Below are 121,896 nucleotides of genomic sequence, written 5' to 3'. Positions count from 1 at the left end.
GCCAGTTGTCTATTAAGAAAGTCATTAGCATAAATCTAAACTAGCTCATAACTTGCTCAAAAATGATTGTTTTTCAAAATAAAAACCACTGCTGTTATCTACATTACAGCACCGATCAGATTATGTAGGAGACAGGGCACTTATAATCTGGTGACAGAGCCTCTTTAAATTAAAAGGTCTGTTACAACACACTGATCAGACGTATACAACTGAACAAGCTCTGTAGGTTATCTTTAGGATGGATAAAAGCTCAGTACACACATTGAACCAGTGCAGAAAAATGGCTCACATATGCATCCTACAAACATACTTCAGAGATAGTTAAGAAAAGAAGCATCTGCTAGGCATTTGTCAAAAGCTCAAGCTGATCCAATACTGCAAAAGCTGGTATCTGGATTGTCTGATTTGAACTGAATGTGGAATCAGAATCCTCTAAGTAGATTAGCGCCACAAAGAACTTGACCACGGAATACATGTCCAATTTAAGATTTTAAACTTATCAAGTCTGCGCTAAGATATAATATATATTATTAATAATGCAGCATGATTCATTTTAACGTTTTACAGACTGGAGAGCATTACAGCAGCATGATGATCAATCGAACAAGAAACAAAACTGCCAATAAATACGAGAAATTGTATGATGGAATCACGTAACAAATTTAACTGAACGGCAGCTCCTCCAATAACAAAAAGCCTGGAGATTTTCTTAACACAAACAGTTTCCTTATCCAGTCTAAGTGCTATTTATCTGAGCGACAGACATTAGAATGGTTAATCATTCTGGGCATGAACATTCCGTCAGTGGCAAGAAAAACGTGGGCAAATGTGCGTCTACTTCTGGAGTTCTTTCATGCGGTTGAGCGCGCTGCCAGACTGGAACCATTCAATCTGTGTCTCATTGAAGGTGTGGTTCAGGATAATGGTCTCTTGGCTACCATTCTGATGTGTAATGACACATTTTACAGGCTGCAATAGGAGAGATAATGAGAAGCAAACGTAAATCCATAGTTTGTTTTTTTTACATTTACCATCGTGCACACCAACTACAAATAGGAATTTCTAAATGCATTTATTAAAATCAACATGAAGGAGCAAGATGAGCAACTAACTTTGGCCTGAATGCATTACCTTTCCAGGTGCCAAGTCCTTAAGCCCTGCAAGCGTGATCTTGTCTTCAGGATGAATTTTATCATAATCAGCTGGATCAGAGAACGTGAGAGGCAGCAGTCCCTGTTTCTTTAGGTTGGTTTCTGAAGGAATATAGTTCTAGTATTAGAGTACCGTAAAAAATATAAAAATATCATTATATATAAAATAATATCTCACCATGAATTCTTGCAAAGCTCTTGGTAATTATGGCTCTGCCTCCTAAATGCCTTGGTTCCAGGGCTGCATGCTCTCTACTAGATCCTTCTCCATAGTTCTCATCACCAATTACCACCCATTTAATACCGTGTGCCTGAAACAGATAAATGACAAATACAACTCCTTACTTTGTGTCAGATAACGTAATCCACAGCATCTAAAAATTGTACCCGTCATGAGTCGTGTTAAATAAGGGCCTGTTCACATCAGCGTTGGCTCTCCATTCGGGGGTTCCGTCTGAGGCTTCCGTCGGGTGAACCCCGCAACGGAAAGTCAAACTGAAACCACAGCTTCCGTTTCAGTCACCATTGATAACAGTGACATTACTAATGGTTTCCGTTCGTCACCATCCCGGAAGGTTTCAGTTTTTCAGACGGAAGCAATAGCGCAGTCGACTGCACTATTGATTCCGTCGTAAAAACGGAAAACTGCTGGAATGGTGATGAACGGAAACCATTAGCAATGTTTCCGTCAACGTTGACATCAATGGTGACTGAAACTGGTTTCAGTTTGACTTTCCGTTGCGGGGTACACCCGACGGAAGCCTCAGACGGAACAGAAAGCCAACGCTGATGTGAACAGGCCCTAAGAGCATCTAAAAGATCTTCCTACAGCCCCTAAAACAGAATTTGTAGGGGCTATTAAACACTTCTGCCACCCAGATGCATTTCTTATCTGAGCAACACAGATTAAAACGCATTCCTGTCACCCACTCATGGACATTTCGCAGTAGAGAACGCCACTGACAAGAGACATTTACATTTTATGCCCCACACTACAGCTCAACTTCTGGTCTGAGTAAGGAGATATATTTAATAACAAAAAACACACTACTGTAAAAAATAAGAGATAAAACAGATTATATGGATACTGCAAAGGACCATAGGCTAGCCTGCTTTTTCAACCTTTGTTCTTTCTCGGTCCCAAATGTTATGTTACAATATAAACGTTACCTTGTAGTAGCGAGCTGTGTCAGGGACTGTTCCATACTCCTGAGTCACAGTATTTTTCACACTATTGGCCTTGATGTTCTCTATGTTGATGGCACCAATCAGTAAGTTATTAGAAATGTTGTCCAAGTGACCTCTAAATTTCAACCAGGGTCCAGCTGCAGAAATGTGATCTGTTGTACACTTGCCCTTCACCTGTCAAAAAAATAAATTATATGTATGTATGTATGTAATTTTAGTTTTGTTTCAAACAGTTTATGCTTATTCACAATTACGAGTAACAAGATGGAATGCCGAAGGGCAGCCGTGTGTTACCTTTATGAGAATCTGCATGTTTTCCAGATCTTTTCCATCCCACCCATCAAAAGGCTCCAAAAGTTGCAAGCGCTGGCTTGTGGGGCTCACGTCAACACGATCAGCACTTCCATCTTTAGGGGGGTACTGGTAGGTGTCCTGACCTGGATCAAAGTTCTGTACAACAATAGAACAGATAAATTTAACATTAAATATGCAAAAAAGGCCAAAAAATATATATATTAGTCACCATACCAGAATTTGGAGTTCGGTACAAATACTCTGTGTAGTATTGTGATTTAATACCAAGACGATACTTTGCCAACAATAAAAGAAAAAATAAGTTCTTCCCTTTTCTGATGTGAGGCCCATGGTGTGATGAATTTTTAATCTCCATGTAGTTTTGTACACTTAAAAAACTCAGCGTTTTCCTGCGTTGTAGTTCCGTGTGGCATCAGTGTACAGTGCGAGTCTGCTTTTTACGCGTATGTCACGCGCTTTTTACGCAAAAAACTGAAGGTGTTTTTTTTTTCTCATTTCTTTAGCAACTGGTGCGTGAAAAACACGGACAGTACACGGATGACGTCAGTGTGCCGTCTGATTTTCACACACACATTGACATAAATTGGTGCAGGTGCAAAAAAACACAAGAAATAGGACATGGAGTTTCACGCAGCGGACACACGCGGCTTGAAAAACACTGAATGTCTGAATGGCCCCATTGAATTGCATAAGTCCGTGTGACATCCGTTTTGTTAACGCGCATAACACGGACGTGAAATACGCTAGTGTGCATAAGGCATAATAGTAATTAACCCCATCAAGTTTCTCAGTCATAATGGACAACATTGGGTTAATGTGAGGTACATGATGGGGTCAATTACTATTTGTGTGTGGCACATGGAGTCAAAATTCATCACACCTCGTGCCTCACAATAATAAGTGAAAGAAGTTTTTTTTATTTTTTACAGCGTACACATCTTAAATGATGCTAGAAAATTTGTTGTGCAGATTACGGTCACGACAATATTGAATATGTGTATATTTTATGTATTGAGACGTCTAATGTTTATTGTCAAAAAGTGTGTGTGTGTGTGTGAGACTTATCTTTTTTATTATTTAACATTACCTAATTTTTTTTCTAAACTTTAATGTACTGGCGTAATATATATATATATATATATATATATATATATACACACACACACACACACACCAGTACATTAGCCTGTGTACGGCTCATACACAGGCAGCTGGGATCGTATTTTTCAGACCATAAGACGCAGTTTTTAGCCTCCTAAAATGTGGCTTGACTGACTGCGTTCTATAGAGTGAAGGTATCTTTTTTTAAAGACATTTTATGGCATTATTTAGGCAGCAGGGAAGGCAGGAGGGATTTATTGCAGGTTGAAGGGTCTTTCAGCAGTCTGTGTGACTTATCTGTGTACCGTCGGCAGCATGAAGGCTAGAGGGGGGGCAGGAAGGATTATTTCTGTGCAGTGTCAAGTCTTTTGAGAGAGTTTAAAACGCTCTGCTTCTTGCTTGGCATCTGGCAGTGTGACGGCTAGGGGAGGGGGAGGTCAGAAGTTCTGCTGACAGCCACTTCCCTGCCCTGTTCAAGACAACACAGTTGGAGGAGCTTGAACTGTACCACACAGAGACAGAGATGGGTTCTGCTCTCGGTCAATCAAAATATAATAAAAAACAAATAACTTTCTTTGTTCTGCCCTACAACCTTCTCGGATTGCTTCCTATTGTTATGCAGACAGTCAGGCCAGCCATTACAGGACAACATATCGCTGCTTCCTATTATTTACGGACAGCAAGCTACGGAAAAGGAGAACAAGCGTAATAAGGTGCAAATACCCTTTGCCCATAAGTGTGTCATTCCCAAACGTCCCTATAACAGCGCGTCATCCCCATAAGGGTATGTTCATATGCAGTGACCAAAAGTCTGAAAATGCGGAGCGGTTTTTGTAGCAACTCGCATTTTTCGCTGCGTATTTTATGGGCGTATTTCAATGGAGTCAATGAAAAACGCCTCCAAAAACATACCAAGAAGTGTCCTGCACTTCTTTTGACGAGCTGTCATTTTACGCACTGTATTTTGACAGCGACGCGTAAAATAAAGGCTCGTGGGAACAGAACATCGTAAAACCCATTGAAAGCAATGGGCAGAGGTTTGTAGGCATATTAGGGGCATTTTTTCAGGCGTAACGCGAGGCGTAAAACGCCCGAATTACGTCTGAAAACAGTGCATGTGAACATAGCCTAACAGCGAGTTATCCCCAGACGTCCCCATAACAGCGCGTCTTCCACAGACGTGTAAGTAGTGATGAGGAGTTCTTCCAGTTCTCACAAGTAGTCTGAGGTTTCACCTTATTTGTTAAATGACAGACTGCCTATACATTACTGAAACATTGTATGCGAACATTTTTAATTGAGTAAGTAAACAATTTGGTCTGAGGTTTATTTCTCATTTTCTTCCAACTAAAATTAGGGTGCGTCTTATGGCCCGGTGCATCTTATAGTCCAAAAAATACGGTACCCAAGTATGCCATAACAGGAAAAATGGTCAGAAAGCCTTGGGGTCCTTCAATGGGCCCTGGGCTGTCTGCTTATAAATGGTTATGTCCCTCGATCGTGTCACAGGGATTCCCTGTGACGCGATCCAAGGGGTATCTTCCTTCTCATTTTCCCTTTAAATGCTGCGTTCGATCGGGAATAACGGCAGCGATCAGTGGTTTCCCTGAGGTGTGTGTGTGTGTGTGTGTGTGTGTGTGTGTGTGTGTGTGTGTGTGTGTGTGTGTGTGATATATATATATACACATATACACACACACACACACACACACACACACACACACACACACTAAAGTAACATTCTTAAAGGAACAGTGTCATCACAAATTATTTTTTTATATGTTAAAGATGTTAGTGCTTTATTAAAAACGTTTATATTCATTTGTGTGTTTGTGTTTTACTTTTTCTTATTTTTACACTTTTTCTTCCCTATGGGGGCTGCCATTTTTTGTTCCATTTCTGTGTGTGTCGATTAACGACACATACAGACATGGAATACGGCAGCCACAGTCCCATAGGGACTGCGAACGGCTCCCGTCCCATTAACTGCAGTGTACGGCGTCTGTGTGGGAACTGCGCATGCGCCGCTCCCACACAGTCCTATTCGAAATTGGCGCCGTCCGTCGCCATTTTCCTGTGGACCGGAAGTCGCGGCCGGACAGTAATATTACTACTTCCGGTCGCGGCTTCCGGATTTGTGCACTTGCACCAGCGGCAGCAAACGGAGCGGACGGGCCGGAGGGAGCCGCGGCGGCAGGAGCAGGTAAGAGATTTCAATGTATGTTCGTGTTTGTGTGTGTTTACTACTGTATGTAAACCTACTACACTGTGGGTTAGCTCAAAAAATGGCGACACAGTGTAGGAGGTTACATCGTTCAAACCCCTCGTTTATCCCGGCACTAGCCAGGATAAAGGAGGGGGGAATGCTGAGAGCTCACTAGAGCGAGGGCTTTTAACCCAATGTTGCAATGCTGCAATTTTGGGAACAGCTCCATCTAGTGACCAAAAATGGGTAGTATTATAAATTAGAAATAATTTATAATATTTCCTGGACTCGTGCAAAAAAAAATAAAAAAAATTTGAACAATGTTTAATCACCCACACACTAAATGTTTAATTTTTTTTTAAAAAACATGTTTTTCTGGCAACACATTCCCTTTAAAGATTTACCAATTTTGGCAGCTCATCTGCATCTGGTGCCTCCAGCTTAAATTTCTTTCCATCAGCGCCAGTAAGAAAGTCTCTTTCAGGGTCAAACTTTAAGGTCCCCGCAATTGACAAAGCTGTGACTATCTAGAAGTCAAAGTGTATATATATATTAAAAAAAAATAATTGGAAAGTTGCATAACTTGTCATTATACAATTACACTATTTGTATTGAACTAGAAAACCAGACTACGATACAGAAGCAAAATAAATAAAAAAAAACACGCACACACAAACACTGTCAATGTATTTAAAAAAGGAATTTAAAATGGCCTATAATACGCTTTTTCACCAATTAAAACCAGATACTGAAGCTCAAATCTAGATTTTGGGATTGTATATTTTATATACATGAGTACGGGGCACCAATCTTGCCTAAGCTGCTGCTGTGAGGAGTTTTGCTTTAGAGTAGCCACATGGACATAGTCTGGAGAGGACTCAATGCACAGGTCAGAGGATGTACACCAAAAAAAAAAAAAAAACTCCCATAGAAGTCAGAGGGGGAGCAGTGTCCATTAACAATAGTCAGTTGTTCAGCAGCATGTGAATGAGATTTATTAAAACCTCATCCACATGGACTGTTGGACCCGGCCTAATGGTACCTACACATGCAGCAGATTTCTTGGTAGGGCATCCACGCGTTACGTGAGGATTTTGCTTTAGATTCCATCCCTTCTACATTGTAAAGTATAACATCCGCTATGAACAACCGCAACAGAATTGGCATGCTGCAGACTTGAAAATTTGTCATATTACTCCATCAAGCTTCTTTAAAACTGGTGTATAAAATGCTAGTCTTTGTTAAAGAGGCTCTGTCACCAGATTTTGCAACCCCTATCTCCTATTGCAGCAGATCGGCACTGCAATGGAGAGAAGAGTAACTTTTTTTTTTTTTTTAAAACGAGCATTTTTGGCCAAGTTATGACCATTTTTATATTTATGCAAATGAGGCTTTCTAAAGTACAACTGGGCGTGTTTAAAGTTAAAGTCCAACTGGGCGTGTATTGTGTGTGTACATCGGGGCGTTTTTACTTATTTTACTAGCTGGGCGTTGTGAAGGGAAGTGTAGGATGCTGACGAATCAGCATCATCCACTTCTCTTCGTTACCACCCAGCTTCTGGCAGTGCACAGACACAGCGTGTTCTCGAGAGATCACGCTGTGACGTCATTTCCTGCCCCAGGTCCTGCATCGTGTCGGACGAGCGAGCGAGGACACATCGGCACCAGAGGCTACATCAACTTACCTGCAAACGCTGATGCTGCTGCAGAATCAACTGGGGCAGGAAGTGACGTCACAGCGTGATCTCTCGAGAACACGCTGTGTGTCTGTGCACTGCCAGAAGCTGGGTGGTAACGAAGAGAAGTGGATGATGCTGATTCGTCAGCATCATACACTTCCATTCACAGCTAGTAAAAGAAGTAAAAACTCCCCGATGTAACACACAATACACGCCCACTTGGACTTTAACCTTAAACACGCCCAGTTGTACTTTAGAAAGCCTCATTTGCATAAATATAAAAATGGTAATAACTTGGCCAAAAATGCTTGTTTAAAAAAAAAACGTTACTCTTATCTACATTGCAGCGCCGATCTGCTGCAATAGGAGATAGGGGTTGCAAAATCTGGTGACAGAGCCTCTTTAATGTGGACCTCCGTTCTGAAGGATTTGTTGTAACAGCAGCCTGTTATGTGCAGGGCAACCTCCTGGAAACTAATATTCCCTACAGGTTTTCAGCACACTTCTGAGGTGAAGGCCTCCTTTACACATACCCTTTGATAAAGAGACTGTCACCACATTATAAGTGGCCTATCTTGTGCATGATGTGATTGGCGCTGTAATGTAGATTACAGCAGTGTTTTTTTATTTAGAAAAACAATCATTTTTGACAGAGTTATGACCTATATTAGCTTTATGCCAATGAGTATTTCAATGGACAACTGGGCGTGTTTTACTATATGACCAAGTGGGCGTTGTACAGAGGAGTGTATGACGCTGACCAATCAGCGACATACACTTCTCTCCATTCATTTACACTGCAGATAGCGATATAGCTATAATCGCTATTTGTAGTCACATAAACACACTATAACGCTACTCATGTGTCATGACAATGAATATACATTATCTCCAGCCAGGACGTGATGTGTATTTATTCTCCTGACCACTTCTGTAGCGTCTGTGTGATTTACAGCACAGCACAGCGAGATCTCGCTGTGAATGACAGCTTACAGCGTAATCTCGCGAGACTACGCCTGCTGTGCTGTAACTCACAGAGATGCTACAGAAGTGGTCAGGAGAATGAATACACATCACGTCCTGGCTGGAGGTAATGTATATTCATTGTCATGACACATGAGTAGCGTTATAGTGTGTTTATGTGACTGCACTGATTGGTCAGCATCATACACTCCTCTGTACAACGCCCACTTGGCCATATAGTAAAACACGCCCAGTTGTTCATTGAGAAACTCATTAGCATAAAGCAAATATAAATCATAACTCAGTCAAAAATTATAGTTTTTCTAAATAAAAAAACACTGCTGTTACCTACATTACAGCGCCGATCACATCATGTGCAAGATGGGCCACTTATAATGTGGTGACAGCCTCTTTAAGCATTAAAAAAAAGTTACAAAAACAGTACGTAGGCATTCTTATGTTTTATTCTAGATATTTGGCTGGATACATACACCAGAAATTTAAAAGCAGAGAATCCACATGTTTTAAATGCAGATTTCAGCCCTTGAATTGCAAAGGGGGAAATCCGCATCAAAATTTGCATTTAAAACTTGCAGATTTTGCGGTGGATTCACTGCAAGTAAAAAAGAAGAAATTTAATAAAATCTTGATTTTCCCAAAGCTTTAAAATTAGTTACCACTAACCAGTATTTATTTACTGCTCCCTATCTAGCCCCATATTTTGCAGTTGAAAACAATCCCTCACATAAAATGATAGTAGATTAACGGAAGAAAACCATCACGTGGCCCATCTAGTCTGTTCACATCATTTTTATCTTAGTAAATTTTAAGCCAATGTCCTCTCTTTTCCAGACACATCTGCTTGTTGTTTGTTCGTAAGCTTCTACTACTGTCAGTAAAATATTTTCTGAACTAATTTCAGATTGCGCCGTTTTGTTCTTCTCGTTAGTTTCTTATTAAAAACACCTTCTGAACCTTTTTTAAGCCTTCTGATCACATCCCCCTTCTCTTTTTTTCTGAAGGCTAGAACACTACACACATCAGTATGCCTGTTGGTCCAAACAAAATGAATACCTCTGGGGATGTGACAAACGCATGAGTCTCAGGATTTGCATCATTTCTTCCAGTAAAGTTTCTGTTGTATGATGTGACAATAGTGTTCTTCTCTCCCTTCTTAATATCCTTCCTGCAAGAAATGGGTTTAAAAAAAAAAAAAAAAAAAAGAGAGACTAAATACTGTATAAAGACAAAAAGACAAGAAATTTACTTCTGTACAGACATTAAAAAAAAAAAAAACAAAAAAAAAATCTGAACTCAACATACCTGTCCCACTGACCAATACAAGGTCCACAGGCATTTGCAAGTACTACACCACCCACATCACGGAGAATGGCAGACTAAAGGAAATACAGAGAAACAGGTCAACCAGCAGCAATACATCTCAATTTACCAGAGTGTCAGGAGAATGGCCAGACATCGCCTCCAGCCAGGAGGCGATATCTGGTCATTCCCCCAACACTCCGGTTTAGTTACTGTGAGAGTAAGTGACAGCACAGCGTGATCTCGCGAGATCACGCTGTGCTGAGAGTACAGCCGGACACGAATGAAGAGAAGTGTATGATGCCGATTGGACAGAGTCATACACTTCTCTTTACACCGGCCACTTGGTCAAAAGTAAGAAAAAAAAACAAACAAAAAACACCCAGTTGAGCATTTAGAACAAATTAGCATAAAACCAAAAATCATCATAACTCAATAAAAAAACAAAAACACACACAAACTCTTGTCATCTACATTACCTATCAGATTAGTTAGGCGATAGGGCACTTATATGACCTAGCGACAGGTCCTCTTTAAAGAGGCCCTGTCACCAGTTTATAAGTTAAACTGGTTAACTGTCCTGAATAGAGCCTTCTCCCTGACGCAAGTGCGGTCTTTTATTTTATTTTCTGAAGCCCCCTGTTCCAGAGATATGGCCCACTGTTGCATTGGCTCCCTATATGCTAATTTGCTGTAGTTAGCCAACAGGGGATGAACTATCCTCAAGATGCCTCGCGCTGATTGGTCAGCATCAGAGGCAGGAAAGCTAGCTCCAACCCATTGGCTAACTACAGTAAATTAGCATATTGGGAGCCAACACAGCAGTGGGTCATATCTCTGGAATAGGGGGGGGGGGGGGGTCACAAAAAAAAAAAAGCCCTCACTATTTCTTGGCAGGTCCTCTTTAAGGATTTATGGTATATCCATGGGAAATGCCATAAACAGATGCGGATTCCAGCTCTGGGACCTGCACTCCTCTCCAGAACGGGGGTCATCAGACTCACCTATAATGGAAAAATGCCATGTGTGCTGTTCTATCCATTCACTTCAATGGGAGTTACATAAACAGCTGAGCAGGTTTGGTAAGAATCTTCATTTATCTGACAATGTTTAAGTTGAGAACCTCTTTAATTTCCAAGACACACACACAAACATTCTGAAAATCAATTCAGTACATCAATAGAGTCCCAACACAATACAGGAGCCAGCCGTTCGGAAAAGACCCAATACTCACATAACCGTCTCTCTCAATGGTGGCTCGGATTTGTTCAGAACCTGGCGTGATAGTAAACTGAGATTTGCATTTCAATCCGTGTGCCAACGCTTGCTTTGCTACAGAAGCTGCACGGCCCATATCCTCATAGCTGGAATTTGTACAGCTGCCAATGAGACCTGGCAGGAGCAGAGAAGTTTAGGTTACATATCAACATGCGCCTTAATGAATTATTATTTCTTTTTCAGTCTTCCAGCACAACCTACCAACTTTGATATCCAAAGGCCATCCTTTCTGTTCTGCAATAGCTCCCACATCAGCTACAGGGTTTGCCAAGTCAGGGGTAAAAGGTCCATTGATGTGTGGTTTAAGCTAAAAAGGAGTTAAAAAAAAAAAAAAAAAAAAAGCACACTCACTACATACATGTCCAATATAAAGAAGCAACATTTTTTTTAAATAAAAAAGGAAATATTAAAAAATAAAAAACTTTTTTGCTATCAATGTGACAGAATGCAACTCTGATGAAGAAAAAAACAAGAGAGCAAAAAGAATTAAATGTAGAAATATAATCCTAAGCCAAAATAGATGTAATGGAGTTTACCCGGGACTATGATCGAGACGGAGCTGCAGTACCAGACACAGCCACTACCGAACACACCGAGCTGTGTCTGGTAAGGGTCCTTTTACACGGCTTGATATGGGCCGTGAAGAGAGCACCGATCAAGACAGCTCGTCGATCAGAATTCGTTTGCTCTTTTCACCAGGTGCTATGATCGGTTATGTAAGGGGGATCAGCGATCGGAGCAATGCAGGTATGGTAGAAAATTAAAGCGTACCACCACTTTCCCTGAAAAAGGATTGTAGTGCAGGAGTGTGCACTATAAGGGTATATATGTTCACATGGCTTTTTATTGAGCGTAAAAGGCTCGTATTACACTACAAATAAGCCTGCAAGCAGTTTCTTATTGATTTCAATGGGAAATACACTGTGGCGTTTTTTTGGTAGCACCAATGGGGGGGGGGAGGGGGAGAAAAAAAAAACCCAGCTCCAAAAACCTGCTAAGAAGCACCTTAACCCTTTCAAGACCGAGCTCATTTTGGCCTTCAGGACCAGCCCCATTTTTTCAAATCTGACATGTGTCAATTTATGTGGTAATAACTCTGGAATTATTTTGCCTATCCAAGTAATTCTGAGATTGTTTTCTCATGACATATTGTACTTTATGTTAGTGGAAAAATTTGGTCAATAAATTCATTGCTTATTTGTGAAAAACACCGAAATTGAGAAAATTTGCAAAAATTATGATTTTTCTAATTTTAAATGTATCTGCTTGTAAAACAGATAGGAATACCACACAAAATAGTTACTATTTCACATATTCTATAGGTCTACTTTATATTTGCATCGTTTTTTGAACATTATTTTATTTTTCTAGAGCGTTACAAGGCTTAGTACTTTAGCAACAATTTCTCAAATTTTCAAGAAAATTTCAAAAGGCGATTTTTACAGGGACCAGTTCAGTTCTAAAGCGGCTTTGAGGGCCTTATGTACTAGATAGACCCCATAAATCACCCCATATTAAAAACGGCACCCCTCAAAGTATTCAAAACAGTATTCAGAAAGTTTCTTAACCCTTTAGGCATGTCACAGGAATTAAAGCAATGCAGAGGGGAAATTGACAAATTTTATTGCTTTTGCTGAAATTCATTTGTAATAAAAAAAAATCTGTAACACAGAAGGTTTTACCAGAGAAACGCAACACAATATTTATTGCCCAGATTCTGCAGTTTTTAGAAATATCCCACATGTAGCCCTAGTGTGATAATGGACTGAAATACCGGCATCAGAAGCAAAGGAGCACCCAGTGGATTTTGTGGCCTCCTTTTTTTAGAATATATTTTAGGCACCATGTCGGGTTTGAAGAGGTCTTGTGGTGCCAAAACAGTGGAAATCCCCCAAAAGTGATATGGTTTTGGAAATTGCACACCTCAAGGAATTTATCTAGGGGTATAGTTAGCATCTTGACCCCACAGGTCTTCTGCTATATTTATTGGACTTTGCCTGTGAAAGTGAAAACCTACTTTCTTTCTGAAAAAATATAAAAAAAAATAAATAAATAAATATTTGCAAGGAAGAATAAAAAGCACCCCAAAACTTGTAAAGCTACTTCTCCCGATTACAGCAATACCCCATATGTGGTACTAAACTGCTGTTTGGACACACGGCAGAGCTCAGAAGGGAAGGAGCGCCATTTGGATTTTGAAGCGCAGATTGTGCTGGATTGGTTTTCAGTGCCATGTCGCGTTTGCAACGCCCTGGAGGAAGCAAAACGGTGGAAACCCCCCAAAAGTGACCCCATTTTGTAGACTACAACCCTCAAGGAATTTTTCTAGGGTTATAGTTAGCATTTTGACCCCACAGTTTTTTTGCTGAATTTAGTGGAATTAGGCCATGAAAATCAACTTTTTCTGAAAAAACATAGAAAGGTTTCATTTTTACAATGAATAAAGGAAAAAAAAAAAAAATCACCCCAAAATTTGTAACGCAATTTGTCCTGATTACAGCAATACACCATATGTCGTAATAAACTGCTGTTTGGACCCACGGCAAGACTCAGAAGGGAAGAAACAATATTAGGCTTTTGGAGCTCAAATTTAGCTGGAATGGTTTTCGGGTGTCATGTCGCATTTACAAAGCCCCTGAGGTACCAAAACAGTGGAAACCTCCCAAAAGTCCCTTTAGGGGACTGGAACGAGTGATCATTAGGTCGCTGGTACAATATACTGCAGTACTAATGTATTGCAGTATAATATCATTTTTACAGGCTCCTGTAACAGCGCGATCGCTGTTCCTGTCCATTAGTCCCGGGTGTCAGCTGTAATACACAGCTGACACCTGCAGAATATGGAGCGGGCGCAGCGCATGAGCCCGCTCCATATATAATCCCCCGCACCACGACATGCTATTAAGTCATGGTGCGCAAAGGCGTTAATGCGCAGCGGATGGTGCAAAGTGAAAATTGAAATTTTCCACTGATATGCCATTTTAATGCACAATATGCTGTGCCCAGTTTGTGCCACTGAAGACAAATACCTCATACAATGTTGAGCGGGTTCTCCCGGATATAAAATATCATATGTGGACGTAAGCTGGTGTTTGGGCACGCTGTAGGGCTCAGAAGGGAGGGAGCGCTATTTGGCTTTTGGAGCGCAGAGTTTGCTTGGTAACTGTTCTGTTTGGGGTTTTGCTGGTATTTCAGTTTATGATGTGGGGGTATATGTAAATTGGGCAGAGTACATCAGGACACAATAAGAGGGTATAATAATTTGGTAAATAATAATCCGCAGATATGTGGCCGGTGTCGCACTGATAAATGGGGCCCGATCTTATCCGCTTTTGGACACTGCACAATTTCTGTCACTATATTCTGAGAGCCAGAACTTCTTTTTTTTCTTCTTCACCGGAGCCGTGCGAGGGCTTATTTGTTGCGGGACAATCTGTAGTTGTCATTGGTACATGTGATTTTTTTCTCACTTTTTATTAGATTTTTTTTGGGCAAGCAAAGTGACAAAAAAAACAAATTGACAATGTTTGTCTTTTTTTTTTTTTACACTTTTCACCGTGCGCTATAAATGACATTTTACTTTATTCTGCGGGTCGATACGATTACGGCGATACCAGATGTATATAGTTTTTTTTATGTTTTGTGGCGTTTGCGCAATAAAATCACTTTGATAAAATTTATTTTTTGTGTCACCATATTCTGAGCCATAACTTTTATTTTTTCAGTCAAAAAAGCTGTGTAAGGGCTTGTTTTTTGCGGGACGGGTTGTAGTTTTTATTGGTACTATATTAGGGTACATGCGACTTTTTGATCACTTTTTAATTCTATATTTTTGGAGGGTTGATGACCAAAAAAAAAAAAATTGTGATTCTGACATTGTTTTTTAATTATTTTTTTTGCGCTGTTCACCCTGCGGGAAAAATAATTTTATAGTTTTATAGTTTGGGTCGTTGGGAACGCGGTGATACCAAATATGTGTACTTTTTTACATTTTTCACCTATAATAAAATACTTATTATAGGAAAAAAGCATTTTTTGTTTTTGTAACGAACTTATTTTTACATTTTTATTACTTTTTTTTTTTTTACTTTTTACTTGAAGACTGGCAGCACTGATCGCTGCTATAATACATTACACTACCTAGGTAGTGTAACGTATTATAAACTGTCCGTGTGACGCTGAGAGTCACACTGACAGGAAGCTTATGAGGACCGGCCTTCGGCTGGTTCTCATAGGCTGCTGTGCATGGCAAAGCCGGGGGCTGTTGTATGGCCTCCGGTTTTGCCTTATAACCGATTGCAGCACCTGCAATCGGTCCCCGGGAAAGTTTGTTGTAGCAACAAACTTTCCAGTTAGTTGCTACAACAAATTTTCCCTGCGATCACATGACCGGGACCTGAACCAATTAGGTCCCGGTCAGGTCTCCGGGACCTAGAGGCAGGGGATAACAGCGCGATCCGGGTGACAGCGCTACTCTGAGACACCCGGATCTCGCTTTTAACACCCACCGTGAATTCATGTCGGCGCTGCACAGAGCCCAGCAAGCGCCGACGTGAATTTAATGTGGGCGGTCGGGAAGCAGTTAAAAAGTACGAGTGTGTTCTCAAGACAAAACCGCCTCTAATTTCAGCCACATTTTTTTCCAAATCACTTTTATTACCGATTTGACTTCTAACTGCAGGACAGACTGTAGAGGGAAAAAAAAACAAAAAAACAAAAAACTGTGCTGCCGGTTGCTCATAACTATGCAGTTAGGTCCTATTCACACAATTTTTTTTGCAGGCATAATAAAAACTAAAAAAAAAAAAAAAAAATAATAATCTGCCTCAGATTTCCTTTAGGAATTTTCAGGCAGATTTTGAACTGCCTGTGCTTTCCGCCCTCCACATGTTTTCGCCCACGGCCATTGAAGTTAATGAAAGGACAGCGGGAAAAATCGTTCAAACTAGCAACGCAGGTTCTTTCTGCCTTCCATTGGGAGGTTAGAGGTGGAGACCGCGGCAAGAAACGACAGGCCACTTTTTCTCCCCCGCAATCCTATTGATTTCTGAGGTTTTTTGATGCCAATTCAGACACTGTTTCCGTGTCAAAAAAACTTAGTGTAAACTGACCCTTCGAGACAGTGTCATAACTAGTCTTCACGGCTTCCATATCCAGAACAGCAGTTAGTGCTATAGGATTCTACAGCGCTGGCGGACGTTCTGGATACAGGAGCCATGGAGACTAGCAGGACGCTCTGCCTCTAACTGAATGGTTTACACTGTCCTGCGGCTGTAAGACAAAATCGGTAATACATGAGATTTACAAAACTATTATAGTGCACTCTCCTGCACTATAATAGTTTTTCACTTAAAGTGGCGGTACACTAACATTTCTGGGGACATGACAGGTCCCCCTTTAGATGATATTAATGGAATTGCTGGGACCTTTTTTTTTTAAAATGCATTTTCTACATTTAGTGTTCAAGACAAAGTAAAATGCCCACCTCATCCAAATTAATTTCAATCAGTTGATCATATTCAGCACCTTCATCTGGTACTAAATCGCTCTTGAACTCGTCTGCCAGAGATGCGATTTCTGAAACAAAGATTGAGCAAAATTAATCCCTGCAAGAAAGAACCTTGGAGAGCACACCTTCAAAAAAAGTGTAGATTCAAGACACATAAAATTACAATAGCCACATTTACTGCTGCCATACCATTAGAATACAAGTACTGCATTGTGTGGAGGAGGCACCTGGAATCATACATAGCTGCCCCTTTATACACTTCCATCTTTCCAGTGAACCCATGAGGTGATTGTCAGGGTAACATTGAGAGTTGGAAACCTGACATTAGCAGTGAAATGTTACCCTTTTTATTCTGCCTTATCTGGAATCAAGCTGGGCAAAACTTTGTAAGTCATCCTAGATATTCAAGCGGACACTTAATAGTTGATGTGAAAGACAAAAGTTCCCTACTGCATATTTATATTTGCAGAACGATAAAGTATTTTGTAGAACATTCATGTATTGAACATATTTTAACCTTTTCCATGATGTCTAAATTTAAAAAAAATACAAATAAATAGAGCTCGATGCATGAAGCATTCTTTGTTAGCTTTGCTTCAAATCAGTCTTTCGACACAGGACACCTAAAAGAACTGCTAAAAAGAGACAAACAATATGGTCTACCCCGCTGAATCACGTCTATGGCAGGTCTATGAATCATTTACCGTTTGTTCTGATCTGCAGGTGTCCCTCCTCACCATCTTCTCTGATGTGACTGGTACCTGCAGCGCACTGGAGTCAAACTAATACACTTGTCAGCTTCGGCCGTTACAGCCACATAAGTGGTCTGCTAGAAGCACTGCTGCGACTTGCGAACGTCTGGTTGGTATTGAAGTGGAGCAACCGTGACATCCCAAAAGACAGTCTCTCCCTGCTGAGCCCTTCCGTCTGACTCCTGCACACAAAGCGGGAAGCCATGCGGTCTCCACAAGACTAGTGGTTCATTGCTACACTTTTACTTACAATCTGCCTTACTGGGGCAGCTTCCACTACACTGCATTGTGCCTGCCTCACAGTTGGGTTCCTGGCAGCACCACAGGCCCGCTGCCCTGGCTCATCGTGACCTAGTTCTACCAGCAGGACTGAAACCAGTTTATGTGCATCGTTACCTGATCTTGACCAACTCGTATGACTTCATTGGTGTGTTTATTGGGTACTGCCTATGCGTTTTCCAGCCTCACTCTCCCCCTGCCCCATGATGGATAAGGGTAGGGTTTTGAGGCCTGCTATAGAAAAATTATATTTTTGGAGTATCACCACTGTCGAATCGTTACTTTTTTTTTTACTAAGGGTCTAGTGGGTTGTATTGCCTTTATTCGGGATTTCTAAATTTTATGTATATTCATTTAGGAAATGCTATTATAGTGGTTTTGCTGTATTTTGCTCTGGCGTTTTAGCAGTGTTGAACCCAACTTTGTAACGCTGCTTCTGGGTTTATTACTACTGTAATTCTACGTTGTTTTTACTTTGCTACGGCCCACAGTACTCAGATCCACCTTCAACCTACGTACTCCAGACTACCTGCAGTGCTCTATTGTCAGTTAATGCATGCTATAACACAGAACTCAATTTCACATGTATCATACTCTAATTATGCTATGATGTACAGTCATACAATGCTTTGCTACACTTCGGGGGGGGGGGGGGGGGGGGCGGAGATAAAATATAAATAAAACAATAAAAAAAAAAAGTGTAAATAAGGCACACCTGAACGCCCAGTTTTGTCCAAGTATTTGTTCATGCGATGATTGTAAGGAAACACAGATGTTGTCGCGCCAATTTCAGCTCCCATATTACAGATTGTGGCCATTCCAGTACATGAAATGGAGTCCACCCCAGGTCCATGGTATTCTACAATGGCTCCAGTACCACCCTTCACAGTCAAGATACCAGCTACTTTTAGAATGACGTCTTTTGGGGAAGTCCAGCCAGACAGCTTTCCGGTCAATTTTACACCAATAACCTAAAATTACAAAATTTTATGAAAGATTGTTAAACATTAGAGCTTGGTTGAAATATTTTATAGGTATGAACAGTGCTGCATGAAAACTGGTTGTGTTCTATAAAAGAGAATCCATTGAGTTTATCAAGCGCAAAGTAGTGCAATCGTGTTTAACATACAGCCGAGAGCTGTGCACTGATCATTTCACAAATCGGTTAAAAATAGCCGAAATAAAATAATTCTAATTAAAAATAAATAAAAAAATCTTCTTGGAACCTTTTTTCTTCTTAACTAATTGATGAAGTCCTCCAAAAAATAAAATTAATTATACTTAAAAGAGCTGGAAGCGATAGCTGCTGAAGTGGATTTTAAAATTAAAACCCCCCCTGTCCATGTTGCTTCAATTTAAAAGTGGGGTTGTGTTCTTGAGACAAGATAAGTATTTAGGTGCATAAAATACTTGTGAAAGACCTTTAAGGATATGTTCTCACAAGGCAGATTTGTTGCTTAAATTTCTGCAACAAAAAAATCCATTCAGTTGTTTCTGCAACATGTTCATGGATTTCTGCAAGCCTCATACTGATGAAGGGCAAGTGTGACCATACCCTTTCCAGCCAAGAAGTAAACTCATTGAGGGTGGATTCACATGTGGAGAAATATGACATCATGTATTTGGCAGAAGTGAATCTGTACTTTTTACATTAAGTTTTGCCGAGGGCTTTACCCTTTGCAATGCAGAGCGTACAATCTGCAGCACTTCCGCAACCAACTCCGCATGTAAACCAGGTTTCCCACCTACAATAGTCACCTATCGACAGACGCTTCCACTTGGGGAACATACAGGAAATACAGAAACTATCCATTATGAGTGATGCCAGTCTAAGGCAACAATAGCACAGGGATCACCCATCCAGACGCTTCCACTTGGTAGTTTCTGTATTTCCTATATGCTCCCCATTACCACAGATATTCTCGGGTGGAGCACAGGGATCGCCCCCAGCAATTAAACAATTATCACATATACGGTTGATAGGTAATACAGGTTATTAGTGAGATAAACCTTTAAACACTGAAGAGAAAGTAACTCACGTTTGGACATTTGAGTTCCCAAGGAATCCCAGCCATAACATCTACAGCGTCAGCACCACCCACACCGATACAGATCCCTCCTAAACCACCACCGTTAGGAGTGTGGGAGTCTGTGCCAATAAGGAGAACTCCAGGATATGCATAGTTTTCCAAGATAATCTAAGGTAATCGAGAGAAAATAAGGTTTATAGTGTTACATGGATATGGCAGGCCCAGGTATCTGAAACTTAGAAAAGGAGTGAATAGAAGTCTATTTTCCACCCACATTCTATACACATACGCAACCCTAGTAGACGAAACTGTGGCACTAAGTGGACCCGCATAAGCCTTTTTTGTAAAAAGTTATAGCAAGTAGATATCAACAATGCTGTATTTTAAATATGGATTAGCGTAGCTTGCGTCACTATTTTTGGCCATTAGATAACAGAAATGCTATTTGTTCTTTTTTCGATCACAAGTGTGAACAGGCTTTGTGGTATACTTATTTTCTAGGCGGTTAGGGGAGATCCTGCTAATTGGCTTTGCGCAATGACTCACTGGGCTTTATGTCACACTCCGCAATCCCTTAAAGAGGCTCTGTTACCACATTATAAGTGGCCTATCTTGTACATAATATGATCGGCGCTGTAATGTAGATTACAGCAGTGTTTTTTTTAATTTAGAAAAACGATCATTTTTGACAGGGTTATGACCTATATTAGCTTTATGTTAATGAGTTTCTCAATGAACAACTGGGCGTGTTTTACTATATGGCCAAGTGGGCGTTGTGTTAGAGAAGTGTATGACGCTGACCAATCAGCGTCATACACTGCTCTCCATTCATTTATACAGCACAAAGCTATATCGCTATGTGCAGCCACATAAACACACTGTAATGTTACTGCAGTGTCATGTCAATGAATAGACATTACCTCCAGCTAGGACGTAATGTGTATTCAGAATGGTGGATGAAGTAGGTGAACAAGAGATTGGGAATATCAAACAAAAGAGGAAAATTCAAGAAACAGCCTCATAAAAGGGAAGACTGCAGGGTTTAGATGGCCCAACAATATCAATGTATCCGCCAATAAAGCTGACTAAATGGTATGTCAGATGTGCACAAACACCACAGCGTCTATACATTACACTGGGGTTAGTTTCGTGCCATCCTATAGGGCTCCAATAAACCTGACAAAGTCAACCAGCCGGTGATGCAAAACCTAAACCAAAAAATTGCATAAAATCACACCACTTATACAAGATAAGGTTTTCATAGCATCAATAGATATTTAGACGGTCTGGTCAGGACGACCAGACAAACCGTTATTTTGTTCTTTAGGTTGGGTGAGTATCCAATTTCACATCTAAAGCGTGTAATTGTATACTCAGAACTAGAAGGATTAGAAAGAAGATAAAAATTATCACATTAACTACCCATCTCCTCCTATTCTGAGGGGTGGTATATGGTCTACAATCCAAAAACGAAGCCTATTAACCCTATGTTGTACTTCGCAAGTGTCTGGGTATGAGCAATTCAAATTTCTTTGTATAAATCTTAGATTTAGGAGTGTGGAGTCTAATTCTACACTCTGTAGCAGTTTCTCCTACGTATAGGAGTTTACATGGGCACATTAGAACATATGTAACAAAATCCGACCTACAGGTCAAGAAATGTCAAATCCAGTTTCTTACCAGAGATCGGATGAGCAAAAGGTGTCTCCTCTGCACATTAGATCACAATTGGTAATGACTTTTTTTGTCCAATTAAGAGGTACCACCATGGGGTCAAATGTGGCCCCGACTTATGCCAACATTTACACAGCAGACCTTGAGGAGTCTGTCGTCTATGTGTCCCAACATTTCTCTAAGGTCATGGGATGGTGGAGATACATAGATGACATATTCCTCATTTGGTCAGGCACTAGGGATTCTTTGGATGGATTTTTTTCATATCTGAACATGGCAGACCAAGATATTACATTTACGATAGTGTGTTCCACTGAGGCCATACAATTTTTGTACACCACAGTTTATATCAAGGGCAGTCGTTCACAGACAAATCTTTTTAGAAAACCCACAGATCGTAATAACCTTCTGAGATATGGGAGTCAACAGCCACATAAGATCAGATCCCTTCCTTTTAGTCCGATGTTGAGGGTTAAAAAGGTTTGTTGATAAATCAACGTCAAACCAGTTAAATGATATGGGACTGAAATTTTGCTCACTGGGTTACCCTGATAGACTAGTGAGGTCACACATCGATAAGGTGAAAGCTATAGAAAGATCTAACAGAAGGACTGTTAAGCATATGAAGGAAAAGTGTATCCCCTGTGTCACGAACTATCATGAACATAACTTTCATAATCTGTAGGCTATTAGAAAACATTGGCCTATGTTATGCAATTTCTATGACATCCCTTCGTTCAGAGAATACCCCTTTTTTCCTTATAGGAGGTCTCCTAATTTGAGAGACCGTTTGGTTAAGAATGACATTGGTCCCAAGGGTAGTGGTAGATCCAACAGATCTGCTATGACCACACGTAAGGGCTGTTACCCCTGTCTTGGCTGTGCCAATTGTGGTCTTATGTGCAAAGGAAACACCTTTTCTCATCCGATCTCTGGTAAGATACACAAGATTAGACATTTCTTGACTTGTAGGTCGGATTTTGTTACATATGTTCTAATGTGCCCATGTAAAATCCTGTACGGACGAGAAACTACTACAGAGTGTACATTTAGACTCACTCATAAATCAGATTTATACAAAGAAAATTGAATTGCCCATACCCAGAGCCTTTTGCGAAGTACAACATAGGGTTAATCAGCTTCGTTTTTGGATTATAGACCATATGCCACCGCTCAGGAGGAGGAGGAGGAAATAGGGAAAAGTTGCTTAAGAGTGATCTACACACGCTGTGGTGTTTATGTGCACATCTGACATACCCTTTAGTCTACTTTATTGGCAGATACATGGATATTGTCGGGCCATCTAAACCCTGCAGTCTTCCCTTTTATGAGGCGGTTTCTTTAATTTTCCCCTTTGTTTGATATTCCCAATATCTTGTTCATATACTTCATCCACCTAATATAACCAGACAGTGCGCGGCTATACTTCATGATACACTGAAGTCACAAGCGCGCATGCACGGTTGTCCGTACTTAGACTGTTTCTTCGCCAGTTGTAACTATGGGCGCTTGATAGCAACCCCAAGGTTCACAGGTAATCATGTGACTATTCAATCACATGATTCTTTGGGCATGCGCATTAATAGACACTGGACGCTGGGCATTAGCGAGTCACACAGGTCCTTGAATATACATGACAGTTTAGTCCTTCCTTTTTTGGGTGAGTGCCAGCTACTTTGCATACATGTGTTAGATTTAAATGATTACTACCATGATCTATATTTTAGCTTATATGCATTAACCTTTTCTATCTACAATACATTGCTCTGTAAGGGTATGTGCACACGAGGGCATTACGTCCGTAATTGACGGACGTATTTCGGCCGCAAGTACCGGACCGAACACAGTGCAGGGAGCCGGGCTCCTAGCATCATAGTTATGTACGACGCTAGGAGTCCCTGCCTCGCTGCCGGACATCTGTCCCGTACTGTAATCATGTTTTTAGTACGGGACAGTTGTCCTGCAGCGAGGCAGGGACTCCTAGCGACGTACATAAGTATGATGCTAGGAGCCCGGCTCCCTGCACTGTGTTCGGTCCGGTACTTGCGGCCGAAATACGTCCGTCAATTACGGACGTAATGCCCTCGTGTGCACATACCCTTATAGGTTTATTAAAAACCACTGACACGGATTTTAGGATTATGTTAGAGATCTACACTTATATTGAATTGTGTTGATGTACTTGATATGCTAATGTTGTATTTGATATGCGAATGTTGTATTTTTGTCCCACCCACTGTGGGCTGTATAAAAAGGATTGTTACACCTGTATTTCATTGCTTGAAGTGCTCTGCCCGGTAATCCAGCTCTGGGGTTTCCCTGACATCACTGTGCATATACGGACAGTGATGTCCGGAGCAGAGCTGGAATCCCAGGCAGAGTGCTAGAAGCAGCTCTGCTCCGGGACTCCAGCTGTAGGCAAGCCCCCGACATCACTGTCCATATATGGACACGGACGTCAGTGGCTTCCAGAGTTCCAGAGCAGAGCCTGTACTACGGCTCTGCTCTGGAACACCGGCTCTGGGGTTGCCCCTGACATCACATTTCGGTCCAGGATGATCCGCTAACATCACTGTCTATGGACCGTGATGTCAGGGGCTCCTCCAGCAGAGGAGCCCCAATAGAGCCATCTACAGGGGGGGGGGGGCGGCACTGTGACAGTATCTACAGTCGGGTGTGTGGCAGTATCTACAGAGGGCACGGTGGCAGTATTTAGAAAGGGGCTGCCCTATCTTGACTTTCTTATGTCTGACAAACTGCCAACTGAGTCGCCGGACTGCATTTAGCAGCACAAACTGGATTGTTAAAATAACAGAAATTTGCGAGTTTTCTCCACGTGCTTAAAGAGGCTCTGTCACCAGATTATAAGTGCCCTATCTCCTACATAATGTGATTGGCGCTGTAATGTAGATAACAGTGGTTTTTATTTTGAAAAAAAACAAAACTTTTGAGCAAGTTATGAGCAATTTTAGATTTATGCTAATTAGTTTCTTATTAGACAACAGGGCGTGTTTTTACTTTTTACGAACTGGGAGTTGTACAGAGGAGTGTATGACACTAACCAATCAGCATCATACACTTTTCATTGTTCCAGCCCATTGTTAGCGCATGTGCACACGATAACTGACTTTTACGTCTGAAATTACAGACTGTTTTCAGGAGAAAACAGCTCCGTCGTTTCAGACGTAAATGCTCCTCCTCGCATTTTGCGAGTCGTCATTGTCGCCCGTAATCTTGAGCTGTTCTTCATTGAATTCAATGAAAAACGGCTCAAATTACGTTTCAAAGAAGTGTCCTGCACTTCTTTGACGAGGCAGTCATTTTACGTGTCGTCGTTTGACAGCTGTCAAACGACGAAGCGTAAATGACAGGTCGTCGGCACAGTACGTCGGCAAACCAATTCAAATGAATGGGCAGATGTTTGCCGACGTATTGGAGCCGTATTTTCAGACGTAAAACGAGGCATAATACGCCTCGTTTCCGTCTGAAAATAGGTCGTGTGAACCCAGCCTTCGTGTGATTGTGCAGTGAATGAAGCTGGGCTGGAACAATGAGAAGTGTATGACGCTGATTGGTCAGCGTCATACACTTCTCTTTACAACGCCCAGTTGGTAAAAAAGTAAAAACATGCCCAGTTGGTCATTAAGAAACTAAATTAACAAATCTAAAATTGCTCATAACTTGCTTAAACATGATCGTTTTTCAAAATAAAAACCACTGTTATCTACATTACAGCGCCGATCAGATTATGTAGGCGATAGGGCACTTATAATCTGGTGACAGAGCCTCTAAATTTAATCATAGCAGTATTATAGTAATGTAGGACTATTATAGTAATGTAGTATTGTCATAGTAGTTCAAATAACAAATTAACAATACATTTTGTATTGCATCAAATTTGAAAGTAATGCGGCCCGTCAACTTCAATTTTTTTTTTCTCAAACAGCAAGTATATTATGGTTTGTTATTTTTACTCAATTGTATCCTGTTGGTTATTAGGTTTGGAAAATCCTTTAAAATGGAGATTTTTTTTTTTTAAATTCATTAGGTCTCACCTGATGGATGATGCCTGACCCCGGTTTCCAAAAACCAACACCATATTTAGCTGCAGCAGTTGCCAAAAAGTTATACACTTCGTGATTGATTTCCTATAGGTGACAACAGAGTTAATACACAGACAAGATTTATTCAAGAAATCATTTGTACATCATTGCCCATACCTTTGCCCTTTTAAGATCCTTATCTCCACCAAGCTGGGCTTCAATCAGGTGGTCACAGTGGATGGTTGAAGGCACAGACACTCGGGGCAACCCACTGCTAATAAACTGAAGCATGGCCATCTGGGCTGTGGCATCCTGCATAGCCACTCTGTCCGGTCGTAGCCGAAGGTAAGTCTTTCCACGCACTATATCCTGTTTTACTGGGTCATCAAGGTGACCATATACAATCTTCTCAGATAGGGTAAGGGGTCGATCCAAACTTTAAATATAATAGGAAGAGAGGTTTAGCACTTGCTCATTTCATAAAGTCAGAACTCATGCAAAATTTACCACCCCCCAAAATAAAAGTACAAATTCATTCAAAAGTTGACATTTATTCACAAATAATGTAATATCTGACATGCACACACGCTATACTCTTACCGCTTGCGGACAATGTCAATGTTTTTCCCCACTTTTTCATAGCGGATATATTCATTGGCCTCAAAGTGGCTCATTGCCACTTTGGCCCTCTGGCACATGACGGCTGAAATATGGTATTTGCGTGCTCCATGGCCCAAAGCTTGCTGTAAGATAAAGGGAGGGGTGAGAATGTTCAAATTCATTAAAAATATGCAATTTGTTATTTTGATCGTTTTCTGAAAGGTTGGGGCATGCCTTTCTTTTATGCTTTCTGTTTTACTCAATTATGGACTATGGGCCTGTACAGATTTCGGTTCATGTGACTAGGCTGTATTGTACCAAGTATGACGCCTGATAAATTGCTTGACACGTACAATATTTTGGAGGTTTGTTTAAGGGCTATTTGTATAAATAATATTTAGAAAACGTCAAAAGTTTGTGTAAGTTAGGGTGTGTTCACATCAGCGTTTGGTTTCCGTTGATGGGTTCCGTCAGGGAAACCCATCAACGGAAATGCAAATGGAACCATCGAAGCAAGAGCGATCGCTCCATCACTATGTTGCTAGGAGCCCGGCTCCCTGCACTGTGTTCGGTCCGGGTCTTCCGGCCGAAATACGTTCCGTACATTACGGACGTAACATGGTCGTGTGAACCCAGCCTAACACTTTCCCAGCAAAATTCCCCAAACTGCAAAGGCGCGGAGTGTGGACCAAAACGGGGGATAAGTAAGGACATCGTTTATCAGTGCGACACTGGCCTGTGCAGAAAGGATTGCTTCACAGTGTAACACACATCTATGGATTATTTTATTGTTTTCTTTTTTTATAACCCATTAATATACCACCTGATGTACTCTGCCCAGCTTACACGTGCCCCCACATTATAAACTAAAATACCATTACAACTCCAAACAAAAACTACTACCAAGCAAAATCCACGCTCCAAAAGCCAAATGGCGCCTCCCTTCTGAACCCTACAGCGTGCCCAAACAGCAATTTATTGCCACATATGTGGCATCGCCAAACCAGGGAGAACCCCTTTAACAATATTTGGGGTGTTTCTCCAGTGGCACAAGCTGGGCACGGCATATTTGCCATTGAATTGGCATATCTAGGGAAAAATTGCGATTTTTACTTTGCACCATCCGCAGCGCAATCATTTATGGAAAAGACCTGTGGGACGAAAATGCTCACTACACCCCTTAATAAATGCCTTAAGGTGTGTGGTTTCCAAAATGTGGTCACTTCTCAGGGGTTTCTTTTATTATTTCACATCAGAGCGTCTGCAATTGTGAACCAGTTATATTGTTTCACAACCTAAGGACAGTGTTGTCAGTGGCTACCCCAGAGCCGAAGTCCCAGCACCATTTTGGGGTACATATTTATCGATTAACTTTTTTTTATGGGGGGGGGGGGTAGAAAAAAAAAAAAAAAAAAACAGCAATTGCACCACTTTTTTACATCTTAAATTTGCTCTGCTTGCCGTGTGGTATAAATAACACAAGACCAGGGGAATTTAAAGAGGCTCTGTCACCAGATTTTGCAACCCCTATCTGCTATTGCAGCAGATAGGCGCTGCAATGTAGATTACAGTAACGTTTTTATTTTTAAAAAACGAGCATTTTTGGCCAAGTTATGACCATTTTCGTATTTATGCAAATGAGGCTTGCAAAAGTACAACTGGGCGTGTTGAAAAGTAAAAGTACAACTGGGCGTGTATTATGTGCGTACATCGGGGCGTGTTTACTACTTTTACTAGCTGGGCGTTGTGTATAGAAGTATCATCCACTTCTCTTCAGAACGCCCAGCTTCTGGCAGTGCAGACACAGTGTGTTCTCCAGAGATCACGCTGTGTCGTCACTCACAGGTCCTGCATCGTGTCAGACGAGCGAGGACACATCGACACCAGAGGCTACAGATGATTCTGCAGCAGCATCGGCGTTTGCAGGTAAGTCGATGTAGCTACTTACCTGCAAATGCTGATGCTGCTGCAGAATCAAGTGTAGCCTCTGGTGCCGACACGATGCAGGACCTGTGAGTGACGTCACAGTGCTGCACTGCCAGAAGCTGGGCGTTGTGAAGAGAAGTGGATGACACTTCTATACACAACGCCCAGCTAGTAAAAGTAGTAAACACGCCCCGATGTACGCACATAATACACGCCCAGTTGTACTTTTACTTTTCAACACGCCCAGTTGTACTTTTGCGAGCCTCATTTGCATAAATACGAAAATGGTCATAACTTGGCCAAAAATGCTCGTTTTTTAAAAATAAAAACGTTACTGTAATCTACATTGCAGCGCCTATCTGCTGCATTAGCAGATAGGGGCTGCAAAATCTGGTGACAGAGCCTCTTTAAGTTAAGAATCAACAATGGTCCTAAATTCCAAAGAGGATTGAAATCTAATCCAACGATACCAGGTTTTGAGGAATTTATCATGGGTCCCTCTCAGATGCAGTGAGATCCTCCACTCTCATGATCTCCTGAATTTTGCCAAACCACATAGAAATCGACGGATGATGAAATGGTCTCCACAGCGCGGGAATGCATGCTCTAGCTGCATTCACCAGATGGCGAACCACTGAACGCCGGGACGTAGTTAATGGAATATCACACAGATGGAGCAGGAAGAAGGCTGGGGAACATGGAAGCAGGAAGAGATGCGCCACACTTCCGACCAAAAGTCAGTCAGCTTCGGGCATTCCCAAAATGTGTGCAAAATCGTGCCCACATGCTCTTCACATCTCCAACACAATGGGGAGACCGCAGGTATCAATGTGTGCAATCTGGAAGGCACTCTATACCAGCACGACAAGATCTTAAATCCGGCTTCCTGGAATCTGCTAGCGACTTGTAGTTTTTATTGGTACCACTTTGGAGTACATGTGACTTTTTTTATCACGATCACATTTTAAAGGCAGGATGCACAGAAAACAACAATTCTTGCATGGTTGTTATTTTTTTAATGCGTTTGCCGAGTGGGTTATATAATGTAATAGCTTTATAGTTGGTCGTTACAGACACTGCGATACCAAATAAGCATAACCTTTTTTGGGGGGAAAAAGTGGGTTTATTTATTTATTTATTTTACTTTGGACTTTTATTTATTATAAACTTTACTGGTCCCACTAGGGGACTTCACTAGGCGATCATCTGATCGCTTTTAGGCTGGGTTCACACGACCTATTTTCATACGTAATGGAGGAGTTTTACGCCTCAAATTAAGTCAGAAAAAACGGCTCCAATACGTCGGCAAACATCTGCCGATTATTTTCAATGGGCTTTACGATGTACTGTGCCGACGACCTGTCACTTTACGTATGCGTCGCTGTCAAAAGCCGGCGCGTAAAATTACAGCCTCGTCAAAAGTGCAAGACACTTCTTGGTGTGTAATTGGAGCCGTTTTTCATTGACTCCAATGAAGAACAGCTCCAAATTACGTCCGTAAAAGACGACCCCAAAACGCGAGTACATGCAATTACGTCTGAAATTACGGAGCTCTTTTTCAGGAGAAAACAGCTCCTGAATTTCAGACGTAATTGCAGTTATCGTGTGCACATACCCTTATAATACACTGCAATAGTTTTTTACTGGAGTGTATTACTGCCCGTCCATGTAAAACAGACAGGCATCTGCTAGGCCATGACTCTGGCATGGCCTAACAGGCATTAACTAGAGGCAGACCTGGGGGCCTTTATTAGGCCCCCGGCTGCCATAGAAGACACCGGCACCCTGCAATCGTGTAGCAGGGTGCTGGTGGGGTGAGAGAGGGAGCCCCCTCCCTCCAAAACCACTCAGATGCGGCTCTCGCTATTGAGCGATGCATCTGAGGGGGTTAAACGAGCAGGATCGATACGGATATCGATCTCGCCCGTTCGAGCAGGTCTGCTCCCAGCCCTCAGCTACCTCTGGTAGATGAGAGCAGGGAGATTTAACTGCTCTCTGCATGGTTTATTTATTCCGATGCAGCGCAATAAAAAGGCTACTGCATCGGAATAAAGCCTGTTAGTGGACGCCGTAAAAACACTAATAGGCAGTCACTAACGGGTTAAACAAAAATAAAAAAAAACTATTTGTCTCATTTGTCCACAAAACATTGTTCCAATAGCCTTGTGGCTTGTTTATGTGAGCTTTAGCAAACTGCAGATGGGCAGCAATGTTCTTTTTGGAGAGCAGCGGCTTTCTCCTTACAATCCTGCCATGCACACCATAGCTGTTCAGTGTCCTCCTGATAATGGATTCAAACATTAAAAGGGGCTCGGTCACCAGTTTATAACTGCCCCATCTCCTACCTAACCTAGTAGGCTCTTTAATGTAGAGAAATACTGGTTTGTTTGTTTTTTTTAAAAAACACATTTATTTTTGTCTAAGTTATGAACTTTAAGATTTATGCTAATTTGTTCTTAATGCCCAACTGGGCACTTTTGTTACTTTTCACCAAAGCAAAGGGGGTGTGGTATAGGTGATATATATACTCAGTCCTCAGCGAAGCGTGCCACTGACATCAATTGCGAGCACGCTTCAGTGTTGTATGAACAGATGTATTTATAGACCATGCTATCGCTGGCACAGTAGCTGGCTTTCGAATTTAACAGACCCCGGATGAAATTTACATATGGAAACGTGCAGGGTCAGAATAGTGGGGGTATTTAGGTGTAGGTGACAGCATGAGAGGGTTTCAAATCCTAGCCTTGGTATGCTCAGATGCCCCACTGCTATTGGGAATGACCTGCTGTTACACCAATTTAAGTACACTGTACCCTATACAAATGTGTATTCATTCTATGGGGTTCACAATTGAATCAGACGATGAATTACTTATTTCTATTATAATTTATTTTAACTTAATTTGAACACTTTGGCCTTTTTTCACGGTGGTGATTGTACCCCTGACTTAGTAATTTTACTTCTTGGTCTATTTCAGTGAATTGGTTGTTCGACTTTATTGTGGAAGCACAAATATTATTTAAACCCAGTGAATTTCTTAGAGGTTATCTTGAGTTCACTTGTGACCTTGCAGACTATTATACGTCTTGTTCTTGGCGTCATCTTTGTTGGTCGACCATTCCTGGGAGGGTAATAATGCTAGAGTTTCCTCCATTTGTACACAATCTGTCTGACTGTGGATTGGTGGAAGCTAAGGTTTCCGTTTGCCTTTCCGTGGAGGGGTTCCCCCGACGGAACCCCTCAACGGAAAGAAACGCTGTGAATAACTATGGGTACCCAGTCAAACACGTGTTGTGAAGATCAGACTTTGATAGATCCATGTTATTTACGCCTCATGCACATGACCGTGTGCGCCGGCCGGGTACCGTGAGTGATCCAAGGAAAGATAGGACATGTTCTATCTTTCCTCGGATCGGAGAGACTGATCATTTTTCACGGACCCGATTCACCCGCTAAAGTGAAAGGGTCCGTGAAGACTATCGGGTGCCACTCGGATGCCGTGAAAATCTGATGTAGTTATAGGTAAATTAACATAGAAATATAGAATATTCTTAAGGGTTCACAAACTTTCAAGCACCACTACGCAGCATATCCACCCTGGTCCATGCAGGGAATTCTGTCTGAAAAACTGCACCAAATTATGGTGCAGTTTTTTGGGCAGAACGTGAGCTGCGGAAGACAGCACAAAAAAAAAAAAACAAACATACTTAGACGTAGTCACGGCGACGCATCCCTCTAACATCCTGCAAGCCGGCCTCCTGGAATGATGTTTCATCCCAGCGGTCACAAGGGATATCCCTGGAGGCCAGGCTGGACGCAGGAGCATAGAGATCAAGGGAAGCAGAATTATTTTTTTAGTTGCATTTTTTTTACGCCAAAATCGCAGCTTTTCTGCTGCAAAAATCACAATATTTGTTGCAGGTTTTAGCTCCCCCATTAAATTCAACTGGGGAAAACCCAAAATTTTGTCAATTTATGCTGCAGATTAACCCCTTAATGACCAAGCCAGATTTGTCAAATCTGGTATGTCTGAATTTATCAGAGAATAACACTGTGAAAGTTTTGAATATCCAAGTAATTCTGACATTGTTTTTTCGTCACATGTTGTACTTTATTTTAGTGGTAAAAGTAGACTGATACGATTTGCGGAAATTAATTAAAAAAATAGAAAAATGGAAGAAATTTTGTAAAAATTACCATTTTCCCCTATTTTTAACTGCAATATGTCACATATGTACACACATGCTGTACAATTTTTTTAATTAAATATATATTTCTATCTCTTTACTCTATTTTGGCAGCACTTTTGAAAAAATAAAATACATTTTCAGCAATTTAGAGGACTTACAAATTTATAAAATTCTTATTCAATTTGTAAGTACATTTTGTTTTCCTGCACCAAGCCAGGTTTTCAGAGGCTCATAGGTCTCAGTGATGGAAACCCCCACAAATGACCCCATTTAGAAAACTAGACCCCTTAACCCCTTCAGGACTGAGCCTGTTTTGGCCTTCAGGACGAAGCCGATTTTTAAAATCTGACATGTGTCACTTTATGTGGTAATAACTCCGGAATGCTTTTACCTATCCAAGCGATTCTGAGATTGTTTTCTCGTGACACATTGGACTTTATGTTACTGGCAAAATTTGCCCGATAGATTCAGTATTTAATTGTGAAAAACACCAAAATTTAGCGAAAAATTGCAAAAGTTAGCATTTTTCTAAATTTAAATGTATCTGCTTGTAAAACCGATAGTAATACCACACAAAATAGTTACTAGTTACCATCCCCCACATGTCTACTTTAGTTTGGCATCGTTTTTTGAAAATTATTTTATTTTTCTAGGACGTTACAAGGCTTAGAACTTTAGCAGCGATTTCTCATATTTTCAAGAAAATTTCAAAAGGCGATTTTTACAGGGGCCAGTTCAGTTCTGAAGTGGCTTTGAGAGTCTTATATATTAGAAAGTCCCCATAAATCACCCCATTTTGAAAACTGCACCCCTTAAAGTATTCAAAACAGCATTCAGAAAGTGTATTAACCCTTTAGGCGTTTCACAGGAATTAAAGCAAAGTAGAGGTGAAAGTTACAAATTTCATTTTTTTTATACAAAATTCATTTGTAATACATTTTTTTCTATACCAGAGAAGGTTTTTCCCAAAAAATGTAACTTATTATTTATTGCCCAGATTCTGCAGTTTTTAGAAATACCCCACATGTGGCCCTAGTTCGGTCATGGACTGAAACACAGGCCTCAGAAGCAAAGGAGCACCTAGTGGATTTTGGGGCCTTCTTTTTTTAGCATATATTTTAGGTACCATGTCAGGTTTGAAGAGGTCTTGTGGGGCCAAAACAATAAAGACCCCCAAAAGTGACCTCATTTTGGAAACTACACCCCTCAGGGAATTTATCTAGGGGTATAGTTAGCATTTTGAACCCACAGTTTTTTTGCTAAATTTATTTGAATTAGTTTGTGAAGATGAAAATCTACTTTTTTCTGAAAAAGCGTAGAAATTTTTAATTTTTTCAAGGTATAAAAGAGAAAAAACACCCCAACATATGTGAAGCAATTTCTCCTGATTACGGCAATACCCCATATGTGGTAATAAACTGCTGTTTGGACCCACAGCAGGACTCAGAAGGGAAGGAGCGCCATTTGGATTTTGAAATTCTGATTTTGCTGGAATGGTTTTCAGTGCCATGTCGCGTTTGAAATGCACTGGAGGGAACAAAATAGTGGAAACCCCCGGAAAGTGACCCCATTTTGGAAACTACACCCCTCAAGGAATTTTTCTAGGGGTAAAGTTAGCATTTTGACTCCACGGTTGTTTTGCTGAATTCATTGGAATTATTCTGTAAAGGTAAAAATCGACTTTTTTTCTGAAAAAAGGTAGCCATTTTTAATTTTTACAAGGAATAAAGGAGAAAAAGCACCCCAACATTTGTAAAACAATTTCTCCCGATTACGGAAATATGCCATATGTAGTAATAAACTGCTGTTTGGACCCACAGCAAGGCTTAGAAGGGAAGGAGCGCTATTTGGCTTTTGGAGCTCAAATTTAGCTGAAACGGTTTTTGGGTGCCATGTCGCATTTGCAAAGCCCCTGAGAGGCCAAAACAGGGGAAACCCCCCAAAAGTGGAAATTACACCACTTAAAGAATCTATCTAGGGATATAGTGGGCATTTAGACCCCACAAGTCTTTTGCAGGATTTATTAGAATTAGGCCGTGAAAATGAATATCGACATTTCTTCCACTAAAATGTTGCATTTTTTTCAATTTCACAAAGGATAAAGGGGGAAAAAGCTGCCCAACCTTTGTAAAGCAATTTCTCCCGAGTACGGCAATACCCCACGTGTGGGCATAAATGGTTTTTCATTAGAAAGTAATTAACCCTTTCTGGAGTGATCCATTTTTTTCTTTTCCTTCTTAGTTTTTTCCTCCCCGCGTTCCAAGAGCCACAACTTTTTTATTTTTCAGTCAATAGAGCGGTATAAGGGCTTATTTATTGAGGGACGAGCGGTCGTTTTTATTGGTGCAACTTTTTGGTACATACAACTTTTTGAGCACTTTTTATTACATTTTTAGGTAGAGCCAAGGTGACCAAAAAAACAGCGATTTTGCCGTTCTAAATTCTTTATTTTTTACGTGAGACGCTCCATACATCACCCCCCACACTACGACATGCTATGTCATGGTGCGCGCAGGGGTTAATGCGCAGCGCATGGTGCGGAGTGAAAATTACAATTTTCCACTCATATGCCATTTTAGTGCACTATATGTTATGCCCAGTTTGTGCCACTGAAGACAAATAACTCAAAATATTAACCGGGTTCTCCTGGGTATGGCGATGCCATATCTGTGGACGTAAATTGGTGTTTAGGCACGCTGCAGGGCTCAGAAGGGAGGGACGCCATTTGGCTTTTGGGGCACAGAGTTTGCTTGGTAGTTGTTCTGTTTGGGGTTTTACTGTTGTTTCAGTTTATAATGTGGGGGCATATGTAAGCTGTGCGGGGTACATCAGGGTACATGTTATCTGTGCGTGGTACATGTTATCTGTGCGGAGTACATCAGGGTACATGTTATCTGTGCGGGGTACATCAGGGCATAATAAGAGGGTATAATAATGCAGTAAATAAATAATAATCCGCAGATATGTGGCCGGTGTCGCACTGATAAATGGTGTCGGATCTTATCCGCTTTTGGACACTCTGCACATTTTGCATCGCCATATTCTGAGAGCCAGAACTGTTTTATTTTTTCTCCACCGGAGCCGTGTGAGGGTTTATTCTTTGCGGGACAATCTGTAGTTTTCATTGGTACCATTTTGGGGTACCAGAATTTTTTTTTATCACGTTTTATTCCATTTTTTGGCAAGCAAGGTGACCAAAAATCATCAATTCTGACAATGTTTTTTATTTGTTTTTTTTTATGGCCTTCACCCTGGGCTATAAATGACCATTATACTTTATTCTGCGGGTCGATACGATTACGGCGATACCAGATGTATATAATTTTGTTATGTTTTGCAGCGTTTGTGCAATAAAATCACTTATTTATAAAATAAATTAATTTTTGTGTCCCCATATTCTTAGAGCCATAACGTTTTTATTTTTCAGTCAAAAAAGCGGTGTAAGGGCTTGTTTTTTGCGGGACGGGATGTAGTTTGTATTGATACCATTTTGGCGTACATGCGACTTTTTGATCACTTTTTATTGTATATTTTGGGAGGGTTGGTAACCAAAAAATTGTGATTCGGGCACTGTTTTTCGTTTATTTTTTTTGCGGTGTTCACCGTGCGGGAAAAATAATATTACAGTTTTATAGTTGGGGTCGTTACGAACGCGGCGATACCAAATATGTGTACTTTTTTTAACGTGTTAATTTTTTTCCTATAATAAAAGTCTTATTATAGGGAAAAAAGCATTCTTTGTTTATGTCACTTCTAACTTTTGATTTTTACACTTTTTCAAAACATTTTTATTATCTTTTTTTAACTTTTTTTACTTGTCCCACTAGGGGACACTTAGACTTGCAGCTCTGATCGCTGCTGGAACACATTACACTACACACGTAGTGTAATGTGTTCTAACTGTCATTGTGACGTAACTGTCACACTGACAGGAAGCAGAGGAGGAACAGCCGGAGGCTGATCCTCCGAGGCTTCCGTACATGGCAACCCGGAGGTCATTGTCTGGCCTCTGGTTGCCATGATAAGGATCGCCAGCCCCCGCAAATACATGTGGGGGGCTGCCGATCCGCTGTAAACCTCTTCGATGTGGTGATCGCAATCGACCACCGCATCGAAGGGGTTAATTGCCGATTTCAGCGGCGACAGGCCGCTGATCGGCAACGGGGAGAGCAGGACTGACACCCTGCACAGTTACTGCTTATCTGGACGTACAGTTACGCCAAGGTGCGGGAAGGGGTTAAGGTATTTACCTAGGGGTATAGTAAGTATTTTGACCCCACAGTTTTTTGCTAAATTTAATACATAGGTGAAAAAAAAAAAAATTTCACTTTTTTTCATAAAAGTATCAGTTTGAAGACCGATTTCTTTGTAAAGCGACCATGAGAATGAAGAAACACACCACAAAATCTATCACCCTGTTTCTCCTGTTTTCAAAAATACCCACATTGTGGCCCTAATGCGCTGCCTGGACACACGGCAGGACCCAAAAGGAAGGGAGCACCCGGAGGCTTTCAGGACTCATATTTTGCTTGAAAATGTTTTAGGCCCCATTGTACATTTGGAGAGGCTTTGAGCTGCCAGAACGATAGAAACTCCCCATAAACAACCCCATTTAGAAAACTAGACCCCATAAGGTATTTATTTAGGGGTATAGTTAGCATTTTGACCACACAGGTTTTTCGCTAAATATATTGGAATTAGTCTGTAAAAATTCAAATGTACTTTTTTTCTGAAACATAGAAATTTTGATTATTTACAAGGAATAACGAAGAAACTGCACCCCAACATTTGTAAAGCAATGTCTCCCGATTACGACAATACCCCATATGTGGTAATAAACTGCTGTTTGGACCAACAGCAGGGCTCAGAAGGGAAGGAGCGCCATTTGGATTTATGATTTTGCTGGAATGGTTTTCGGTGCCATGTCGCATTTGCAATGGACTGGAGGGACCAAAACAGTGGAAACACCCCAAAAGTGACCCCATTTTGGAAAAACCTTCAAGGAATTTTTCTAGGGGTATAGTGAGCATTTACACCCCACTGGTCTTTTGCAGAGTTTATTAGAATTAGGGCGCGAAAATTAATATCAAAACTTTTTCCACTAAAATGTTGACTTTTCTCATTTTCACAAGGGTTAAAGGAGGAAAAAAACAACCATTTTTTATAAAGCAATTTCTCCCAAGTACGGAAATACCCCACATGTGGTCATACGTTTTTTCATTAGAAATGAATTAACCCTTTCAGGACTGATCCATTTTTTGCTTTCATATTTTAGATTTTCACTCCCCACTTTCCAAGAGCCATAACTTTTTTATTTTTCCATCAATAGAGCGGTGGGAGGGCTTATTTCTTGCGGGAGGAGCTGCCGTTTTTATTGGTACCATTTTTTGGTACATAAAAAGTGATTCAAAAGTTGTATTACATTTTTTTTTTAGAGCGAAGGTGACAAAAAAAAAAAAAAAAGCGATTTTGGCGGTTTCAATTATAAAAATTTTTTAAGGTGTGCACTGTGCAAATTAAATAATGGTATATTGTAATCTTTCGGACTTTTACGGACGTAGCGATACCAATTTTGTTACATTACTTTAGAAGAAAAATGCAAAAAGGTGTTTTGTTGTTTTAACTTTAAAAAATAAATAAAAATTATCACTATTAATAACTATAATTCTTCTACACATTTTATTAAATCAATCCCCTTAGGGGACTTGATCCAGCGATCATTGGATCACTGGTATAATATACTGCAATACTAATGTATTGCAGTATATTGTTATTCTTACAGGCTTCTGTAACAGAGCGATCGCTGTTCCTGTCCGTTAGTACCGAGGGGGCCTGCTGTAATACACAGCCGACACCCGCAGCGTATGGAGCGGGCTCAGCACGTGAGCCGGCTCCATACATCAACCGCCGCACCATGACGGGCAATTAAGTCATAGTGCGCAAAGGGGTTAATGCGCAGCGGATGGTTCAAAGTGAAAATTGCAATTTTCCACTGATACGCCATTTTAGTGCATAATATGTTGTGCCCAGTTTGTGCCACAGAAGACAAATACCTCATAAAACGTTAAGCGGGTTCTCTCGGGTATGGCGACGCCATATGTGTGGGTGCAAACTGCTGCTTGGGCACGCTGCAGGGCTCAGAAGGGAGGGAGCGCCATTTTGTTTTTGGAGCGCAGATTTTGCTTGGCAGTTGTTCTGTTTAGTGTTTTGCTGGTATTTCAGTTTATAATGTGGGGGCACATGTGTAATCTGTGCGGAGAACATCAGGGTATATGTAATCTGTGCGGAGAACATCAGGGTATATGTAATCTGTGAGGAGAACATCAGGGTATATGTAATCTGTGAGGAGAACATCAGGGTATATGTAATCTGTGCGGAGAACCTCAGGGCATAATAAGAGGGTATAATAATGCGGTAAATAAATAATATTTCATAGATATGTGGCCGGTGTCACACTGATAAATGGCGCCCGATCTTATCCACTTAGACACTCTGCACATTTTGCATCGCCATATTCTGAAAGCCAGAACTTTTTTATTTTTTCACCACCGGAGCCCTGTGAGGGCTTATTTGTTGCGGGACAATCTGTCGTTTTCATTGGTACCATTTTGGGGTACATGCGATTTTTTTTATCACTTTTTATTCAATTTTTTTGCAATCCTGAGCAAAAAACAGGAATTCTGACACCGTTTTTTAGGTTCTCTTTTTGCGGCGCTCACCGTATGCTATAAATGAAATTTTTACTTTATTCTGCGGGTTGGTACGATAACGGCGATACCATATGTATATAGGTTTGGTCCTTTTTTTTTAGCGTTTGCACAATAAAATGACTTCTTGATAAAAAAAAAAAATTCTGTGTCACCATATTCTGAGAGCCATCATTTTTTAATTTTTTAGTCTAAAAAGCTGTGTAAGGGCTTGTTTTTTGCAGGACGGATAGAAGTCTTTATTGGTACTATTTTCGGGTACATGCGACTTTTTATTCTTTATTTAGGGAGCGGTGGTGACCAAAAAAAATTGTGATTCTGTCGTCGTTTTTTTTTTATTTTTTTGGGGTGTTCATCGTGCGGGAAGAATAACATTATAGTTTTATAGTTGGGGACGTTACGAACGCGGTGATACAAAATATGTGTACTTTTTTAACGTGTTCATTTTTTTTCTATAATAAAAGTCTTATTATAGGAAAAAAAGCATTTTGTGTTTATATCACTTATAACTTATTTTTACACTTTTTTTTTAAAACATTTTTACTACTTTTTTCACTTGTCCCACTAGGGGACACTTAGTCTTGCAGCTTTGATCGCTGCTAGAGTACATTACACTACACACGTAGTGTAATGTACTCTAACTGTCATTGTGACGTGACTGTCACACTGACAGGAAGCAGAGGAGGAACGGCCGGAGGCTGTTCCTCCGAGGCTTCCGTACATGGCAACCCGGAGGTCATTATCTGACCTCCGATTGCCGTGACAAGCATCGGTAGCCCCCACGATGTGCTTCAAACCACTTAAATACGGCGATGGCAATCCGTCGCCGCACTTAAGGGGGTTAACTGCCGAAAGCAGCGGCGATGGTCCGCTGTCCGGCGAGACTGATGTCTCAGCTGTCTAGGACAGCTGTCAGCGCGCGTCTGTCACTGTGTTTACACAGAGTGACAGTTTGAAATGCAGACGAAAATGAACGTCATGGTGCGGGAACTAGCAGCCGACCATGACGTTCATTTTCGTCCTTGGTCGTGAAAGGGTTAAGGATAAAAACAAACAACAAAACACTGCAGGTGTTTGAGCCGTTTCCCTGCAGTTTTTTTTTTACGCAGCGTGTGGATGAGATTTGTTCAAATTTCGTCCACTCTGCTGCTACTGTATTACGCCGCAGATTTTCTTCAATGAAATACGATGTGGAAAATCCACAGTATTTAAACGTGGACGAAGGGTATGAAAGCACACTGCAGATTTTCCGCAACAGAATCTCTAGAAAAACGCTGGTAAAATCAGCCACACCAAATAGTGCGTTTTTCATGCTCATATTGCTGCGTTTTTTCCGCAGTTGTTTTACCTGCGGATTTAGTGTTATGCCTTATTCACACGACAGGGTCCCGCCCGAGCCCGAGTGTTGGCCGATGAAAAAAATCGGCCGTTCTGCATTAGTTTTGCATCCGTTCCGGGCACATCTGAAGGGGAATCCACATGTGGCCGATGATTCCACTTCAGGAAAAGCCCCTGTCGTCCGTTTCCATTTATGGACACTGAACGTTACTGGCTTCGTCTGGTGTGGAATCCCAAGTCAGAGTGCTCGGGGATTCCGCTTCAGGAGTTTCCCCTGATGTCACTGCCCAGATAGGGACAGACATCAAGCGCTCTGTCCAGGAGCGGAATCCCCGAACACACAGGGATTCCGCTCCTTCAGGGAGCTAAAGTGGGGCTAGCACATAGCAGAGCAGGGAGATACCTCCCCGCTCTGCTATAGTGGCGTCGCTGCAGTAGTAGCAGCCGCTAGCGGCGCCATCGGCCATGGAAGGTGTCGCCGGGCCAGGGCGCTTTTAAAACAAGCAGTGGAAGGGAGCCAGCGCAGTGCTCCCTTCCACCTGCTGTACACCCTGGCCCTGCCACACAGTGTATAAACTTACCTCCAGCGTACAGCCATTCGTCCGAATGGCATCAACTCCTCCTCCTCCTCCTCCTCACATGCACTCTGCGCTGTGAGGGAGCGAGCGACGGAATACATGGCCATCACTCGGGACACATTGCGGTGATGGCCGTGTATTACCCAGCCCCATAGACTTCTATGGGAGCTGGGCAGCCGGGTAAACGGCCGAAAATAGGACATGTCCCATTTTTTGACGGCCAGGTTTCCCGAGCCGTCAAAAAAAATCGGTCATGTGAATAGCCCCATTAGGGGTCTGTTGTTCCTACCGCAGCCGGATGACGGCCGTTTTTTGAACGGCCGTCACCCGGCCGGGAAACCCTGTCGTGTGAATAAGGGTATGTGCACACACACTAATTACGTCCGTAATTGACGGACGTATTTCGGCCGCAAGTAGTGGACCGAACACAGTGCAGTGAGCCGGGCTCCTAGCATCATAGTTATGTACGATGCTAGGAGTCCCTGCCTCTCCGTGGAACTACTGTCCCGTACTGAAAACATGATTACAGTACGGGACAGTTGTCCTGCAGAGAGGCAGGGACTCCTAGCATCGTATATAACTATGATGCTAGGAGCCCGGCTCCCTGCACTGTGTTCGGTCCGGGACTTGCGGCCGAAATACGTCCGTCAAGTACGGACGTAATTAGTGTGTGTGCACATACCCTAAGGGCTTAAACATTGGTTATAGCAAAGTATATGTGCACTGCGGATTTCCAGCTATTTTTACTGCGTTTCCGCTGTAAAAACTGCACAGATATCCAGCACGAACCTGTACAACACCCTTTGTTTACCAGAATGGGTAAGACTGCATTATTTGACTACTCACCATAAATACTGACTGTTCCCTATGTGACTCTCTCTCTAGTGGTATTTGTCCATCATCTATAAAGGTTAGAGGACATTGTGGATCATCAGTTTGCAATCCATTGGGGATGTAATACTATATATAATCTTTGTGGGTAGTATATGCAGTTTGTACTCCATGTCTCTATACTCTTTTATTCAGTTATATTCGTGCTGAATTTTGCACCACCACAGTATCAGTACTAGAGTCTTATAATTACGTGTTTTTAAATGTATGTTATTTTGTATAATAAAGTTGTTATATTCTTATATATTTTGACTACGAGCTCTACTTTTCTTCGGTATGGTATTCTAATAGTAGATATGGGCAGCACGGCAGAACTAGACATCCCAGGGGCCAAGAGGGTCCCAGCCTCCAGGAATCAGACTTGTAGATCCCATAAACGTAGAGAGAGACCAAAAAGAAGAGGCAGCACTCGAGTAGAAATCTCAAAAAACCATGTTGTACCCATATGTGCAAAGGATGCAAAGTTTCAACTGCTCAATGCAGCCTTTGTCAAGCTTGAGGCGCACTATGCAGTTACCCCTGGCAACAACAGCCGATGGCCAATGGCTAGAGCAGCCGGACGGCGATCAGCTAAATCACTGAGGCGGCTTTATTTGGACAAGGCCCCTTTAAGCCTTATTTAGGTGTAGGGAGATAAACGCAATCGTTTTAGTCATAGTCTAAACCAGAAGAAAAAAAAAAAAGTGAAGTTGACGGGCCGCATTACTTTCAAATTTGATACTATGCAAAAGTATTAATCAGTTATTTGAACTACTATAATAATACTACATTACTAGAATACTAGCGCTAGCTTTAAACTTAATGGAAATCTGCGAGTTTTGTTTCACGCGCTTATTTTAACAATCCAGTTTAAGTGTCGCTAAATGCAGTCTGGCTGCTCGATTGGCAGCATTTGGCAGACACAAGAATGGCAAGATTGGGCAGCCCCTTTTTAGATCGTGCCACAGTGCCCACTGCAGATACTGCCACAGTGCCCTCTGCAGATACTGCCACACACACACTCTGCTGGAAGAGCCCCTGACGTCCCTGTCCATAGACCGTGACATCAGGGGATCTTCCTGAACCAGAATGTGTTGTCAGGAGCATAACCAGAGCCCCCTGAGCAGAGCACTAGTACAGCCTCTGCTCGAATTCTGTGGAAGCCCCTGACATCACTGCCCATATATAAACAGTGATGTCAGGGGCAAGCCCAGAGCCATAGTCCCGGGCAGAGAACCACTAGCGCTCTGCCTGGGGTCCCAGCTCTGCTCCTGACATCACGGCCCATATATAGACAGTGATGTCAGGGGCTTCCTCAGAGCAGAGTTCTAGGATAAGCGCTGTTCTGTGACTTCATGAAGGAGCGCCGGCGCAGTCCTTCTTCAGTCTGCTCTCTCCTCTCGCAAGAGAGCTACGGAGCCCGCGCGCCGCAGATGACAACCTCAGGGGCTGCATGCAACCCACATGTTTGAAACCACGGATCTAAACTATATAGCTCATTTTCATAAATGTTCCATCTATCGTCACGACTCAACCCTAATAAAACATATGATCCTCTTTAACAGGTACTGACTGGGAACAGGAATCAATACAACAGAATTTCTCTTTTCTTCCTCATCTAACAGTCTGAAGGTTCCAAAGTGACAACAGATTTACTATTATATTCACCCAACTAAGCAATTTATCAGGAAAAAATAAAATAGTTGATTTAGTTGTCACCACTCACCAGCTGCTGCATGTTAGGAATGAGAAATTCACACGAGTGCAAGTCCACATGTAAACGTTATCTGAAGAGCCAAATCAAGGACTTCATTTCTTAGCATTGAAGTGACAGCCTTACGTTAGGACAGACCCCCATCTTAGTGCCTCCCACTTCATACAGCAGCCCCAACAATGCTGCTGCGGTCACCTTGGGGTCACCTTGAACATTGTAGTAAGACGACATGGCTCCCCCTAAATGCAGTGTTACTAGCAAACTACCGCTGTACACAGCGGTAAGAGCACCACAGATGTCCGTTGCCATGGATACAGGACAGGGTCACCGGCAGGCACAGAATACCAGCACGGCAGCGACATTCGCGCAGCTGCATCATGCAGCACAATACAGACAACGCAGTTTATGCTGCTGGTCGCTATCCACGTACTATATAACTCCTAGCAGTGTCACTCAATTATTTGCCGTAATACGTCCGCTCACCTTCAACCGGCCAGCTAAGAAGCAGTAGGGCGCCATTTTGTGCACTGACAAAGATGAGGTCGCATGAACGTGACGTCACGTCAGTGCTTCTTATAGGACGTGAAATGGGTGGAGTATGGGTGAAGTATGGGAGGCGAAGGGCGTGGGTAGAAAAGGACTTATCCGATAGGTAACAAATAGCAATGTTTCTTCTCTCAAAAACCTGTTTATATTAATGCGAGAGCGGGAATTTCACAGGAAACGATCTTCATTTGGGCATTTTGGACACGTAGTGATATTATTTGAATTTATTTTAATACTATGTTTAGTATGTTCTTACCTACCTGCAGGGATAGCTGAGTGACTTTACCACATGAAGGTGACCGTATGTGTCCTTCTATCACCACGTCAGTGTCTACGGCATTATCATTATTACCACGCAGTGTCTACATTATACGTATTTGTGAAAGTGAAGCTCCACTAATGGATCTTATGTAAAGAAAAGTACTAGAAAACTCTTCAGAAATGTAAACTTTTTTTTTTCCCCCAATAAATACATATACAAATTACATGTCACAATTTTTTTTTTGTCTGACCCCCCCCCCCCATTGGTAGCTCCCACATTAGCAGGTAAGACTCTGTTCACATCTGTGTCGTGGCTTCCGTCTATACCACGACCCAGTGCTAAATCCATCATACTGTGGCTACCACCAGCACCCGACTGACCCAGTTGACTTGCAATGGGGGCCATAAGGGGTTCCCTCATGCTGTCCTTCGTTTAGCCTCCAATGCTAATGTGAACAGAGCCTTACATTATTGCCAACCTTCTGTTTGTTTTTCTGGACAACTTCACTTACCGGCAAAAATCACTTACAGTCAAAATTTGTACAAACAAATTTGAAAACCAAAATAGATCACAAAGAATATATATATATATATATGAATTTCTGTTGTCTGTTGCATGTTCTTTATGCACAGCCAAACGACTGGACCAATTTGCACCAAATTTGGCACATCAGTAAAGCACGCGCTTCTGAAGGTTTATACCGGGTTTCAGCTCTCTAAGACCTACCATTCTCGACGTATTCACAAAATATGACACCACTGGCTTCCACATCAAGGCCCTTCCTCCATATCACATCAGATGACCTGTATTAGCCAATAGAAGCTCGCGGGTCCTTCATTCTTAGCCTCACTCTCATACACAGTTTAAGACCAGGTTTCCATAACAACCAAGCCATTTTTCTCCATTCGACGTGTTACTCGCTGTAAACGAACTGCACCTATGCTGGATTTGTATAGAGGCTGGTTGACAACAGAGAGAACAAATAGGCGCTACATAGGGTGAGTACGTCAGGATAGAATTCGCTTTCTCTATTAGATATAGTAAAAGGAGGCTTGCCTTTGGGGGTTGTGCATGGATAGGCACAACACTATTGTGGATCCAGTTGGTTAGGAAGGATGCTGCCGGTGCCCTAATCCCTGGAGCGTCAGGTGCCAACCTTGCCGGGGAGTGAATGCAGGTAGATAAAAACAATGGGAACCAGGTGTGATCCACTGTGAAAAAATCAACACTATCCAGGCGCAATACTTCCACGAGTCCAACACATTTTTTTGAAAAACAATATAATTTATTGTCTAAAACAATAGATCATAATAAATGACGACTAAATTGTCTCATGTTTACTTGATAAAGGGGTTCTGTTTCCCCGAAACGCGTTGTACCTCAGCAGACTTTTTTTTAATGTATATTTATTATGATCTATTGTTTTAGACTATAAATTATATTTTTTCAAAAAAACGTGTTGGACTCGTGGAAGTGTTGCGCCTGGATAGTGTCGGTTCTTTTCACAGTGGATCCCACCTGGCTCCCATTGTTTTTTATCTTATACTGGATTTGAGAATTCTCATCAATTTAACCCCTTTCAGAACAGTCATGCCTACAAAAAGGAACTCTGCACTTGGACTTTATTGGATATGCTGGCTTCATATTTGTAAAGGATCTTCCAGACACAGCTTTTGTGTCGACGCCCGTGGTTAATCAGTCTGCATCTGCTCCTAGGTCTGATAGAGTGACACGATCTGCTACCACTCAGGCTGGTAGGCTGAGGAGTGGTAGAACCTATCACAGCCTGGCCAGACGGAGCTACCTCCCGCCCTCGGTCTATTTATACCCTCATTTCCTGCTCTTCCTTTGCCTGTGATTCTGTCTTGTTTCCTGGCACTTCTGTTCCTGCTAGTACTATTGACCTCTGATTCAATTTGACCCTGGCTTTACTGACTACGCTCCTGCTCTGCGTTTGGTAGCTCGTACACTCCTGGTTTGACTCGGCTCATTCACTACTCTTGTTGCTCACGGTGTTGCCGTGGGCAACTGCCCCATTTCCCTTAGCTTCTGTGTACCCTTGTTTGTTTGTCTGTCGTGCACTTATTGAGGGACCGTTGCCCAGTTGTACGCCGTCACCTAAGACGGGCCGTGCAAGTAGGCAGGGACTGAGTGGCGGGTAGATTAGGGCTCACCTGTCTGTCTCCCTACCCCGACATTACAATATCAGTAGGAAATAACGTTTTTAACCACACACATAAACAACAAACAAATAGACCAGTATGAAACCGGATAACTCTGCTATTCTATATTATCAAAGTGAATGTCTGTCTGTCCTCTATAGGCATCCAAACGTCTGAACCATTTGACCCCAAATTTGGCACATAGGTACATCGGGTGTCCGGGAAGATTTTTGTAAATGTCCCAACCTTGCCGTTGTTCTCTGTTATCAGGGCATTATAGTAAATGTCTGTTTGTCGTCCTCTATAGGATCCAAACACCTGAACTATTTGACCCCAAATTTGGCACATAGGTACATCGGGTGTTCAGGAAGGTTTTTGTAAAGATCCCTTTCCTTGCTGTTGTTCTGTGTTATCAGCCATGATCAATACTATAAAAGCGAATACAGACATTCACTTTTATAGTAAAGATGTTTTTATCTGGCAGTAGCAGGTAGTGCACTTTACAAGATAATTGTAGGTAGGAAGGTACAGGGGAGTAGTTACCCATAGCAACCAATCAGATTACTGATAGCCATGAGGAAAGCTGCATTACTAGCTGCAGAGACTCCTCTTACCCAACTGCAAGCTGATCAAATGCGCCATACTGCTGCTAGAGCTGCTGAAACTCCTCAGCAAACTCAGGCTTTCTCAGCAACAGATTAGACAGGTGGTTTTCAGAAGTGCAGAGACTCCTGCCCGAACCCGGGCCAGTCAGCAAGCTGATAGAGCACATCATGTTCAGTGTGCTAATGAGTTGGCTTTCATGCATGAGGTTTTCAATTATGATCCAACCATAGTCTATGCCCAACTGGTAATAAAACTGCCAATGTTGTTAATAAACAGGCTCTGTCACAGTCTTATGACTCAATCTCCTACCAGTTTAGCTGTTGGGTATTTAGGAAGTTAAAATTGAAATAAACAGTGTGTACCTGCCAGGGTATATAGGGCTACTAGCGATTTCCCCGTAAAACAAGAAAATATGAGGGCATGGATAGACTCCTGGGCACTCAATGGCTCCTTGGAACAAATCCAATGAACACACAGACAGAATGACACGTTATACCCGGGCAGCGCCGGGTACTTTTTCTAGTAATAAACCGTATGTCTATAGCTCAGAATCAGGGGTAGCATCAGGACCTTGTATGCGCCACAGCACATTGTGCAACGTGATGCGGAAACTGAATGTTGCAACCTCTATAGTTACACCACTGCCTGTCGCATTTTTAAGAGTCATAACAATTTTATTTTTCCTACAACATAGCCATATGAGGACTTGCTTTTTGTGGGACAAGTTGTATATTTGAATTGCTCCATTTTTGGGTGCGCATAGTATATTGATTAACTTTTGTTAACATTTTTTTGGAGCATTGATTTTCGCATTTTAAATTTACACCATTCACGGTGTAAATAACATGTTACCTTTATTCGATGGATCGGTACGATTGCGGCGATACTAAATATGTAGAGTTTTTTTTTCATGTTTTACTACGTTTGCACAAAAAACTTTTTAAAAAATATTTGTTTTTGCATTGCCACATTTTAAGAGCCGTAACTTTTTTTATTTTTCTGTAGATTTAGCCATATGTGGGCTTGTTTTTTGCGGGACAATGTATAGTTTTCATTGGTACTATTTTTGGATACTTGGGACTTATTGATTAACTATTAATTGCATTTTTTTGGGAGAGGAATAAAAAAATAACTATTTTGCAATATTTTATGTACATCTGTCATGATCCGTGGGTATGGTGTCCCACTAGGCCACACCACCATAGTGGAGTAGCAGCTGGCCAAACAACAGTCCTAGTACAGGAGTTCCTTTGATAGTCATGACAGTAGCGGAGGCTCGGCACAGATGAACTTGAAGACAGATGACACCAGACGTGGTGTATAACAGCAGGCGTGACAGGTGGCACAACACGACTCCAACACTCTAAGGCACAGGAACAAATATAGCACGGGATACGGGTAGCAGGGCACGGGAACAACTGGAACAGGATGACGATAAGGGACCATTTGCAAAGACTAACATGGGTAAACACAACAACGCTCAGGCAATGAGTGAAAGGGCAGAGCCCTTTTTATAGTCCAGGGTGATCATGGGCTAATTAGTGATCTTTTACATGTGAGCGCACTTGACCCTTTAAGGCAGGGCGCGAGCACGCGCGCACCCTATGGGAACCAGCATAGCGAGGCGGAAGTGAGTGCCGGTGTCTCTCAGGAGGGAGATGCCGCCTAGCACTCACACGTCCATGTCCGCGGCCATCGAGGGTTAAGTCAGAACGATGGTCCACGGCTGTGGACGTTACGACATTGTTCACCTGACGGTTTAATCAATGTGTTAACTTCATTGTTCAAGTCGTTACGATCGTGGCGATATGATATATATATGTATTTTTTAGACTTTTACAAAAGAAAACCACTTTTTATGGAAAAAAGTGTTTTTATTTTTACTGTAATCTTTTTTAAAAAAAAATTATAAACGTAACTGTTTAAATTTTTTTTTTTAGATCCACTAGGGGACTTCACTTTGCGATCAGATATTATATCGCATACTCCGTATACCAAAGCATTATAGCCTCTCAGTGTAGGCAGTTACCGATTCCAGACCTGGGGGCTTTTATTAGGCCCCCGGCTGCCATGGAAACCCATCGGTGCCCCGCGATCCATTTAAGGGTGTGTCGATGGAGTGAAAGAGGGAGCTCCCTCTGTCAAACACCTTAGATGTCGCAGTCGCTATTGACCGTGACATTCAAGGGGTTAAACTGACGGAATCGGAGTACTCTTCGATTCCAGCAGGAAGAAGCCTGGCTCAGTATAACAGCCGTGCTCCGGCTGCTGATCTCGTGGGTACAGTGGCAGTACCTACGAGATACAAGCGACAGATATATCATTCACCATGCAGGAACTAGTACCCGCTTGGGACGGATATATCCGTCGCTCGTCGTCAAAAGTTTAGAGAAAATCAGTTTTTGTTTTTTTTACATAAGCTGGCCAAAGACTCCTATTTTTATGTACTGCCTTTGAATTTAAGAATGGTTGGTAACCCTAGTTAGCAAGTAAACAATGTGACTGAAATTGTGCCATCCAACGTCACCTCTAGGGGTTATGTGATGTCATGTAAATGCATCTCTCAATGGCTCTGGCACTGAACAGGGTGCATAGTTACTAACTTATGAGAACGTTTCAGAGAGTTTCCAGATGCCCCAGGCAGGCAGTACCACCATGTACTGTGCCCCAGGGAGAGGGCTTTCTCATATACTGTGACCAAGACAGAGAGTGCCCTTGTAAACTTTGTCAGAAAATAATACTCCCATCTTCTTACTCACACCTCATTTTTTCCTCCTGGAAGTGATATGTGATTGGCCAACTAGAAGCCAATCATCTGTTACTTTCTCTACCAGCACTTCCTCTCTATAAGTTAGGGTATGTTCACACGCACTGTTTTCAGACGTAATTCGGGCATTTTACGCCTTGAATTACGCCTGAAAAAATGGCTCCATTACGCCTACAAACATCTGCCCATTGCTTTCAATGGGTTTTACGATGTTCTGTTCCCACGAGGTGTAATTTTATGCGTCACTGTCAAAATACGACGCGTAAAAAGACGCCCGCGTCAAAGAAGTGCATGTCACTTCTTGGGACGTTTTTGGAACCGTTTTCATTGACTCCATTGAAAAACAGCTCCAATAACGTCTGTAAAATATGCCGCGAAAAACGCGAGTTGTTAAAAAACGTCTGAATATCAGGAGCTGTTTGCATGTGAGAACAGCTCCGTAATTTCAGATGTATTTTGCTACTGCGTGTGAACATACCCGAAAGAGTATTGCCATAGAAGTTCTCAGTTGTCTACCTTTGAAAGAGACAGTGTGACAAACTGGGGATGCTTCCTGCATCCGACCCCAGCTGTTTTACCCTTTGATCGCCGCGGTCCGTGACCACAGCATGATCAAAGAGAACTCCACTTCGATCGCATCACTGGAAACCCGGTGATGCGATTTAAGACCGGGGAATTCCCTCTGCAGTAAGCCCTGGAGACCTAGAAAGGATCCCAGGGCTGTCTGTTCATTTTGCATGCTGCTAGGGCACACTATGTGTTGCCCTAAAAGAAGCCTGTGTCATAGTCACACAGTGTAATGCATTAGCATACAGCAGTATACTAATACATTATAAGTAATTACGTCCTTTTCAGCGTTGCCTTAGCGCAAAAGGGCATAGAGTAATGTCCAGGAATGGTGACTTCACAAAGACTGTTGCTGTTTGTGACAGCTAACAAACACAGTTACCCGGCATGGGGCCAATCAGAGCGGTCCCCTGTCGGCGATCGCTGTGGTTGGTCACTCAAATGTGACTGACCAATCACAGCTGTCAATAACGGCATAGCGCTGTTTACCTGCTCTGAGAAGCTGGTTTCTATGTCCGAGCTTCTCAGAGCCGGTCATCAGCGTAGTGAAGTGTGTATCAGTTTTTCTGACACAAATTGAAAAACAAAACCACTCAGAACGTTCCCTATACTCACCCTCCATGCAGCTGATCTCTGCCACCCTGCCAGATCTGTGAAGAGCCCTGTCCACAGATTGTCCCCCCAAGTAACCCAATTCTACTCTATACTGACCCCTGACGCCATCACCTAGCTTTTGTCACCTGCTGACCTTTTACTTGTGGACGTCTGTCCCTACCTGTGCGCTCCGTCCCGCTCCTGTATTTTTAAGGAGTTTATTATTTTTTTCTTGTTAAAAAAACATATAAAAAAATGTACACTGTTCTATAGCAATTGTTACGCTACAGTGTTAGGAAGTCTTGTTAGGGGTAGCACTACTGTAACGTCCGTGGTCGCTGACCACAAATCCTTCCATCCAGTCGACGCCCTTCTCTCAAGAGATTTCTGCATATATGGCTGTCCTGCTCCACAGTGACCACCAGGGTGCGCTCACAAGCTCAGTCCAGACTTAAGACGCCAGAGCGCACGCATGTTGGAGATTGCGCTAATTGCTCCCAGAGCACCCTGGGCTATAAGAAGGCTCCAGCCCCATCGTCCCACGCCTGAGCATTGTTGTCGTATTCCAAGTTTGTTTTGCAAATGGTCCCCTAGTGTTTCCTGCTCCCAGTGTTCCCTGTTCCTATATCCTGTAACCTGTATCCTGATCTAGTGCCGTGCTGAGCTGTAGCTGTTCTGTATACCACGCCTGTCCTGCATCTCCACGCCTGACGTCTATCTGCTGCCTAGTTCCTGCCTAGCCTGCCTTGCTACTGTCCAAGCTGCCACAGGTACCCAATATGAACTATAGACTCTGACCTGCGCCGTTGGCCAGCTGCCATACCGCCAAGGCGGTACGGCCCAGTGGGTCCACGAACCCTACGTGACAGCTACTTTATATAGGCTCATTACTTGATCTCTGTGTCCTGTCACCACCTGTGACCTATACAATGTCCTGCTCCTTTATTTTTAGGGAACATATGTTTATAAAAAAATAAATATATTTAAAAAAAAACGTTTTTAGGGAGTTTTATTAGGCGTTAGCGTCAATAACGCTAGTTATATATATTATATCAAATATATAGTTAATAATATAGTTATTACATATTGTACCATACCAATATGGCCCAGAGATTTTATAGTGCGGAGGAGGCATGATATGGTCCGATACAGACACTTCTAGTGAGGATGGGATGGAATTTGTTCTTTCATCGTCATCTTCATCTGCCCCAATAGCGCAGAAGAGCAGTCGGTCATGCGCAGCCTGATTCAAATGAGGCAATGCGGGTACCTTGCTGTAAATTATACCCCTCAGGTTCCAATTTTCACAGCCTCCTCAGGAATCCAAGTAGAGGCAGCGAGGTTCAGGGAATTTGTTTCTGCAATGGTCCAGCAGACCAATTTGTATGCAGAGCAGTTTATTGCCAGCAATCCCACCTCATATCAAGCCAGAGGTCAAAACTAGGCCCCCACAAACTCAGTGGAACTCAGAAAATTTTGGGGCGTATTGTTAAACATGGAGCTTCACAAAAAAATTTTTTTATCCGGGACTACTGGTCCTCTGATGTATTATAGAAATGTGCCGCTTTAGGCTGGGTTCCCACGGGCCGGATACGCTGCGTAAAAACCATGTAGAGTACCTGACCTAGAACCCGCAGCAGATTCCGTCTGAAAAACCACACCACATTATGTCGGTTTTTCTTCTGAAATTTCTGCTGCGGTTAACAGCATAGAAATAAGAAAAAAAGCATCCATAACTACCTAGGCCGTTGTCATGGTGACGTGTCCCTCATTTGCAGTCTGGTCTGGCCTCCCTGGATGACGCTCCAGCCCATGTAACCACTGCAGCCTGTGATTGGCTGCAACAATCACATGGGATGAAACGTCATCCCAGGAGGCCAAACTGGAAGTAGAAGCAGGGAGTTCTGGGTAAGTATTATTTTTTGCGTGATTGCGTTGTGATTTTTGCGGCGGAATCGCTGCAATTGTGTCGCAGAAGTCGCAACACTTGGCTTTCTGTTGCGGGTTTTGCATCCCCATTGAATTCAATGAGAGAAACCTGCAACAGAAAAGCAACGAAATCTCAGCATAAATTGATATGCTGCGGATTTAAATTCCGCACCGCAAGTAAATTTATTAACCCCTTAAGGACGCAGCCTAGTTTTGGCCTTAAGGCTCAGAGCCCATTTTTCAAATCTGACATATTTCACTTTATGTGGTAATAACGTCGGAATGCTTAAACCTATCCAAGCGATTCTGAAATTGTTTTCTCGTGACACATTAGGCTTCATGTTCGTGGTAAAATTTGGTCGATATATTCAGTGTTTATTGGTGAAAAATTGCAAAATTTAGAGAAAATTTTGAAAAAATAGCATTTTTCAGAATTTAAATGCATCTGCTTGTAAAACAGACGATTATACCACCCCAAATAGTTACTAGTTCACATTTCCCATATGTCTACTTTAGATTGGCATCGTTTTTTGAACATTCTTTTATTTTTCTTGGACGTTACAAGGCTTAGAACATAAACAGCAATTTCTCATATTTTTAAGAAAATTTCAAAAGCCTTTTTTTTAAGGTACCTCTTGAGTTCTGAAGTGGCTTTGAGGGGCCTATGTATTAGAAACCCTGATAAAACACCCCATTTTAAAAACTAGACCCCTCAAAGTATTCCAAACAGCATTTAGAAAGTTTTTTAACCCTTCAGGCATTTCACAGGAATTAAAGCAAAGTGGAGGTGAAATTTGCAAATGTCATTTTTCTTGCTGAATTTCAATTTTATTCAAATTTTTTTCTGTAACACAGAAGGTTTTACCAGAGAAACACTACTAAATATGTATTGTCCAGATTCTGCAGTTTTTAGAAATGTCCCACATGTGGCTCTACTGCGCTCGTGGAATAAAACACAAGCCCTAGAAGCAAAGAAGCACCTAGTGCATTTTGAGGCCTCTTTTTTATTAGAATATATTTTAGGCAGCATGCCAGGTTTGAAAAGGTGTTGAGGTGCCAAAACAGTAGGAATCCCCCAATAGTGACCCCATTTTGGAAACTACACCCCTCAAGGAATTCATTTATGGTTGTTGTTACCATTTTGACCGCACAGTTTTTTCACAGCACGTATTTGAATTGGGCTGTGAAATGAAAAAAATGTAATTTTTTCCAATAAGATGTAATTTTTTATCAAAATTTCTTGTTTTCACAGGGAACAAAATACCCAATTTTGTTGCCCAATTTCTCCTGAGTGCAGCAATACCCAATTTTTGGCGATAAACTGCCGTTTGGGCCCATGGGAGGCCTCAGAAGTAAAGGAGCGCTGTGTGTTCTTTGGAGTGCAGATTTTGCTGGTTTGGTTTTCGGGTGCCGTGTCGCATTTGCAGAGCCCCAGAGGTATCAAAGCAATGGAAACCCACCAGAAGTGACCCCATTTTGGAAACTACACCCCTCAAGGAATTCATGTATGGGTAATGTGACCATTTAGACCCCATAGTTTCTTCACAGAACTTATTTGAATTTGGCTGGGAATTTTAAAAAAAATATTTTTTCCAATAATATGTCGTTTTAGCTCAAAAATTCTTATTTTCACAAGAAATAAAATACTCCATTTTGTTGCCCAATTTGTCCTGAGTGCGGGAATACCCCATTTGTGGTGATAAACTGCCGTTTGGGCCCATGGGAGGGCTCAGAAGGAAAGGAGCGCTATTTGTTCTTTGGAGTCCAGATTTTGCTGGATTGGTTTTCGGGTGCCATGTCGCATTTGCAGAGCCCCAGAGGTATCAAAGCAATAGAAACCAACCACAAATGACCCCATTTTGGAAACTACACCCCTCAAGGAATTCATTTATGGGTGTGGTGACCATTTTGACCCCATAGTTTTTTCACAGAACTTATTTGAATTGGGCTGGGAATTAAAACAACATTTTTTTTTTCAAATAATATGTAGTTTTGGCTGAAAATTTCTTATTTTCACAAGAAACAAAATACCCCATTCTGTTGCGCAATTTGTTCTGAGTGCTGCAATACCCCATTTGTGGTGATAAACTGCGGTTTGGGCCCATGGGAGGGCTCAGAAGGAAAGGACCACCATTTGGCCTACTGGGGATTTTCTAGTGCGAAGTCATGTATGCAGAAGCCCCTGAGGTACCAGTACAGTTGAAACCCGCAAGAAGTGACCCCGTTTTAAAAACGACACCCTTAAGGCATTCATCTAGAGGTGTAGTGAGCATACACCCCATAAACTGTAATGTGGGTTCTCCCATGTATGGCAATACCCTACATGTGGCTGTTATCAGCTGCCTGGGGATAAGCTGTGCGGAGTGCATCAGGGTAAGTAAAACTGGGGTAAATTATAAACCAAGGGATGTATGATAAATTTTAAAACACTCTTTCATACAGAGCTCTGCTTGTTCGGGACACGTGTCACATTGATATATTGTGTCATCCCTTATCGCCCTCTTATAGCAGACTTTGCACCTCTTTTAGCTTTTTCCCTTCTTGCCAGTTTGGGGAACTTCTCCTGGAAAGTGTTGCCGCCCTGGTACGATGCGTGTAGCCCCGCTTCCAGAAGTACTGGGTGCTCCCCCTTCTTGGTCCCTAAAGATTAGGTTCTTGATAATCACCTCTTGAAATTCCAGGAAAGTTCCCCTCTGGCCTGCACATCGATGTAGCACGTACACATTGTACAATGCCATCTGTATGATGTGCCCGGCCAGCTTCTTATAGCACACCGCATGGCGCTGTAGGGCTTCAGGACTTGATCTGACAAGTCCATCCCTCCCATGTACCTATTGTAGTCCAGGATGCAGTCTGGTTTGGGGGTGGCCTTTCCTTCATATATCCTAAATCTGTAGGTATACCCTGATGCACTCTCGCACAGCTTATACATCTTCACGCCATACCTTGCCCTCTTACCCGGCAGGTACTCGCGGAATTGAACCCTCCCTTTAAAATGTACCAGGGACTCATCAATAGAAATACACTTCTCGGGGGTGAATGCTTGGGAAAACCGGGCACTGAAACGGTCTAATAGGGGTCTCCATTTATACAAACGGTCAAAACTGGGGTTCATCTCGAGGTGGGCACGGCTCATTATCAGTATAATGTAAGAAGCGAAGTATTGCCTAATTTATTTATTTATTTAGGTTACAGTTCAGTTCTGAAGTTGCTTTGAGGGGCCCATATATTAGAAACCCCTATCAAACACCCCATTTTAGAAACTAGACCCCTCAAAGTATTCACAACAGCGTTTAGAAAGTTTATGAACCCTTTAGGTGTTTCACAGAAATTTAGAGCAAAGTAGAGGTGAAATTTACATATTTTTTTTTGTCAGAAAATCCTCTTTATACCATTTTTTTTATAACACAAAAGGATTTATCAGAGAAACGCAACTTAATACGTATTGCCCAGATTCTGCAGTTTTGAGAAATATCCCACATGTGGCCCTAGTGCGGTAATGGACTGAAGAACCGGCCTCCGAAGCAAAGGAGCACCTAGTGGATTTTGAGGCCTCTTTTTTATTAGGCACCATGTCCGGTTTGAAGAGGTCTTGTGGTGCCAAAACATTGCAAACCCCCCAACAGTGACCCCAATTTGGAAACTAGACCCCTTGAGGAATCCATTGTAGTTTTCTTGGGGTGCATGCGGCTTTTTGATCAGTTTTTATTCTATTTTTAGGTGGCGTGGTGACTAAAAAACAGCAATTCTACTATTGTTTTTTTATTCAATTTTTTTTACAGCGTTCACCGTGCGCTATAAATGACATATTCACTTTATTCTGCGGGGCGATACGATTATGGCGATACCCTATGTTTATAGTTTTTTTTTTATGTCTTACGGCGTTTGCACAATAAAATACGTTTTGTAAAAAATCATTCACTTTTTGTGTTACTTTATTCTAAGAGCCAGAACTTTTTTATTTTTCAATCAATAAAGCCGTGCGAGGACTTATTTTTTGTGTAACGAACTGTAGTTTAGATCAGTACCATTTTTAGGTACATGCGACTTTTTGATCTCTTTTTATTCCATTTTTTGGGAGGTGAAGTGACCAAAGAATTGTGATTGTGGTACGGTTTATTATTATTTTCTTTTACGGCGTTCACCGTACGGGATAAATAACGAAATAATTTTGTAGTTCAGGCCGTTACGGACGCGGCAATACTAATTATGTTTAGTTTATTTGTTTGTTTATATATCTTTATTAATAATAAATGACTGATAAGGTAAAAAGGGGAATTTTTACTTTTAATACTTTTAAAACTTTTATTTTATTATTTTTACACATCTTTTTTTAACTTTTTTTTAACTTTATTACTTTGTCCCACTAGGGGACTTGAGGGCAGGAGGCCCTGATCACAATTCTAATACACTGCACTACATGCGTAGTGCAGTGTATTAGAACTGTCACTGACAGCAAGCATAGTGGGTCCTGACAATGTCAGGACCCACTAGGCTTCCGTCTATGGCATAGCCGGACGCCATTGTTTGGTGTCCGGTTGCCATAGTCACCATCGCCGGCCGCTATCGTGTAGCAGGCCGGCGATGGCAGCTTAACTACTAAAAAGCCGCGATCTCTATAGAACGCGGCTTTTAAGTGGTTAATCAGCGGGGACACAGCGATCCGTCCCCGCTGTAGGAGCTGCGGCAGCTGCTGTACGAGACAGCAGCTGTCACAGCTCCTGTATGTGTCGGGAGGACGGCCGAAACGGCCGTTACTCCCGAGACGTACTATTAGGTCATGGAGCGCGAACGATACAGCTGCCATGACCTAATAGTACGTCCAGGAGCGGGAAGGGGTTAAGTTTACGCTTCGTCCTTTTTCCGCAGCGTGGGCATGAGATTTTCAAAATCTCATCCTCTTTGCTCCTACCGTAAATGCTGTGGAATTTGCGAGGAAAAAGATTCAAAAATTGATCCCTCAGACCTCGTATGGGAACCACGGTCAAAGATAACTAACTTTAACCCCTTCCCTCTTTAGCCACTTTTGACCTTCCTGACCGAGCCTCATTTTTCAAATCTGACATGTTTCACTTTATGTGGTAATAACTCCGGAATTCTTTCACCTATCCAAGCGATTCTGAGATTGTTTTCTCGTGACACATTGGACTTTAAGTTACTGGCAAAATTTGCTCGATATGTTCAGTATTTAATTGTGAAAAACACCAAAATTTAGCGAAAAATTGCAAAAATTAGCATTTTTCTCAATTTAAATGTATCTGCTTGTAAGACAGGCAGTTATACCACACAAAATTGTTGCTAATTAACATCCCCCATATGTCTACTTTAGATTGGTATCGTTTTTTGAACATCCTTTTATTTTTCTATGACATCACAAGGCTTAGAACTTTAGCAGCAATTTCTCACATTTTCAAGAAAATTTCGAAAGGCCATTTTTACAGGGACCAGTTCAGTTGTGAAGTGGCTTTCAGGGCCTTATATATTAGAAACCCCCAAAAAGTCACCCCATTTTAAAAACTTCACCCCTCAAAGTATTCAAAACAGCATTTAGAAAATGTCTTAACCCTTTACACATTTCACAGGAATTAAAGCAAAGTAGAGGTGAAATTTACAAATTTAATATTTTTTTGCAGAAATAAATTTTGAATACAATTTTTTTTATAACACAGAAGGTTTTACCAGAGAAATGCAACTCAATATTTGTTGCCAGGTTTCTGCAGTTTTGGAAATATCCCACATGTGGCCCTAGCGTGCTACTGGACTGAAGCACCTGCCTCAGAAGCAAAGGAGCTCCTAGTGGATATTGGGGCCTTATTTTTGTTAGAATAAATTTTAGGCATCATGTCAGGTTTGAAGGGCTCTTGCGGTGCCAAAACAGTCAAAATCCCCCAAAAGTGACCCCATCTGGGAAACTACACACCTCAAGGAAATTATCTAGGGGTACAGTGAGCATTTTGACCGCACAGGTTTTTTACAGAAATTATTGGAAGTAGGCCATGAAAATTAAAATCAACATTTTTTCAAAGAAAATGTAGGTTTAGCGATTTTTTTTCTCATTTCCACAAGGACTAAAGGAGAAAAAGCACCGTAAAATTTGTAAAGCAATTTCTCCCGAGTAAAACAATACCCCATATGTGGTAATAAACGGTTGTTTGGACACACGGCAGGGCTTCGAAGGGATGGAGTGCCATTTGGCTTTTGGAGATCACATTTAGCAGGAATGGTTTGCGGAGGCCATGTCACATTTACGAAGTCCCTGAGGAGACAAAACAGTGGAAACCCCCCACAAGTGACCCCATTTTGGAGACTACACCCATTGAGGAAATTATCTAGGGGTATAGTGAGCGATTTGACCCCACAGTTTTTTTGCAGAATTTATTGGAAGTAGGCCCTGAAAATAAAAATCTACATTTTTTCAAAGAAAATGTAGGTTTAGCTTATTTTTTCTCATTTCCACAAGGACAAAGCACCACTTAATTTGTAAAGCAATTTCTCCCGAGTAAAACAATGCCCCACATGTGGTAATAAATGGCTGTTTGGAGACACGGCGTGGCGTAGAAGGGAAAGAACGCTATTTGGCTTTTGGAGATCACATTGAGCAGGAATGGTTTGCGGAGGCCATGTCACATTTACAAAGCCACTGAGGGGAAAAAACAATGAAAACGCCCAAAAAGTGACACCATTTAGGAAACTACACCTCTTGAGGAATTCCTCTAGGGGTGTAGTGAGCATTTTGACCCCACAGATGTTTCATAGAATTTATTAGAATTGGGCAGTGAAAATAAAAACAATCCTTTTTCTTCAATAAGACGTAGCTTTAGCTCAAATTTTTTCATTTTCGCAACAAATAAAGGAAAAAAAAGAACCCAACATTTGTAAAGCAATTTCTCTCGAGTACGGCAATACCCCATATGTGGTCATAAACTGCTGTTTGGGCACACGGCAGGGCTCAGAAGGGAAGGACCGCCATTTGGAGTGCAGATGTTGCTGGATTGGTTTCTCGGCGCCTGTGGGCCCAAAACAGTGGAAACCCGCCAGAAGTGATCCCATTTCGGAAACTACACCCCTCAATGCATTTACCTAGGGGTGTAGTAAGCATTTTAACCCTGCAGGTGATTGGCAGAAATTGGTGTGCACTCGATGTTGCAGAGTGAAAATGGGATTTTTTTCCATAGATATGCCAATATGTGGTGCCCAGCTTGTGCCACCATAACAAGACAGCTCTCTAATTATTATGCTGGGTTTCCTGGTTTTAGAAACACCCTACATGTGGCCCTAATCTCTTGCCTGGACAGTCGACCAGGCTCAGGAGTGAAAGCGTACCATGTAAAATTGAGGCCTAATTTGGCGATTTACAAAGTATTGGTTCACAACTGCAGAGGCTCTGATGTGAAATAATAAAAAATAAACCCCTGTGAAGTGACCCCATTATGGAAACTGCACCCCTCAAGGCATTTATTAAGGGGTGTAGTGAGCATTTTCACCCACAGGTCTTTTCCATAAATGAATGCGCTGTGGATGGTGCAAATTCAAAATTTATATTTTTCCCTAGATATGCCATTCAGTGGCAAATATGTCGTGCCCAGCTTATGCCACTGGAGACACACACCCCAAAAATTGCTAAAAGGGTTCTCCCGGGTATGACGGTGCCATATATGTTGAAGGAAACTGCTGTTTGGGGACGCTGTAGGGTTCAGATGGGAGGAAATGCCATTTGGCTTTTGGAGCGTGGAATTTGCTTGGTAGTAGTTTTGTTTGGAGTCTTACTGGTGTTTCCGTTTATAATGTGGGGGCATATGTAAGCCGGGCAGAGTATATAAGGGGCATAGTCAGGTGGTATAATAATGGGGTAAAAAAAAACAATAAAATGATCCATATATGTGTGTTACGCTGTGACACAATCCTTTCTGCACAGGCCGGTGTCGCACTGATATATGGCGTCCTTTTTTATCCCCCTTTTGGTCCACACTCCGCGCCTTTGCAGTTTGGGGAATTCTGCTGGGAAGTGTTGTCCTGGTATAATACGGGCACCCTCGCTTCCAGCGGATATGTTTGGGCCCTCCCTTTCCTGGTTCCCTAATTTTAGGTCCTTGATAAATCGCCTCTTCAAACAGAAGAAATGTTCCCCTCGGGCACAACTGCATATTTTTTTATTTCCTGACTTATTGGAGCAATAACTAATTTAATTTTTCATAGACGTAGCGGTATGAGGGCTGGTTTGTTGCGGGACAAGCTGTAGTTATTATTGGTACCATTTTGGGGTACATGCAACTTTTTGATCACCTTTTATCCTATTTTTTGGGATGCCAGGTAAACAAAAAAACGCAATTCTGGCACAGCTTTTTTCGTTTTTTTTTATACAGCGTTCACCATGCGTTATAAATTACACGTTAACTTTATTCTGCGGGTCAGTACGATTCCGGCGATACCTAATTTATAGAACTTTTTCATGTTTTACAACTTTTTGCACAATAAAATTACTTTTGTAAAAAGAATGTCTTTTTTCTGTCGCCAAGTTGTGAGAATCATAACTTTTTAATTTTTTTGTCGACGGAGTTGTATGAGGGCTTGTTTTTTTGCGGGACGAGCTATAGTTTTTATAGGTACTATTTTTGGATACGTGCGACTTTTTGATCACTTTTTATTCTAATATTTGTAGGGCAAAGTGACCAAAAAACAGAAACTCTGGTAACGTTTTTTCCTCTTTTTTTTTTACGCTGTTCACCGCGTGCAATAAATAATATAATATTTTGATACCTCCGGTCGTTACGGTCGTGGCGATACAAAATACATATGGTTTATTATTATTTTTCAATAATAAAGGACTCCGTCTGGAGAAAAAAAGGTTCAAGCTGCAGAGGCGACAAGGCTTCTTTACAGTGAGAACTGTGAATCTATGGAATAGTCTACCGCAGGAGCTGGTCACAGCAGGGACAGTAGATGGCTTTAAAAAAGGGTTAGATAATTTCCTAGAACAAAAAAATATTAGCTCCTATGTGTAGAAATTTTTCCTTCCCTTTTCCCTTCCCTTGGTTGAACTTGATGGACATGTGTCTTTTTTCAGCCGTACTAACTATGTAACTATGTAAGAGTAAAAGGGGGATTGTGTTTTATTTGATTACTTGAAACTTTTATTGTTTTCAAACTTTTATTTTTTGCACTTTTTTTTTACACTTTTTTATACTTTTTTTACACTTTTTCTCAAGTCCCACTAGGGGATTTGAAGGTCCAACGGTCAGATTTTTTTTTTTCTAATACATTGCACTACCTATGTAGTGCAATGTATTAGATCTGTCAGTCATTCACTGACAGCAAGCCGATTAGGCTTCGCCACCCGGCGGGGCCTAAATCGGCTTCCGTAATGGCAGAGCAGGAGACCATTGTGTCTCCTGTTGCCATAACAGCAGTCGCCAGTCCTGATTGCCTGTCAGGGCTGGCGATCTGCTAGTAACCGCTACGATGCAGCAGCTGACTTCCACCGCTGATGACGCCGGATCAGCTCCTGACCCGGCGCCATCTTGCCGGCAGCTACGGAAGCCGATCAGGCTCCGCCGCCGGGCGGATCTTGACCGGCTTTGGTGCTAGGCAGACCGGGAGGCCAGTATTAGGCCTCCGGTTGCCATTGCAGCCACCGGAACCCCGGCAATTTCATTGCTGGAGCTCCGATGAGCTGCAAACACCTTAAGTGCAGCGATCGCGTTTGAGCGCTGCACTTAAGGGGTTAATGGCGGGGATCGAAGCTAATTTCGGTCCCCGCCGTTACAGCCGGATGTCAGCTGTAAGATACAGCTGAGATCCGGTGATGGAAGGCACCGGCTCAGCTTCTGAGCCGGTCCCAAACATTCGGCGTATAGGTACGTCAAGATGCGGGAAGTCAATGCTTTCCATGACGTACCTATACGGCAAATGTCGGGAAGGGGTTAATAACATACGCAATTTTCTGTTACCTGGCTGCACATACTCTTGTTGTCAGGTCTATCATCTCTTGCTCTCTCAATTGGCTTACCTGATTATCCAACAAAGGTCCTACTACCAATGGGCCCATAATTGTGGCCGATTCCAAAAGCGTACCTAGAGTCAGTGTAAATGTCGGCCGTCTTACCTTTTTACCAGGTTACAAGTCTCAGCGAGCACCTCCAGCTCCGCTCCTTGAGATGAACAAGAAGGTAAGAGTGGTTTCTGGGTAATTTACCTTATGTATCGTATCCTGTCTTGTACATACTGTATATGATGAAGTATCTCTTCATTACAAATTTACATTGGAAACCCATGTTGCATATAGATGAACTATTTCAAAAGGCTGGAGTTTTATTTTTCCACATTCATCTGATAATCCAGAACACTTGTAAATCCCACCCCCACCAGGTCCTGTAAATACCTGATTAATACAAAAACAAACAAACTATTTTACTAAAATCTGGCATTAAATGAACAATGTTCAGACAATTTTTTTTTTGCCTCCTTGCATTCTAAATCTGTAAAAACTCATCTGTGGAAGACGTCATTTCGGGCCCCTGTGCAGATTTGCTGGTGGGAGATGATCTCTTACACAATACCTCATATTAGGTGGAGACTACAGCACAGCATACCCGTGTCATATTTACCATTCTGGAAGGATCTGGAACCATCTATACAGAAAAAACTCAAAATTTAGGTTACTGTCAAACACATTTAATCTGTATTACTCATTGGGGTCTGCTACACATTTTGTAGACCTCCTAGAACCAAATTCATTAATTCAAAACAAAATAAAATTGTACCTGATCAGTCCCCTCACTACTCTCAGTCCCCCCACTACTCTCAGTCCCCCCACTACTCTCAGTCCCCTCACTACTCTCAGTCCCCTCACTACTCCCTCCTATTTGGACTCTGCAAAAGTAATGTAGCAGGGTTCAAAACTACATATCTCAACATAATAAGGTCGGGCACTCTATCTGTGGGGGGGGGGGGGGCACTAATTTGGCCCCCTTTAATACACATTAGCCTGGAACAAAGATGACTTTCTCCTGACAAAAATACATTTTATCTTTTAACCCCTTAATGACCAGCCTATTTTTGACCTTAATGACCAAGCTATTTTTTACGTTTTTCAATCGTCGCATTCCAAGAGCTATAACCTTCTTATTTTTGCGTCGACTTAGCTGTATAAGGTCTTGTTTTTTGCGGGACAAGTTGTATTTTTTAATAGCACCATTTTTAGGTACATATTATTTATTGATTAACTTTTATTAACTTTTTTTTGGGGGGGAATAGAAAAAAATCTGAAATTTTGCCACTCTTTTTTGCGTCCTAAATCTACACCGTTTACCGTGTGGTATAAATAACACAATAACTTTATTCAGCGGGTTGTTACGATTGCAACGATACCAAATTTGTATAGTTTTTGTATGTTTTACTACTTTTACACAGTAAAAACGCTTTTTTTTCAAAATTATTTGTTTTTGTGTCTCCATATTTGAAGAGCCGTAACGTTTTTATTTTTTCGCCGATGCGGTTGTATGAGGGCTTTTTTTTTTGCGGGACGACTTGTAGTTTTTATTGGTACCATTTTGGAGTAGATCCGACATTTTGATCACTTTTTATTACATTTTTTTAAAGTCAGGATTCACAGAAAAGAGCAATTTTTCCATAGTTTTTTATTATTTTTTTTACGGCGTTCACCGTGCGGGTTAAATAATGTAATAGATTTATAGCCGGGGTCGTTACGGACGCGGCGATACCAAATATGTGTAACTTTTTAACTTTATTTTGTTTTTTTAATAGTAAAGCATTTTGTAAGGGGAAAAGCTGGGTTTTTCATTTTTTTCACATTTTATTTTTAATTAACTTTATTAAACTTTTTTTTCACTTTTTTACTAGTCCCATTAGGGGACTATAATATGCGATTCTGCGATCGCATTAATAATACACTGCAATACTTTTGTATTGCAGTGTATTACTGCCTGTCCGTTTAACACGGACAGGCATCTGCTAGGTCATGCCTGCGGCATGATCTAGCAGGCATTCACTCCAGGCAGCCTGGGGGCCTTTATTAGACCCCCGGCTGCCATTAGAGCAGGGGTCAGGAACCTTTTTGGCTAAGAGAGCCGTAAACGCCACATATTTTGAAATATAATTCCGCGAGAGCCGTACAATATGTTTAAAGGGCCATTGACAGATCAATCGCTCCAATGTTCACTTAGTACAGCAAGGAATGCTCCTCCCTGCTGTATAAAGCCACAACTGGACTGAAACAATGGTAATTAGCAGTAAAAAAATTAAATAAATAACTTACATTGTGAGCTTGCGATGCATGACATCAGTCCAGCAGTCTGGCTTCTTCTTTTTCCTGCGCATGACTGGAAGCTGGCATTCTTCCCACCTGATGTTGAGAGAATGCCAGCTTTGAGGCATTCGCAGAAGAAAGAAGCTGGAATGTTGGACATGTCACACAACGCATTGTCAGTTATGTCAATTATCTATTTTATTATTTTACAGCGAATTATTGTTTAGGTCCAGCGGTGGCTTAGTGCAGCAGAGAGGAACACTCCTTTGTGTACTAAGTGACCGCTGGAGCAATTGTATCTGTCAGTGGCCCTTTTAAAAGTGTTGGTCTTACAGAAAATGAACAAAAAAGAGAGGCTCAGACCCATAGGGAACTAAAGCATTTACTACTTAAAGTGGTACATACAAGCAGGCACACCCAGCGTAATAAATAATTGAACTTTATTAAATAGTCTCACTGTACATAAAGTGCACACATTGACTTGTATTTAATTTTAAAGAACAACAAATCTCCGAACTCTTTTTTTTATAACATAATAACGTTTTAATGCTGTTGCTAACCAACGACGAATAGAATACTTCCTACCGTTAACGTCCAAGGGAGACACAAGGGAGGAGGCAGATGCCGCTTCACTAGGGGACGCAGGTGCGTGCTTGCAGACGGCGCGGCTATGCAGGGAGTTATGGGAAATGTAGTCCATGCTCCCTGCCGCTCACCACTGCCGCCAATGCTTATCAGGCCATCAAAGAACTACCAATATCAGCGTGCACCGCGGCCTGATGGAGCGCGGTGCACGGGCTGATGGAGCGCGGTGCATGCATCCTTCCCATAGACAGGTAGGAGCAGTGGCGGATTAAGAAGACCATGGGCCCTGGGCTGTTACCCAAACTTGGGCCCCCCTTCTCCACCACCACCCTGCCGCGCCGTAACTATTGCTAACACTACCTAAACACTAGTACACAAAGTACACACAGTACGCACATTATGCACAAAGTACGCACATTATGCACAAAGTACGCACATTATGCACAAAGTACACACAGTACACAAAGTAGGCACATTATGCACAAAGTACGCACATTATGCACATTATGCACAAAGTACACAAAGTAGGCACATTATGCACAAAGTACGCACAGTACACAAAGTACCACATTATGCACAAAGTACGCAAATTATGCACAAAGTACGCACATTATGCACAAAGTACGCACATTATGCACATTATGCACAAAGTACGCACATTATGCACAAAGTACACAAAGTAGGCACATTATGCACAAAGTACGCACATTATGCACAAAGTACACAAAGTACCACATTATGCACAAAGTACACAAAGTAGGCACATTATGCACAAAGTACGCACAGTACACAAAGTACCATATTATGCACAAAGTACGCACATTATGCACAAAGTAAGGACATTATGCACAAAGTACGCACATTATGCACAAAGTACACAAAGTATGCACATTATGCACAAAGTACGCACATTATGCACAAAGTACACAAAGTACGCACATTATGCACAAAGTAGGCACATTATGCACAAAGTACGCACATTATGCACAAAGTACACAAAGTACGCACATTATGCACAAAGTATGCACAGTACACAAAGTACCACATTATGCACAAAGTACGCACATTATGCACAAAGTACCCACATTATGCACAAAGTACACAAAGTACGCACATTATGCACAAAGTACGCACATTATGCACAAAGTACCCACATTATGCACAAAGTACACAAAGTACGCACATTATGCACAAAGTAGGCACATTGTGCACAAAGTACGCACATTATGCACAAAGTACGCACATTATGCACAAAGTATGCACATTATGCACAAAGTATGCACAGTACACAAAGTACCACATTATGCACAAAGTACACAAAGTAGGCACATTATGCACAAAGTACACAAAGTAGGCACATTATGCACAAAGTACGCACATTATGCACAAAGTACGCACATTATGCACAAAGTAGGCACATTATGCACAAAGTATGCACAGTACACAAAGTACCACATTATGCACAAAGTACGCACATTATGCACAAAGTACGCACATTATGCACAAAGTACGCACAAAGTACGCACATTATGCACAAAGTACGCACAAAGTACGCACATTATGCACAAAGTACGCACAGTACACAAAGTACACACATTATGCACAAAGTACACAAAGTAGGCACATTATACACAAAGTATGCATAGTACACAAAGTACACACGAGTATGCACATTATACACTAAGTAGGCACATTATACACGAGTATGCACATTATACACAAAGTACACCTTGTAAACACATGAATATGGACATTAAACATACATGAATATGGACATTAAACATACATGAATATGGACATTAAACATACATGAATATGGACATTAAACATACATGAATATGGACATTAAACACACATGAATATGGATATTAAACACACATGCACTTACCTTTTATGTCTTCACTGCAGCTCTTCTCCTGCTCACAGCATGACACAGAGCCCGCCGACAGTTTCCCCTCCCCCATGTCCCGACAGCTAGCAGCAGAGATGTTTAGAGCAGGGAAGGGGGGCTGGAGGGGGAGCTTCTAAAGCAGCACAGACCACGGCTGCTAAGTAGAAGCGAAGCTCCCCTCGCCTGACAGGTGCGGTCCTGGCACCGGGGCTCCCTCCGGTGCTAGCGACGCCACTGGGCATGAGGGGGTTCGGGCGGTCATAGGCTCCTTGGGCCCCCTGGCAGTCTTGGGCCCCGGGCGACCGCCCGAAACGCCCTAATGATAATCCGCCACTGGGTAGGAGCCCTGTCTGCGAGCCAGATACGGCCATCAAAAGAGCCATATCTGGCTCGCGAGCCATAGGTTCCCGACCCCTGCATTAGAGACACAGACACTCGGCGATCGTATCGCCGGGAGTCGGTGGGAGAGAGAGGGATCTCCGAGCTCCCTCTCTCCAAAACCACTCAGATGCAGTGCTCGCTATTGAGCACCGCATCTGAGGGGTTAAACGTCTGAGATCGATACTAATATCGATCCCACAGGGCAGAGCAGGGACGCTCCCAGCCCTCAGCTGCCTCTGGCAGCTGAGAGCAGGGAGATCTGACAGCTCCCTGCTCTGTTTACTTATTCCGATGCCGCGACTTAAAAAGTCTATGGCATCGGAATAAGGCCCGTTAGTGACCGACGTAGAAACACGATGGGTCGGTCACTAATGGGTTAAAATAACTTACAACCATTTCCTTTAAAACATCTCACATTTTAAAAAATTGCCAATTTCAAATTGTTATTACTAAAAATGACACTGCCTTTTTATATATATAAAAATGTTTGCATTTTATTCAACTATAACTTCTATATGAACTCTGACCCAGAGCCTCTTTGTGGGCTCACAACGGGTTATATAGCTGCTGTCAAAGCAGTTGATCGTCATTGTGTTTTTTTTCCTAGCCTGATGAAAAGACCAGTCCGGTTTTGAAACGCGTAGCAGTTACTTTTAAATGTACCATTTATCCTAAAAAACGCAAAATAAACCACCAAGATTAACCTTCCAATAGTCGTGGATTTTATCGATGTTCCATCAGCGGCTCTAGAGCCAAGGAGCTTGCCCTTTCTTTGACATTTAGGAGGATCAGCGCCGTACAGTGGGATTCCTTTACCTCCATCATATATCTACAATTTAGGCAGTATTATACCACTTGCCTGCATGTGTGAAAAAAATAAATAAATAACAATTGTAATTATTTATCCAATAAAACAGAAAATTCTATCAGATAATATTAATTACTGCAAATCAATAAACTACATGTGAGAATAGGGAACAGTAGGGGTACATACATCTTCAAAACCCTGTTTCTCACAATATCTGTATTTTAATTCATTTGAATTAACATCAAAACATTACAACATTAACCCGTTGCGTACCTTCTCCGCAATAGTATGGCGCAGTCCGCTCATTGCAGCGGACCTTCGCCGTACTATTGCAGAGAAGGAATAAACTGTCACTATGTGAAATCACATAGTGATACAACAGCGGCGGCAGCTGTCATTGACAGCTAACCGTCTCTGTTACCGGCGTGGGGACCAATTAGCAGTCCTCCATGCCGGCGATTGCTGTGATTGGTCAGTCTTCAGAGAATGACCAATCACAACCTTCTGTAACGTCGTCTACAGGAGAAAGCTCCTGTCACTTTCTCTGATCTCCTCATTTCTCTGAGATCCGTGAGGAGATCAGAGAAAGCTATGTGTAAAAAAACAAAACTCTATTTTTATTAACCCCTTCCCGAAAATAGGCGTATAGTAACGCCCTGAGGATGAAGCGGGCACAGGAGCTGTGCGCGCTCCATCTTTATCGGGCGTCGGCTGTAATATACAGCCGACATCCAACCCCAACAACAGCGATCACTGTTCTCTACGATCGCTGTATTTTTAACCCCTTAGATGCCGCTGTCAATAGCGACAGTGGCATTTAAGTGATTAATTGAGAGGGAGGGGGCTCCCTCTGCACCCCATTGCCCCCCCCTGCAAAAAATCGCGGGGTTCTGATGGTTGCAATGGCAACCAGGAAGCCTAGCAACGGCTTCCTGGTTGCCAGGTATGGGAGCCTATTAGGTCCTGCCCAAGGCAGGATGTAATACGCTCAACTGTCAGTTGTAAAGTGACAGTTACAATACACTGCACTACACTACACAAGTACATACATAAGTAGTGCAGTGTATTGTACAGGGGATCAGAAGATAAGATCTTCCAGTCTCCTAGTATGTGTAAAATAAAAAGTGAAAAAAAAAGTTTTAGATAAATAAAGAAATAAAAGTTTGACATAATAAAACCAATAATCTCCCTGTTTCCCTGACCTAAAAAAATATCATATTTATCCCGCACGGTGAACACCGTAAAAAAAATACAATACAAAACAATGGCAGAAATTCCTTTTTTGGTCACGTTGTTTCCAAAAAAACGGAATAAAAAGTGATCAAAAAGTCGCGCGTAGCCAAACATGGTACCAATAAAAACTACAGTGTGTCACGCAAAAAACAAGCCCTCACAATGCTCCGTCGACAAAAAAATAAAAAAGTTATGGCGTGACACATAAAACATTTTATTTAGAAAAAAGTGTTTTTATTTTGTAAAAGTAGTAAAACATATAAAAACTATATAAATTTGGTATTGCCATAATCGTATCGAACCGCAGAATAAAGCAAACATGTTGTTTATACTGCACAGAGAACGCCGTTAAAAATTATAAAAAAAACAGTGAAAGAATTTCTGTTTTTTTGTCTCCTCACCTCAGAAAAAATGGAATAAAAACTGATCAAATTATCGCATGTACCCCAAAATGATACTAATAAAAACTATAGCTCGTCCCATGAAAATCAAGCATTCACACAGCTCGTCAACAGAAAAATAAAAAGTTATGACTCTTGGAACGCAATAATGCAAAACGACGGCCCAAACTAATTTATATGTGCAGCAGTTCTTCACCTAAAACCCCACGTCATCATTTGCAGCCCCCACTGGTAGACCCTGTAAATGCAGCGGAAACTATGACATTTTGGGGTCTGTGCTACATATGGGGCTAGTGAAGAAGTTAAAGATTAGGCAATGCTGGAGTGCGGATATTTTGTACAACACCACAGACTTTAGAAGTGCGACTCCTACACCCAATAATCCGGCCTGTGCATAAAGGATTGGTTCAAAGCGTACGTCACTATCCATGGATAATTAATTTTATTATTCATTCTCCCCATTAATTACATCATCCTATTATGACCTATTGCACTCCGCCCAGCTTACATATACCCTGATGAACTCCGCCCAGCTTACATATACCCTGTTGCACTCCGCCCAGCTTACATATACCCTGATGTACTCCACATAGCTTACATATACCCTGATGTACTCCGCCCAGCTTACATATACCCTGATGTACTCCGCGCAGCTTACATATACCCTGATGTACTCCGCGCAGCTTACATATACCCTGATGAACTCCGCGCAGCTTACATATACCCTGATGTACTCCGCCCAGTTTACATATACCCTGATGTACTCCGCCCAGCTTACATATACCCTGATGTACTCCGCACAGCTTACATATACCCTGATACACTCCGCCCAGCTTACATATACCCTGATGTACTCTGCCCAGCTTACATATGCCCCCACATTATAAACTGAAACACCAGTAAAACACTAAACAAAACTACTACCAAGCAAAATCTGCGCACCAAAAGCCAAATGGCGCTCCTGGGTCTGGCAGTGTGCCCAAACAGCAGTTTATGACCACATATGGGGTATTACCGTACTCTGGAGAACCGCTTAACAATTTATGGGGCGTATGTCTCCAGTGGTACAAGCTGGGCCCAACACATTGGGCACTGAAATAGCGCATATCTGTGGAAAATGGCAATTTTCAATCTGCAACATCCACTGTGCACTCATTTCTGCAAAACCTTTGGGGGTCAAAATGCTCACTATACTTCTAGATGAATTCCTTGAGGGGTGTAGTTTCCTAAATGGGGTCACTTCTCGGGAGTTTTCACTGTACTGGTACCTCAGCGCAATGCAACATGGTGTCAAAAACAAATTTTGTAAAATCTCCACTCCAAAAACGAAATTGCGCTTTTTCCGTTTAGACCCTTGCCGTATGTCCAAATAGCCGTTTACAAGCATATGCGGTATTTCCCTACTCAGGAGAAATTGTGTAACACATTTTCGGGTGTCTTTTCTCCTGTATTCCTTGTGGAAATGAAAAATTATGAGCTAAATCTACAGGTTATTGGAAAAAATATAATTTTTCATTTTCACGGACCAATTCTAATAAAATCTATAAAACACCTGAGGGCTCAAAATGCTCACTACACCTCTAATTTAATTCTTTCAGGGGTATAGTCTCCAAATTGGGATCACACCTGGGGAATTTCTACTGTACTGGTACTTCAGGGGCTCTGCAAATGCGACATGACCCCCAGAAACCCATTCATCAAAATCTGAGCTGCAAAATCCAAATGGTGCTCCGTCCCTTCTGAGCCCTGCCGTGGGTCCAAACAGCAGTTTATTACCACATATGGGGTATTACCGTAATCAGGAGAAATTGCTTTACAAATGTTGGGGTGCTTTTTCTCATTTATTTCTTGCAAACATTAGAAAATTCTGTTTTTTTTCAAAAAAAAAGTCTATTTTCATCTTCACAGACTAATTCCAATAAATTCAGCAAAAAACCTGTGCGGTCAAAATGCTAACTATACCACTAGAAAAATTCCTTGAGGGGTATAGTTTCCAAAATGGGGTCACTTTTGGGGGGTTTCCACTGTTTAGGTCCCTCCAGGGCGTTGCAAATGTGACACGGCACCGAAAACCATTCCAGTAAAATCAGAGCTCCAAAATCCAAATGGCGCTCCTTCCCTTCTGAGCCCTGCTGTGGGTCCAAACAGCAGTTTATTACCACATATGGGGTATTTCCGTAATCGGGAGAAATTGCTTTACAAATGTTGGGGTGCTTTTTCTCCTTTATTTCTTGCAAAAATTATACATTTTTAAGTTTTTACAGAAAAAAAGTAGATTTTTATTTTCACAGACTAACTCCAATAAATATAGCAAAATACCTGTGGGGTCAAAATGCTAACTATACCCCTAGATAAATTCCCTGAGGGGTGTAGTTTAAAAAATGGGGTAACTTTTGGGGGTTTCCACTGTTTTGGCACCACAAGACCTCTTCAAACCTGACATGGTGCCTAAAATATATTCTGAAAAAAGGAGGCCCCAAAATCCTCTAGGTGCTCTTTTGCTTCTGAGGCCTGTGTTTCAGTCCATTAGCACACTAGGGCCTCATGTGGGATATTTCTAAAAACTGCAGAACCTGGGCAATTAATATTGAGTTGCGTTTCCCAGGTAAAACCTTCTGTGGTACAGAAAAAAATGTATTACATATGAATTTTGTAAAAAAAAAAATGAAATTTGAAAATTTCAGCTCTACTTTCCTTCAATTCCTGTAAAACGCCTAAGGGGTTGAAACACTTTCTGAATGCTGTTTTAGATACTTTGAGGGGTGCAGTTTTCAAAATAGGGTGTTTTATGGGGGTTTCTAATATATAGGGCCCTCAAAACCACTTCAGAATTGAACTCGTCCCTGAAAAAAATAGCTTTTTGAAAAAAAATAAAAAATTCGAGAAATTGCTGCTAAAGTTCTACGGGTATGTTCACACTCACTAATTACGGACGTAATTCGGGCGTTTTTGCCCCGAATTACGTCCGAAAATAGCGCCTCAATAGCGCTGACAAACATCTGCCCATTGAAAGCAATGGGCAGACGTTTGTCTGTTCACACGAGGCGTAATTTACGTGCCGCTGTCAAATGACGGCGCGTAAATAGACGCCCGCGTCAAAGAAGTGACCTGTCACATCTTTGGCCGTAATTGGAGCCGTTATTCATTGACTCCAATGAAGCGCCTGCACATGCCGTTACGGCATACCCTAAGCCTTGTAACGTCCTAGAAAAATAAAAGGATGTTCAAAAAACGATGCAAACATAAAGTAGACATATGGGAAATGTTAATTAGTAACTATTTTGTGTGGTATTACTATCTGTTTTACAAGCAGATACATTTAAAATTGGAAAAATCATAATTTCTTCAAATTTTCTCTAAATTTTGGTGTTTTTCACAAATAAGCAATAAATTTATCGACCAAATTTTTTCACTAACATAAAGTACAATATGTCACGAGAAAACAGTCTCAGAATCAATTGGATAGGTAAAAGCATTCCAGAGTTATTACCACATAAAGTGACACATGTCAGATTTGAAAAAAATGGGTCTGGTCCTCAAGGCCAAAATGAGCTGGGTACTCAAGGGGTTAAGGACACAGCCTGTTTTGGCTTTAAGTACAGCCAATTTTTCAAAATATGACGTGTCCCTTTATGGGGTAATAACTCTGGAATGCTTTTATGTATCCAAGAGATTCTGAGAGTATTTTCTCGTGACACAATGTACTTTATGTTGGTGGTAAAATTTGGTCGATATATTCTGTGTTTATTTGTGAAAAACCCCAAAATTCTGAGGAAATGTGCAAAAATTAGCATTTTTCTAAATGGAAATGTATTTGCTTGTAAGACAGATAGTATTACCACACAAAACAGTTACTAGTTAACATTTCCCGTATGTCTACTTTATGTTGGCATCAGTTTTTGAACGTCCTTTTATATTTCTAGGACGTTACAAGGTTAAGAACTTTAGCAGCGATTTCTCACATTTTCAAGAAAATTTCGAAAGGCTATTTTTTCAGAGACCAGTTCAGTTCTGAAGTGGTTTTGAGGGCCTTATGTATTAGAAAGTCCCCATAAATCACCCCATTTTAAAAACTAGAACCCTCAAAGCATTCAAAATAGCATTCAGAAAGTGTTTTAACCCTTTAGGCATTTCACAGGAATTAAAGCAAAGTAGAGGTGAAATTTACAATTCTCATTTTTTTTTCCAAAATTCATTGGTAATAAAAAAAAATCTTTGAGGGCGGATTTACACGAGCGTGTGCATTTTGCGCACGCAAAAAATGCAGCGTTTTGCGTGCGCAAAAGGCACTTAACAGCTCCGTGTGCCAGCCCCGTATGAGACGCGGCTGCGTGATTTTCACGCAGCCGCCATCATTATGACACTCCGTTTGGATGTTTGTAAACAGAAAAGCACGTGGTGCTTTTCTGTTTACATTCATAGTTTGACAGCTGTTGCGCGAATCACGCTCGTCCCACGGAAGTGCTTCCGTGTGGCATGCGTGATTTTCACGCACCCATTGACTTCAATGGGTGCGTGATGCGCGAACAACGCAGAAATATAGGACATGTCGTGAGTTTTACGCAACGGACTCACGTTGCGCAAAAATCACGGACTGTCTGCACGGCCCCATAGACTAACATAGGTCCGTACGACACGCGTGAATATCACGCGCGTTGCACGGACGTATATCACGTTCGTGTAAATAAGCTCTAACACAGAAAGTTTTACCAGAGAAATGCAGCTCAATATTTATTGCCCAGATTCTGCCGTTTTTAGAAATATCCCACATGTGGCCCTAGTGTGCTATTGGACTGAAACACAGGCCTCAAAAGCAAATGAGCACCTAGTGGATTTTGGGGCCGCCTTTTTTTAGAATATATTTTAGGCACTATGTCCGGTTTGAAGAGGTCTTGTGGTGCCAAAACAGTGGAAATCCCCCAAAAGTGACCCCATTTTGGAAACTACACCCCTCAAGAAATTTATCTAGGGGTATATTTAGCATTTTGACCCACAGTTGCTTTACTAATCGGAATTAGTCTGTAAAAATGAAAATAGACATTTTTAATTTTTACGAGGAATAAATGAGAAAAAGCACCCCAACGTTTGTAAAGCATCTTCTCCCGATTATGGCAATACCTTCATATGTGGTAATAAACTGCTGTTTGGACCCACGGCAGGGCTCGCAAGGGAAGGAGCACAATTTCGATTTTGGAGAGCAGATTTTGCTGGAATAGTTTTCAGTGCCATGTCGTGTTTGCAAACCCCTGGAGGGACCAAAACAACGGAAACCCCCCAAAAGTGACCCATTTTGGAAACTACACTCCTCAAGGAATATTTCTAGGGGTATAGTTAGCATATTGACCCCACACAATTTTTGCAGAATTTATGGGAATTATGCGGTGAAATTGAAAATCTCAATTTTTTTCTAATAAAATGTAGTTTTAGCTCATATTTTTTCATTTCTACAATAGATAAAGGATAAAAAGCACCACAACATTTGTAAAGCAAACTCTTCTGAGCACAGCAATACCCCATATGTGGTGATAAACTGCTGTGTGGACACACGGCAGAGGGGGGGGGACGGACAGAGAGCCATTTCACTTTTGGAGCTTAAAGAGGCTCTGTCACCACATTATAAGTGCCCTATCTCCTATATAAGGAGATCGGCGCTATAATGTAGGTGACAGTAATGCTTTTTATTTAGAAAAACGATCTATTTTAAACCACTTTATTAGCGATTTTTAGCTTTATGCTAATTAGTTTCTTAATGCCCAAGTGGGCGTGTTTTTACTTTCGACCAAGTGGGCGTTGTACAGAGGAGTGTATGACGCTGACCAATCAGCGTCATGCACTCCTCTCCATTCATTTACACAGCAGCATCGCTTTCTTACTAGAACACGATGTGCAGCCACATACACAGACATTAACGTTAATCAAGTGTCCTGATAATGAATATACATTATCTCCAGCCTGGACGTCATGTGTATTCTGAATCCTGACACTTCTGAATCTTTTCTGTGAGATTTCCAGCAAGGGAAACGAAATCTAGTTTACATCGTTATCTCGCGAGATTACGCGTGGCTTGCTGGAATCTCACAGAAAAGATTCAGAAGTGTCAGGATTCTGAATACACATGATGTCCAGGCTGGAGGTAATGTATATTCATTATCAGGACACTTGATTAACGTTGATGTCGGTGTATGTGGCTGCACATCGTGTTCTAGTAAGAACGCGATGCTGCTGTGTAAATGAATGAAGAGGAGTGTATGACGCTGACTGGTCACTGATTGGTCAGCGTCATACACTCCTCTGTACAACGCCCACTTGGTCGAAAGTAAAAACACTCCCACTTGGGCATAAAGAAACTCATTAGCATAAAGCTAAAAATCGCGCAGTAAGTGGTTTAAAATAGATCGTTTTTCTAAATAAAAAGCATTACTGTCACCTACATTATAGCGCCAATCTCCTTATGTAGGAGATAGGGCACTTATAATGTGGTGACAGAGCCTCTTTAAGTTTTGCTGGAATGGTTTGCGGCGCCATGTCACATTTGCAAAGCCACTGAGGAGCCAAAATAGTGCAAACCCCGCAAAAGTGACCCCATTTTGGAAACGACACCCCTCGTGGAATTTATGTAGCGGTGTAGTGAGCATTTTGACACCACTGTTTTTTTGCTGAATTTATTGGAATTAGGCTGTGAAAATTAAAATCTACATTCTTTCACTAAAATGTTGTATTTTTTTCATTTTCACAAGGAATAAAGCAGAAAAAGCGCACCAACAATTGTAAAGCAATTTCTCCCGAGTATAGCAATACCACATATGTGGTCATAAACTGCTGTTTAGACACACGGCAGGGGTCAGAACGGCAGGTGTGCTAATTGGCATGTAGATTTTGGTTGATTGCTTATTTGGGCGCCATGTCGCATTTGCAGAGCCCTGCGGTACCAGTACAGTAGAAACCCCTGAGAAGTAACTCCATTTTGGAAACTAAACCCCTCAAGGCATTTATAATTTGTAGTTTTGCACCCAATTTTTTTTTCCACAACGAGTAATAGGAGGAAATACAACACACAATTTGTTACCCAATTTCTCCCGAGTACAGCAATACCCAATGTGTGGCCCTAAACTGATGTTTGGGCACATGGCATAGCTCAATATGGAAGGAGCGCCACTTGGCTTTTAGAGCGCAGATTTTGCTGGACTGGTGTACGGGCGCCATGTCGCATTTGCAGAGCTCGCTTAGATACCAGAGTAGAGTATAAAACCCTGAGAAGTGACCCTATTTTTTAAACTAAACCCCTCAAGGCATTTATCATTCGCCCGGACATCTGACAGGGTTTAGGAGTGAAAGGCGCATGTGAGGCCTATTTTAGTGATTTTCGCAGCATTACCCCACAATGGCAGGGCTTTGGGGTCAAATAGTAAAACAAACCCCCAAGTAGTGACCCCCATTTTGGAAACTGCACCCCTCAAGGCATTTTTTAAGGGGTGTAGTGAGCATTTTGACCACACAGGTTTTGGGTTTTTTATTAGAAATTAATGCTCAGTGGATGGTGCAAAGTGAAAATTGCAAATTTCCACAGGTATATGCAATTTTAGTGCACAATATGTTGGGCCCAGTTCATGCCACTGAAGACAAATACCTCAAACTGTTAAGCGGGTTCTCCCGGGTATGGCGATGCCATATATGTGGATGTAAACTGCTGTTTGGGCACGCTGCAGGGCTCAGAAGGGAGGGAGCGCCATTTGGCTTTTGGAGCGCAGATTTTGCTTAGTGCTATTTCAGTTTATGATGTGGGGGCATATGTAATCTGTGCGGGTAAATAAGGGTATAATAAGAGGGTATAATAATGCTAGAAATAAATAATAATTCATAGATATGTGGCCGGTGCCGCACTAATAAATGGTGTCCATTCTTATTCGCTTTTGGAACACTCTGCAAATTTTGCATCGCTATATTCTGAGAGCCAGAACTTCTTTATTTTTTCTCCACCGGAGCTGTGTGAGGGTTTATTTGTTGCGGGACAATCTGTAGATTTCATTGGTACAATTTTGGGGTACTTGCAATTTTTTGATCATTTTTATTTCATTTTTTGGCAAGCAAGGTGACCAAAAATCTGCAATTCTGATGTTTTTTATTCTTTTTTTTTTATGCCATTTGCCATGCGCTATGAATGACAATTTTACTTTATTCTGCGGATCAGTACGATTACAGCGATACCATATGTATATAGTTTTTCTTATGTTTTGCAGCGTCTGCACAATAAAATCACTTTTGTTTCAAATAATTTATTTTTTGTGTCGCCATATTCTGAGAGCCGTAACTTTTTTATTTTTCAGTCAAAAAAGCTGTGGGAGGGCTTTTTTTTTTGCGGGACGGGTTGTAGTTTTTAATGGTATAATTTTGGGTTACATGCAACTTTTAGATCCCTTTTTTATTCTGTTTTGGGAGGGGTAGTGACTAAAAAAACGATTCTGGAATAGTTTTGTATTTTTTACGGTATTCACCATGCGGGTAAAATAGCGTGATATTTTTATAGTTCGGGTCGTTACAGACGCGGTGATACCACATATGTGTACTTTTTTTAATGTTTTCCATTTTTTCCTATAATAAAAGACTTATTATGGGTGAAAAGGCTGTTCTAGTGTTTTTTAACATGAAACTTTTATTTTTTTTAATTTTTTACAACATTTTTATTAACTTGTTTTAACTTTTTTTTTGTCCCACTAGGGGACAGGCATGAAGCTTTGATCACTATTCTAATACACTGCACTACCTACATAGTGCAGTGTATCAGAGCTGTGAGCTATTCACTGACAGCAAGCCTATTAGTCTTCGCCTCCCGGCGGGGCCTAATAGGCTTCCGTACTAGGAAGCGATTGTTAGTCTACGGTTGCCATAGCAACCATCGGCACACATGCGGGTGCCGATGGTTGCCATTAGCAACCATAGGGTGCGATCTAACCACCTGCTGCATCTAAGGGGTTAATCGGCCGGATTGGAGCCTAGCTCCGGTACTGGCCGTTAGAGCAGGATGTCAGCTGTGACAAACAGCTGACACCTGCGCCCATGGCAACCATCATGCTTGCCGACAGGCTAGAAGACACTTAGATGCAGCGACTGCTTTGATTGCTGCATCTAAGGAGTTAATCGGCCGGATCGGAGCCTAGCTCCGGTCCTGGCCGTTACAGCGGGGTGTCGGACAGCTTACAACCGGCAGCCATCACATACACATTCTCATGGAGCTGTGATTGGTCAGTTTGCTGTGACTGACCAATCACAGCAATCGCCGGCCGGGGACCGCTGTGATTGGTCCCCTGCCGTCTTACTGTGCCGATCAACTGTCATAAACAGTTGACAGCACAGTTCTGTCACCTTGTCCTTTGACAGGGTGACAGTTTTTAGCCAGGACGCATCAGGACGTCCCAGTGCCTTAAAGCACTGTAATACAGGACGTACCGGTGCGTCCTGGTGCGGTAAGGGGTTAAATATGCAACATAACTTTTATCTTTTTGCAGACAAATTCAGCCGGCTGTAATATGTTTCTCACTTGGTACTTACGGAAAACAGCGCATGCGCAAAGATAACAAACATTCCTTTACATGGAGGATAGGAACTGATTTTAACCCCATACACAAGACACTAAAAAAAAAAAAATTTAGACAGTACTGCTGTTAAAAATAAGAGCACACAATATAGATCTGCTTTATTGTGGCCACTAGTTTCAAACTTCACACATGTTACATTACACACATCACACAGATGTCACACTCCCCCCGTTCTGACCCACATTAGTCACCGCAATCTACCTGGCTACTCCGTTTTCTTCACTCTTCCTATCAAAATTTACTCCTGTATTCAAATTGTTCTTTCTCACATCAACTTTCTTATAACCACCTGTAATCACTTACTTTGTCATTTTAACTTATGCCCAGTTAACAGAGTTTAACTCCCTTTTTCAACTTTTCACAAACCATTCTATTTATTACATGCAAATAACCATCTTACCGCTGCCAGCCTCTTCAACAATTTTTTTTTTTTTTTTTTACAGTGTGTTATTTTGTCTTCACATTCTTCCAGCATCACAAGATCCAACTCCCATCACGCTTTAGGGTATGTGCACACACACTAATTACGTCCGTAATTGACGGACGTATTTCGGCCGCAAGTCCCGGACCGAACACAGTGCAAGGAGCCGGGCTCCTAGCATCATACTTATGTACGATGCTAGGAGACCCTGCCTCACTGCAGGACAACTCTCCCGTACTGTAATCATGTTTTCAGTACGGGAGAGTTGTCCTGCAGCGAGGCAGGGACTCCTAGCATCGTACATAAGTATGATGCTAGGAGCCCGGCTCCCTGCACTGAGTTCGGTCCGGTACTTGCGGCCGAAATACGTCCGTCAATTACGGACGTAATTAGTGTGTGTGCACATACCCTTACAATTAAAGCCCCAGCTCGTTTTTGCTCATTCTACTATGATGATGGCCGGAAGCCCATGCCCCAAGGCTGTCCCACATTTTTGTCTGACTTTTTCCTGACCCCACAGTAAATCCCCCACCTCCAGGTAAACTGGCCACGTCTACCGACAGATATCTCAGACCAGTCTATCTCCTAGACTGTCTTACCAATACGATATCAATAGTCGTTCCTCCAGACATTCTAGCAGTAGGGTATCCTTTCCCCTGACCCCTCACTGTATTGAACATCAAGAACAGACAAAATGCTGCCACTCAACAATTGCAAGAGCAAATTCTTCAACTCAATTGACATTCATGAACCTCCATTGAATCAAACAGGAGTTGGTCACATTCATTTCAAACATCTACAAACCCCTCACTGTAATTTGTGTAGGTAGTTATACTACTACGACATAGATGGAAATTGGGGTGTCAGGGTCATTCATTGAATACAGGATGTTATTTTACAAAGGTATTCAATCCAGTGGTCTGATGTTATACTACTACAGACTGACTGACTTTGGATGTTATACTACATCAAAAGTCCATGCCGGATTATCAAATGCGTGCTAGAAATCAGTCTGTACTGATTCCCACCTTATGCCAGTCTGACAATGCATACAACTGATGTTTTGTTTTTAAGGACCCTTACACACAGTATTAGAAGCTGGCAGTGTGTGCTAAAAGTGTGTCAATGATTATTCAAAACCACATTCAAAGTTTTCCCTGTTATACTGGATTCTCCATTATCAGGAGCCCTTGTGGTACTACAGGATATTACTCACAAATATCCAACTTTTCTGTCACCTACAGACAGTCCATACCTCACAACTATAATCCCAGAGCAAACGGGTAACAGAATAACTATTAATATATCGAGAGAGGAGAAGAAAACGCACAGAAGCTGCTGATATGCTCAAAATACTCCTCTGTGACAATATTTCAAATTCAGCCAATTGCAGACATATTTATTATTTATTTCAGTTACTTATATAGCACCAACATATTACACAGCACTGTACAGAGGTCCTCTTTTACTGTCCCCATTGGGGCTCACAAACTAAATTCCCTATTGGTAAATTTTTGGGGTGTGGGAGGAAACTGGAGTACCCAGAGTAACCACTGAGCCACCGTGCTGCCCTATACAATTCATTCCAGATACGTCATTATAATTCTTCACACATCAGGTTTGCAGGTGGCCTTATCTCTCTTGGCAAGAATATTCCTGTAAGATGGGGGAGACATTCCCACATGCATATTTGCCCTCCTCCCATCTCACTCCCTGTTCCTTCTCCCCAAGCCTCGTATGGGGACCAAGGTCAAAGATAACTAACTTTAATAACATACAAAATCAACATTAATATATTTGTCTTAAAGGAACAATGACTTTCTTATTCACTACAAAAGAACCAAGACGGGAACTCCAGACAAGATGGCCGCTGCACAAACTTAAATCATTTAAACATTATTTGAATCACTTTCACACCATGCAAAGAACACTAAAAGATAAGAAATTTCTTTGAGACTCCTCTAGAATTATATAGAGGAAAGGTCATTACAAAATGGAGAATACATATATTAGTAATTAGGCATCCTGCTTGATAATTCATAATGTAATTTAATACAGAGAATATAAGCAAATAAACCGTCCTTCACACCGTCAACTGAAAAGCCATTCACCACAAGGTCTTCCCTCCTGACTTTCTTCATTCTCTGCCTTTTGGTGTGTCCTGTAGCTGCTGCCAGCTACCATTGTAGAATCACTCCCAAAATGAAGACAATGCTTGGCAATTTGAAGACACCTCTTTCTGGCTTGTAGCTAAAAATAAGTAGGGGTTGCTTTGCCTGATTCACCTTGCTGTAATTATGGGGAGTGCTCCCTCTGGTGGCCAACATAGGAAAACTTGTCAAATTATTATTTAAAGGTAAGGTGTCACGAAAAAAAATTTTTTTATATCTTTTTGCTTTTAGTATGTTATTGAAATAAATTTTATTTATTTGTGTTTTTGTGTTTTACTTTTTTATTTCTTTTACTTCTCTATGGGGCTGCCATTTTTTTTTTCATCTCTGTATGTGTCAATTAACGATACATACAGAGATGGAATACGGCACATACATCCCCATAGTGAATGCGAATGGAAGCCGTTCCATTCACTATAGCGTACGCCGTCTGTGTGGGAACGGCGCTCCCACACAGTCCAAAAGGAAGGTCTTCTGCCGAGCGACATCCGGCGCCATTTTCATGTGGACCGGAAACCGCGGCCGGACCGTAAGATGACTACTTCCGGTCGCGGCTCCCGTCCATATGTTCAGAAGCAAGGACTAGGAGCGGACGGCTGCAGGAGCAGGTAAGTTATGTTTGCGTATGTTCGTGTTATACTGTGTGATTACACTGTATGTAATCCTCCTACACTGTGCATTCGCTCAAAAAATGGCGGCACACAGTGTAGGAGGTTTGAACATTCAACCCCCTCCTTTCTCCTGGCACTAGCCAGGATAAAGGAGGGGGCATTGTGTGAGCACACTAGAGCGAGTGTGTCTACACCAAATTTGCAGCATAAAGCAATGAGGTTGATTTACCACATTGCAATGCTGCAATTTTGGGAATTGCTCCCTCTAGTGACCAGCACATGGAAATGTTATAAATTAGAATCTAATTTATACAATTTCCTGACTTGTGAAAAAATTAAAAAAATTAGAACAATGTGTAATCATTTATTGACTAAAAGTTTAACTAAAAAAAATAAAATATTTTTCTAGTGACACATTCCCTTTAAAGGGTAACTAATGTGACCTGTCAGAAGTTTGGATTGGTGGGAGTCTGAACACTGGGAACCCCCACCGATCGCTAAAAGGAAGCAGCAGAAGTGCTTGGGTGAGCCACTTCGTTTCTAATCAACTTTTTTTACGGAAAGCCGAGCAGTTGGTGTAAAGTTATACACCATTACCTCGGCTTTCCGAGAAAAGCCGATCAGAAACCAAGCGGCTCAGCGCCAACCTGAGCGCTTATGCAGCTTCGTTTTAGCGACATATCAGAAGTTTTCAGAAAATGTAGTTACCCTTTAATTTTAATAATATTTCTTGACATCGCCTGCCCAATACATTAATAATATATATATATATATATATATATCCAAAAAAGAGAACGTGAAGCAGCACTCAAATAAAGTGAATTTATTCATCCAACATGGAACCACAACGTTTCACCTCCTCTATGAAGGCATTTTCACTTGAAAATAACCCTTTTCATGACATATCTGTTAAACAGATTTCATTGTAGCCTATGGGTGACGTACCCCACTGTTAGGCTGGGTTCCGACGTAGCGTAAATGCTGCGGAATTTCCACAATGGAATTCTGTACAGAAATTCGGCAGCATTTACAGTAGCAGCAAAGTGGATAAGATTAGCGCAAAATAAACGTTTATAAATTGACCTGCGGTACGACATTTAATTTCGCAGCATGTCAATTTATCCTCGGTTTTCATTGACTTTCTGTTGCAGGTTTTCCACATTGAATTCAATGGGGATGCAAAAGCCGAAACAGAAAGCCAAGTGTTGCGACTTTCTCGGCAGAGTCGCAGCGAATCCGCCGCAAAAATCGCAAGTCAGGAAAAAATTTTTTTATCATACTTACCCAGAAGTCTCTCCTTCTTCCTGCAGTCCGGCCTCCTGGGATGACGTTTCATCCCATGTGACCACTGCAGCCAATCACAGGAGCCAATCACAGGCTGCAGCGTCACATGGCCTACAACGCCATCCCAAGAGGCCAGAGTACGCACAGAGAAGAGAGAGGGGGTAAGCATGATTGGTTTTTTTTTTCTCCCCAGTTCTTTTTTTCCGCTGCGGAAATTCCGTTTGAAAAACCGCACCACAATGAGGTGCGATTTTTCGTACGGAATGTACTGCGGGTTCCAGGTCGGATGCGCTGTATGATTTTTACGCAGCGTATCAGAGCCGTGGGAACCGGGCCTTAGGCATCCATTTAACGCATCCACCATCCTTTAGGAGTGTTCACAACAGTGTTAGGTTACACTGATGCATTCCGTCAGACCTTTACGTCGGAGTAACCCATCAACGGAAAGGCAAACGTAAAACAGTCAATTGCGCTATTGATTCCGTCAAAAAAACTAAACCTTGCGCAACGGAGACCATTAGCACCGGAAGCATTACCATTGAAATCAATGGTAATGCAAACGGAAAGCTATGGTTTCCGTTTGTCTTTCCATTGATAGGTTCCCCTGACGGAAAGGTCTTACGGAACCCATCAATGGAACCTAAGGCTGATGTGAACACACCCTTAGGCTTGAGTCCATGGGATGTAATAGCGGTCTACTACACTATTCCATAGGTTTTATCTTTCTTTATGTATACCAACGTATAGCGGGCAGACATAGGCCAAAAGCACATGGACACACTGAGCATGTACGTTGAGAGCTTTCAAAAAATGTGATGTGAACAGGGCCTTAGACCACCACATAGAACAAAGGGGCCGTCAACTTTTTACAAAACACTACTTCCAACCACTTGATGTGTTAAAGGGGTTGTCCACTACTGGACAACTGATGACCTATCCAGTGGATAGGTCATCAGTATATCATTGGTGCGGGTGCGGCGACCGAATCCCGTACCGACCAACTGTTCCGGTGTCCTGCAGGCACCAGATGTTATGGCACATTATGCAATGTACAGAGCCGGAAGCAGTTGCGTAGCAGCCGTGCTGCCGAACTGCAGCTCTGCTCCTATTCACTTAAACAGGAGCAGAGCTGCAGCTCGACCGCAATTCCATGTCCGGAGCCATCTGCTTCCGCGATGGACGTCCAGTACCTGGAGGCAGCCGGAGCGGCTTAACGGTGCGGGGTCTGGGTGTTGGACACCCACAGATCATGTACTGATGACCTATCCTGCGGATAGGTCATTAGTTGTCCGGTAGCGAAGAACCCCTTTAAGAATTGCAATACATCCCTATTCTGGTACATGGGGCTGTGGTGCAATACTGGCACAACGCTAAGTGATGGAGAAGGGCTGTGTCCGAAACAAAAAAGGGGTAAGCTTTCCAAAATGCCATGGCCCCTTTGGTCTAAGCATCGGTGGGCTCCCAGTGTTTGGACTCACAGATTAGATTAATATGCCATTAAAGTACAATAACAGCTCCCATTTTAGCCCCACAAAGCAACCTACATTAAGTAAACCCCCAAAGCACCATGACTATCAAACAGTAAATTAAGCCATACAGCCCCACCATTCTCTTCAACGACCTGTGCATGTGGACAGAACTGGCCCTGCACTAAGGTATAGTAGAGTCACATGACCAGCTTATGGCACGTGATTCCTACATCATAAAGCCCACCAGCAGAACATCAATTCTAGTTCGTGTGCGTGCAATGAATGGTAAATAAAGCAAATGAAAAAAAAAGCCGCCTAATCACGTGAGCAGGAAGTCAGCGAGGTCATAGTTCACTGTACGTGGCAGCCAATCGGCTGAGAGAGTGGTATATCGGGACGAGGCGAGAGACGCATTGGTGTTTCTCCGTGGTGATTTCGGCCTGGGGAAGTGGGCAGTATGGCAAAACATCACCCTGATCTTATTTTCTGCAGGAAGCAGGCTGGCGTGGGTAAGCTGCCGTAAAGCCAGATAGCAAAATGTTCAAGTCATGGATGAGTTTTTGCCGCGCTGTTTTGGTTATATTCTTGGTAGCAGACATGGCGTGCTTCTTAGCAATTCTCGTATGCCGGTGCATGGTTCTCGCTCGACCTGTGTTCTCAGAAGGTATCGAAAGAAGATTATACTGCGTTATCCGTGAAGAGTATTGGAGCTAGCAATAGTCCATAAGGGATGTGTTTCCATTGTATGATCAATACGTAAACCATGCTTGCCTAAGATTTAAGAATTTTTAAAGGAGACTTGAGATTTTATTTCTTCTATTGAAATCCTGCCCACAACTACAGGTCATTACCCACAATGACAAATGGCTTACAGTGCCTTCAGATTGACCCCAGTAAACAATAATTCTAGCAGAAAACCTAAGGGTGAATTCACATGCTGCGTCATTGCTGCAGATTTTCAGGGCAATAAATGTGCATGGGATTTTCAAGCTAGCAGGCCTCCCCTGTAGTCGCAGAAATGGGCTTACATTGCTGTTCCTGGGAGTCCAATAGGAATGGAGCGGTAGTGATTAATAATGGAAAAACCTCTTTAACCCCATGTACACATTTTCTGCAAATCGCCCCCTGCTGGCAGAAAGCTATATACAAGACCAATGTAAGAGGACCACACAGCGCTGTCATTATATTCTCTGGCTGGCAGGAGTTATCTGCAGCATCCTTTCTCAAGCATTAGGGACTGGGGAGATGCCCCCAGCCTCCAAAAGCATTAACCCCTTTAGGACACTGCCTGTTTTGGCCTTGTGGACGCAACCGATTGTCTTTTAAATCTGACGTGTTCCTTTTATGTGGTAATAACTTCGGAATGCTTTTATCTACCCAAGCGATTCTGAGATTGTTTTCTCGTCGATAAATTCAGTATATGTGGAAAGCACCAAAATTTAGAGAGCGTTTTAAAAAGTCACATTCTCCTAAATTTAAAGGGAATGTGTCGCTAGAATTTTTTTTTTTTATTAGTTAAACAATTATTATTTAAGTGATTACACATTGTTTTAATTTCTTAAATTTTTTCACAAGTCAAGAAATATTATAAATTAGATTCTAATTTATAACATTTCCATGTGCTGGCCACTAGAGGGAGCAGTTCCCAAAATTGCAGCATGGTCAATGTGGTAAAGCAACCTCATTGCTTTATGCTGCAAATTTAGGGTAGACACTCTCGCTCTAGTATCCTCACACAATCCCCCCTCCCTTAGGCTGGGTTCACACAACCTATTTTCAGACGTAATGGAGGCGTTTTACGCCTCGAATTACGTCTGATAAACCGGCTCCAATATGTTGGGAAACATCTGCCCATTACTTTCAATGGGCTTTGCGATCTACTGTGCCGACGACCTGTCATTTTACACGTCGCTGTCAAAAGACGGCGCGTAAAATTACAGCCTCATCAAAAGAAGTGCAGGACACTTCTTGGGACGTAATTGGAGCTGTTTTTCATTGACTTCAATGAAGAACAGCTCCACATTACGTCCGTGAAAGACGCCCTGCAAAACGCGAGTACATGCAATTACGTCTGAAATTCAGGAGCTGTTTTCTCCTGAAAACAGCTCCGTAGTTTCAGACGTAATTGTAGTTATCGTGTGCACATACCCTTATTCTGTCTAGGAGAAGGAGGGGGTTGAATCTTCAAACCTCCTACACTGTGTGCTGCCATTTTCTGAGCGACCTAACAGTGTAGGAGGATTAGATACAGGGCTCAGCAGATAGTATCACACGAACATAATACACACATGACATACACGAACATAAATTACCTGCCGACTCCGCTGGTCTACGCTCCTATTCCTTGCGCCTGAACATATGGCTGGAAGCCGCGGCCGGAAGTCGTCATCTGACTGTCCGGCAGCAGCTTCCGGTCCACATGAAAATGGTGCCGGATTTCGCTCTAACGAGCTTTGTTTTGGTATGTGCGGGAGCGGCGCATGCACCGTTCCCACATGGACGGCGTACGCTGCGGTGAAGCGGCTCCCGTTCGCATTCTCTATGGGGATGTATGTGCCGTATTCCATCTCTGTGTTGTTAATCGACACATACAGAGATGGAAGAAAAAAATGGCAGCCCCCATAGAGAAGTCAAAATAAAAAAAAAATTAAAAAGTAGAACACACGAACACAAATAAATGTTATTTTTTTTTATCATACTAAAAGCAATATGATAGAAAAAAAATAAATAATTCATGACACCTTTCCTTTAAAGGAAATGTGTCGCTAGAAATGTTGTTTTTTGTGATTACACATTGTTTTAATTTTTTAAAATTTTTCACAAGTCAGGAAATATTATAAATTAGATTATAATTTATAACATTTCCATGTGCTGGGCACTAGAGGGAACAGTTTCCCAAATTGTAGCATGGTCAATGTGGTAAAGCAACCTCATTGCTTTATGCTGCAAATTTGGGGTGGCCACTCTCCTCGTGTCCTCACACAATCCCCTCTCCCTAAGGGTATGTTCACACGGCCAAATTTCAGACGTATACGAGGCGTATTTTGCCTCGTTTTACGTCTGGAAATACGTCTCAAATACGTCGGCAAACATCTGCCCATTCATTTGAATGGGTTTGCCGACGTACTGTGCAGACGACCTGTTATTTACGCATCGTCGTTTGACAGCTGTCAAACGACGACGCGTAAAAATACAGCCTCGGCAAAAGAAGTGCAGGACACTTCTTTGGACGTTTTTGAAGCTGTTTTCTCATAGACTCCAATGAAAACAGCTCCAAAAACGGACGTAAAAAACGCCGCGAAAACGGCGTGAAAACGCCGCGAAAAATGCGAGTTGGTAAAAAAACTTCTGAAAAGCAGGGTCTGTTTTCCCTTGAAAACAGCTCTGGATTTTCAAACGTTTTTGTTGACTACGTGTGAACATACCCTAAGGGTATGTTCACACGTAGTCAACCAAAACGTCTGAAAATCCAGAGCTGTTTTCAAGGGAAAACAGACCCTGCTTTTCAGACGTTTTTTACCAACTCGCATTTTTACCAACTCATTTTTTTACCAACTCGTTTTTGGAGCTGTTTTCATTGGAGTCTATGAGAAAACAGCTCCAAAAACGTCTGAAAGAAGTGTCCTGCACTTCTTTTGACGAGGCTGTATTTTTACGAGTCGTCGTTTGACAGCTGTCAAACGACGACGCGTAAATAACAGGTCGTCTGCACAGTACGTCGGCAAACCCATTCAAATGAATGGGCAGATGTTTGCCGACGTATTGTAGCCATATTTTCAGACGTAAAACGAGGCATAATACGCCTCGTATACGTCTGAAATTTGGCCGTGTGAACATACCCTTATTCTGGCTAGTGCCAGGAGAAGGAAGGTTTTAAATGTCTTCAAACCTCCTACACTGTGTGCCGCTATTTTCTGAGCGACTGCACAGTGTAGGAGGATTATATACAGTGATCAGCAGACAGTATAACACGAACATACACACATCACATACATAAACATAAATTACCTGCCGCCTCCGCTGGTCTACGCTCCTATTCCTTGCGCCTGAACATATGGCCGAAAGCCACGGCCGGAAGTCCTCATCTGACTGTCCGGCAGCGGCTTCCGGTCCACATGAAAATGGCGCTGGATTTCGCTCTGCGAACGAGCTTTGTTTTGGTCTGTGTGGGAGCAGCACATGAGCCTTTCCCACACAAATGGCGTACGCTTCTGAGAATGGAACGGCTCCCATTCGCATTCTCTGGGGATGTATGTGTCGTATTTCATCTCTGTATGTGTCGTTAATCGACACATACAGAGATGGAAAAAAAAATGGCAGCCCCCATAGAGAAGTAAAAGAAAGAAAAAAGTAGAACACGAGAATATAAATAAATAAAATTTATGTTAATATCGTATTAAAAGCAATATGATAAAAAATTAATGACACCTTCCCTTTAAATGTATCTGCTTGTAAGACAGGTAGTTATGCCAGACAAAATATTTACTAGTTCACATTTCCCACGCGTCTACTTTCTGTTTGCATTGTTTTTTTGAAAGTCATGGACCAGTTCAGTTGTGAAGTGGTTTTGAGTGCCCTATATATTAGAAATCCCCCATAAATCGTCCCATTTTAAAAACTGTACCCCTCAAACCCTTTAGGCGTTTTACAGGAATTAAAGCAAAGTATTGGTGAGATTTGCAAATTAAATTTTATTCTTTTTTCCACACAGAAGGTTTTACCAGAGAAACGCAGCACAATATTTTTTGCCCATATCCTGCAGTTTCTAGAAATATCCCACATGTGGCTCTAGTTTGCTAATGGACTGAAGCACCGGCCTCAGAAGCAAAGGAGCGCCTAGAGGATTTTGGGGCCTTATTTTTATTAGATTATATTTTAGGCACCATGTCAGGTTTGAAGAGGTCTTGTGGTGCCAAAACAGTGGAAACCCCAGGACAAAAAGTGACCCCAACACTTGTAAAGTAATTTCTTCCGATTATGGCAATACCCTACGTGGTCATAAATGTTTTTTCATTAGAAATTAATGAACCCTTTCAGGACTCCTTTTTTTTTTTTTTCCAATTTAGTTTTTCACTCCCTCCTGTCCAAGGTCCATAACGTTTATTTTTTATTTTTCCATCAATAGATGGTCTTTTGTGAGGGCTTTTTTTTTTTGTCGGAGGAGTTTGTTTCTATTGACACCATTTAAAGTACAGTATAATGTACTGGGAAGCTGAAAATAAAATTATTTGTGGGCTGAAATTGGAAAACAGAGTTTCCTCCATAGTTTTTTTGGGTTCTGTTTTTAAGTCTTTCACTGTGTGGTAAAAACAACTTAACTTTAGGCCTCATTCACACGAACGTGTTATACGTCCGTTCTACGCGTGTGATTTTCATGCGTGTGATTTTCATGCGTGTGATTTTCATGCGCGTTGCACGGACCTATGTTAGTCTATGGGGCCGTTCAGACTGTCAGTGAATTTCACGTAAAACTCACAACATGTCCTATACTTGGCCGTGTTTCGTGCAGCACGCACCCATTGAAGTCAATGGGTGCATGCAAATGGCGCACGGCACACGGAAGCACTTCCGGGTGCCACGCGTGATGCGCGCTACAGTAATAAAATAAATAAATAAATGAACTAAAACAGAAAAGCACTACGTGCTTTTCTGTTTGTCAACATAAAACCAAAGTGTCGTAATGATGGCGGCTGTGCAAAAATCACGCAGCTGCGCATCATATGCTGATGCCACACAGACTTTTTGCGCGCGCAAAACGCATCGGTTTTTGCGTGCGCAAAACGGACACGTCAGTGTGAGTAAGGCCTTATTCTGCGGCTCAATACGGTGATGCCAAACTTATATAGTTTTGTTTTTTTCATATTTTACTACTTTTACAAAGAAAAAATGTGTTCAAAATAATAATTTTGTTCCACCACATCCTGAGCCATAACTTTTTTTTTTTTTTTGTAAGGGCTTCTTTTCGGCAGTATACGCTGTAATTTTTATTGGTACTATTTTTGGTACATACAAATCTTTGTTCACTTTTTATCACCTTTTTTTTAGTACTGTGCGCTATAAATGACAATTTGACTTTATTCTGCGGGTCGATACGATCACAGCGATACCATATGTTTATAGTTTTGATAGCTTTGCAGCGTTTGCCCAATAAAATCACTTTTTATAAAATATTTTTTATTGTGTCTTCATATTCTGAGAGGCATAACTTTTTTTTATTTTTCAGTAAAAAAAAAAAGCTATGCAAGTGCTTATTTTTCTTGCTGGATGGGTTGTAGTTTTTATTGGTATTATTTTGGTACATGCGACTTTTTGGTCACTTTTTTTATTCTATATTTTGGGAGCACGAGCACTTCAGCTGCTTCGTTCTAGCGATTGGTGGGGGTCTCAGTGCTCGGACCCCCACCAATCCAAACTTCTGACATGTCACTATGACATGTCAGAAGTTTGCCGAGCGTTTAGCTACACTTTAAATGTGTAAGAAGACCTATAAACAGGCTTGTCTGTGGTCCCTGAATTTTTTTTTTTTAAAAGGTTTTCTTTATTAACTTTTTCTCAAAATACAAATGTACAAAAGCGCAAAATTGCGCACAAAAACATACATAACATACTGACCAACCGCACTAGTTGGCAATGACAATCCTCATATAGAAAAACACAATTACAGTGCAAAAGCCCACATGAAAACTTAACGGATTACAGGTGCATATAAGTGTATTATGAAGAAAATAGGATCAACATTTGAACGCCATTATTACCAAAAGCAGACAACCAGTCACACTTCACTCACTCCTACCTATCAGACAACAGTGTCCGAAATCTCCATCCATCTAGCCCATATCTTCCCGAATTTGTCAGGACACCCTCTGCTAATGTATAATTTCTGATATAATGGTATATACTTATTTACCAGTTGTAACCAATGTTCTATACTAGGACACACCGTGGCCTTCCATTCCATAATTATAACCTTCCGTGCACAGAACAAAACAAATCGGAAAAAGATTTTGTCATAATAGCCTTGTACTAACTCATTCATAATGCCCAAGAGGCACACCTGAGGGGAGAGAACCCTGGGAAACTCAAAGTTGTCATGCAGAAACTCTACAACCCTTGACCAAAATAGTGAAATCCTAGGGCAGGACCAGACACAGTGGAGGTACGTGCCAATATCCGACTGACACCTAAAACAGCTATCCGACCCGGAGGCCCCAATTCTCTGAAGTCTAACCGGAGTATAGTAAATTCTGTGTAGAAACCGTGATTGTATCAAAAAATCTCGAGCACTAACTACGGAATCAAAAACGGAAAGCTCCACCTCCCTCCACTCCTCCTCCGACAGATTGAATTTTAGGCAAGGTCTACACGGGGAGTTTGGCCGTGACACAGGTCATATGGCTAGGGATCACTGTGTCACGCTGCCTGCGGGTAATAAAAGTGAATGTTTTTGTTTTGTTTGTAGTTTTTTTACCTTTAGTAAAAGCCTATATGCTACAAATATTATATTACAATAGTTGATATATTATGTGATTTTGAGTTTGAGCACCAGATTATAGAGGATCTGTCACTAGTTTATTAATTCCCTATCTCCTAACGCTGACATCTATGCGAGCATGCTTCCGTGGAGTACAGCAGAATACCTGCTGCTGAACTAAATATCGCTGGCATCCCTGGCCAGAGTGACCAAGCTACAGACCCCTGATGATGAGTATTGAAACGCGTTGGGTCGGTTGTGAATAGGAATTTTTTAGCATTGGGAACACTAGCATTGTTTGTATACCTCAACACTAGGAGCTTCCGGTGCGGTTATCACGGACTCTAGTGTGAATTAGGGTCAAGACTATTGTTATGCCCATTTTTCAAATGCTGATTCCGTATTGATATTCTTGTTGAACACTGAGCTATAGTAGGTTCACAATTGAATTCGAACTCAGTTTATTATTTAATACGTTTTTATACACACGGTGGGGCTTTTTCGCAGTGGTGATTGTACCCCTGTTTTTAGAGAGTTATAAATAAATGTTATATTTTACTCATATATCACACCAGTGAATCCTTTAAAATTGTTATGTTGTGGGAGCACAATTGAATGTATCTTTGAAATACAGTGAATTCCTATCTCCTAACGCTATGATGCTGATAACTACAGTGTAATTTTTTTTTTTCAAAAAATTATATTTTCAATGTTATGAAAATTTTTCTAAATAAGCTAATGTGGCTCGAATAGCCAAAAAGGAGGTGGCTCTTTCTTTTCATTCTGGGCGGTGTAATGTTTTCTGTATGACGCTGTCCAATCAGCATACAGTTCTCCTCTTCCCAGCCCGGCATCACAGCGTGATCATATAGTATACAGCTTCCATTCCTGACTGTTTTCAACTGGTGATACCTCCGTTTTTTTCACAGCTAGAACTGCGATCCTGGTGCCATATGAAAGATTGGAATCCTCTTTCGTGTGCCACCAGAACTGTTCAAGGTGGTCCACAGCCTGAGATATAGCTATCTGAAGTGATTTCCCCGCCCTTCCCTCCAGCCTCCGTCTCTGACGCTGTGTGTGAAGCAGCTTCATGCTGATAGGACAGCGTCAGAGGCTGTGAGGAGGCTCCACCTCAAGAGAATCGCTGGTTTTGACACCCACTTGTCTAGTATAGCCTCATTTGCATATTTAGAAAACTAGTGAGGGATCCACTTTAACCCCTTAACGCCGAAGGACGGATATATCCGTCCTCAGCAGCTGCTAGTTCGCGCAGGAGGACGGATATATCCGTCCTGTGATCGCGCGGGTACTGACAGTTTACCCACGCGATCAGCGGCAGGAGCACGGCTGTTATACACAGCCTGGCTCCTGCTGCAACTGCCGGAATCGAAGCACGCGCCGATTCCGGCAGTTTAACCCATTAAATGCCGCTGTCAACAGTGACAGCGGCATTTAATGTGTTTGACAGAGGGGGGAACTCCCTCTGTCTCCCGATCGGCGCCCCCGCAAACAAATCGCGGGTCGCCGTCGGGTTTCCATGACAGCCGGGGGTCTAACAAAGACCCCCAGGTCTGTCTTCAGCATCTGCCTGTTAGGCGATGCCGGAGGCATGACCTAACAGGTTGCCTGTCAGTTTTACACTGACAGGCAATAATGCTTTGGTATACGAAGTATACCAAAGCATTATATATGTGATCGGCACATCGCATAGTGAAGTCCCCTGGTGGGACTAAAAAAAAAAAAGTAAAACCGTTAAATAAAGTTTGTGAAAAAAAAAATAAAAAAAATTACAGTCAAAGTCAAATAAAACTACTTTTTTGCCCCAAAAAGTGGTTTTATTTAATAAAACGGTCAAAACAAATCACACATACACATCTATGGTATCCCCGCGATCGTAACAACTTGACCAATAAAATGAACACATTAATTAAACCGCCGGATGAACGGCGTCCAAAGAAAACGCAAAAAACAACGGCAAAATTCTCTCTTTTCTCCCATTCCCCCCATAAAAAATAAAATAAAAGTTCATCTATAAGTCCTATGTACCCCAAAATAGTACTAATGAAAACTACACATTGTCCCGCAAAAATCAATCCCACGTACGGCCACATCGACGGAAAAATAAAAAAATTACGCCTCTTGGAACGCGGCGATGCAAAAACAAGTAATTTTTTTCTAAAAGGGTTTTTATTGTGCAAACGTAGAAAAAACATATAAAACCTTTACACATTTGGTATCCCTGTAATCGTGCCGACCCATAGAATAAAGTTAACATGTTATTTACGCTGCATAGTAAACGGCGTAAATTTATAACGTGAAAATTAATGCTGGAATAGCTGCTTATTTTCAATTCTCTCCTAAAATAAAGTTAATAAAAGTTAATCAATATGTTATAAGCATCTAAAAATGGTACAATTACAAAATACAACTCGTCCCGGAAAAAACAAGCCCTTATACGGCTATGTCGACGGAATAAAAAAAGAGTTACGACTCTTGGAATGTGACCGTGGAAAAACAAAAAATAATCCTTGGTCATTAACGTGCAAAATGGCCCGGTCATTAAGGGGTTAAGGCTGGGTTCACACCTGCGGACACCGCTGTTTGCAGACGAAACCCAATTACATTAATGGGTTCAGACTGCTATCGTTTCGGGATGTCCGGGATTTTACCGGACACAATAGTGCAGCATGCTGCGCTATTGTCTCCGGTAATCCCTGCCGGATCTGCGATGGAGGCCTCTAACAGAACCACCGAAGCCTAACTTTGTACTTTTGTGTATCTTTATATTCCTTTTGGTGAGGAAAAAAATTCTCTGTTCTAATAGCCAGTCAGCTCATATGAAATTTTCTATGTTTGAAATGTGTACAGAGCTGATGACATATCTTATGTTTGAGTAAATCCTTCTTTTTTTTTTTCTCCCTAATCTTAATTTCAGCTATTGGGAGACTGTGTGAAAAATGTAAGTACTTTTATATATATTTTTTTTTAGATTTCCTGTGTTATCAGATACATTATGTCAACTGTGACAATTCTCTTAATCTAGCGGTACACACATAAGATTGCTGCTGAGGGGCCCCCCCCATCCCGTGTCTTCTGAATGTGCCCTGACTGCAAGGCATGTTGGAACATACGGCCCACGGCTGTCCCAAGTGCGCTAAGGCTTTAGGCCTTATTCACACCTATATATTTTGACTCTGTATTTTGTCCATCTGGAGTAGATCTGAATACGGGGCCGATGTGATTTTTAGTAAGCTGCTCACATACCTGTATTTCTACACGCGTTCCATATATTCTCGATCGGATGCCGTATGCTCCCCATTTAAGGTAATAGAGCCTTGAAAACATGGATCTTTATTTTTCATCCGTATGGCATCCATATTTGTATCTACAGCTTAGTGTGTGTGGGGGGGGGTGGGGGCATACTGATGAAATTACAGATAAATATATCTATTACTAAATTCCCATAACTAAATCCAACCCCATTTTTGGCAAAAAGAAATATAAAAAATAATATATATATATATATATTATATATCTGGGAAAAAAAACCACATAATTGTTGTTTGTTTTGTAGGTGATGGAAAGTGTGTCATTTGCGATTCTTATGTGCGCCCTTGTACACTGGTTCGGATCTGTGATGAGTGTAACTATGGTTCTTACCAAGGTCGTTGTGTCATCTGTGGAGGCCCTGGAGTATCGGATGCTTACTATTGCAAAGAGTGCACCATTCAAGAGAAAGATGTAAGCACCGTGAACTGATCAGTTCTAGGGACGAAAAATTAGATGTACTTGTATTTAAATTGTATATATTGCATTATATAATGTGTGACAAGCTTCTAATGAATAACCATATTTCCAGCATATAAGTCTTTCTCCATCTGTTTATCTAGTGTGTGTGTGTGTGTGTGTGTGTGTGTGTGTGTTGTGCCTTTCATCTGGCTTCAATGGAACCAGACATGCAGTGGATTCTGAGATATTCTAGGTTTTTGGATAGCCATAGAGAAATTATATAAAATTCACTAGTAAGGGCTCATGCACACCAGCACTCTGCATGTACGGCTTCTTCAGTACGGAGCCATACAACCCTCGTGCGCTGCCGTACAGGCATCGTGTCACAATTTATTTTCCTGTATAAAAAATATCTGTATGAAATCAGAGTATATGTACAAAACAGTCGTAAACGCAACCATGTGCCTAATCCCTTAGTGTACGCCTTAAAGAGACTCTGTCACCACATTATAAGTGCCCTATCTCCTACATAAGGAGATGGGTGCTGTAATGTAGGTGACAGTAATGCTTTTTATTTAAAAAAAACGATCTTTTTTCACAAAGTTAGGAGCGATTTAAGTGTATGCTAATGAGTTTTCTTAATGCCCAAGTGGGCGTACTTTTACTTTCGACCAAGTGGGCGTTGTACAGAGGAGTACATGACGCTGACCAATCAGGATCATGCACTCCTCTCCATTCATTTACACTGCACTAGCGATATAGATATATCACTATGTGCAGCCTCATACAATAGCCCTAACATTACTACAGTGTCCTGATAATGAATACACATGAAATCCAGCCTGGACGTCATGTGTACTCAGAATCCTGACACTTCTGAATCTTTTTTTGTGAGATTCCAGCAACGGATACGAAATCTCGCGAGATCTCGGAGCTAAACAAGATTTGGTTTCACTTGCCGGAATCTCACAAAAAAAAAGTCAGAAGTGTCAGGATTCTGAGTACACATGACGTCCAGGCTGGATTTCATGTGTATTCATTATCAGGACACTGTAGTAATGTTAGGGCTATTGTATGAGGCTGCACATAGTGATATATCTATATCGCTAGTGCAGTGTAAATGAATGGAGAGGAGTGCATGATGCCGATTGGTCAGCGTCATGAACTCCTCTGTACAACGCCCACTTGGTCGAAAGTAAAAGTACGCCCACTTGGGCATTAAGAAAGCTCATTAGCATAAACTTAAATCGCTCCTAACGTTATGAAAAAAGATCGTTTTTTAAAAATAAAAAGCATTACTGTCACCTACATTACAGCGCCGATCTCCTTATGTAGGAGACAGGGCACTTATAATGTGGTGACAGAGCCTCTTTAAGGAAGAAAGCCCAAAATACAATGTTTCCACAAATTTTGCTACTATAACTGTAGTTTGACTAATTTCCTAATCGGTTATCTCTTCTACTTCTGGTCTTGTGGAATTCCACATTGTGCTGGATTAGTAGATTAAAGGGGGAATTCCCAATTTACTCATTTATGCTATAAATGTCTGATGCACACCCCCCCCCCCCACCTGTTTCACCTAGTGAGGAGGCTGTTTCCACAACGCCCATAGAACAGAATGGAGAAAGCTGCATGCGTGACCTCCTCTACTGCTCCCCATCTGGAATCTGCAGGCAGCAGTTGCTTCTCCAAGTGAAACGGGGGTCAAATGACCCCCGTTCTCGCTGTAGGTGCGGGTATTCGAGTTGGGACCTGCATCTTTCAGACCTTTTGACTTTTGGGAATAACTGTTTAACCCCTTGGAGACGCAACCATTTTTCTTCAAATTAGTTCTTTCCTCCTCGCCTTACAAAAGCCAGAATTTTTTCGTTGAAATGGCCGTACCAGAGGTTGTTTTTTGCGGGAGAAGTCATTTTTCATGGCATTACTTAACGTGCCATATAATTGACTGAGAATCCGAAAGCAATTCTTTGTGGGGTAGAATGAGGGAAAAAAAGATTCCACCTGTTTTTTTTTTTGTGTTCCGTATTTTTACTACGTTTAAGATTACGGAGATACCAAACTCTTTTTTTCATGTTCCACCACTTTTAGAAAGAAACAATATTTTTGTTGCCCTTAAGTTAATGGCTTGGATGCTGCGGTGGTTAAACTCATGGAATCAAAGTGGTCTATGATTCCGCCTGTTGCAGTGGGGTGTAAACTGTAACATACAGCCGACACCCGCTCAATATGGAGCACGCTCCATATCTCCCCCCCCCCCCCCACCCATGGCGGCCGTCACTTTGATCTGGTGGGTACTGCCACTGTACCGATGAGAGCAGCGACAAGAGCGCGGCTGTTATACACAGCCTGGCTCCTGCCGGAATCGAAGAGTCTTGAGATTGCGGCAACTGAGCCCCTTAGATTCCGCTGTCAATAGCGACTGCGGCTTCTAATCTGTTTGACAGAGGGGGCTCCCTCTGTCACCCCTTCGGGACAGCCGCGACAAGATCGTGGGGCGCCGATGGGTTTCTATGGCAGCCGGGGGCCTAACAAAGGCCCCCAGGTCTGTCTCTGGCATGGCCTTATAGATTGCCTGTCCGTTTTACACTAACAGGCAATAATGCTTTGGTATACGAAGTCTACCAAAGTATTATATCTGTGATTAGAAGATCGCAACGTGAAGTCCCCTAGTGAGGCCAACATTTTTTTTAAAGTAAAACTGTTAAAGATTATGAAAATAAACAAACAATTTTACAGTAAAAAAAAAATTAACTCCCTTTTTCTATTAACCCCTTAGTGACCAGCCCATTTTAGGCCCTAATGACCAAGCTATTTTATTTGTTTTTCTATAGTCGCATTCAAAGAGCTATAACGTTTTTATTTTTTCGTCTACATAGCTGTATGAGGACTTGTTTTTTGTGGGATTAGTTGTGCTTTTTAATGGCACCATTTTTGGGTACATATAATTTTGATATTAACTTTTATTAACCTTTTTGGTGGGGATTATAAAAAAAAACTGAAATTCCGCCATTGTTCTATGCGTTTTTAAATTGACGCCGTTCACTGTGCGGCGTAAATAACATGTTACCATTATTCTATGGGTTGGTACGATTACGGCGATACCACATATGTAGAGGTTTTTTTATGTTTTACGACTTTTGCACAATAAAAACACTTTTGAACTAAAATTATTTGTTTTTGCATCGTCGCTTTCCAAGAGCCGTAATTTTTTTATTTTTCCATCAAATAGTGATTTTTTGGGCTTGTTTTCTGCGGGACAAGACGTAGTTTTGAATGGTACTGTTTTGGGGTGCATGGGACTTATTGATTCATTTTTATTATGACTTTTTTGGGGGGCAATGGAAAAAAATTGCAGTTTCGCCATGGTTTTTTGCGTTTTTTTTTACGGTGTTCACTTTGCGGTTTAAATTACATATTAACTTTATTAATGGAGTCATTACAGTCGCGGCGATACCACATATGTATACTTTTATTTTATTTTTTTACACTTTTACTAAATAAAACCACTTTTTATGGAAAAAAATGGTTTTATTTATTTTTTTACTGTACTTTTTATTAATAATCTTTATTTCACTTTGATGACTGATTTTATTAGTCCCACTAGGGGACTTTACTGTGCGATGTTCCGATCGCTGCTATAATGCTCTGGTATACTTCGTATACCAGAGCATTATTGCCTGTCAGTGTAAATCTGACAGGCAATCTGTTAGGACGTGCCTCCGGCGCGTCCTAACAGGAATATGTCCAGGGCAGACCTGGGGGCTTTTATCAAGCCCCCGGCTGCCATGACACCCCATCGGAGACCCGCGATTTCATTCGCGGGCCGCCGATGGGTGACAGAGGGAGCGCACTCCCTCTGTAAACAAAGTTAAATGCCGCGGTCGCTATTGACGGCGGCATTTAACGGGTTAAACGGCCGCGATCGAAGTAAACTTCGATCACAGGCGTTGGAGCAGGAGCTCAGCTGTCATCAGACAGCAGAGCCCCGGCTCCTGCCTGCACGGGAGACCCGTGCAGGACTTAGACTAGGCTGACGTGAAAAGGCGTCAGCCTAGCCTAAAGCCCATTAGTGAATCACGTGAAAAGGCGTATTAGTGGTCACTAAGGGGTTAAAAGTGGTTTGATTTAGTAAGTGTCAAATATAACACCTACACGTATATGGTATCGCCTCGATCGGAACAACTCGAACGATAAAGTTAATGTATTAATTAAACCACCAGGTGAATGGCGTCCAAAAAAACAATGGCAAAACTTTTTTTTTTTCCATTCCCCGCATAAAAAATAAAGGTAAATCAATAAGACCCATGTACCCCAAAATAGTACCAATGAAAACTAAACATTGTCCTACAAAAAACAAGCCCACATATGGCTACATCGATGCAAAAACAAGTAATTAAAAAAAGATATTAATGTTTTTTATTGTACAAATGTAGGAAAACCTATAAAACCTTAACGTATTTTGTATCCCCATAATGGAGCTGACCCATAGAATAAAGGTAAAGTTATTTATGCTGCATAGTGAACGGTGTAAATTTATAACTCGAGAAACCATGCTGGAATAGCTGTTTATTTTCAATTCCCTCCTAAAATGGTCAATAAAAGTTAATCAATATATTATATGCATCCAAAAATAGTGCAATTGAAAAAAATACTAGTGTCTGTAAAAAACAAGCCCCTATACGGCTATGTCGACGGACTAAAAAGAAAGTTATGACTTGGAATGCGACCGCGAAAAAACTAAAAATAATCCCTGAACATTGTGTGTGTGTGTGTGTGTGTCATGTTTCTCCCATTCCAGATTTCTCATTTTATGAAAATAAAGCTTAATCAATAGTTCTCCAAATCAATCACCATATTCAAGAGCTCTGCTTGCGGTCAGTGGATGAAAACCTATATTTGTTCCCATACAGAAGCTTTAATGTTCATACAGGTTTAGTCCTGCTGTCAGCAGAGGTGGATACAGTTGTATGCAGTCTAGGCAATCCTCTGTGTTCTAAACAGCCTGGACTACAGAGAGCTTTGTGCTTCTCATGTGTTTAGCTCTCAGAGGATTGTTTTACATTGGATACAGTTGTGGGTATGTAGAAGTCTATATGGGATCAGGGGTAGGCAACCTTGGTGAGGCAGAGATTTACTGTAATAATACAGAAGGTTCTTTAAAGGGGGTCTGCCAGTATTAAATGTTGTTGCACTAAAAATTAATTTGTTTTGTAATTTACCTTGTTATAAAAATGCTCCAGTTGTGAGATTTCCTGGTATTTAACCTGTATAGTAACCTGCACGTCCTGTAACCTGTATAGTAACCTGCACGTCCTGTAACCTGTATAGTAACCTGCACGTCCTGTAACCTGTATAGTAATCTGCCAATAGTAATCTCCTCTGGTTGTCAGTAAATTAAGTAAAGAAGCTCTTATTCAGAAACACAGCTCGTAGTCTGGATGGAGACTCCCACAGAGAAACACACAGGAGAGCCAGCAGTTTGCTTAGATGAAGAGAGAGCCAGCACACAGCACTGCTACATACAGCGTTGAGCTCTCCCATCCCCTGCTCATCCTCTTACTGTGTGTAAGCTGCAGCCTCTCCCTCTTCAGTTATATAGGGCTGAGCTCTTCTACTAAAATGACCTGTAATGGGGGGAATTTCTAAAGCTCCTAGAAAGGAGGCAGAGGCAGTGACACCGAATGAAAGATCTGTATCAAGCTATGACGGAGGGGGAGGAGCTGTAGCAGAAAGGACACGCCCCTGAGCTGCCAGACTGAAGAAAATGTAGCAGAGCAATGAATGGGAAGATCTCTGGATCCATATAGGATAAAGGGCAAGTTCTAGCTTTATGTAAAGATTGTCATGCACTATATGATGTCTGATTTTTCTTAAAATTTTAAATAAATTCTGGGAAGACCCTTTTAACCCCTTTCCATCGTAAACAACTTTCAGATTTCAGTTTTCGTTTTTTCCTCCCCACCTTCCAAAAGCCATAACGTCTTTTATTTTTCCGTCGCTAAAGTACTATTAGTGCTTGATTTTAGTGGGACGACTTGTAGTTTTTCATAGCACCATTTATTTTGCCCTATAATTTACTAGGAAATGGGAAAAAAATTATTTGTGGGGTAGAAAATGAAAAAAACAGCGATTCCTCCATGGTTTTTTGCGCGCCGTTTTTACGGAATTCACTGTGCAATTAAAACAACATATTAACTTTATTCTGTCAGTCAACACGATTACGGCGATACCAAATATATATAGTTTTTTTTCTATATTTTACTACTTTTACAAGTAAAAACCTAAGTGTAAAAAAGAATTTATTTTGTCGCCAAATTCAGAGTGCCATAACTTTTTATTTTTCCGTCGCTTAAGTGGTATGAGGGCTTATTTTTTGTTGGATAAGCTGTAGTTTTTAATAATACCATTTTGGTGTAAATGTGACGGTTTAATCACTTTTTATTTCATTTTTTGTGGGATATTAGGGGACCAAAAAATAGACATTCTGGCGTTTACAACTTTTTATTTTATTTTTTTTATTCGTCCCCTTAGGGGACTTTAACCAGCGATCGTTAGATCTCTTGCACGATATACTGCAATACTAATGTATTGCAGTATATCGTGACTCTGACAGGCATCTATTAAGCCCTGCCGGAGGTGTACAAAGATGGCGGACCTGGGGACGATTGCATTGCGGGGGGCGCGATGAACGGTTAGAGGGGGCCGCCCCCTCTTTCTAACTATTTAAATGCTGCGGACACTACTGAGCCCGCTCCATACTTCCCCCTACCCGGCCTTGACGTAACTGTATGTCATATGTCGGGAAGGGGTTAAGACCTACCATGATTTAAATGTATTTTTCACGACCCATGATTATTTTATTTTTTTACAAACATACATGTTTCATGTACTCACTTTGTAAGTCTGCGAATGTTTTGGAAAAATGTTACAGAAATGCAGCATATTTTTGAACGGCTGTCCCCAACCAGTGGCTCGGGAGCCACGTCTGGCTCGTGACTTCCAGCTGTGTGGCTCGCAACACGATCTTTGAGTTGTGACCATATGCATTGGCTGCAATAATATTTCCAAATTGACTATATGAAAGACATATCCTAACCGCTAAATCGTGCCAATTTAGATGGTATATTTTCTTCTGTGTTTACCACCTAAAACCTGCAATACCACTTTCTTCACTTCCACCACGTGTTTCTGCATGTTTGAGTTGGGGCTCACTACCATCACTCCAAGTTGAATGTGGCTCACAAGGCCCAAAAGGTTGGGGACATCTGTTTTAGAACAAAGGCTCTCTTCACTCTGTTCGCAGTGTACATCGGAGCTATACAATAACAGGATTCCCTAACATAGATATAGCCTTAATAAAATAAAAAAAGGGATACTAGCGTATACCGGTCCAACAGATGCCAAGGGGACATTCTTTGGGCAGTCGTCTGGTGAATGAGGGCTCTATTGACACTGCAAATGCAGTGTGAATAGAGCCTAATTTGTTTGAATAGAGGGATGCATGTGTCAGTCAGACAGGCAACTAACAAAAACCGCTTTTCTGTGGACTATGGTAGTAATAATAATTACTGATGCTGTCGTCCAAAACTTGTGGACTGGTGTATCATTGTTGAAGTAAGGTATGCGTGAACTACTCGGGGTCTACTTTAACCAGTTCCTGCACCGTGCCATGCATTTACAGTGCTGATGGGCGGTAGTACCCACAGAGTTCTGTAAATGTGTGGCCTGGGCCTAGGAGGCTTCCCCACGTCCTACGCAGCAGTCAATGGCTGGAATCTGAGCTATCTCCGTTCCTGGCCATTTAACCCCCAATAGCAACCCATCGACTAATAATCTGTCTGTCACTATTACACTGACAGATATAATACACTGCAATACAAAAGTTATGTATCAAATGATCATGTGTTCAATTCCCATAGTGGGTCTAAAAGAATAAACCACTCATATTTTTTATATAAACTTTAAATATTTAAGGAAAAAAAGACAAGTACAAAAAAAAAATACTTTCTACCCTCTCAAGATGCTTTATTTTGGAATACAATATATAGTAAAAGACAGCTAATTGGTATCGCTGCATCTGTAACTGCTGGGACCACTATTCTTTAACTTATTTATTAATGATATAGAGGATGGGATTAATAGCACTATTTCTATTTTTGCAGATGACACCAAGCTATGTAGTATTAAATGTAAAGTTATGCATCCGGGTACCAGCAATCTGCATGCATCATATGTCCTAGGGGGAGCTACACTGGGAGAGTCACTTGTTGAGAAGGATCTGGGTGTACTTGTAGATCATAAAGTAAATAACAGCATGCAATGTCAATCAGCTGCTTCAAAGGCCAGCAAGATATTGTCGTGTATTGAGAGGCATGGACTCACGGGACAGGGATGTAATATTACCACTTTACAAAGCATTAGTGAGGCCTCATCTAGAATATGCAGTTCAGTTCTGGGCTCCAGTGTATAGAAAGGATGCCCTGGAGTTGGAAAAAAATACAAAGAGCAACGAAGCTAATAACCTAGATTCTCCATGCCCCTTATCAGGAAAGATTAAAAGAACTAAACCTATTTAGCCTTGAAAAGAGACGACTAAGGGGGGACACGATTAACTTTTATATAAATATATGAATGGCACATACAAAAAAATATGGTGAAATCCTGTTCTATGTAAAACCCCCTCAAAAAACAAGGAGGCACTCTCTCCGTCTGGAGAAAAAAAGGTTCAATCTGCAGAGGCGACAAGCCTTCTTTACTGTGAGGACGGTGAATCTATGGAATAGCCTACCGCAGGAGCTGTCACAGCAGGGACAGTAAGTAGATGGCTTTAAAAGTGGTTTAGATAATTTCCTAGAACAAAAAAAATATAAGCTCCTATGTGTTTACATTTTTCCCATCCCTTGGTTGAACTTGATAGACCTGTCACTTTTTTTTTGTTTTTTTCAACTGTACTAACTATGTAACAACCATAACTATAAAATGATCACTTTATTTATACCACACAGTGAATTCTGTACGAGAGGGTAAAAAAAAAAAACTAAAAACCATGCCAGAACTTGGTCTTTGCTTATCCCACCTCCAAAAAAAATGGGAGGTGGGATGAGGCACCCTAAATTGGTACTAATAAACTTTAACTCCTCCTCTTGGAATGTGGTGAGACAAGACAAACAGATTTGTTAAAGAAAAAAAAAGTGTTTATTGCACAAAAGTGGTAAAATATCTAAAAAAACCAAAAACTATATAAATTTGGTACTGCTGTAATCAAATTGATCCAGAGAATAAAGTTAGTATGTTGTTTATACCGCCTGGTGAACGTCATAAAATCAAAACCCAAGAAACTATGGCAGAATTGCTGTGTTTTTGTTTGTTGTTTTTCTTCAATATTAACCCCTTAATGACCAGCCTATTTTAGACCTTAATGACAAGGCTATTTTTTTACGTTTTTCCATCGTCTCATTCCAAGAGCTATAACCTTTTTATTTTTGTGTCTACATAGCTGTATAAGGTCTTGTTTTTGCGGGACAAGTTGTATTTTTTTAATGGCACCATTTTGAGGTACATATTATTTATTGATCAACTTTAATTAACTTTTTTTGGGGGGGGGAATAGAATAAAATCTGAAACTTCGCCACTCTTTTTTTGCGTCCTAAATCTACACCGTTTACCGTGTGGTATAAATAACACAATAAATTTATTCAGTGGGTTGTTCCAATTATTTGGTTTGATCTTTTATTTTTTTCGCCGATGCGGTTGTATGAGGGCTTTTTTTTTGCGGGAAGACTTGTAGTTTTTATTGGTACCATTTTGGAGTAGATGCGACTTTTTGATCACTTTTTAGTGAAATTTTTTTAAAGTCAGGATTCATAGAAAACAGCAATTTTTCCGTAGTTTTTTATTTATTTTTTTACGGCGTTCACCGTGCGCGTTAAGTATTGTAATAGATTTATAGTCGGGGTCGTTACGGACGCGGCGATACAAAATATGTGTAATTTTTTTACTTTATTGAGTTTTTTTAATACTAAAGCCGTTTGTAAGGGGGAAAAAGTTGGGTTATTTTTTTATTTTTTTTCATTGACTTTATTAAACTTTTTTTTACACTAGGGGACTTTAATATGCGATCATATAATTTTGTATTGCAGTGTATTACTGCCTGTCCGTTTAACACGGACAGGCATCTGCTAGGTCATGCCTGCGGCATGATCTAGCAGGCATTCGCTACAGGCAGACCTGGGGGCCTTTATTAGGCCCCCGGCTGCCGTTGGAGACACAGACACTCGGCGATCTTATTGCCGGGTGCCCGTGGGATGAGAGGGAGCTCCCTTCCTCTCTCTAAAAACCACTCCGATGCGGTGCATGCTATTTCGCACCGCATCTGAAGGGTTAAACGGGCGAGATCCATACTAATATCGATCTCACCCGGCAGAGCGGGTACGCCCCCAGCCCTCAGCTGCCAGAGGCAGCTGAGAGCAGGGAGATTTGACAGCTCCCTGCTCTGTTTACTTGATTCTGATGCAGTGCCGTAAAAAGGCATATGCATCAGAATAAAGCCCGTTAGTGGCCGCCGTGAAAAGGCATATTGGCGGTCACTAATGGGTTAATAGCATATACAATACATGTACCCTAAAATTGTGCCACTAAAGAATACAACTCGACCCACGAAAAACAAGCACTCCTTCATTGATGGAAAGTTTATGGCTCTTGGAATGCGGAGATGAAAAAATTACTGCGTACTTTGTGCTGTAAAAAAAAAAAGATGCTCTAGAATTGTTGTTTCTAATACAGGAATTTACTAAACCGGACACTTCAGAAGAGAAATCTGACAGGACCTCAGGCGTGAACTCTGATCTTCCTGTCCAGCAGCTCCCGTCATGCCCAGCAGTGCTCGTATCAAGCCCGGCTTCATACAGTGTAAAGTCGCGAGATCTCGCAGCCCTTACTAAGGACAGCCCTGTGAGATCGAATGCCTTTAGACTATATGCTGGGTTTATGGACATGAGGTAAGCTGCTGTACAGGAGGTTCGGAGAAGATTTCTTTTGAGGGCTAACGATTTTTCAAATCAAAGCCATATTGTCGCCCAGCAACCCCCCCCCCCCCCCCCATGATAGGACTGTCTCGCTGATTAAGTGATTTTAATGGATTTTTATCCATTATGCGCTGGCAGGGGATCGGAAGTCTAGTTGCAGTCTTTTTGTTCATCACGACACGACTCTTCGTCATGTGACTGGCCCCACTGTACTCTATGTAATGGCTGTAGCAGTAGTACAGCGATTGCATGGAATACAGCGGGGCCGGTCACATGACAGAGTCCTGTCATCATGAAGGAAGACTGTGCAGCTAGACTTCCTATCCCCCACCAGCACTATAAAAATCTATTAATCTCCTAATCCGTGGGACCGGAATGTTTATTTAGTGAGTACACTGCTAATACTTTTCGCTCCCCACATAGCCCCTGTAAGGCCCTATTCACACTGAGTTTTTTCCCGTTTGGGATTTTGAGGCAGCTTTTGACCTTCCTGCACAGCGTTTGCTGCGATTTTCGCCACCTTTTTCGCTCGCGCCCATTGAGTGCTACGGGCAAAAAATTTGGCTAAATACGCTTTCTATGCCTCCCATTGATGTCAATGGGAGGTGAGAGGGGTATCCGTGCGAAGATAGGGCATGTCCCTTCTTTCTCCCGCAAGGCGGTTTTACCGCTCGCGGGAGAAAACCGCCACCGCCTCCCATTGAAATCAATGGGAGGCATTTTCGGCTGGTATTTTTGCGGAGCGGTTTCTGCGCCAAAAAGCTCGTCAAAACACTCCGTGTGAACATGGCCTAAGAGAACAGAAGTTGTTTTGTTTTTATTTTGCTTGACCCTTTGTTGATTTTAATCATTTACTTCTATTTTCTTTTGCAGAGAGATGGTTGCCCTAAAATTGTAAACTTGGGCAGTTCCAAAACAGATCTTTTTTATGAAAGAAAGAAGTATGGTTTTAAGAAGAGGTAGTGATCTGGAGTCTGGATCCTGGCAGTTATGTTTGGTGGGAACTGTACGTGTTTTTTATTCTTGGATAATTAGATCAATAAATTCTGTTTCTACAACTATCTTTGTTTTTGTTTTTTTTAATATCCTGGGTTCACAAATCTATCAAAAATTTCCTAAGTAGTCTGACCCCAAGTACGAAGCCGGGGTCAATTGGGATATATATATATTCCACCCTAGAAGCGATGCTAGGCTGATCATGCCTCTAGATTTATTTTTAAAGAATTTGATCAATAATCCATCTTGGGATGGGAAATTACATGGCTTGGTTGCTACAAGGCTGCATTTTGCCTTCTCTGCACAGCGCAGTGCCAGTTCAGCTGAACAGTCTCATAACCGTCTGGTTACTAGGGATATTCTTCCTAACAACCCTAGTCTATTAACCCGTTAAGGATGCGGCCTATCTCTGGCCCCTTCAGGCCAGGTTCACGCGTGTCTGAGAAGCTGTATAAAAACTGTGCAGCATATCAGACCTGGAACCCCTTCCGTCCAAAATATCGCACGTGGTGTGTTTTTTCGGACGGAATTTCCTCTGCGGAAAGCAGCGCTTGAAAAAATTCTATACTTAACCCCTCCCTCTTCTCTGCACGTAGTCCGGCCTACGATGACGTTGCTGGCCATGTGACCCCTGCAGCTTGTGATTGTGAGCGGTCACATTTGATGAAATGTCATCCCAGGACACCGGACTGCAGTAAGGAGGATGGCGTTCTGCGTAAATTATTATATATATATATTTTTTTGTGTGTGTGTTGGGGGGGGTGTTCCGGAGTTGCAATTTTTCGCGGTGTATTCGCTGCGTCTATGGCTTTAAATGCGCAACACTTGGCTTTATGTTGCAGATTTTGCATCCCCATTGACTTCAATTGGGGGAATCCGCAGCAGAAAATGAACAAAAATCAAAAATGCAGCATAAATTGACGTGCTGCGGAATTAGATTCCACAACGCATGTCAATTTATTAAAGTTTACACTGTGTGGTCTTTTTTCCGCAGCGTGGGCATGGGGTTTTCGAAATCTAAACCACGTTGCTGCTACTGTAAATGCTGTGGAATTTCCGCACACAACTCTGTTGGCTCAGGCTTGAGTGGCATTTTTTTTCTCCATCGACAAAGCTGTATGATGGCTTGTTACTTGCAGGACGAGTTTGTTTTTATTGGCAGCGTTTTGGGGGTATGTGCAACTTATTGGTTAACTACTATAAAAAAATATTTTTTAGGGGAATGAACAACACCAAAAATTCACCATGTTTGTTTTTTTTGGTTTTTTTAAACCGCCGTTATCTAGAAGGGCTTGTCCACACATAGCGGAATCGCTGCGTATTTTCTGTCCAGATTTGCGGATGGAAAGTACGCAGCAGAATACAATAGCAGCAGAATACAGTAGCAGCAGAATAAAGTAGCAGCAAAGTGCGCGAGATTTAACAAATCTTATCCAGACGCTGCGTAAAATTTCCGACTAGAAATTGACCTGCGGTGCATATTTTTCGTACCGCAACATGTCCATTCCTGCTGCGGGATGTGGACTGTATTTCTGCATTTTTCAGAGGAGATATCGCCATCTCCCAACAATGAAAAATGGTGCAGTTTTTCCTCAGTGGAAATCCACCATGGTAAGTATCCATTTTTTTTTTTTCTGCTCCGTTTTCCGCAGCGGCCATTCCTGGCCGGAAAACTGCACCACAGGGCAGTGCTTTTACACAGCGTATCTGCCCTGTTTGTGAACATACCTGTACAGTATACACACATATAGTAGCTGCTGTCTTACAATGATACAGCTGCAAACCACGTCAACCTGCTGCATTCCCACGAGTCAGCGCAGTTTTCAAATGATTGTTAATGTCCATGGAGTTTTATGCAGACATTAACAATCATTTAAAAACTGCGCCGACTTTTAGTAAAACTGCATGTGCTGCGTGTTTTACTGGACAATGGTTGTTACGATCTGATTGTTTGCATTGAAGGTTATGTACACCTTTTGAAAGGGATTTTTTTTTTTTAAATGTCTTTTGTGCAACTTTATAATTAGTTTTTATTAAAAAATCTTTTTACTTTTTGAGATACAGCTGCTCTGTATCCTGTATACAGAGCAGCTGTATCTTATGCTGAATCCTGAACTTGTCAGGTCTGTGGGACTGATGGGTTCAGTGTCAGCGGGTCCTGTGTGTCTGACACGCTGGATCCACCTGTAATACATCACATCTAAGTTAGATGTGATAGATTACAGGTGGATACAGTCGACTACTCTATTGATACCGCCACTAAAACGGAAACCTTGTGAAACGGTAACAAACAGAAACCATTAGCAACGGAAGCGTTACCATTGAAATGGTAACGGAAAGCTATGGTTTCTGTTTGTGGGTTCCCCTGACGGAAAGGTCTGACGGAACCCATGAACGGAAGCCCGACGCAGGTGAGAACGAAGCCTAATTATTACTGTATTATCTTTACAGATCGTGGAGGGTACTGTTTTTTGGGGTATAAGCAACTCCTAGTATATGCTTACCATTATTCGGGTCATACTGGAAGCTGCTAGCCTTACTTTACAAATGATCTCTATACTGAAATGTATTTGTACTGAGCTTTGTTCTGGTGTTGTATTCATGTACTGAGCTTTGTTCTGGTGCTGTGTATGTGTACTGAGCTTTGTTCTGGTGCTCTATATATGTAATGACCTTTGTTCTGGTGCTGCATATATGTAATGAGCCTGGTTCTGGTAGAGAAAACAAACATGGCGAGGGGGAAGGAGCTGTCGCGAAAGAGGTTGGGGGGGCGCCAAACTAAATTTTTGCCCCGGTTGCTGGAAAACCTAGCTACGCCTCTGGCTGTGTGCACACGATTGCGTGCACACTATATTTTGCACTGAAATGCATGTGATCGCTGTGATTGGTTGTCACAGCGATCACATGTTCAGGGACCAAAAGATTGGCCCCTGACACTGCTCAGGGCTGTTCGCACGTGCACGCGATGATGATCGCGCGTGCACGCTCTCTGAAGTGCCGCCGTAATTACTCTATACGGCGGACTTCAGAGACCCTGACCGCTGGCCGTAAAAATACAGCCTGCGGTCGGGAACTTGTAAATGTTTCTTCTGCCTCTAATCAGCACTGTAGTCACTGTATGATCTGCAGCGAGATGATGGGTATGATACTTTATTTTTTATTTTTGTGAAACCGCAACTGCCAGCATATCCTTACCATTGTTCAGCCCATACTGGGAGCTGTAGTTTTATGCCGTATAAACCTATACAGAAGCAGTTGCAATAAATTGAGCTGTATTTGTGCTGGTGCTGTATATACGTTATGATCTTGGTTCTGGTGCTGTATATATGTTATGATCTTGGTTCTGGTGCTCTGTATATGTACTGAGCTTTGTTCTGGTGCTGTGTGTATATATATTATGAGCTTTGTTCTGGAGGTGTGTGTGTGTGTGTGTGTATATATAATATATATATATATACTACCGTTCAAAGTTTAGGGTCGCTTAGAAATGTCCTTATTTTTTAAAGAAAAGCACAGTTTTTTTTCAATGAAGATAACATTAAATTAATCAGAAATACACACTATACATTGTTAATGTGCTAAATGACTATTCTAGCTGCAAACGTCTGGTTTTTAATGCAATATCTACATAGGTGTATAGAGGCCCATTTCCAGCAACCATCACTCCAGTGTTCTAATGGTACATTGTGTTTGCTAACTGTGTTAGAAGGCTAATGGATGATTAGAAAACACTTGAAAACCCTTGTGCAATTATGTTAGCACCGCTGTAAACAGTTTTGCTGTTTAGAGGAGCTATAAAACTGACCTTCCTTTGAGCTAGTTGAGAATCTGGAGCATTACATTTGTGGGTTCGATTAAACTCTCAAAATGGCTAGAAAAAGATAGCTTTCATGTGAAACTCTACAGTCTATTCTTGTTCTTAGAAATGAAGGCTATTCCATGTGAGAAATTGCCAAGAAACTGAAGATTTCCTACAACGGTGTGTACTACTCCCTTCAGAGGACAGCACACATGGGCTCTAACCAGAGTAGAAAGAGAAGTGGGAGGCCCCGCTGCACAACTGAGCAACAAGACAAGTACATTAGAGTCTCTAGTTTGAGAAATAGACGCCTCACAGGTCCTCAACCGGCAGCTTCATTATATAGTACCCGCAAAACGCCAGTGTCAACGTCTACAGTTAAGAGGCGACTCCAGGATGCTGGCCTTCAGGGCAGAGTGGCAAAGAAAAAGCCATATCTGAGACTGGCTAATAAAAGGAAAAGATTAATATGGGCAGAAGCACACAGACATTGGACAGCGGAAGATTGGAAAAAAGTGTTATGGACAGACGAATCGAAGTTTGAGGTGTTTGGATCACACAGAAGAACATGTGTGAGAAGCAAAACAACTGAAAAGATGCTGGAAGAGTGCCTGACGCCATCTGTCAAGCATGGTGGAAGTAATGTGATGGTCTGGGGTTGCTTTGGTGCTGGTAAAGTGGGAGATTTCTACAAGGTAAAAGGGATTTTGAATAAGGAAGGCTATCACTCCATTTTGCAACGCCATACCATACCCTGTGGACAGCGCTTGATTGGAGCCAATTTCATCCTAAAACAGGACAATGACCCAAAGGGAAGAAGCAGGCAGCTGGTATTCTATCTGTAATGGAGTGGCCAGCGCAGTCACCAGATCTCAACCCCATAGAGCTGTTGTGGGAGCAGCTTGACCGTATGGTACGCAAGAAGTGCCCATCAAGCCAATCCAACTTGTGGGAGGGCCTTCTGGAAGCATGGGGTGAAATTTCTCCCGATTTACCTCAGCAAATTAACAGCTAGAATGCCAAAGGTCTGCAATGCTGTAATTGCTGCAAATGGAGCATTCTTTGGCGAAAGCAAAGTTTGAAGGAGAAAATTATTTCAAATAAAAATCATTATTTCTAACCTTGTCAATGTCTTGACTATATATTTTCTAGTCATTTTGCAACTCATTTGATAAATAGAAGTGTGAGTTTTCATGGAAATCTCAAAATTGTCTGGGTGACCCCAAACTTTTGAACGGGGGTGTGTGTGTGTGTGTGTGTGTGTGTGTGTGTATGTGTGTGTGTGTGTGTGTGTGTGTGTGTGTGTGTGTGTGTGTATATATATATATATAACAGTGAAGGAAATAAGTATTTGATCCCTTGCTGATTTTGTAAGTTTGCCCACTGTCAAAGACATGAACAGTCTAGAATTTTTAGGCTAGGTTAATTTTACCAGTGAGAGATAGATTATATAAAAAAAAAAAAGAAAATCACATTGTCAAAATTATATATATATTTATTTGCATTGTGCACAGAGAAATAAGTATTTGATCCCTTTGGCAAACAAGACTTAATACTTGGTGGCAAAACCCTTGTAGTTGATGATGAGGTTTGCACACATGTTAGATGGAATTTTGGCCCCCTCCTCTTTGCAGATCATCTGTAAATCATTAAGATTTCGAGGCTGTCGCTTGGCAACTCGGATCTTCTTTTCCCTCCATAAGTTTTCGATGGGATTAAGGTCTGGAGACTGGCTAGGCCACTCCATGACCTTAATGTGCTTCTTTTTGAGCCACTCCTTTGTTGCCTTGGCTGTATGTTTCGGGTCATTGTCGTGCTGGAAGACCCAGCCACGAGCCATTTTTAATGTCCTGGTAGAGGGAAGGAGGTTGTCACTCAGGATTTGACGGTACATGGCTCCATCCATTCTCCCATTGATGCGGTGAAGTAGTCCTGTGCCCTTAGCAGAGAAACACCCCCAAAACATAATGTTTCCACCTCCATGCTTGACAGTGGGGACGGTGTTCTTTGGGTCATAGGCAGCATTTCTCTTCCTCCAAACACGGCGAGTTGAGTTAATGCCAAAGAGCTCAATTTTAGTCTCATCTGACCACAGCACCTTCTCCTAATCACTCTCAGAATCATCCAGATGTTCATTTGCAAACTTCAGACGGGCCTGTACATGTGCCTTCTTGAGCAGGGGGACCTTGTGGGCACTGCAGGATTTTAATCCATTACGGCGTAATGTGTTACGAATGGTTTTCTTGGTGACTGGTCCCAGCTGCATTGAGATCATTAACAAGTTCCCCCGTGTAGTTTTCGGCTGAGCTCTCACCTTCCTCAGGATCAAGGATACCCCACCAGGTGAGATTTTGCATGAAGCCCCAGATCGATGTCGATTGACAGTCATTTTGTATGTCTTCCATTTTCTTACTATTGCACCAACAGTTGTCTCCTTCTCACCCAGCGTCTTACTTATGGTTTTGTAGCCCATTCCAGCCTTGTGAAGGTCTATGATCTTGTCCCTGACATCCTTAGAAAGCTCTTTGGTCTTGCCCATGTTGTAGAGGTTAGAGTCAGACTGATTAATTGAGTCTGTGGACAGGAGTCTTTTATACAGGTGACCATTTAAGACAGCTGTCTTTAATGCAGGCACCAAGTTGAATTGGAGCGTGTAACTGGTCTGGAGGAGGCTGAACTCTTAATGGTTGGTAGGGGATCAAATACTTATTTCTCTGTGCACAATGCAAATAAATATATATAATTTTGACTATGTGAAATTCTTTTATTTTTTATATAATCTATCTCTCACTGGTAAAATTAACCTAGCCTGAAAATTCTAGACTGTTCATGTCTTTGACAGTGGGCAAACTTACAAAATCAGCAAGGGATCAAATACTTATTTCCTTCACTTTATATGTGTGTGTGTGTGTGTGTGTGTGTGTGTGTGTGTGTGTGTGTGTGTGTATATATATATATATATATATATATATATATATAATTTCCAAATGAATAGGCAGATCTACACAGGACTTCAATTCAGTGAAAAAGGTATATTCACACATACGTCAGTGCAACGTTTCAGCACGCATGGGCCTTTCTCAAGTATTGAGCTTAGTTCTGGTGCTGTATATATGAAATGAGCTTGGTTCTGGGGATGTGTATATGTATTGAGCTTGGTTCTGGGGATGTATGTATGTACTGCGCTTGGTTCTGGGGATGTATGTATGTACTGCGCTTGGTTCTGGGGATGTATGTATGTACTGCGCTTGGTTCTGGGCATGTATGTATGTATGTACTGCGCTTGGTTCTGGGCATGTATGTATGTACTGCGCTTGGTTCTGGGCATGTATGTATGTATGTACTGCGCTTGGTTCTGGGCATGTATGTATGTACTGCGCTTGGTTCTGGGCATGTATGTATGTACTGCGCTTGGTTCTGGGGATGTATGTATGTATGTACTGAGCTTGGTTCTGGGGATGTATGTATGTATGTACTGAGCTTGGTTCTGGGGATGTATGTATGTACTGAGCTTGGTTCTGGGGATGTATGTATGTACTGAGCTTGGTTCTGGGGATGTATGTATGTACTGAGCTTGGTTCTGGGGATGTATGTATGTACTGAGCTTGGTTCTGGGGATGTATGTATGTACTGAGCTTGGTTCTGGGGATGTATGTATGCACTGAGCTTGGTTCTGGGGATGTATGTATGCACTGAGCTTGGTTCTGGGGATGTATGTATGTACTGAGCTTGGTTCTGGGGATGTATGTATGTATGTACTGAGCTTGGTTCTGGGGATGTATGTATGTATGTATGAGCTTGGTTCTGGTGATGTATATATTTATAGTGAGCTTGGTTGTGGTACTGTATATATGTATGAGCTTGGTTCTGAAGCTGTAATGTAGGATATATTTATAATAACAAAATTGTAGGGCAGATGGAGTTGTTTTCAGTTGATTGTATATTTAATGGAAATTTGTAGGCAGTTTTAACCTGTTGAACCTCCACCATGCGGTAATACATGACCTGACAATATTTCCAAACATTCCCTTGTATGTTTTTTTTTCAGATGCATCAAAATCTATAAAATCAACTATTAAAACGCTGCACACTATATGCTATCTATTCATGAAAGGGTCATGGGGCGGTGCCGCTCTCCTGAAGAGTCACATAGTCCTGCCTCCAAACCCACCTTTCCATTCGTGATTGACATCCCCCTGGCTGTTATACATCACTATCAGTCTCCTCCAACTTTCTCGGATGCGCCATTGCCTTGTACTCCTTGGGCACACACTGTGCAGCAAGGTGTACTCTGCCAGGCTGCACCAGGCATGCCTGGGGAGTACTAGGCAACAGCGCATCCGAAAAACTTGGAGTTGGCTGATAGTGATGTAGAACAGCCAGGGGGATGTCAATCAATCTAGGGGGCGCGATTTCAATTTACCCCTCAGGCAGCAGAAAAGCTAGAATCAGCCCTGAGCGGTGAGCACCGCTGCGCCATCGTTCCTTGCTCCCACTGTAAACCGCCGTGTAACTACATGGCAATTCACAGTAGGAGCAAGGCATGAAGAAACAGCGGAATATTACTAACTTTTGTGCTTTGCAGGTTCCACTGGACCGTTTGGACTACGTTGTAGATTCGTTTGACTACACCGATCTAGTTTTTCTTGTTTTGTTTTAAATAAAATGGTGAAATGGGTGGTAATAAAGTATTAAAAAACAGAGCTATAACTCCCTGTTCACACAGAGCTTGCTGGCGCTGAATCAGCGCCATAAAACCCCCAAAATCTACCCGCATTGACTTCAATGGGAGGCAGAGGATTTGTTTTCCCGGGAGGCTTTTGACCGCTAACGGGGAAAAAAAAGCGGCATTTCCTTTTTTGTTGCTTCCGCCTCTGACCTCCCATTGAAATATTTTCGTGGCGTTTTTTCCCATAGTTCTTGCATTAGCTTCAATGGCCGCAGGTGAAAACTGCCACGAAAACAGCGGAAAAAAAGTGCAGGCAGTTTAAAATCTGCTTCAAAATTCCTGAATGAATTCTGAGGCAGATTTTTTTTCTGTCTGCCAAAAAATCTGTGTGAACAGGGCCTAAGGGTTTATTCACACAGTGCTGTTTTGTCGTGTCTTTCCCGCGCGGCCGAAAACCACATAGAAAAAATTGTGTTAAAAATGCACGCACTATTCGATGTGGCTTTCAGCTGCATGGCGAAAATCCAGCAAAACCACTGTGTGAATACACCCTAAGGGCTTATTCAGACGAACGGGAATCCCGTCCGTGCAACGCGCGTGCTTTTCACGCGCGTCGCATGGACCTATATTAGTATATGGGGCCGTGCAGACATGTGCGGGATTTTTACTCTGCGTGAGTCCGCTGAAAAAAGTTACGACATGTCCGTTCTTTGGGCGTTTTTCGCGCATCACGCACCCATTGAAGTCAATGGGTGCGTGAAAGCCACGCATGTCACACGGAAGCACTTCCGTGCGAACAGCGTGATTCGCGCAACAGCTGTCAAAAGGATGAATGAAAACAGAAAAGCACGTGCTTTTCTGTTTACAAACATCCAAACGGAGTGTCATGATGGCGGCTGCGCGAAAAGCACGCAGCCGCGCATCATATGCTGAGGCCACACGGAGCTGTTAAGTGCCTTTTGCGCAGGCAACACGCCACGATTTTTGCGTGTGCAAAAAGCACACGTTTGTGTGAACCCAGCCTAAGAAAATATTTTTTTACTCAAATAAAAACTCCCCCACACAACCCACGTTAACCATTTAAAAAAACGTAGATCTAAGTAGTCCAGCGTATCTACAACGTAGTCCAAACGGTCGAGCAGAACCAGAAAAATAAAAATATAAAGTTACAGCGACTTCTGTCATATCCATGCACCGCAATAGAAACTAGATGGCAATGAAAAATAATTCCCTTAGGTCGTGTTTACACACCGCTCAAAAAAAAAAAAGCTGTGTAAAATACACTAGCATTTCTTGAATATAGGCGTTTTTTACGTGTTTTTCATTGGCTTTTTGCACGTCGTTTGGCGCGTAATTAGGACTCCCATTGACTATGGGAACATTTGGCGCGCTTTACGTGCCAAGGAATTGAAAAGACAGCTTTTTTTTTCACAATGCGTATTTTAAAAACCTCACAGAAAAAATCGTGTTGTATGTACTAACGGTGCGGTTTCCCATTGATGTAAATGTGAAGCTTAATCAAGCTTGACGCATTTTTCGTCAAATATACACCGTGTGAACCTGTCAACTGAAAAGTCATTCACCACACGGTCCTCCCTCTTGACTTTCATCAATCTTAGCCTTTTGGTGCGTCCAATAGCTTCTACCAGCTACATTGTACAATCTCTACAAAAATGGCAGCCGGACAATTTTTTGTCATTTGAAGCCACCTTTTCCTGGCTTGTAGCCAAGAATAGGGAGGGGGGTGAGTCTCTCTCCCACATTTATAGCAGCTGAGAGTCAGGTTGGTTTGCCTAATTCACCTTGCCCTAATTCTGGGAAGTGCTCCCTCTGGTGGCCAACATAGGAAAATATTTAAAATTATTATTTAATTTGTAATACTTTCCATCTTGTGGAAGAAAAAAAAATACAACAAAATGTAAAAAATATAATAAAAATAAGTAACTTAAAACATTTTTTTAATTCACGTCACATTCCCTATAACCACTGACTCAAATATAGCCTCTGTTACAAATTACGAGGACTCGCCCCTTTTGATAAGGCTTTGACTGGGTGGCAGGGTGATGTACTGGAGCTGACTGGAGAGTTGTGGCGGAAGGTTGAGCTCTCCTTTTTTGATACTGCTGTGAGTTCTAGGGATTTTTTTTATCCAGTTTAGATTCCTACACAGGATATATTACACTCCGGATTGGCTTTATAGAATTGGTATATCTGTGCCAGATACTTGTTTTAGATGCCAAGCTGATGTTGGCACACACCTCTATTATGTGTGGCTACGTCTTAAGGTTTTACCTTTTTTGGTCGTTCATTGTCAAATTTCTCCATGACCACTTGCAGTTTCTGAGGCTTCTTACTCCCCAGGCTTGATTGTTAGGGGTCTTGAATGTTGTAGTACCGGGATTTTATGATAAGATTTTCTTTCGTTTCACATTGTTCTGCGCCAGAAAAGTTGTTATGTCCTGGAAGGCGACAGTTCCCAAATATGGTTCATTGGATTCAACTCATCAATAAATATGTACACCTATATCAAAAACTGTATAATCCATAGCAAATGTCTGTACAAATTTTAAAAAATTTGGTCCAGATGGCTGAATACACCTGAAACTGCTGTCCGTCTCCTCCCAATAGAAAAGAGCGATGGGGATTGGGGCAAGTCAAGAAGCGCTTCTTAGTGTCCTTTGTGTGAGTGAACTAAAATTGGAAATAAAAGGAGACACGGCGCCACATAGTGCAAAGTAAAAGCAGGATAGGGCAGAGGAGCAATCTTGTTTGAGAAAACGCTCACCTGGCCCAAGGACACAAAGGTAGTGGTGGTAATGAAACTGCTGCTGCCAAGTCCAAATCACAACAAATGGGGTTTGTTGTCCCGAAAATATTTGTATAAAAATAGGACCATCGGCGCTGCACGATGAGACAGAAGATTAAACGACTTGGATGACCATCATGGCAATATTTAATGAAGGGCTACGCGTTTCGACACCGAACTGGTGTCTTCATCAGGCCAGTACAGACTGTGCAGAAACATCATACATTTATATACATACTGGGAAGCAAACAAGAACCGCCAAAAACACAGCAGGTCAAAGGTCAAGGGTCAGATACATTACAAATTTAACACATGACAAAAGGGACAATAATGATAGCTAAAAATATGGTGTGATAACACCACATCAGACATAAGGTACATATGTTAATAAATGAACGCTAGAACATAAAAAACATTGTGTGAGTGAGTCCTATTGGTATGTTTGTATGAATGGCTTATTGTGTGCGGTGTGCCTATGTGTATGGATACAATCGTCTCGACTGGAAGAACATGTCGGTCTACTCCTGTCAAGCTTTACTCTCCTTCATAGAATGGAAATCTTTAGGACACTGTGTATTATTTCCTGAATTGGTGGGTAATGGCACCCTAGACAACCATTGTATTTGCTTGTATATTACTATTTGCATCTGCTTGTATCCTATTTTATGTTTCCTTATGTTGTCATTGAGAAGAAGCATAAATAAAAACTTTAAAAATAAGTAAACAAATGTAGTATAAAAAAATTACTGAACAAACTTCAGTGAAAAAAAAAAATTACGCCAATATAAAATTTTAAAGAATTTCCCGGCTACTTGACACTAACTAAAATTTTGTGACTGAATCTGCAATGCTAAATATTAGTGCTAAAAAACTGTAGTATAAAAATTATTCTAGAGTAAATATAGACTAAAGGCTTGTGCACACACAACGGCATTGCTGCAGAAAATTTCTTCAGGATTTCCGTTGAAAAACAGGCATTTTACTGCGGCGAAAACGCACCATTTCCTGCGGTTTTTATGGCAGAAAATGGTACGTATTTCGCTATGTTTTTCAAAATATTAGGAGATGGAGACATCTCCCCTGAAAAACGCAGCAATTCTGGCCACTTTCCGCAGCAGGAATTGATTCGGTCCGAAAAATAACGCACCGCTGGTCAATTTCTGCTCGGTATTTTTATGCAGCGTGTGGATGAGATTTATTAAATGTCATCCACTCAGCTGCTACTGTATCCTGCTGCGTTTTTTCCGTCAGAAATTGTCAGAAAAAACTCAGCAAATCCGCAGCGTGTGGAAGAGCCCTAAAACTATAAAGCTACGATATGTAAAATTTAGTGAATGAAATTCAGTAAAAAGAAAACTGAACGTCCGTCACTCACTGATGCTAAATCTGTAATGCTATATAATAGTGGTAAAAAAAAAACTGTAGCGTAAAAATTATGCTTA

At 41.7% G+C, this 121,896-nt stretch overlaps 2 protein-coding genes across 3 annotated transcripts; one reads left to right on the top strand and one right to left on the bottom strand.

Annotated features, from left to right (window-relative positions):
• Window positions 1–207: 207 nt before the first annotated feature.
• ACO2 (aconitase 2) lies at window positions 208–44,003 on the bottom strand. 2 transcript variants are annotated; one of them, XM_075833589.1, is made up of 17 exons: window positions 43,895–44,003; window positions 26,089–26,231; window positions 25,666–25,924; window positions 25,501–25,593; window positions 19,781–19,939; window positions 18,457–18,712; window positions 16,687–16,778; window positions 11,403–11,508; window positions 11,158–11,315; window positions 9,927–10,000; window positions 9,678–9,789; window positions 6,366–6,488; window positions 2,634–2,789; window positions 2,322–2,513; window positions 1,330–1,462; window positions 1,132–1,253; window positions 208–969 (listed from the first exon to the last, which is right to left on the bottom strand). In XM_075833589.1, the coding sequence occupies exons 1-17, from the start codon at window positions 43,928–43,930 to the stop codon at window positions 835–837; spliced, it is 2,349 nt and encodes a 782-aa protein (XP_075689704.1). In that variant the 5' UTR covers window positions 43,931–44,003; the 3' UTR covers window positions 208–834. The 2 variants fall into 2 exon arrangements, with proteins under 2 accessions (XP_075689704.1, XP_075689705.1); XM_075833590.1 differs by lacking the exon at window positions 43,895–44,003 and adding an exon at window positions 43,424–43,527.
• A 42,301-nt stretch (window positions 44,004–86,304) lies between these two features.
• On the top strand, window positions 86,305–109,245 carry PHF5A (PHD finger protein 5A). Its single transcript, XM_075833591.1, has 4 exons — window positions 86,305–86,466; window positions 96,364–96,387; window positions 97,003–97,169; window positions 109,058–109,245. The coding sequence occupies exons 1-4, from the start codon at window positions 86,415–86,417 to the stop codon at window positions 109,145–109,147; spliced, it is 333 nt and encodes a 110-aa protein (XP_075689706.1). The 5' UTR covers window positions 86,305–86,414; the 3' UTR covers window positions 109,148–109,245.
• The last annotated feature ends 12,651 nt before the right edge of the window (window positions 109,246–121,896 follow it).

Source organism: Rhinoderma darwinii, chromosome 7, assembly GCF_050947455.1.
Source record: "Rhinoderma darwinii isolate aRhiDar2 chromosome 7, aRhiDar2.hap1, whole genome shotgun sequence".
NCBI lineage: Eukaryota > Metazoa > Chordata > Amphibia > Anura > Rhinodermatidae > Rhinoderma > Rhinoderma darwinii.
Note: the sequence above shows the minus strand (reverse complement) of the source record. Positions and strands in the feature narration are given on the sequence as shown.

Coding starts and splice junctions, on each gene's coding strand:
- ACO2 (XM_075833589.1), bottom strand. CDS start 43,930: ATGGCGCCCTACTGCTTCTTAGCTGGCCGGTTGAAG. Junction 19,940..25,500: donor GGTCAGGCATCATCCATCAG/GTGAGACCTAAT, acceptor CGATTACCTTAG/ATTATCTTGGAAAACTATGC. Junction 1,463..2,321: donor ACACAGCTCGCTACTACAAG/GTAACGTTTATA, acceptor TATCTGTTTCAG/GCACACGGTATTAAATGGGT.
- PHF5A (XM_075833591.1), top strand. CDS start 86,415: ATGGCAAAACATCACCCTGATCTTATTTTCTGCAGGAAGCAGGCTGGC. Junction 86,467..96,363: donor CAGGAAGCAGGCTGGCGTGG/GTAAGCTGCCGT, acceptor TCTTAATTTCAG/CTATTGGGAGACTGTGTGAA. Junction 96,388..97,002: donor TGGGAGACTGTGTGAAAAAT/GTAAGTACTTTT, acceptor TTTGTTTTGTAG/GTGATGGAAAGTGTGTCATT.